The 123,862-nt window shown below is 40.4% G+C and overlaps 5 protein-coding genes across 16 annotated transcripts; 1 reads left to right on the forward strand and 4 right to left on the reverse strand.

Annotated features, from left to right (window-relative positions):
- Positions 1–4,131: 4,131 nt before the first annotated feature.
- On the reverse strand, positions 4,132–20,884 carry wapla (WAPL cohesin release factor a). 2 transcript variants are annotated; one of them, XM_018696957.2, is made up of 20 exons: positions 20,588–20,884; positions 19,545–19,958; positions 18,651–19,353; positions 17,520–17,827; positions 17,243–17,373; positions 16,029–16,124; positions 15,228–15,389; positions 14,456–14,592; positions 13,335–13,446; positions 12,333–12,563; positions 11,925–12,036; positions 11,639–11,736; positions 11,255–11,331; positions 10,520–10,695; positions 10,068–10,183; positions 9,728–9,958; positions 8,462–8,663; positions 7,404–7,492; positions 7,201–7,296; positions 4,132–6,180 (listed from the first exon to the last, which is right to left on the reverse strand). In XM_018696957.2, the coding sequence occupies exons 2-20, from the start codon at positions 19,930–19,932 to the stop codon at positions 6,115–6,117; spliced, it is 3,531 nt and encodes a 1,176-aa protein (XP_018552473.1). In that variant the 5' UTR covers positions 19,933–19,958; positions 20,588–20,884; the 3' UTR covers positions 4,132–6,114. The 2 variants fall into 2 exon arrangements, with proteins under 2 accessions (XP_018552473.1, XP_018552472.1); XM_018696956.2 differs by having other exon boundaries at positions 20,343–20,884.
- Positions 20,885–23,243: 2,359 nt separating this feature from the next.
- LOC108897393 (serine protease HTRA1A) lies at positions 23,244–46,932 on the reverse strand. Its single transcript, XM_018696993.2, has 9 exons — positions 46,283–46,932; positions 38,991–39,090; positions 38,153–38,357; positions 27,397–27,591; positions 27,273–27,305; positions 27,028–27,142; positions 26,274–26,331; positions 26,023–26,118; positions 23,244–23,938 (listed from the first exon to the last, which is right to left on the reverse strand). The coding sequence occupies exons 1-9, from the start codon at positions 46,743–46,745 to the stop codon at positions 23,770–23,772; spliced, it is 1,434 nt and encodes a 477-aa protein (XP_018552509.1). The 5' UTR covers positions 46,746–46,932; the 3' UTR covers positions 23,244–23,769.
- Positions 46,933–49,896: 2,964 nt separating this feature from the next.
- On the reverse strand, positions 49,897–67,553 carry LOC108897375 (pleckstrin homology domain-containing family A member 1). Of its 10 annotated transcripts, XR_001963279.2 has the most exons (15): positions 67,427–67,553; positions 63,298–63,528; positions 62,261–62,317; positions 62,088–62,133; positions 58,898–58,995; positions 58,296–58,427; positions 57,470–57,610; positions 56,944–57,012; positions 55,967–56,031; positions 55,759–55,822; positions 55,443–55,532; positions 54,105–54,175; positions 53,160–53,234; positions 52,178–52,472; positions 51,904–52,048 (listed from the first exon to the last, which is right to left on the reverse strand). XR_001963279.2 is itself a non-coding variant. In XM_051076635.1 (14 exons), exons 2-14 carry the CDS (start codon positions 63,436–63,438, stop codon positions 51,817–51,819), a joined length of 1,251 nt encoding a protein of 416 aa, XP_050932592.1. In that variant the 5' UTR covers positions 63,439–63,528; positions 67,427–67,553; the 3' UTR covers positions 51,665–51,816. The 10 variants fall into 10 exon arrangements, 7 of the variants coding, with proteins under 7 accessions (XP_018552477.1, XP_050932592.1, XP_018552475.1 ...); XM_051076635.1 differs by lacking the exon at positions 52,178–52,472 and having other exon boundaries at positions 51,665–52,048; positions 54,135–54,175; XM_018696959.2 differs by lacking the exon at positions 52,178–52,472 and having other exon boundaries at positions 51,665–52,048.
- A 1,473-nt stretch (positions 67,554–69,026) lies between these two features.
- On the forward strand, positions 69,027–109,092 carry phactr2 (phosphatase and actin regulator 2). The gene is given in 14 exon segments (XM_018696947.2): positions 69,027–69,282; positions 92,286–92,471; positions 93,384–93,458; positions 94,347–94,487; positions 95,539–95,784; positions 97,261–97,707; positions 97,710–97,785; positions 98,087–98,265; positions 99,510–99,666; positions 100,052–100,107; positions 101,582–101,643; positions 102,038–102,175; positions 103,282–103,358; positions 104,648–109,092. Coding segments are annotated over 14 exon segments (2,067 nt in total). The 5' UTR covers positions 69,027–69,071; the 3' UTR covers positions 104,664–109,092.
- Positions 109,093–115,756: 6,664 nt separating this feature from the next.
- On the reverse strand, positions 115,757–116,990 carry sf3b5 (splicing factor 3b, subunit 5). 2 transcript variants are annotated; one of them, XM_018696935.2, is made up of 2 exons: positions 116,851–116,990; positions 115,757–116,480 (listed from the first exon to the last, which is right to left on the reverse strand). In XM_018696935.2, the coding sequence occupies exon 2, from the start codon at positions 116,450–116,452 to the stop codon at positions 116,192–116,194; it is 261 nt and encodes an 86-aa protein (XP_018552451.1). In that variant the 5' UTR covers positions 116,453–116,480; positions 116,851–116,990; the 3' UTR covers positions 115,757–116,191. The 2 variants fall into 2 exon arrangements, with proteins under 2 accessions (XP_018552451.1, XP_050932774.1); XM_051076817.1 differs by having other exon boundaries at positions 115,757–116,478; positions 116,855–116,970.
- Between the last annotated feature and the right edge of the window lie 6,872 nt (positions 116,991–123,862).

Here is a 123,862-nt window from a genome sequence, read left to right on the forward strand (position 1 = left end):
CCTTCAAATTAAAGGCAAAAAGGCAGGCTTTGACTATGGGCAAACCTTATGTATGCATAGCTTGGTTGGTTCCAATTTAGCAGTATGGTTTATGACAGTTTATGTCCACACAGCAGGATAAATCTTTACATGTCTTGTTTAATGCTATTAAAATATTCCTTCAGTTGGACAAATTTCTCTCTCTCTCTCGATCTCATGATCTCAGGACCGACACATGCACAGATGCTGTGAATGAGCAAGTGTCCCTGAGCTCCTCGCAACGCTCTTACAACCCAACCCACACACTTAGTCTCCTCTCACAGCAACAGCAGCCTCAAAACCAGTTGTGTGAAAAGAAGTAGTTTCAAAAATAGTGAAGAAAATCAGAGGTAGATTAATATCCAGCAGCTGATTTGTGAGCGTGTACTCTGAAGGTGTTTGGGTGTGCTGTAGGAAATTCATCACAAATGTATGTAGTGTGTGTGTGTATGTAGACACAGATCTGTGTCAGTGATTTGTGCACCAAACTGAAATGAAATCATCTTTTTGCAGTTGACCCAAGAACTTCCACTGCAGGACCTCGACATCCATCTCAAATGAACAACATCCTGTCTCCTCTACACACACACACACACACACACACACACACACACACACAGACTGCTTCCAGCCCTAATGCACTCACGCAGATGGACAGAAATTAATACACACATACAAACAGCAACCCTGCCGACCTCACACAACGCTCATCAGCCTTCACCCTGCCACCGCAGACAGAAAGAAGGCTGAGCCTGGAGGTGGAGAGTAGCAAAAGGCAGAGGCAGTGTGTGGGGTAGTAATACTACCACTCTGCTCCTCATCTGGCTCGCCCGTGGACAAAGCCCATCCGTTAGAGTGCAGGTCACGCACACCCAGGAATACAGATGGGCTGGCGAGTCTCTCTGCCCTGCCACTCAATGATTTAAGGGGTGAGATTAAACAAGAGGAGCTACTCTCACATGTATGAGCAGAGAGGGATGTGTGTGCTGCCTTTGATTTTGTTAGAATGTGAAGGTATTTGTGGCGATGTGTTTACATGTTCGACGTGATGCACATGTACCTACTGTTGTGCCGTTGTGCGCTGCTTTTATTGGGAGGTGTTTGCAGGCCTGTGTGTATTTTTTTATACGCCTGGCTAACTGTGTGTATACCTGTGTATTTGTGTGTGTGTGTGTGTGTGTGTGTGTGTGTGTGTGTGTAAACAAGACAGCAGTGAAAGCATCCATTTAGGCTGCAGAGCACAGTGTACTGTGGCAGCAGAATAGGGCAGAACTGGTGGACAAACTGTTTGAATAAATCCTTTGTGGTAAAAGCAAAATAATCCGAGGCTTGTACACAAATCAGCGGGCGCTGACTCTATCACTGCCCGGGAGTGTGGTCAAGTGCAAAGTTCCTCATTCAGTTGACAGTGTGATGCTCAGAGTTGGTTCTAGGTTCTCCTGCAGTTTCAAGATAATATGCTCAGTTCAGCTTCACTGTTTGTCCTCTGACTTAATCTGTCTTGACGTACAAATTGAAGAGCCCGAATTAAAGGGGAAAAGACTGGGTGTGTGGTTTTAACAGCAGTGGCAGAAAGAAACTAAATACATTTACTCAAACACTGGTAAGTACACATTGGTTGTTTTTTTTTTTCCTCAGAATATGACATGATCAGCTCATAAAAAAATAATCATACATGTACAGTAAATTATAAATGCCCCAGAATACAAAGCTTGCCTAATTAGCTCCATCATTAGCAGTTACAATATTAAAGTACTGCTTACATGATTATGCATCAGTAATAATAATCCAATAAGATAATGACACTCTGTAGGAGGACAACTGCATAATGAGCACTCTCACTTTTGACAGCAGCAAAGCTGCATTATATAGTGTCCCAGACAAATGCAGTGTCACCCTGTATGAGTAACATTAGCAAAAAAAAAAAAAACAGCCTACTGAGCCGCAGTTGTGTAGGAAACCACAAAGAAACACGAATACCTCATTACAGCTGAAGTGTCTCATTCAATTAAATTCAACCAAAATCTTATGGATTTAGTCTGATATTATTAATGCACACAATTTCCAACTCTCCTATGACAAACTCTGCAATCATTCTCTGACGCAAGATGTTGAATGTAGTACTGAATGTGATGTTGTACTTATAAAGCATTATTTTGACATTGAGGTATTGCTGTTCTCACTCGAGTAACAGATTTGAATACTTCTAGCTGTTTTAAACACAGTTGGTCTCTAAGCTTGTTTCATTTTATCAGGCTGAGTGGGTGTGTATCCTCCGAAGAATTATATTATTAAACATATTAGAAATGTTGTGATATGAATAAAAATTCTCTGAAAGCAAAAAGGTCAAGATTGTGGTAGTATTTTTCCTCCTGAATCTTCACCCACGACTGTCATCAGAAGCACCCAAAGTTTGCAGATTTGTCTGCATTTTGTGTTTGGTACACAGGCAGCATATGGTTTTCAGCGTATGACAGCTTCATTTAGATTTTACTGAATACAGGCATCGATGGTCAGCAAAGTAACTATTGAGCCTCTTCATAAATGCTGCACCACTCTCTGGGGCATGTGTTCGTGAGCAAGCGTGTGAACGCATCCGCGAGACGAGGGCGTTTATCTCTCTAAAGACAGCAGAGTTCGTGCAGCTTGAGGGGAAATCAGTGGGCAACACCACTGATGAGAAGGTACTTGTGTGTGGGCGTGTGCACTTCCACTTCAGCCATTCAGGCACCGCGGTCAGAGGCTGAGTGCTCACACCACCTAGTGGCATCAAGGCCTTGTATCGCTTTGCCCTCAGAGGAAACACAGCAGGAAGATAAAAAGACAAACAGAACAAAAAATGTTTACACCTGTATACTAATCACCCGTTCAATCTTTCCATTCGCAACAAAGCAAGCGAGAGATTAAAACATAAACAAGATCATTTTTGCTGGAGTAACAACACAGCAGAAACTAAAAGACAGCATGAGAACGCTATGAGAGTAAAATAGCATGTGCACAAGAGAGAGGCAAGACTGAGAAGACAAATGAACAGAGCCAGAAAAAAAGTGGCCAGAGAGCGAGGGAGATAAAAGGATGGATGCTAAGGGAAGCTACAAAATTCCGTTGTAGTCCCCCCCCCCCCCCCCCCCCCCCAAGGCTGTGCAGCTTCACTCACATGCTTTTGATTGACAGGTGGAAAACGCTGATCCCCCTGCACTCTGCATGTTTTTCCCTCATTCTTCCCTCTGCCTCCCCACTCACATATTCTATCAGTGGAGGACATCCTATCAATTTGTCATCCTATGGAAATGCTGCCTTTTTCTGCATGTTTGTTCTAATCTAGTTCCTTGCCACTGATCATTACGGGGGGGGCGTGCGTGCGTGCGCTCTCTCTGCCTTTGACTCCCTACAACTGAAGAACTGTCATGTATAATGTATAGACGCAGATGAAAGGCAGAGGTGCCTGTCATCTACATGTAAGATTCCTGCTCTCTGGAATTTCAATCTGCGCCATTGCATGTGTTTGCCCATGTATTTGTATGTTGAGCATTGAGACATAAAAGACATAATTAAATGCTATTTGTGCACTGTTTACTCCATTTTGTAAATTCCTGACGCTTCAGATTTAAAGCCTGCATTTGTCCCCGCTTGTTGTATCATAGTTGACACAGCTGTCGCTTGCGTGGAATCAGTGTTGCCAGATAGTATTTCACTACATTCCCCAGGCTCCCCAAGCTATTTGTAAGTTTGACTCTCGGATAGCAACTGCAACAAGAATCTTTTGTTTCCATTATGCAGCAGTCAGTCAAACTGAGGGGCCGTGTCCACAAACTGTCACCGCTGAGTGCTGTTAAGTATACCGACCACGCTCTGGACTCTCACTCTATCCCAGCCAGTTTGTCAGGGAGGAGGGAGAAACACACACACACACATTTGTCACCGCACACAGTCACTTACAGCCTTGTAGGGTTACAGGCACAGAAACAAACTAGAATACAAAGTTAAGCATTCAGCTGCTGCTACACGCATGAATAACAAAAAGAAACTACCACCACTTCCACTTACAGCTCTGGAAATGAAAGAAAGCATTCCTGTTGTTCAAACAATTCAAGGAAGAAAACACATGGGGAGTATACTCAAAGTAGCAACTTTTTTTTCCATTTTGAGATACAACTATTTACATGTAACCAAAGACAATGTCCTTGAAACGGTACAAACTATTTTTTTTCTCATCCTGCAATTTTTGTTTTTCCAAATGACAACTCAGAAATATTGTATAAAATAAAAATATCAGCTTCAGGGAAAAAAGTAGTCTAAGCATTTTAAATGTCCATTAACTGCTATGTACAGGAGTATTTACATTCAGACCAGAATTTGCAAAGTAATAAAACAGTAAACAGTTGCAGTTGTGTTCACTGCAGCCCTACAAACCAGATAAACCTAATCTGCTTATACAGGTATGGCTGTCATTCAAATCAGTGATCGTACATGTGAGCAGTACAAGACGGAGGCGTTTTGAAGGTTCAGGTGCATCATCACAGGTAAAATGACACCACAAAAAGAATAAATAAATGGGAGCTTAATACATGTTGTCCAATGCTGACACACAATGATACAATGAGTACAATGAGAGTAAAAACATGAAGCTACACGTGGCTGGACATACAGAGACATGAAACCATCAGGAAAATTCCCCACATAGACTAACATGAGCATAAAAATGACTTTTCCCATTTTATTAAATGCAGCAGGCTTAGTTGAAATTTCATGTGGTTTAAAGCCAAAACCATCATTCACTCAAGTCTGTCATTACACATGTACTATGTCCAACCACTGAGCTGTGTCACATGGGGTATATTATAATGAAATATGATGTGAAACTTTAGACACTAATGGCATCTCACGAGGTAAAGACTTTGCATTTACAAGGGAGGAGAAAGCTTTAAATTAAATAAATTTAAAAAAAATTAACTTCATTGCAAATTCAAAAGGAATCACAACTATCAGGTTTTTTTGAGTAATTCATCACAGCTATTATACTTGTGACGTTAAATGCATAATGTAATTACATACTGCTGAATTAATTGAAATTTAAATAATCTAAACAAACTAAAATATGATCTATTTGATAATGGGTAGAAAGGAAATCCAAAATTCTTAATAGTGCCAATATCAGTCAGATAAAAAAAAAAACCATCCTATCAAAGTTGGCATGCTACACAGTCCGATTTAAAAGTATTTCATGATTTGGGTGGGGAAAAAAATGCCCTTGAAGGAAAAAAAAATTAAAATCTAAAAACAGAGAACACCTATCTGCCTTGCACAGTTTAAAAGAACATTAACGGGTACAGTGAGAACATAAAATTCAAAGCTTAAAAATACTCTTTCCCTTAAAACATTCAAACCAACTGCAAACATGTAGGTAAAATGGATGTATGCATTCAAAATCATTCCACACAGGTTTACAGAGACCTCATTCTAACATCCATGAAAATGATTGTTTTTCATGCTAATCAATGATTTCACCCTTGGCTTTGACATGGATAAGCTAAGATTAAAATGTAATGATCCATAAAATTTAATTCAGAGGTTCATACTTAAGCTAAGCGACCAGGAATAGAGACTTGACAGCTGGCAGGGGACTCCACCTCAGTGGCCTGTTGCTGTCAAACCTTACGGGACGTTTTCAAGAGGAGGTCTGCTTAGAGTCCATCTTTGCATTTGACATTCCACAGAATATATAGAAACTTGCCAGATTTATCCTAGCCTCTGCCTGATTCCCAGTTACCTGAGGATGAATCTTGAATCTGACTCTTAACTGTAGCATTAGTTGAGTGGAACTGAAGGAATCTGCATGTCTGTCAGCTAGCAGGGCTTTGGTTCAGGCTGTGCTCCAAAGAGGGAGGGAAACTTTTCTATTTGTGTGCACATCAGAATGTGCGTTCATCAATGAAAATTCAGAGAGATCACAGCACTGGGTGATCAGGTGAAGTCAAGGGAATGTTGCTGAGACTCCAATGACCCCTTGTTGCTCCTGTTGGGTAGGGGGTACCAGAACTGCCTGGGATCCCTTTGATGTGCAGTCAGAGTGTGAGCCTGCTGCCTCGCTGCCTGTTAACAGTGCTCCAGGTAGTCGATGACCCGCGAGATGGACTTCTGTCCTGTGGAGCCCATTGCACACTGTGTGGAGAATGAGAAAACCAAACAGGAGTTAGAGGGTGCCAGCATGTGCTACTGTACTGTGGTACTGAGGTCCAGAGGCACAGACAGTGAGGATTTTTGAGGACGTTTGAGCTTCTGTTCAGTTGAAAAGGCGATATTTATGAAACAGATGGTTTTCATCTTCAGTTCTGACAGGATGAGTCACATTCAAAGCTGCTGCAAGATGCACACATCTGTAGCTGTGTAACTGTTAAGTTTAATATTAATTATAATTAATATATTAATTTTTAATTAGCCTGCATATCACTACTTGTTGTGTTCAGCTGTGCTGCTTGGACACATAAGAATCATATTTAATTGATAACAAGTTATCACATTTTGTATTATAATGGCACATTACTGCCACAGCATTTTATGAAAGCAAAGTGCCACCAGAGTGATTTTAGAGCTAAGAAGTTATTGAGAGATATTTCAGATGAGTGAAAATCCAAGAGCCTTTTCATATGTTGGATATATATATATATATATATATATAGGCTTTACAGCCAATTCAGACATTACTCAGTTTCTTTGTTAATGAGATAATCAGAAAGCTTTCCTTTTCATCCACATTGTTCATATTTTCTCAGAAAGAAGCTGAATGAAGGTACAGACAGAGGGTAAAAACTGCAATTATTTGAAGATAAAAGCGGAATGTGGCACTGTACAGAATTACTGTTGCTTAAAAATGTTTATTCGATCCTTGCAACAACGCTGCACAAAAATTTGCTCAATGGGTCCAATTAAATGACTTTTTGTAACTTCAACATGATTTGCCTGGAGCTAAGGATTGCATCCACACTTTGAGGCAAAAATTACCTCACGGAAGAGTTTTCAGTATTTTTATCACCTGAAAAGGATGGTTTATCTTTTAGGAGGGAAACCAGCTTGATTTGTTGCTACTATATAATTCATCACGTTTCTGCATGTATGTGGTTCCTTACAACATAATTAATCTGAACAGTGTCCGAGAAGGTCTGTCCTGACAGTCATACTCACAGTGAGGTTCATGAAACTCAAGAATTTCTTCAGCATTTCTGTCATGATGGAGAAATCCCCTTTAGGTAGATTTTTTCTCACAGTAGTCACATTTATCTGAGAGGGAGAAAAAAGAAGGGAGTGAATATGACATGAATATTTTTGAGTAGGAAAGCATCTCCAGTTATATAGCTGTTGTGTGTGTTTGTGTCTGATATTCTCACCTGGCTGCCCTGGCAGAGACAGCCCAGCAGCAGAGCAGTGTAGGAGGCAACAATGCTGTCTTCCATATGCTTGCCTGCATGCTGCAGAGCTACAGCAAACACAAGGGATAAAGAGAAAGATTCACTATTATAGTTACATATGCTGCTTCTTTTGGAGAGGAGGGTTTAAACTCTTGGTAGGAACTGCTGAATAGATACAAATTCTGACTGGAAACATCCCTGTGAGAAGGAGTTTGGAGCTGCAATTCACCGGTTCATTACCCAGCAGTCTGTACTATGGCTTAAACATTCAGAAAGTTGCTAAAAGTGGCACTATGTCTTAATTGTTTTACTGTGCTCATTGGCAACCACAATCACAAGAACAGCAAAAAAAGTGAATAACAGGAGATTTGCATTTCTTAATGTACAATTACCATTTGACCAACACAGCTTTGCAGTACATGAGCTGTTTTACCATCAATGTATTAGTTGTAGGCTTGGAAACAGGACAAACACACAAGCTGTCAATGATTGGCTGAATTTATGCCCAGTTGACTTTTGCAGTCAAGTTAAATTACCAAAATAAGTGTATTCATGCCTCTACCTCATCAGGATTGTTAAATATGACAACTTAACCTCTACAGTGCAATTTGTTCACAATCAGCGGCTCCAATGGAATGATGTTCCCATGTGCAGTGTTCTGCCAAAGGCTAAAGAAATCATGTAGGTTTTAGGGGTAGAGCTAAATATTTTTTTTAATCAGCCAAATACTTTCTGAATTAATCATTTGTTTTATAAAATATCACTTATCATTTAAAGGTTTTGTTACTGTTACTGTTGTTAATAGTATACTATAATTTTGTGGACTGAAACCCTGCTATGCTACCTCAAAATGGACATGTTTTTCTTGCTCCAACCCTAATTAGCTGAGATGTAAAAAAAGGAATGAAGCCATTGCCATGGAGTAATCATTACTGCAACATTAGCCACATTTATCTTGCTTATGATTTTAGCCCAAGCTAAAAACAGCTCCTCTTACATGCAGACAAACACTGGTTCAAACATACACGAATACCTACCTTTATTTAGGTCCAACTCTTCATCCTCCTCTTCTTTCTTATCAGTTTGGTTGTCGTTGGTTTCGGCTGCCACCCACTGGATCTCTCCCGACGTCTCCTGCCACTCTCCGCTTTGGTCCAGTGCTGGCTTGGGCGCCTCGCTGATGAGGTCGTCAGTCTTAGCCTCAGCCAGGATGGCAGCACGCTCCCTCTCCAGGAAGAGCTGGGATTAAAGGAGAAATAAACATGTCAACTCAGAACACAAATTCAAATTGGAACCAGGTAAAACAGCAGATTTTTTTCTAATTCAAAGGAAATAAAGGACTAATAGTTGAGCATAATAGCCAAGATATTTCTTCATTGCAAGGTCAGTAACCAACTGGGTATGCCAAATACTCTGAAACAAGCCTGTAAGTCTTGATAATGGAAAGGAATTTCAAAGTTAATTTTCAAAGTCAATTTATTCTCTGAGGTTCTTTTCAGGATGTTAGAAAACTTTTCTCTAATGAGACAGTTGGGAAAGGAGTTTGGTACTAAAAACAATAATAGCAATTATTATTATTATTCTCATTACTTATTGACCACTTCTCCATAACCACCTTACAGCGTATACTGCTTCACACAAGGAAACAACTTCAAAATAAGCAGATCATAAACATTCTCTGATAGAATTATAAGCTAATAAAACAAATTAGTATTACCAAAAGGGCAGGCAAAAAAAAAAAAAAAATCAGGAAAGCTCTCCTAATATCAAGAAAAGTTTTAAGAATTCTGCTGACTTGATTTCCTCAGGCAGCTTGTTCCATAGCTTAGGGGCTCTGACTGCAAATGATCTGCCACCTCTAGTTTTCAGCTGCACATCGGGAACAGATAAAAGACCTCTGCCCGAAGATCTCAGGCAAAGGTTTTGTTGTTTGCTGCTCAACATACTACTAGTAATAAAGCATAACATAAATAAAATGACATTTATATCTTGAAATCAAAGTCAGAAGTCAGTGTGCGTTGATTTGCACTTGCTTATTACTAAATCTATACAACCTCAGATGTGTGCATGTACTTAAAAAGCACTGAAGGGTGCAGCTCATGTTTGTATGCACTGAAGAATCTTGAAATGATGACACAGCAATGTAGTATCATTCATATTTATCAGTTTGCCAGAGTGATGTCTAAACTATCTTCATCACTTGCTGTTTCTGCTCACATCCTACCTTCAAAAGAAATCATAAAAAAAAAAATCCAACAATGACTGCTAAAATATTTATCAATGGGTCCTGGCACAATTCCTACCTTCACCAGTGCAGCTAGAGCACCGCAGGGTTTGGGCTTGTCAGCCTCGTCTCCCTGAGTCTCAGCTGTGCTTGGCGGTGCTACCTCTGCCGCTGTGTCTGATTGTGTTGGGTCAGCAGGCTGCATCAGGCTGTCTTCCAGACAGGTGTCGTCCACATTGTACTCCATGTCCACCAGACAGTGGCGGTTTCTGGAGCTGTACTCCACAAGGTTAATTAGTAGACCCAGGCCCTGGAATACAAAACAGAATACACAAATAAGACACATATGGGAACAGGCTGGTAGAATATCTTTTCAACAATTATGTGGTGTTGCTTTGTTTTGTTTGAGAATGCCTTACCAGTACTCGCACGTCAAACCGCTGCTCCTGGGGGATGTAGCGTGGGACTCGAAGGACGCAATTCAGAGCAGTTACTATTAGCTGTTCCTGCTCTCCTGTCTTAGTGCTTCCCCACTCTGCAGACAAAAATAACATCATTAGTAACCACTGCTGATATCAGCCATCATAATTTCCTGCTAAGCACCTGAGTATTACATTTTATGGTGAAATCTATAGGTATGCCAACCATGTCTGAGTGATATAGCTGAACTGTATGTGACTACAGTAATAATATATTTCAATTGTGATACCATGCAATCATTATTTTATGTTACATTAGACAAACACTAAGCCACATTACTGACTTATTGACTGGCTTTAGCTATCCAGAAATTCTAGATAAAACCAACACACACTGAACAAAGGCAAAATAAAAGAAAATGCAAAAAATATAAGGTTGGAAATGAGAATACCATTGTCATGGGTAAGGTTGAGCAACACTCCTATGACAGCCCTCATGCAGTCCTCCACTGCTTTGCCCACGTTACTGAAGCTGCAGTGGGGCAGCGTTGCACCCGATGATGACAGGGAGCTGTTGTTTAAGGCTCTGCTGTACCGCTGGATCATATCCTCACAGCAGCGCAAAGCTCTGGAGAAAGAAAGAAAAATTGATTAAAGTTAAAAGCACAGAATACAATGGAGGACATGAGGGACATTTTCAAGAAAACAAGCACAAGAGTGAAGGAGAGAGGAGGGAGAAATGAACATAGATAAAGAGCAAGGAGATTGAAAAAGACACAACACAGATTTAATTTATATGACACAGCTCTGACTACTATTCTGTGTCAACCAGTACAAACTATTTATCTAAATTTAATCAGTGGTTAAAGATCCAGCTTTGCCTATCATTCCTTTTAAAACAGCTTGGAACTCTTTATAGGCTCCTTTGCCAACAGTCTCAACCCACAGTCTACACTACACTAATTATTCCTTTGCTTCAATAAGCTGAGGAAGTTTTCATTAATAGGTATCTAATTAATTGTAAAAGACCCATAATACCCCTCAGGACACTGTTTGATATGATGGGTACAATGGTGTTACAAAAAAGGTACAAAGGTAAACCGAATAAACTGTAATAGTGAGAGCCTCAGTATGTGTCCGTGTTCGTGTCCGGTCAATAATAGCTCCAAGCCGTATCTGGTGCTCACCTGGCAGAGGAGACAATGAGTTGTGAGTCTTTGTAGGCAATCAAGTAACCCTGGTTTTCTGGGTTCTGCACTGTCACCTGTTGGCAGAAGAATAAAGAGAAATAAAATCAGTCGGGGGGAAAGTACACTGAAAGGCTCAAAAAGGAGTCAAGAAACCAAAAATGAACAGAGACACTGGTGTTTGGTTCAGACTTTTGATCAATGACATTTTAAGTGAAATAGTTGATAGGAGACATTCAGCATCTTAAAAGCAGCCTTTCATCAGGTAACAATAAAAGTTACCAGCCAAGTCACAGCTCTCAGTACTCAATTACTCATGTCCTTGAGTGCATCTTGTAAGACCTTGATGAAAGAGAGAACCCAATTTGACAGAGCAGTACTTACACTTTCAAGCACTCTCAGACACCTCTCAGCCCCCCATAAAGATGCAACAAGGTTCTCCTTGTCGTCCTCTTGGCTCAGGTTCTGCACACACTCTTTCACTGTAGCAACACAACACACACAAAGGCACATAACTATTACTCATCCTGATGAGTGTCACAGCTACTTGAAAGTCAACAGCTGTGACACTTGACCTTGGAAAACCCATTTTGCACATATACATACATTAGTACTGAAACTGAGCAGTTTACAAGTCTAACATAAGCACAGTAGCAACCAACACACCCACCTTTGTCTACAATGTGGTCCAAACCCCCCAGTAGCCGCAGTTCTTCTTTGAACCAATCCCCAGCTCTCTTGGAGGTTAGAGAGAGCAGTGTCTCCATGGCAAGGTGGCCCGTCTACAATGGAAAAAAAAGTTTTAAAAACTGCAATGTCTTCATAGTATCATTCTAAATTTGAATATACTTCTTCATGTAGCATGACACATTTACCCCTACTGGGAACCCTTTAATCTAACATCGTAGATGATAACATAATTATAGTCTACACTTAAAACATAATAGGCAATGAGCAATATAGAACAGTAAATATAACGTGATATTTTTTGATGGGGTTTCTTAAGTATTTGTGAAGTTTTCCTTGCGAAAGGATTATTCAATCCTTATTCCTTGATCATTATTTGAGGACAACGCACCGTGATGTTTTCCAGGTCGAGATGCTTATTGTGCACAGTCTCGCACAGCTTCCTGATCTTCTCCTTGACCTTTGCAACCTCCTTCGCAGTAAGCTGATCCTGGTGGGCTGAGTAGTCCTGGTCCAGTTCCAGCAGCTTGATCATTAGCTCCAGACATGCCCTATCCAGATCCATGTTAAGACGGTCCCGACTCAGTATATACATCAGGGCAGCCGTGCACAGAGCAAGGTTCTGGTAGAATGATAGAGAATGGTTTTAACAAAGTGGTGTAGTGTACAGTAACAAATGGTCATGTACATAATGGTACAACCAAGGGGAAGTTCTCACTTGAAATATTGGACCCAAAGAAAATCTTACACTTCTAGGATGACTGAAACATCAAGGCTTTAACCTTAAATGCAACAATGAAAAGAAATTGTGAAATAACTGCAGACGTGTGGGAATTAAAAATCCTCTTAATTAGTAAATATTGCAGAGGTGTGGATCCAGATATTAAAACACAAATCATGCTTTTTGGATCAAATGTGAGCCTGCTGTTCTAAAGCAGTTCACCCTGGTACTGCTAGCTATGTAAGGTAGTTAAAAATACTAAGCAACAAAGATGACAGTACAGACTAACAATGCTGACCTGCATGACCTTTCAGAAATAAATTTGTATCAGGCCAATGTACATAATTGAACAGTGCCATTTAAGTGTACACAAACTGTAAAACTAAAAATCACGAGTCGGTCTAACCCTGGTGTTCCCTTATTAGAATCAGTGTGGGTGCTCGCTTCACTTCTGCTACTTGGTGGGTTGTTCATTAGTTAAGCACACCAGCTAAAAGCTCATGGTTCATAGTCCCTGATTCAAGACCTTTGAACTGAACCCAGAGGGACTACATTTCCATCTAGGACAAAGTAAACAATAAAACCAGTAATTATTAAAAACTGGTTAACATATTACCACACCAAGATTTTTTAGGGGAGATGATGAACTTGGAAAAGCAGAGTTTCACTGACCGGGTGTTGCGGTGCATCGCTGAGCATTTTGAAGACTTGCGCCACTTTCCCTCTGGCACGCAGGTGCATCCTGAAACTGGGCATGGCACACCTTGTGGCCAGGCTGATTATACTGCAGCAGTGAGAGAGGAAGAGAATTAGAGGAGATAACAGATAAATTGGGTCAAATATTTATCAGCTTGGTGCTCAAAACTAAGATCAATGAAAATGTTGAACAGTGTCCTTCCAAATCCCTAACACCGTGTGTGATTCCCATCTCCAACATGTTCTGTTTTGTATTTCTACTCTGTCTTTTCACCCTCTTCTCTCTGCATGTCTAAAAACTGAAAACCATCCCAAAGGAGGCTGGACTCCCTACAGCTTTTTCTGAGGCCAGGGTTGTCTCTCCTGAGTAGATTCCATTTTCACAAAAGAATTGCTGTGTGCTTTTTCATACATTAGAAAAACACTTTTTATCTTCCCATTTTACCCCAATAGACAGTGTCTTAATATAAAGGTGAGACATATAAACAGAGCGGGGGGGTATAAGTACACATATGGTGTCTCATTTTTAATTTTGATTATGTCTAATGTTTTTTAAATATTGATTTTGTAAATAATCTCATTTTTGGAACTTATTTTGAAGGAAATCTAGGTTTAAAAAAAAAAAAAAACAAACAAAAATAAAATGAAACCACAAAAATAAAAGAAGTGGGAGTATTTGTCATCAAAAACAGTTACTGTCATTGTTACGTTACACCTGAAGACTTTTTGAAGTAAAAAAAAAAAAAAAACATCTTGCTAAACATATTCACTTTGTATTGCTACCTCTGCTGCTCTCTGATAGCACAGTAATTATACTTGTTTTGTTTACGTTAATTAAGGACTGCTGTACAAATTATAACGCTTTGATCAACTACAGCAGCTGTTCGTCCAATTGCTTTATAAATAGGCCAATCCTGGCTTGACATGAACAACTGTTAAGTGACAGGTGCTTGTAAACTTTCAACTGATGCAGTGAGGTACTTCATACTCTTAGAAATCAGTATCAACAATGTGCCAATAGAAGATAATTCTATGTCAGAGCAAGGATCTGTGTAGAATGACAAAGAAGGCAGCACCAAGTGCTTTTCTCCACTTACCTAAGGCATCTTGTGTTGAGTGGCTGACTACTCTTTAGACCTGTCTCCAAGTACTCAAAGTCATCTGTGAACTCTTGATTCTCTCCAAACTCCACCACGTCATTGAAGTGCTTCACATGCTGCACCACTGTGTACAGCTGGTGGAAGGGGAGTGGGGTTAATTACAGCTAATTGGGAAGCTGTGCATTTGTCCAGAGATACAATCAACTCACACAAACACACCAACACAAACACAGGGAGAGAAATGCTTTCATTGTTAAATTCCTATCTACTGGTTCCATTACAAGCAATAGCTGACTGTGCTAATACCCCTCATCAATCAGCTCAGCGTGTGGAGATAGGGCCTGATCAACAGCTGATGCTGTATGTTTACCAATATCAACAGTCATGCTGTGTGTGTGCACTCAGCAAGGCTCAACGAGGCAGGACCCTGGCTTAAAACAACCCTAGTGTGTAGTGACAACTTCGCTGAAACCATTTTAGCTCAGGGGATCTGTGGCAGAAAGCCCATCTGTAAGTGACACAACCTGTAGGGGAGTTTAAATTAACCATAACAGGCCTCACCACTACCTCCAACCCACGCTGGTGTTCAAATAAATGCCAGTAAAAGCAGCTTGGCTGAGTATGAAAAAGACAGATTAATTCATAACAGCATGCAACAAATGTTGTGAAAACTGAAGACAAATAAGCATTTAACTGCAAAAGGCAGAGTGCCTACCCCTCCATTGTTCAGCAGACATCTAAAAAACATATCATTGCACTCTAGACTCACCTCCTTGTCTTCCTTCCTGCATTTGAGCTGTGTGACAATATCCTGGTTGAGTCGCGTGGGGATGGTCTCTGACTTAATGACTTTGGGCGGAGGTGGAGGGGCTTTGAATAAGCCATCATCTTTATGGGAGTTGCTGTCCTTGCTGCTGCTCGATAAAATGGCCTGAGGAAGAAAAGAGGCAAAGGAATGAGACTCATACCAAAGCAACAAAATCTGTTTAATGACATGTCTGCAAGATTTACCACAGCTGAATAGTCTGTTAAGCACACAAGTCTTTAATAAGTGTTGTTAACAGATGTCAAATGAGGTAGTGCTAAGTTAACAACAACTTTTAAATCCCAGTTGCCAGACTCTGATTAGCTTGTCTCTGAACAAATATTTATTTCCATGGGGGGAATTCAACACAGAATATACAAGTAAACTCTGGTTCACTTGTCCGGGAAAATAACTCTATGTGAACAGACAGAGACTAATTAGGGTAATTAATACAGAACTGTTGACAACTAAAGACCAATAAACAATATCCTGGATTGTGGACAGTGGGAAATAGGGATACTCTGTAAACAAATGGTACTAGTTATTAGCATTCATTTTACATAATACCCTGTAATACTGCTTGCCTGCTTTGTGTGCAAAATGAATACATAGATTTCAAACAACAACTTTTAATATCACAAATTCACCATTTTCACTTCCAGTCCATGAAAAGGTAACCAGTGATTAGTCTGCTTTAAAAAAAAAAAAAAAAACACGATAAAGCTAAAAAGGATATCTATAACTACACAGCTAGTGATATCTTACTGGAGCAGTTTGAGATCGAGAAAGGGGAGGCACGGGCATCTCTTCAGGCTCAGGTTGGTTCCAGTGGCGAGCATTGTACACAGCTTTGGCAGGCGACTGGAACACAGCAAGAATTTAAGGATTAGTTAGTTGTTAATACCTGATATGATGTTCATGTTCCATGTACATACATTCATTTACTGATAAATGTCTATCATAACAGTAAAAACCTTTCAACATATAAGGCTCAAAGCACATACAGGAAACCGTTGGGGCACAAAGCTTATGTTATTGTTGTGAATTGACTAAACGCATAAATATTGCATACTGCAATCATGATGATAGTCTGAGACAACAGCAGCCGCAGTGTGAAGCACAACAGTCCCCAAGCAGCACAAAACATTTCCTGATAATGACACATTGTGTGACTCAATTATGTATCACAAAGACAATGTTCAGAGTTTTGTTGATGATAGAAACACTAAACACACTGAATTAGGAAAACAGATCACAAATAACCCAAAGCCACTGCAAAACATGATTCAGATAAACAGAGAAAATGTGAGCATTACACAAAGTATCACAAATCAAAGCTGAGTTATTCAGATAAATATGGGTCTGACCAAGAGGTAATATTAAAACCACCCCCCGCCCCCCCAATAAAGGAAGACCGTACAGTGTGTGCAAGCGAACACACGTTACCCCCATTCCTGTGAGGTTGCTGTTACAGATTATTCCCTGGGCATCACCATTCAGAGCCTTAAGCCTGCAACTGTAGTTCTAGCACACATTAGTGCTGAATCACTGAATTACATTACATTACATGACAACTAAATAAATTTAGGTTTCAGTTGAGCTTCTTTCCTGCCTACATGCTCTATTTTTCCCTGCTCTTTCCTATTATCTGAGTCTATTTTTAGACGAGCTGGGTATTCCGTTACGTAATTGTAATTTAAACATCGATATCGTTAAAAGAAATGCCAAGCAGTTCAACCATGGTTGGGAGAAGACCAGTTATGTAACTCACCTTGACCCTTTCATATTGATCGCAGACCTGTTAAACCTGGGTCAACATGAATGGGTCAAGAGATTCTTGCCTGCTCAGATTCAGAATTTGTATAATTACTAAAATAATTAGTAGTAATTACTAAAAAAAATCTGGTGCATAATAAATGACAAAAATTACTGTTGACTCAAACAGGCAGACTCAGACAATTTCTGGCATACTCATCTACCTTTTTCGGTCCACTGAAGATCTTTTTAAGTCCACTGCCAATGTCCTTAGATTTGTCACTCTGCTTCCCTGAGCGTCCTCTCTGTCCCTCAGTGCCGCCAGGACTCGAGTCATCAGAGAAGTCAAAAGCATCTGATGGAGAAACCACATCAGTATGTAAATGGACTGAAAACCAACAACAAAGAATTTAAGAATTTAAGAACATTTAAGAAGCTTACGTAGTTTACTTTGGTGATACTAAAAATCAATCACACCTGTACCAAATCTGTTCAGCTCACCTGTATTGCTGCTGGCCTGGCTGTCCTGTGAGTCACTGGTATGAGGGCTGTCCACACTGGAGCTGAGAGCAGCCAAGGCTGCAGCCGCCTTCTTGGCTTTCTTCTCTTTGGCCTGAGAGCTCTCGTCATCGCTGTCACTCTCACTCAAGTCATCGAAGCCAAAGTACTTGATCTTGTAGCTACTCTTGCCTGCAATGCCACCTTCTGACCCCTCCTCGCCCTCCTGGTCCTCTTTGTCCTCAAAGCCAAAGAACTCCAGCTTGGTCTCAGTTTTGGTCTTCTTAGTCTTCGTCTGGGTGGGTCTGAATCTAAAAAAGATACAGTGAGAAGATTTGTTTTTGCATGTTTGTACTGTTGTAGTTTTTTCTGAGACTAAAGGAAAGAGGGGGAAACTAGAGCAGGACAGGCACAACAAAACCTACTTCTTGCTAAACAAATAAAACAATACAGAATTCAGAAGTAGATGCCAAACTTTAGATAACTGTGAACAGAAAACTTTCCAAAGTCAGAAACAGTTACAAGAGGAGCATCATGATGTTACTATCTAGAACCACAAACACAATATATATTGGAACTATACTAGACCACAAATGCTACATACACTAATGGCAGTGTTTATGAACAGCTGATGTAATTGTCATCATTTAACTAAATTCAGTTAGAGTAGCCTTTGTTATTTATGCTATTTATGTCAATATACCCATCTAGAAGTAATGCATTGGTGCTAGAATTTGCCACTTAGAATTCAGCAGCAGGTAACACCTCCAAATCATACACCACCTAGAATAAGCATCTGGCAGCACTTCATGTAATTATACCACCTGAATAATACTTCCAGTCTGAGTCCATTTTATAACTGCAAAGATAACGTAACCTTAGAAACTGTGCCTGTGGATAAGCACACATTGAAGTACAATACAAAAGTGATGTTCATTACTTTTGGCTGGCTCACTTTATCGTGTATGCATGGTGCTAGAAATGTGAATAAATGCACAGATGGCTCACACAAGACAGTGAATTTTTAAAAATGTAAAAATATCACCGATATCAATTTTATCAATCTGTAAGACAACATTTGTGGTCCCCTCTCATCCTCACAACAAAAAACAGGCTGAAACAGACAAAACTTACCTGGATGGTTTGGGTGGTGGAGCATCTGATTTTTTCTTCATTTGGCCCGCCTCTCCGAGGTCAGCAGGGGCAGCTGGCGTGATCAGATCATCAGTGCTCCGCTCCATTGAGTCCTGGATGGTGACGTTGCACACTGACAGACAGGAAGGATGCAGGACCGTGTAGTCCCGTACTCTCCCACCGCCCCTGCCTGTGGGCTTGGCTGCTGTTTTAGTACTGGCAGCAGTACTACTTGCACCAGCAGAAAGGACACTGTTGGGTTTATCTTGGGCACTCGCTGTTCCAGTGGGCTTTTCACCAGATTCAGAGGATGTTTTGTTAGGCCGGCTGGGCCGCTGGTATTTCTTGCAGTTAGAGGCCCTAAGGGTAAATGGGGATGGGGGAATGTTGTCCACTGGTTCTGGTGGAGGCTCTGTGGATGGCTCCAGCTCAGCACTTTTCATCTCTTCTGATGGCAGTCCATCATAAAAGGAAGATGTCTGGAAGTCTCTGCTCCCACCTGGTGCATCGGTGGACAGTTTAAGGGAGGTGTCTATATTTGTAGAGGAAGAGATGGGCCTCTGGGATGCTGAGGAGTTCTGATCATCAGAAGGGACTGGATTTGAGAAGGAGGCCACATATGCAGGTTTCTGGTTGCCATCTGATATACTTTTGTACCAGGGCTGGCTATTTTTTACAACCTTCACTTCAAATGTTTGCTTGCCTGAGAATGGAGAAGAAAATTATAGATGGTCACATAAAAAAGCTGACATTGCAACTAAATGACCAACAGATAATATCAGAGATAAATAATGAAATGACAGTTGGGCTACAAATAATACATTGTTATGACATAAGACAATCAGGGCCTTATGACATAGATACATTAATCTGGTTGAAGTATTGATTACTTACTTGGGAAAGTTGCTGTTGAGCTTGCAGAGCCCTGTGCAGAAGTCACAGCAGTGGCTGCCCCTCCACCCTGCACTGCAGTTGTCTTTGTCACGTCCCCTTCATTGACTTTCAGCTGGGAAACGCTGTGAGGGGTCACAGTCTTGGACTCATCATCACTGTCAAACCCAAATGGGTCTTCTTCACTGTCACTATCCTCAAGCCTGGGCCTCTTGGGAAGCTCAGAAACGTCAGATTTTAGCATAGGCCTTTTGGCTCCCAACTGAGCCTTGTAGGTGGTCTCCCCCCATTTGGTTGTCAGTGTGGGCCTTTTATTGGAAAATACCTCTTCAAATTTCGAATTAGCCTCACCTCCCTTGCGGTTGTATGTTTTACCGAATCTGGATGTCATGTCGGATGTTTTATGTTACATATTCCCTGTGAAAAGATGCAGAAAACATATATTATACCACTTAAGCACGTTAACGCTCAGCTCAAACCATGTGTAACAGTAACGTTAAACATAATGTTAACGGCATCCATACAACTGCACTGCACTATATTTTAAAACAAGCAAAAGAAATAAAAAGTGTTCTTCGACAATCACACTGGCAAGATTGGGTTACTTAACTTGGCTTACGCTCCTAAGTTAGGTGTCAACTATCGGTTAGCAAGGCTAGCTCAAGCAGCATAGCGTTCAAATAACATTATCCGTCGTATGTGCGCAATACTACACGGAACTAGAGCGACTCAAATTAACTTTAGTTACACTTGGACATAATTACATTACCTAATGTCATGCTGACAGGGTAGTTAACTCACCTGCGTCTGCTAACTCTAGCTGGGCCTGCTCCAGCTTGTAAAGTTGCTGTAAAGTTAGCCGTTAGCTTGAGCACTGCTAAACTATGCTAACGTTAGCCCCCTGTTTACATCCCACATCTGACTGCATCAATTGTCGGAAATCTTGCGTTTTAAATATGCAAGTAATTACACACGTACATTTGAATGCAAAGATTAAGGTTCTGAAATCGTCGCGAGTACAAAAGAAGAGCAGCGCTCAATGTTACCTTTCAACTCCGGCGACAAGCTAACAGTCCGCTTGTTTTTTAGCCAGCCGGCTAGGCCTGGCGCACAAATCAAGCGGGTAAAGTCCGTTCAACGCAGTAGAAACAACACTAGAAACACATCTTCTAGTCCGAATATGACCCCAGAGCATAAGCTCGTCACCAAATAAAAGCGACCTACACGCACCAGTAGCTAGTATTGTCTAAATATAGCAAATAATCCGGACTTTTTGCATTTTGTAGTGCTGCTGACGGCCATTAAAATATCCCCTCCCTCCTCGTTCTCTAGCAAGACCCCTATGTAGTGCGCTGCGAGGTGACCAATCAGCGGCAGGGATGTTTTCCTGTGCTTTGAGACTTCGTCAGCAAACGAGACTTTGATTGGTTTAAACCAGAAGCCATAATAAATGATAGGGGGCGCTGGAGGACCATGTTAGTTGATTTAAACTTGAAGACGTGCCAAAAAGAAGCGGTGCTGATGAATGATATTTCACTCTCTCCTGTGTTAGCTGTTACATCAAATGAGCTTTACTATCAATTTCTGTGCTTTGTGATTCTAAAAATCTTGCTGTTTTAAGAATCGCAAATCTGATGATCTCTAAATGGTGGTGGGATATAACGAAGTACGTAATTACGTGTGTGTGTGTGTATATATATATATATATATATATATATATATATATATATATATATATATATATATATATTATATATATATTTTAGGAGACAGAAAGCGTGTACATCACTGACAATGGCACTGGTCTGGGGCCCAGGCCATGACAAATGAATGAATGGTGTAGGCTAGGTCTGCGGGCCAAAGTGCTCCCAACTGTATCAACACCGAAATGACCATTACTCAGCCTAGACAGACATCATAACATCTCCAAAGCATGTAGGTCCTTATAAAGACGGGGCATGGGGACACTTTTGTGTTTCTCAGAAAACAGAGGGGTACTAATTTCCCACGGGAAGCATTTGAAATGTTTTTAAGGTGTTTTTGAGTTTTTTTTTTCCCACCTCACCAACAGAAAATAGAATAACTCCTACTGTATTATATTTTTAAACATGTCAAAGGGTCACAGTTGAAACAAGCCACCCACAGCTGTTCTCAGTATTACTGCAAAGTCACGAAATCAACAGTAAAGCAGCAAATTTGTGAGCTTATAATTCATTTTTGCAGATGAGGAAGAGTCTCAGACTACAATCAACCAAACCAGAGGTTGTCTTAGTTGCTCAGTTTCTATAATCATTATGCAACATTTTGACATAGATAAGAGGATGAAAAAGGGCACACGATATTCAGTCAGTGTTTAACATGTAGATTTCTGGAATCTGCATGTATTTGGGCCAGCAGTGAGAGACTGTCACTCCACATCAAGGCTTAGAGGTAGTGAGGTAATATGGCCATGCCCTCGATGACTGATGGTTTGGAACGCAGGTCTTGGCAGCCCAGCAGTTATGATTTCATTAACAGGCAAACTTTACAGCCAAGTCCAGTGCTATGTATGTATTCCGTAATTGCTCTGAATATTTTGCAGTCTTGGAATAAATGAGTCAGGAGTCAGTGTTATTGCCAAGTGAAATAAAAACACAGAATGTCAACTTTGTGTGTAACATCTGCCTGAAATATTTGCAACACAGTTGGATGGGTAAATTAAGATTAGAGACTGCAACACTGATACAGAACCATGAGATGGCAGCAACACTTGCAGTCACACCTCTGTCTCAGTGCATTTTTTTTTTTTCCTTTTTCAAAGTTGTACCTTTGACCACAAATGTATACATCTATCAACTGGGTTGCCAGTATGTGATAATATTTTACCGAAATATGTCAAAATATTTCTAACTGCCCAGAAGATCCTTAAAATAATATGTGATTATGATATGCCTGTGGGCTTCTCAACATCATGGGAAAGCATTTTTCTGTAATATAGCTTCCATGTGGTGTATGGGAATGGAAAAAAGGGGTTGAAGGATAAACATCCACTGGTTATTAGAGGCATGGTCTGCAATTCAAATGTAAAACCTGGGAAGCCATAGTGCTGAATGACAACACATGTCCCTCTGTCTTTTAGTAAAGCTGTTGAAGTTCGATTTAAGCTCTCTGCAGACAGTGCGACAAAACAGACTTTTCAGTTGGTGAGTAAAGAAAACAAAAGCTTCTGCACAGTTTTTCAGATTTCACATTCAGTGAATGCATTTTCCATAAGAGATTTTCTTGTGTATCTTGAAGCTGCTTGTAGTGAGTGGTGGTTTCTGTAGTTCTCATGAGGTCTACTACATTGTCTCCATCCAAAATTTATGTGGTAAACAAAACTAAGCGTATTCATGCAAGCCCGACATCTGTGGCCACTGCATCGTGGGTAGGATCTCCGCTTGGCTCGCACTCCTGTCTCTGAGGTCAGCCTGTAGAGCCCCTGTCCCAACAATCACACCAGACCACTATCAAGTCCATATGAAGGCAATAAAATCAAATTTAAACCAGATCCTGATTGGTTTTATGTCCCCCCAGCAATGGTTAAGGAAACTGTGCACACACACAAAGAAAATATTGTAATGTCATCCTGGGTGCAGTCCATCTCAAAATGTGTGTGTCTGTTTATATGTGTGTAAAATTGAGGGGAAGAGAGATGGAAAGGAAATGAGAAAGTCAGCATGGTGAGTGTCAAAACAAAAGAAGGTCAACCCTTTATTTTCTTCTCAGTATACATTACATAATCAACAAAAACATTCTACAGTACTTTAAAAAAGAGTTTAGAAAACATCAATTATACAAATAATATTTGCCCAGCGAGTCTCTAAATTGCTTACACGGCCTGACTGAGAAAAGGCCTGACTGAGCAAAAGTCCATATTAAAAAAGACACAAAACAAGAAAAAGCAGATAAAAACAATTTGCCGATAACCAGCTTTTTATGTCTGTGACCAAACAGTAGTAGCATTGATCAAAGCATTAAAGACTAAAAGTGAAAACACACATGGAAAACAAAGTACAGAACTGCTTTTAGAGCATCTGTACAGTTGTTCCTTTCAAGACAAAACCAGAATTTTTCCTGGATGTGTGGCGCCACTGGCCTTTGGCCATGGGGAGAGGGGTGTGTCAGGTAAGCCCCCTCTCTGATATAAGGTCCACTGGTGATAAGTAAAACCTAGCTCCAGCTCCTGTGGTGTGACTTGTGTGGAGGGTCAAGGGTCGATCTCCATGGGAACAATGGTGAGGATGGCATCCTCGTTCCCACGGCGCACGACTACCCTCAAGGTGTCTTCCTTCTTGATGACGGCACTGACGTCGGTCGCTGATGAGATCCTCTGGCCGTTGATGGAGATGATTACATCGTGCTCTTTCAGTCCACCACTACAGAGGAGAGGGGAACAGATGACGCATCAAGGGCTTCAGAAAAGCAAGTACATATTGTGTAGATAACAACAAAAAATGATAACTTGATTTTCTGAGTAGAGTGATATAAGAGGTGATTGGGCCCAGAGGGTAACACTGGCCCTCTAGGTCCTGCTGACCTTGAGCTTTAAGATGCTGACCATGTGAGCATCACAGTGTCTCAAGTTCCAGTCTAGCTATTGCATGTCAACCCCCATCACTCTCTATTCTCATTTCCTGGCAGCTCTACACTACATATCATCTCATAAATGCCACAAACAAACATCTGCAACAACAACAAAAGGCTGATGCTGCTCTGCGTGTGGTCTATAGGCTACAGTTTGTAAGAAAATCGGGTGATATGTTATATTTTCTTGTTGTGAACAAACCCTGTGAAAATACCAAAACCATAAATGAACTGATCCTGTAACAAGTATCAACTGCGTATTGTACTGCGTACTGAAAATAAATTAAAAACACATCAGTGACCCACACAGTTGCTCTGGGTGACATCTTTTATTTTGAGTAAATCCCACATACAACTATTGACTATTAAAAGGACTACTCTTACTATAATGATTAGTCCCAAATAAATGTGCTATTTACTCCTGCCTATCAGTTTTAGAAAATTACTTTTTGAGCTTTTTTTATATATATAAAAGTATCTATGACTTATTTTAAAGGATTTACATCTTCAGAAGGAACAAATGGGCTTAAGGCTGAGTGCCTCAGACTGGGTAGGGGAGTCATAAAGTTGAGAGACTGTTGTTGGTTTGGCCTTTTCATGGACTTTGTTGACCAAAACAAAAATACACAATATCACCTGCTTTATCTTTTAATGATAAAATGTGTCAGTTTTATGACAGTTGTTTCACTCTGTTACAACTGTTTCCTCTTTATATTTTAGTAGGAAAAATAAAAACAGCAGGTTAATTTAATAGTCTGCAGATGTGATGGCTCACAAACTATGCATTATGTGTTTCTAGTGTTCCGTACAAACACATTCAACTTGCACAGGTTTGTTTACAGGTCTGTGAGCACAATGTGAATCAATATAACATCTGTTGTGAGAATTTTAATGATGGAATGATAGCACAGCAAGGTTAGAGCACCAAGCAAATAAAAACACGTTGGCCAAGTATGAAGAAAACGAACTAGTAAACCTGAAATCACACACAGGCCGAGGGAGCAGCTACCAGTGATATCAAAAGCTAACCCTCAACACAGCTGCTTAATCACAGCCACATGTAAACACAGACCACCACACCTTCCCTCATAACAGCTTCCATTAACGTAACTGCAGCTCAGTATAGCCCTCATTACACTTAGCTGCTCTAACACCTCCAACACAGCAAATGGAAGGTTCTCTGTAGCAGGGTCAAGATTTCCAAAGGCCGTAAACCAACACAAAACAGGGCGAGATCAAAAGAATGAAAGTGCAGCCTAGAAAATAACATGGAATATAAAAAGAACCGCAGAAATGTTATTATGCAAAAAGCAGGGTGACTTAAGCAATGAGTAAACTCTGACAAGGCCTTGTAGGGGAGACCACTCTGGAGCAGGGCTGAGCTGAGCAGGCGCAGGAAAACCACAGCGCAGCTAGTAACCTCTCTGCATGAGGTTTGAAGAAAATAGCTGACCTCAGCGTCTCCCGAGCCCCACTCCGCTGGAGTTGTGGTGGTGGCTGATTGGAGTGGGCTGCGATTGTGGGAGGAGGGGGATATTTCAGAGGGCCAGGCACTCCAGGCACGCTGGAGTGAGCTATGAATTTACGTTCTACCGAGACAGTTGTGTAGGAGGCAGCATGCGCATTTGAGCGTGTGTCTATGCGTACACTTTACACTTGGAGGAGAGAAATGAAATAAGGGAAGGAAATGAAATACACTCTCTATTTCCATTGAGAAAGGGGAGCGGGTGCCGCATGGAGAGTGATGAGAGTCTCGTGTGCACATATGTACCATAAAGAGCCAAAGACAACATCCCATAGCTCGGAAAGAGTGAGAAACAACTTGCATTTGCACTTCACTGAAAATCATAATACTACGACCAAATGTCATCCTTACATCGCAGCTGGTGTCTTTGCAATGACCTCCATAACGTACGCTCCAGAGGTGATGTCAGGGAAGTCACGGTGTCGAGTCTTCAGCTCTTTGGCCAGTCTAGAGGTAGAAATGCAGACAGAGAATCTAGTTATGAATCACCAATTTTTATCCAGCACAAAACAAGAAATGTAAATGTTGCAATTTCCTGCAGTCTAAAGCATAATATAGGGAAGCATTTCATACACCTATACACATTAAAGTGTGCAACTTACGCTGGAGTGAGAGTCATCATCCTAACACCAATATATTTCTTCTTCGCAGCTGCTCTCCCTAGAGATGGACAACCACACAATACAAACACAATCAATCATCCTCTCGCCTGCAACAGTCTGAATTCTTAGTTTTATGAAGCTGTTTGTTGACCTAAAAAAATTACTAATCCTACTGGGTGTTTTTTTTTTTCTCCTGTATTTGAGTGAAAGAAACATTGTCTTACTATGTCCTGCAGGGCAGTGCACACTTGTCCACGTCTACACACACAGGCAATGTTCTATGTGTTTCATCATAAATTTGGGGAGTCTTGTTTTTCTTTGTTATTTCATCATACAGACAAATCAAATCAAGAAGCCATGTTGGCAGCCACGTATAATATACATATGTGTGCTGGTCCAAAACACTACGCAATAAAGGGAGGCGTGAAAAGCAGTGAAATAGAAGGACAACCTGGCATACTCTGGCACTTTCTTCTTTGTAGTTTATTTGCAATGTTATAATCCTGTTAGGTAATGCTGGGCACACATTCATAAAGCTAAAAATGGAGGCAGTATATCTCTAGAGAGCACACACAGATAAAAAATAACTACCACAGAAATGGTGCACTGAGTTATATGCTCCTTTACTGTACGTGCATATGGGATCTTGGTCCAGACAGTTATTTATTTTATTTTTTTTTTACAGTTTGTCTTGATGATTCAATTGAAGCAATAAAATGAAAACATAATGAGTTGTGTCAGCAACAGCTCATACCTCTGGACTGCCTGTCATAGGACTCTGCCAGGAACTGTCGAATCTTGTCTGAGGGTATGGCAAAGGAGATGCCAGCTGTCACTTTCAATGTGTTGATCCCAATCACCTCGCCGTCCTAAAACAGCAAACCACAACTTAGTGTCTGGTCGAAAAACAACTGTAAATTATTACATGGATCATCACATGTCATGGGAATGTGAAAATGTGTTCTGTCTACCACTGAAAAAAGAAAAAAAATGGCTTACCAGATTTACCAAAGGCCCTCCGGAGTTGCCATACTGAAAAGATGAACCAGTTGTTATTTGTGTTTGTAGAAAAAACACAGTGTACAGTTAATGATAACGCTTACTGAGTTAATGATCTGCTTACATTGATGATGGCGTCCGTCTGAATGTAGTCCATGTCGGAGTTGCGAAGGCCCAGCTCTCTGCCCCCTCGCTGGGTGGTGCTGACGATTCCTGTGGTGACCGTGTTCTGGAGGGAGAACGGGCTGCCGATGGCGACCACAAACTCCCCCGGCCTCAGGTCTGACGAACGGCCCAGCAACAGCACAGGCAGCTTGGTCTGCGAGAGAGGGGACAACACATTCACATCACTGGAAGCCAAAGTTACAGAGAAACAACACTGAGTCATGAGGTTTTGCTGAATAAAACAAAATGGTCGTGTAGAGCAGGAAGTAGGAAGACATACATGAAATGAACCATTTATGAATTATAATGTCTATAATGTCGACCAGGAGGCTGCTCCAGAGAGATGCTGTGTGTTAGTAAAAAGCGAAAGCTTGCCAGTTGCTTCTTTATCATTGCAATAGACAAGAGATCTGAACCCTAATGTTAAAGCTCTCAGTCATACAGTATATATAGGATGACAAGAGCTGATATTGGTAATTGGTTTAATATGAAATTCATACAGTATTGTGGTTGGTTGTGTTGGTGACTGATTTGTAATGAATCGATCTCTAAAAGAAAGTCACAAACTCAGTGTTGCTTTAACCGCATTTACCCTACAGAGCTTTAAGGGCAACGCACAATCATGTGTTTTATGAATGGACAGTAGGAAAATAATTACAGCAAAACCACAAGTCTTCTAAACACAACCCACTCAACTCTGCATGGCAATGCTCCCATACAAAAACAATTACTCCTTTTCCACTGTAGGGACAAGTGACATTTATGCCAAACAACTCTACTCAAAATGCTAATAATCAAGATCAAAAGCTTATTTGTTGGACTGAAAATGTAGCCCAGCTGACAAATCACTCCTAATGGCAAGAATGCGCCAACAGACCACAGATGCTGGAAAAAACTGACTGATACATGATAAATAATGACTACCTTAAGCTCTGGTTTAGCCCTGTTACACTGAGTAGTGGAAACCAGGCTACTGAGGCCTTGCCCGCGCAGACAGACGCAGAAAGGATATATTTATCCATCCGCAGTGACAGTTTCCTTTTCTGAATGAAATCATCTCTCTCTGTGCCGGGAAGCCCGCAAGTCAAAGCCCACGCGCCTCCACATCACGTTGAGTCTGTGCTCAGACAGACAGACAGACAGACCCAACCCAGCGTCCCGACGGCAGGCAAGCACCATCTTTTAAAAATAAGGGACCTGCGCTTTTCCTGTGTATCCATTTTGTTTACTCTGGGTTATAAATAGGTGGCAGAGGAGGCTGCAAGGTAACTGAGACAGCAACACAAGTTGGCACACACAGACAAAAGGATCTATGTGAAAAATGCATACAAGGCCGAACACTCAGACATAGCAGGCAAATCACAAATCATATTATTCTCAGTTGTAAAACATGACACCTTGCTGTCTATGAGTGCAAACATCTTACTCTGTGTTTACAGATGTCTGCAGATGTAGACAAAATAAACTCGTGGCAGGCACATGATATATTAACTAGTCCTAAAAAAAAAAAAAAGACGTCGACTGGATTGTGACAAAACATCTAACCCACATCTTAAATTCGGTTGTAAGTGTGTTAGACCTGACTGTAAGCGATCTTGACCCTTGACGTGTGGTTATTATTAGAAGATGACAAAGATAGTAACTGTGGAAGAGAACCTTTCAACCGTACTTTCCACCTTACCTTACATGCACAAGCGCTGATACACAACTACAAACACGTACGCAACTAACACAAATGTCCAAGGCCATGTTCCTGATGCCTGTGGGCTAATTTGAACATTGTTTGGAGGTTAAAAGCAAACAAGGCACTCACACACACACACACACACACACACACACACACAGACAGGCTGCAGAAGTGTGTACATAAACCAGGAAACATGCATCTGGCACGTGCAAACACATATAAACAGACACCTGACACAGGAGCAGCAGACTGTATAATCACCCCCACCACCACCTCCCCTCCTCCCCTTCACACCGTGAGATAAGAGTATAACCAGATGGAGACAGGAAGCAAGAGAAACACACACACAGCTGAGAGAGAGAGGGAGAGAGAGAGGGGACATCAGGTGAATGTGAGTCACTGCCAAGACATTCAGGACTGGTCACCATGATTACTATAACAGTTAATGATACTGGTGGTGTCATGGTGACTGTTGCTATCAGGTGAAAACCTTGTATCTCCAAAATGTCAGCTTTGAGGAATAGGTAGCTTGACTGCGGTTGATCCCTAACACATGCTGAAAGAGTTTACTAAATGCGAGTGTTGCAGAGTTTTTGCAGCTTATAGACGTCTCCACCCGCCCCAGGCTCACACACACCTCCGCAAAGTCACAATGCATTCAGAAAAATCATGTACAAAGGGTGCCAAATACATCAGTTTGCTGACAACCAAACAGCGCTTAGGTGAGAGGGAAGAACAAACACCAAACACGCAGACTTTGCCGAACTTTGTGAAAGACCCTCAGCTTACATATCACTTACTAATCGTGACCATTCAGCACTCTGGAATGACTTACGGAAAATCACCTCGCCATGTAAGTTCGCCTCGCCTGACCACCCAAGTGACTCACTCTGCTATTTCAGTTGAAGGGCTATGATGCACTGGTACTTCACCAAAAGGCAGTATGGCCACGCGTAAAGGAAGTAGACAAGGTGAAAGAAGGGAACAACAAACACCACAAACCACGGGAGGAGAGTCCGAGAATGTGAAGCGAATGAGTCAAGCGTAGTTTTGTTTGATATTATGTTGATGCACGCAGCCTGCACTGGAACAAGGCAGCCTATGACCAAAAATATATATATATATATTTTTGGTAGGAGACCTAAAAGAGAACCATTTTGGGAATATTTCGGAAAAATACCCTTCAAAACAATCTGATGTGGTCTGCGAGGATAGCATCTAGTTTCTGAAAATGAAAGGCTCCTGTTTTGTTAGGCAGGAGACCACTTTATTGCCTCACACTGTTGTTGTTGAATTTCAGTGTGATGCCATAGATTTCTCTCTCTCTCTGTCATAAAGCAAACCATGTTTTTCCAAGGTTTTGGGTGTTTAGATAAGATTGAAAAGTGGGGCATCAGATTGAAGGAGGGAGGACTAAACAGCTTTGTTTGCCTTGACCAAAGAAGTAGTTGCAAGGGGCACGTGCTGAGAAAAAACCCAGACTTCCCCAGAGTCGCTGAGCTGAGTTTTGATTTCCTGCAGATCAAACAGACAGATTTTGTCACGGTCAGGTTATTGGAGACACCATGGCGAAAGGACAATAAGACAGATAAGCTGGCAGACAAGTAAACAGATTGACTTGAAAATAGCTGCCGCGTTGCTATAGAGATCCGTCATTGTTTAATGTTACAGCCTTGGTCGTTTGGAGGCTCATTTAAAAGCCATTACACTAACTACCATTTTATGACCAGAAGACCAGGTGCAAACTTTCACTCCTGTCAGGCTGGGATGGACTGAGCCGTAATAGTTTTCTGAGGCACATGTGCACTGATACACGCACACACACAAGTGCATGAACACGCAAACAGAGGGAGGAGGTTGCCTGGGCTTGAACCCTCTCAAACTCAAGTCTGTAAATTAAAACCCACACACCTGGCACCGCTTAGATATACAGTCAGACCACTTCAAAATACACACATTCAGACACAGAAGCTGTTTTGGTTGGGTCAGAGCATGACCCAAACTGTATATAAGCTCAACTTCAGTCACTTAAGCTCTCCTGTTCCTTTCATACAGGTGACTTCAAAGCAGGGGAACATACTTTTATAAGTTCCACCTCGCTGCATTCATAAGTACACTAAGGTATAGGGTTTTACTGCTGACGTCTGAACTCATGCCCTCAGGGTTGTGCTAATGCAGATAAAAATTGGGGCAGGTTTCAGCGCGCTCATATAACATCAAGTCAGAGGATCAGGCTGAGGGGTTGGAGAGAGTGTGTGTGTGTGTGTTTGTCTGCGAGTCTGAATGTTTGTATGGTGTGTAAGTGACTAACTTATGTGTGTATGAATACCTGTTTGTGCATGTTTGGTAGACTGAAAAATCCCCAAGATATGCAGGTAAACATTATAACTGTGATTTTTACAGCATTTTTTTACACACATTTTAAATAGATCAAACAGAAGTAGGTGATCAAAGCCACAGTCAACACGTGAAGTAGGTCTTTGCTACATTGCCCGGTTACTCACACTGTAGGTAACATCAACATTTCAAATCACACTGGCTAAACCATATCCTTGCTGACACCAGTACAGAAACCACTATGGTTTCCATATGTTGTTGGGAGGGTTTTGTCGTCTGTGTAAAAGCAAACATATGTCTGCGAGTTCCGTGTGTACGTTCCACTCTGTGTAGTTTTGCATGAGAGCTCAAAGGATTGAGGGCGTCTCAGCTCTGGCTAGACACCACAAAACTTTGAACTGCACCGATCACAATGATGAGAGGAGATGAGGTCTTATATGTTCATTTGCTTCAGGAAAACTGCCTAAAATATATGAACTACACCTCTCTTTTAGCTAAAGTATTAGGTCATGCTTTTATTTATACAGCATTGAAATGTTTCACTGTGATGTGCATTTACCCTACATTTTGTGCTGGGATTTGTTCCAGCCCTGTCCTTGGACACTGAAAGAGGTTTAGAAAACAAATGAATGCTTCACTCTCTGCATGTGGGGATAATAGCGGCAAGAGAGAAATCCATGTCGGTAATACTAATTCCTATAGGTTTTATATGTCTAGGGTAGTTATATAGTAGTCTGGACTATTCTTTATATGGCTGGGGGGAGCACACTGGAATCTCCACAAGCAACTTTGAGGATCCCTGCATCCCAGTTTAAGAATTAAAGGGTTGTACCCTGACTGCATGTGTTGCACTTTCCTAAAGCCTACACCCAAATTGTGGAGTATGACACTTGCAATAAATGAGTTAGTAGATAATAAAGGGCACAGCTGGCTAAAATAACAATACCTCTTTCCAGTGAAACAATGTTAAGTTTACTCTGAATAATCAGGGGAATCCACTGTAAAAAGTTCTCAGGGAGACAATATGTTCAGCAGAAAGTGTTTTCACTGAACAAACCTATTGCTGCTGAATATTTGCAATGTCAGAGTATATACAGTATATAGCAACCTATGTGCCACTAGAGGTAAGTGTTTTTTTTAATAATTTGGGTGAACTAACCCTTAAAGACAGTGTCATATAATATAATCTAGGGTCTCAACCACCTTTATAATAGCACAGAATGTGTCATAGTCTTGTCTCTATTTAGTACAAAAATAAAATTAATTGATTGTCAGTGAATGTCTCATGACCATCTGACCGTAGCAGCGGTAGATTTGAAAGTTTTCTATCATGCCTCACACACACCTAAAGTGATGTCATTGACTGGCAAGCCGAAACTGTTTTGGGCAAGGCTGCTGCCTGTCCAGTGGGCTTGGAAAAAAAATCTGCAGCCAAAATGTAGGGCCAAGACAAAGTGCATCAAGACCCAGCAGGGTGAAAGAGTGTGTATGTGTATTTTTCTTGGCTCCTTTCCCACTTAACTGCATCCTTAAGCATGGGAACCATTTTGGTTGCAGGGACAAGGGATGAGGGAGAGAGGATGGGTGAGGAGGAGAGGAGGATGTGATTCATTTCCCCTCTGCCTGTCTCTGAAGGACGACATGCAGTGTCTTTCCTCTGGCTATGGAGCATGTCCTCCACGTCCCTGCCGTGAGCCATCTTAAAGCCATTCATGTGCGCATACAGACACACACACATACACACACACACACACACACACACACACACACAGACCTACATGGACTGATTTGAATAATTGATTGCAAGTTTGCCTTTGTCTGTCAGCACTGTTAGTCCTAGGAAATACAGACATCTCTAACTTCCTGGGGAAACATTTACCCACTGTTGCTGATAAACAGATATATGCAGCTACAGAAGACTACATTCCTCTCTTTCCTCTCTGCACATAAACACAGACACACATACATATTCCAATAATAGCCCTGTCCAAACCAGCACCAGGCAAATTTCCCAGAAAGAATGGTTTGAGAGTCTTAATACTAGGTGATGGGTAGCACAGAGACAAACAGTGCCATTGTTTTCAGGGTGACCATATGGGAAACATGAGGCCAGTTTTCCCAGCCACACTTTGAGGGTTAAGTTAATGGCTCATTTATTGGCACTACATCCAACAGTTTCAGTGGGACTAGAGTCTTTTTAGGCCATTTATCTTTTTACCGCCTGTTGTGATGAAAATAGGATGAAAATATTAACTGACCCTTTTCTAAGGAGCACTCCTTTTGCTACTTGCAGTACGCCTGTCAAGCTCTGAATTTTAGCACTGCCACATAATCTTTTTACAGTGACAACTACGGCACATTTACTAATTGAAATTTGTAGTCGGTGGAAGATTTTTGCAAGCTATAGCTAGCTAGATAATTAGGCTAATGTTAGCTTCATGGGTTACTGAAAACTCTGTCTGTTCCTAACCTTTTTAAAACCCTGCAAAAGGCTCTTAAACAAACATACAATTGATAGTGACATACATACTATCATGCTAAAAAATTGATGATTCATGTAAAAGACATGGAAATAAAAGCAGAATTGTTCTTTCATTGTGGGGTCGAGCTGATTAACCACTGTGGGAAAAAACATACTACAATTATAGTTTGGTTTATGGATTATTGCTCATATTTTCAAACACTATACGCTTATAAGCAAAAAAGGCTTTGACACTGAGTTTGGCTAATACAGTGCTATCTTGGGTAAGTTAGGTTGAAAATAATGACTCAGAATGAAAATAATGATATGCCAACTCTTGGCCTGAAAAGTAATACTAGATTAATGTTAATACTTTAGGTAGTAAACAAGTTAGTCGGGCAAACTAAAGGTTGCAGGTTACAGCAGAACAAAAGGCAAAAAATGAATAAAGATATCCAAAGCTTGACAGGCCTGCCATGCTAAACTATGATGGGATAATCACTGTTTGGGGGAGTGGTTTAGCAAATGTTCAGTTCCACCACAAACAATTCAGTTGTTTATGATTTCTGAGCTGCAATGTGAACCAAGTATCAGTGCATTCACTGCACTCAGATGCATGTGCAGCATAAAGCACTCAAACCCAAGGTTAATGTCGACACAAGCCATGTGATAAAATGATCTGGAATGATATGGAAAATTCCCTGCACAGTACATTTTAGTGTTTTGAAGTCATGCCAAGACAGTATGGTTGCTTGCATGTCTGTGGAGGTCAACATAAGTCAATATGATTAAATAAATGTCTTTCCAAGTCAGCAAGCTTTCAAGTCAGAGTGAAACCTTCCAGGTAAAAGTGAATGCATCCAATTCAGTGGAGGCCTTTCCAAGTGAATGTGACCGTGTCCAAGTTCTGAGTGAGAGAACGGGGTTAATGGAAGGCCTTTCAAACCTGAAGCACAATATGCTCTATCTTTACTGTGCCGTCGCCACATCACCCAGTGCACTCATTAGCCTATTAGCTCACATAGTCCTTCAGACATATGGATCCATTTTCCAGGCCTTGACCACATCACTCTCTCTGTCTCTATCCCTCTCACTTTCTCTTTCCCCCTTCATACTCCCTATGCAGGAACAAGTGAGTACAGCACTTTTTCCCCCTTCCCTTCCCCTCTGAAGTTCCAGCTGCTGCAGACAGACTAATGTATTCCCCAGAGCTGAGGGGTAGACCACAGCCCCGGGAACAGACCGGGCCTTGCTACCAATAAACTCCAATTTCACATAGAAAAAGAAAAGAGAAAGAAGAGAAAAGCGAGTCATTATTCTCAGGGAAAACTTAACTTTAAACTTTCTCACTCTTAAACTGGTACAATTGTTTATTGATTATCTATGGCTGCTGACAGCAGTCAGCTTTTATCTAATAAAGAGAATGCTGTGAGGAACACAGTGAGGAGCAGAGAGAGACAGTGAGGAAGATGGGAATGAGGAAGGTAAGGATGGAAGAGTGCACTTTTAAATTCAGAAGATCTTTATTCTAAAACTCTCATTCTTTAATTCTTCATGTAGCTATTGTGTGGCAGGAAATTAAGGAGCAACAGTGACTCATGACTTGCTGTGACACATTTGCTGTTAAAGTTTACTAGCTAGAGACTCAAGTGCTACAACTAAAAGGATAGATTCACATTTTTAGGTCTATCTTAATTCAACCGCCACATGCCCATGCTAACCATCAATAGATCATAAGTCGATTTCAATGGAAGTGGTGGTGGGCATAATCCACAGCCCTCATTTTCTATAAAAACACATTCCAAAGTTCAGCAGAATCTAACATGAGGGTCCAACTGTCAAAACAAATCAAGTGAGCGTCTTTAAATGTTACAGTCTTTTTAGCACCAGGTATCCTTTTGTTTCCCGACAAAGTGTATTTTTGTTGAGCTGCAGTGGAGGGACTATGAGGAAATTAGGAATTTGTTACTAAAAAGACCAGAAGTTTGGTAGATACCTTCAGACTGCTTAAACCTGATTTTAACTTCAGCTTAACTTTGCAGTGTCATCACTTTGACTTAGGAAGGACTCCCTTTACGACCAGCATAGACAGGAGAAACAAGTACAGTGATCAATAGCTGCTTCAGTGTATCAATGGGCATGTCCTATCCTTTAAGGCAGACAGTTATAATTGCCCTCAAGGACCCTGGATTTTATTTGAGACTTTCTTTGGCAGCACTCTGTTGTCTATATGTTCAGTGGACTGTTATTACTCTTTAGGTACTGAAATTAAATACCCAGTGGGAATAGGTTTTGATGACTATATTTACTCTTTTAAATCTAATTCAAAATGACAACTTTACTTGCCCGCCTGCCTTCTCATTATAACTCACTTATCCTCTAATTTCCTCCTGTATTAACTCTCACTATATCTAAATATCACACACACACACACACATGCACACGCACACACACCCCTCATTAGCAGAAATGCCAGTTCCATCCAAATAATGTGGCCTTTCAAAAGTGACCACAGGTTTCCTGGGACTTCATCGCTGACTCATGGCCTGGATGACCTGCTTCAGCTTCACACAATGACTTACACTCTTTATCAAAACAAGCCTACTCATGATGTTGAATCTACCAGTATGACACCTTAGATACAGCTAGCTGTCATTTGGTTAATTATTCTGCTTTAGTACAGTCACATGGCATTTACCAATCAGACAAGTCATGATCTCATGCAGATGAATGCCAGGTCAGTAAGATATTTTTCAAGCATCAGTCGTTCCTGAATTTGCTATAACTGACTATATATGACAAAGGCTGAGAATATGATGCAATCCCCCCACCCCCCCGAACGAAGACCAGCCTGTCATCAACAGGCAGAGCGGCTTTTATTATAGGATGAACAAAAACAAAGAAGCTGTCACTGCTCTTTTCCGCACTCTTCCCTCACGCTGTCGGCCAAACAAAACCTGAATGTTTCAACCTCTTTTCAAAATTGGAGGTTCTTTGTAATACACCTCGTGTCGCTGTCATGAACATCTATTCAGCTGTGTCACCCAGCCATGAGAGCGAGCTCCATAATGCTCCCCGATCCGCTATGACTCCCAGTCAATAGAGGCTTTGGCTTTCCGCCACGCATTCCTTCACATGACTCTTGGCTGTGATTAACATATAATGTGGGTCCTGCTCATCCAGTAGACAAACACAGACAGACAGGGATGTCGAGATACAAAGAGAATAAGGTTTACCAAACATTCTGTGCAGCAACAAAGCACAAAACGATACTCACCTCTTTTCTTTTAAATATCAGCACTGGGCTTTTCCCCTTTCAGTAACAAGTGACTGTCTGGGCAAGCTGCTTGTGAGAAGAATTGCGTAATATCTGTCAGGTTTTTTTGAACGCCAGAGGGATCAGGCCTGACTTGCCAGCCAGCTGTCTTTTAAAGACCCATTTGGCTACACCTGCATTCTCACTTTGCAACTCTTGCACTCTAAATAATCTCATAGATTTAGTACATTTTGGTGCCAGACTTCAATCGCACAGCCTTCAAAGTTTCCCAACAGTTAAACAGGAGAATTACAAAATGATGATTTAATGTTTTGATCCCATTGCACCAGCTGACAGAAAACTTTGTCAAGAGTACCTTTGCAGATTTTCTCATTCCACGTGACTCGTAAATCTTTGTATAAAAGTTAATTTGTGAAACAAACATTTGTCCACATCTATTACTCTCATCCTGAAGGCCGGGCGATTGAACGATCTATAAAGTGAATTTGGAGGGTTGTTAGCTTATAGAATTTGACAAACAATGTTATTTCTTCAATAGTCATATTGACTTGCATTGGTTGTGACCAGACATAAGTGCTGTGTTCTTTGAGTCATGAGCCAAAAAATAAAAAAGGAAGCCAACAGGAGGAGAAATTTAAGTAACAGAAAGTGTAGTGGGAAAGAGTAGGGCATTTATCCTCCAATAAGCCTGTTACTCCGGCCAATCACATCTCATTAAGACAAAGTATATATTTTTTAAAAGAGCAGTGTGACATTTAATTCATTTTCTTTCACTTTCTTTTTGCTGGCAAGTCTTTATGCTAAGTCAAGCTAATTGTGTCTTACTCTCAGCAAGAAAATGAATAAGCATACTCCAGAAAATGTTGAACTATTCCTTTAAAGGAGACTTGCTTTCCTGATGTCTAGCTCTAGCTATCACTCTACTGTTTTTGACTCTTTGCACTTTTACTGACCGGTGCATCGATCTTGATGAGGGCAATGTCCGATTTCTCGTCCACGTCTTTGATTTTTGCATCATAGGTAGCACCGCTCTTCAGTTCCACTTTCACCCGGTGCTTGTTGGCCACGACATGGGCATTGGTCACAATCTGGCCGTCCTCTGACACAACAAAGCCAGAACCACTGGCCACTGCCACCTCCCGCTTGGAATAGGTCATCCTGTGGGGGGTCAAGGAGACAGGAAGATGGAGGAAGAAGGGATTGGAGTATTATTGTTCATTTTGCTCTTTAAACAGGTGCCTTCTAGGAAAACAAACTGAGAAGGCACAAAAATGCAATGCATGATGTAATAGCAGTGTAAGACTCGCAAGTTGAAAGCAAGTGGGTAGGTAAGAGTTTAAAGGTGAGCTGGAGGGATTAAGTATATTAAATCAGTAAGAGGGGGAAACAAACAGACATGGCAGCATTAGTATACAGCAATGAAAAAACACTTTCAAATCAACCTGAGGCAGTGACAGCAGGGGATGGGGGAGAAGATAAGGTAAGAGACAGATCTGAGTGAGGGAAAGATGGAAGCACAGACAGTGAAAGAACCACTTTACAAGCCACAGTGACAGACACAACGGCAGAGCGACACAGACGAAGAATTGAGGTGTCAGAGACGGACGAGAGGGAGAGATAAAAGAGCTTAAAAGCCAAGGAGACGATGAAAGAAAAGCTGTTGAAAGACTGAAGTGGCGGAAAAAGGTGCACTACCGACTGGTGTGGTCTGGTTAAGTACACAGGTGGGCTGTAAATTTTTGTGTGTTTCAGTCTGGCCCATATATACACACACAGATGCATGGCTCTTACTTGCGGTAAAGTTCAATGTGAACTACAGACGGAGCAATTCTCTCCACCACGTCGGCGATGAAGTTGTATTTGTGTCTTGGGCTGTCTGGATTGTCCTGAGCTGGAAATACAACAGACACACACACACACACACACACACACACAGACATACGTAGGATGTCAGATGAGTAAAAACAAATAATAGATGCACTGAAATACTGCATGATGTAAGAGCTGTGTGAGAATAGAAAACCAACAAATAAAACTGCCCTTTATCATAACACAGTGGGGAAAAGAAAGGATGACAGTTCATCTGTGGTTTAGACTGTCTACGTCAGGTCTGACACACATGGGCGCACACTCATTTACAAACACTTAACCTTGGCAATAAAACATACAAAGAAATACTTAACCTTCACCTTCACACTTATCTTACCCCATAGTTGATTTTATATGTGCACTTTAAATTCTTAAACCATTGAAAGCTCTTTTGTCAAGACTAAACTAGTATAATACCACTTACACACACTGACACTGTATGTATGAGTGCTGCCAAATTCACTGAATCACCCACCCCACCATCCATCCAGCATTGGGCAAGTCAGGAAATGTTGACTGATTTACCTGGTAATTAAGTCCTACCCAGAAGACAGTTTAACCAAAGCTATGAATCAAGACTGCCGAGACCTTTCCCTCAGAGCTTTTCATCCCTCCATTCGTAAACCCTTATTTTGCCACGTACGATTTTGTCTCACAAGGACAATTTTCAGTCATTACTTTCTCCTAGAGGACAGAATTTGAGAACGTCAAAGGCAGCCGTAAGCCCTGGAATCTCAGTGATTGCAGTGAAGGGTTAAGGAAAGAGAAAGAGAGTTTCCCCCTGAGGTGCAGTTAAGCTAACACAAGCATGGAATGAGCACCATCTTGCCGTAACGAATACCATTAAATTATACGGTATGAGAACATTTGTCACCCTGCAGGGGAAAAATTCTGGTATTTTATAATCACTGGATCTATCTATCTATCTATCTATCTATCTATCTATCTATCTAAAGGCTTAATGCTGACATAGTGTTTACCATGTTCCCCAATTAGTTTAGCGTGTTGACATGCTAGCATTTGCTAATTAACATTAAATAGAGATTACAGCTGAGGATGTTATTAGTTTTGTTAGTAGGAGAATCCATCCATTCAATAGTTGTTGAGACATTTCACTCAAAACCACACCCCCTTTGTGGCACTAGGGGAAAAGTCAGAGGATTACTAAAGTCATTAGGATACATCCTCTGGGCAACATGAAAAACTCTGTGCCAATCCACACAGTAGATGTTGAAATATGTGACATAAATAACTGCAGATTTAGACTTGCTGGAGACATTACAGAAAAGTCAGAGATCACCTTACTTTGATCACCAAATTTTAAATCAGTCTGTCTAATGGATCTTAAAACATTTGGCATTATAGAGGAAGAGTCGGGGGACCACCAAAACTGGTAGGTTTCATCAGCTGGGAGGCATGAATGTCTGCACAAACTTTTATAGCACTCCATCAAATACATGTTGAGATTTTTTTACTTTAGGCAGAAATAGTGGACTGACAATACTCCATCCCTAGAGCCGTTTCCTAAAAAGAAGTTGGCAAACGGAATCACTTTTCTCCAAATCTCCACATATATTTTCCTTGTTGAACTTTAAACCTACAAATCAAATACTGAATTTGATAAATGTCACACAAGTTTCTCATCAGAGTAAGACAGAGAAGTAATGGAAAGGCTGGAGTCATTTTCCCCATGCTAGCTTCACACCCGGGGGGTTGGTGGTCAGCTCTGATAGGATTATAGTTAGAGGGAGCAGGCCCAGTGTCCAGAACCTGTGTTGTTTCTGGAGTGTCCATACAGCCTCTCTGTCTCTTCCATTTCACAATGTTATGAGGACTGCTGCCTCCTCACACACACACACACATACTGGGATTTACTACCAGAGACACACTGATACCACCACAAAGCAAACGTGATGATAGAAGACTTATGGTGACCAGTGGTGACGATTTGTTAGAAATGGGAAATCATGAATCAGATGTTGCTAACAGCTCAGTAACATTAAAAAGCCCGGCCAAGCCATTGTTGCCTGATTAATATACTGTGACAGATTATTGCGCTGCTGAACTGAGCTCAGAAAGTGAAAAGCAGCTGTGTCCTCACACGCCAAAAAATTACTAATTCATCCTTAACTTTGAAGTCCTGAATGTCACTGATGTGTGGAGATAAAGTAGGGATGTGAAGTGTCCTGATTAGTGTCTGATCCACATATTGCTTTTGTAACATTTTTCCAGCTACGAAATTGTTGCCAGAAGTAAACAGTAAATTTACGGACCAGACAGCTAAACAATGAGCTGAGACTCACTAAATCTCAGTAAAGGAGCTGCAGATTCAGGTGATAATTCTCAGCAGATTGATGACAGATGACCAACTCCTTTCACATTGTTTTCACGTCATCATTTAACACATTGTTATTACAAAAAAAAACCTTACAGCCACTTTAAATAAGAAAGCTAAATGTAGGACAGCTATTTTTTTTACATATACTGTAGCCCCTTTTAGAAACTGTCATTTGGAAATTGCCTATTTTAAACTTGGTAACGAGAACAAGACAGCATAGTAAGCTATTTTCAAGGTTCATTTGTTGCTCAAAACCATCGGTTCTAAGAATATCGCTTCATATAAGCAAGAGCAGCCCAAAGCGCAGTTCTTGATGATCTAGACAATGATATTAACACCAACAATAAGGGGTTCCATCTAGTTATGTTTTAAAAGAGTAAAGTTATTTCTAATTGGTTGTGGCAGATAAGCCATCGTGTAAGACCAAGCCATCCTGTCAGTCAGACAGTTGTTTCAGTTTAAAGAGGAGCTAAATTATAGTGGGCCAGGAGCTGAGCCATGTGGGACACCACAAGTAAGACATGCAAAGTAAGACAGATTAATCCCTTGCAGGCTCCAAAAAATCAATGATGATAAACAGTATTATATCCAATAGGTGGAGAACAAGGCACTCACTAGCATCAGTACAGGATCAAAATATCACTTGAGACATAGGTGTGCTGTGATTATTTAGTGAATGCAACACTGGGATTTATCAAAAGTGTGGGTTCAGATCTAACAGGTAAAGCAGGAAAGTAAAGCAGTTCAGGTAAAGCAGTTTCAGTTTACAGATTGGTCTACAGTTGGCAAAGAGGGATGGGTCAAGGTTTGCTTTTTAGAAGTGGTGAACTATATACAGTTGAAATAAATTAATTGTTCTGACACAACTGAGTCAACCATAATGTGTCTACTCAGGCTGATATGCATTACAGAGTTTGAGTGACATAGTGACATATAAAGAGCAATGAATTTGCTTTAGGGTGCTGTGACCTGATGAAGTAAAGACTTCACTCATATGGAAGACATAATGAGAAAGGGTTGGGGGGGCTGTTGCATGGGGAAATCTTCTAATAAAAGACTGTATTAAAGTTAACCATCAGTTAACAATAATCAGATGTCTAAGAGATTATTTCTGGAGTCAAATCAAGCATTCAATGAGGGGAAAACCACTCAAACATAACAATTTTAAAAAAGAAAGTTCACATAAAGGCACCTTCTCTTTCTAGCCATCTCTGTCTCACCCTCTCACACACACATTCAAAGCCCCCCCAACCTCACACCCTGTATACCCGTTATCCCTCCCCTCTCCACACATTGACCTTCACCACAAGGGTCCCCCCTCAAGATCTCAGCTTCTTTTCTTTTTCAATTTTCCCATACATACTACCCGCTGTTTTATTGGCGCCCGCAGGCGGAAGCAGCTTTTTCTTATCCTCTAGACTCGGGAAAACTAGTTGTGAATACAGTGAGGTCAATTCCTCTCACTCACACACATTGATTCCCTGCTGCTGGGCAAACTGAGGCCAACCAGAGCCATGTAAAATCTTTTCTAGGTTGGTATAATTCACTCCCATTTAGAAAAGGTGAATAATATACAAACTCTGTTTTTTTTTTTTTTTTTCATTCTAACTGACCTCATAGTGGAAACCGAGCTACTGAAGCTTGGGTAGAGCTTTAAGAGTTACGGCAAACACTGTCACTTAGTTTGTGTATTCTAAGTAAGTGAATGATTTTGGCTCAATACACATATTCAGTAACTCATCAGATGTGAATGTTAGCACACTGAAGTGTAAGGTCATGAATCATTTAGTTTTGATGAGGCTCTGTTTTTCCGCTGTTAAAAAGATGTACTACAGCTTTCAGCTGTTTATAATGTTACAATGACACACTGGAAACATTTTGAGGTGATCCACTGTGTAATTGTGTGAGTGACTCTAACTAACCCCACTTTTCCATTTCTAATTTTGCTTTCAATTTGTCACATTTTAATTGAATTTCACTCAAAGAACTTCATTTTTCCACTGGGGACGTCATCCAAGGGTAACAGTGCATGATACAATCAGAAACACACACACACACACACACACACACATCAAAGTAAGGGGGCAGTTTTATCAGCATAGTAACAGTAACAGAAATCCAAACCATTTCACATTTTGTCATCAGAAAAGGATCAAAGAGATACACAGAGCCACTGTAATGCACAGACCAGGTTCCAACCCTTGGAGAATATTAATCTGATAACTTCAAAGCCATTTATAAGATTCTTAAGATTTATCATGGTCCAACTGTGACTGTACTGACAGAAATAAGAGGAGAGAGAGCAGGGAGGAGGTATGGACAGGAGGAAAAGGCATCAGGTTTGTTTGCCTTATCAGTACAATCTGGAGAAAGAGGATATACAAACACAATGTTTCCATTTTGTTGTCAGAATTAGATGAAATCTGAGGAAAGGTTGCCCACGAAAGAGGCTGCAGCAGGGGTGGTCGAGCTGTAAGTGAAGTAAAGATATAATAAGCAAGAGAATTGCAGGCCTCATGGACAGGAAGGAGAATAGATGAGGAAAACAGACAGACAGACATGCAGAAGCCGGAGCGGAGACGGACTGACAGAGCAACATAAAAAAGTCACACGCAACAAAGATGGTGTTTTAATATTCTGAGTGGCTGAGACAAGTTGGGGAAGAATGTGCACATTCAGCACAATGTCACTGGCCTGAGTCACAGACTGCATTCTGCAACATCAGCTAGCAACGCCATAAAGGGCAGTACAGTCTTGTATTGGGTTTTCAATTAGATTCAAATCTGAACAGCCTATAAATACAGTTCTGTGTCACAAATGGGTCATCTGGGGTGTCTTGGTAGTGGAGCAGATGCATGCCATTCAAGTACTCTTGGTCACTCTTGGTTCAGTAGTTAGGGACCCCTCTATCCCTTAACTATTTTCCGGTCAGTTTCTCCACTATTACTATCAATAAAGACTTGAAAATGCCAAAAACATGTTGTTTTTTTCTTGAATGGGTCATTTTAAACAAACATGACCCTGGGGTCACAGCAATATTTGACCTAATTCTCTTTGCCAAAATGAACAACTTCCATAATCACCATCTTAACAGTCCAGACATGAAATGACATCATGCAAAGTGTACTTACATGTGTTTTCTTAACATGGGGCCAAGTCACAGGGTAGTTCATGGTGCTTGGAGGGGGCTTTTCATTGTCAGCTCCTGCGAGTCGACAGCCCTGATCACATCTTATGCAACAGTTAATTTTAAAAAGGGAGAGATGCTACAACTGCTATTAGCGTTATTCAACAGCAGTTTAGACAGAGGCACATCCGAGGTACCAAATGAAATGTGACTCGTTTTATTGCAGCGTTGGAAATTTTCTCTGGGTGCCTTGGAAAATCAATGGCACTCACCACCACAGTCTTGCTCTGGTTCAGACATGGTTAGCTGCCTGAGAATGACTTAAGCATTTAAGTTGCTTATACGACTGACAAACAAATGTGGCGATACAGTCTGCCCTACCACCGCGCCCACATGGGGGTTTTTGATGTACATGTAAACCTTTCCCAAAAGTACGGGTTGCTAATTTTGTGTTTTCCCTTGGTGTCTCCTGCCTGTCTTAAACTGTCCTCGAGAGCGGAGGAGGAATTGTGGCTTTGCATCAGCGCCAGGCATTCCTTCATGTGACTGTTGAGTGTGATTTATGAGTGACAACAGAAGCACGGAGAGGGAGACAGACACTAAAAGAGCGAAAAAGGAGAGAGAGGAAGGAGTTCTGGGAGGAGGAGGGGAGGACGCAATAAGTTTCCAAGCTTTGAGCTAAGTTATATGTCTTGGAGGTAACAGGTGTTGAAGCTCTTCATTCAGGAGTTTTCAGCTGCACACATGGTGCCCACTTCGGATGGTGTAAAAAACATGCACACACACACACACACACACACACACACACACACACAAACTGGAGAATGATACAATGCCTTTACCACCTGTAGCCTCACGTGCGCGCGCGCAAGTGTGTTGGAATCTGACACTTTTTCAGATACATCGCACACATCCAACATAGCATTAATGATGATAAATGACTCAGTAACTTAACTGTACTGATTGTGTGTTCCCAGTTGGACTATGTTGTTTCATACAGCGGCAGAGTCAAAGAATGATGTCTGTTCAGTATTGAGCTCCACTGATTAGGGTGGAATACTTTTCACATGACATTGTCCAGTACAGTCCGCACTGAAACAATACCAATTATTACCACTGTATCATTTCAGCGCTGTTTAATAACAACCTATATCATACTTATCAGGCTTTGGAAAATTCTTTTCTGTTCAGCTAATGTTTAGCAGGCTGCCTCTGGCATTGGCTATATTGTATAAAACGATCAAGCAGATTATAACCATGTGACTGTTGGCTGTGCATGCCAGGATATAATCCAAAGGGCTCACATCAAGCTTTACATCAGGAGGAGGGAGAGCTCATGACTTCATTCAGCCGGGCAAAAGTAAAGAAACGGTTCTCTGATCAAGTCTAATTGTAATGCAGGGACAAGAGGGAAACACGGTTGAATAGTGGCTCTTGTTATCCCAGACACATGAGGATTGTGTGCCACTGAATGCAGCTTTTAGTTTTCGCATCTGCGTGAAGTCCAGTGAGGATTTAAAGGGGTCACGTTCAAGAGCAAGTTGTGAAGAATGGAGGTGAAATGGCAACTAAAAACAAACACACTGAGACACCTACATGAGCCAAAACATGAAGAGTTTAACTCAGCAGAGAGTTTCCAAATACAGAATAATGACAGCTCAAATTTCCAACTATTTCTTGTCAGTATCTCAGTTTGTTTTGGGCTCTTGTTTATCTTGTTGTCCTTGAACAAAACAACCTGAACGTTACCTTTCCCGCACGCTCCCCGCTGAATGAAAAGAACAGGTGGCTGCTGCAGCTTCTCCGCCCGGCGGCTGACCTTCTTCAGCTCGCAGATATTCCGGTAGGACACCCCGTCGCTTCCGCACACCGGCTCGGTGGCTTTGCACATGCAAACCCCGCTCTTGCTTCTCCTCCTCACCGTGACGGTGTACGCCACCCCGCCGGAGACGGAGCACTCCAGACCCTCTCCGCACACGGGGTCCCCGAGCTTTCCGCTGCCGCCGCAGGCTTCCCCCTCACCGGACGCGCACACCGGGCAGCAGTGGCAGGCGTCGAGGGCTTGTCCAGCCGGACAGTCCGCCGACAGCCGGGGACACATCGACTTGTCACACCTAGCGGGACATCCGATAACGTACCGGCTGGAGATTTGCGCATCTGCCGGCGCGGACGCAAAGGCTGCGATTACGCACAACAACAGTGACCAAAACATTATTCAAACAAACAAACAAACAAAAAAATACGTTAAAAAAAATTAAATATAAAGATTACGAGTTCCAAAAGTTCGCTCTCTGCTTGCAGTGTTATGGGGTGAGAGAGCTCAGTAGTGCTGAGGAGGGGAGTCACTTCAGCTGGAGAGGCATTTAACAGAGACTCCACTGCGCAACCAATTACGCCTCTTTTTGCTGGCGCAGCATCATAGAGGCAACTCACTTTTCAGATAATCACAACAAGGCTGGTCATTGGTGGGTTTTACGTGACGTGCTGAACGGAAGAGCTGCTGTGTCTCCAGAGGCATGAGGACGGAATGAAAAAAAAGGAGAGAGCAGAAAACAAGCCTGTTTGGGGATAGATGTCAAATGTGCTTTTTTTAAGAGATGTGACACCAAACTTAGTAAAATAAGGTTTTGGTTTTTTTTTTAAGTGACCAAATTGTGTATAATCTCTCTGTTGCTTCCATTCAAGGAAGGTTGAGGAGGTCACAGAGGTCACAGTTAATTTCAACAACAGTGCTGCACATCTGGAGCTTACTGAAAAGCTCAAGGACATTTCAGCCGTGCCAATATTTGCTGGCACAGCGCGTAACGGCACTGAACCCGATTTAATTATTTGCAAACAAATAACAGTATAAAATCAAAAACCCAGTGGAGCAGTGAAAGGAGCAATGTTGCCCAGATGTTTTACATGCTGCACAGCCCTCTACATTTTTTTTTCTTACTACTCCCCTGTGAATTAGTCACTCCTGGCATCCACACAAGCCTTATGGCTAATTAGGAAAATCAGTGATGGAAAAAAGTTGGGTGGATTGTGGGATTTGTGGAGTTACTTTCACGTAGCCTTTGTGAACAGCCAGATTTGCTCTGATTGGAAAATTGCAAGAGGACATAATTTATTCATTTATTATGATCTAATCCCATCTCTATGGGTTATAAGCACCCAGCTTGAAGGAAAATAAACAACATCTATTAGTGATATCTAAATAAGGATAATCACTGCACTTTTTCTTTCATTTTTTCCAATAATCATTGGTGCCACAGACTCACTGGAAATACCATAAAATAATCTTTAAACTGAGTGTTTGTTGAAATGACATACATTTCCAGTACTAAATTTTACTGTTGGCAAACAGCAAATCTCTGTTAGGTTTAAGATGTCTGTGGTGAGCTGTAAAAGAGTCCAGTAAAAACCCAGGCAATGAATCAGTGTCATAAAATGCCTCAACACAATGTGATTGATTATGGGCGCAGGGCTGTTTTGATAGCTCTTGGTTTAAATGTGGTGGCCCAGGGTGAAGGGGAGCACTTCCCTGAGCCGCCACTCATGAAAGGTGGGATTCGAGGGCACGAGGCCCCCTGCGGCGTGCCGGAGCTCTAGGTAACACAAGCGTCTGTATCCAAAAAAGCAATTAGAGAGGGGGCATAAAGGCATGGAGGGTCATATGTTCTCAAAGACTGGACTGGTTTTTACAGCACAGGAAACGGTAAGCGTGTACAACGTAGGCTTGCAGAGTTCAAGCTTGGCTATTTGTCTTGGGGTGAATAAGAGAGTACATTCATCTCTGAGCCAAGAAAACTGAGTGCTATGATGTTTTTTTTAAGATGCATTACTACATACACAGTTCTAAAAATGAATGAAACTCATGCATCAGCAGCATGACCTCTCAGCATCATCAGACCCCGTTATGTGGCGATACGGAGGCGAGAAATGGTGGGAAAATCCGCAGATGAAAAGAACCTCATCTGTAAGGAACACCCATTCTCCGACCGAGGCCAGCGAGGATGGGTGCCACTGAGGTCTGTGTGATCTCCCCGCTCTAGGTCCACAGTGATGTCTTGGCTGTGAGCGAGTTCATGTCCACGCCTGAAGCCACACCAAAGTCTCACATCCCACAGTTAAGATCAATGACGAGCTGAGGAATGGACGTATGTGAAGATGGGTTAAAAAAGTGCTACAGTATAGCTGTAAAGCTGGCTACAAATGTTTTTTTTTCCCCTCTCTCTGTGAATCACTTACCACCATCCTTATCAGCTCATTAGTGCCTACACATGCAGTATCCACAATATTCTGTACATACAAAGACTGAAGCCCAGAATACGTCAGGGCTCGTTATCTGACTGATTAAAGAGGCTTTACATATTCACTGCTGCTCCATGACCTCACTCTGTAAATCCATCTGCACATACTGTATCAAGCCAGAAGCCGCATATGTAAACGAGCAAATCATCAGCGATGAAGGAAAATCAGGCGCATACTGAATATAAAATGGAAATATTGCACTTTTGATATTTTTAAGTATACTTTGGCAATAACAATTAAGTACTTCTATTCAAGTTTTTTTTTCATTGCAGGACTATTCACAGTAGGGTATGTCTTCCATCATTGTGTATGTGCTGAGAAAAATAGGCTTTTCCTTACTGATACTGGTGATAAATGATTTTGTAAATACAATGTGCAAAGCCAACTTGTAGTTAGGGCTCAGGTCTAATTCAACATTATCATCTATCAAATTTCAAAAGTAGACTGCATTTTTAATATGTAGTTTTGTAGACACTTACCAAATCATAATGCATATATTGTGCTGGTGTTACTGTAGTAATAATATTCAGACAGAAAAAAAAAACATTACAGTTTGCTCATCACATTTTAATGAAATGTGGAAAAAAGATTAGTTTTTTAAATGGCTTATTTTATTTTGTCAATTTGGTTAGGTTTTGTGTTTTCTGGCCCAAGGTCTTGTTTTTAGCAGGATGTACACAGTAAGTGCAATTCTTAAATAAGTAAGAGTCCACGTGCTGTTGCTTATTTGATTTCCAGCTATTTTTTCAAACTCTGACTTCATCCTTGCAGATGGTGTTTTTGTACCACTGGAACTCATTTCCATGCTTAAAACCTAAATCATCCTGTCACTGATAAATACATAACGGATGACTTGTACAGCACTGTGTTTTCATTCATAGCATGTTGGTGGCAGTGAATCAGGTGCAGAGTTTCCTCTCACCACAAGAGGGCAGAAGGAGCCTTGATGAACCAAATGAAGATGTTAATGTAGACAGTGGTGAATTTCCTTCTTCATAGACTTACTACAGCTCTCTGTTAATCTCCACAGACTGACTGTACTCTTTGATGACAGATAAACACATGAGCACATTTTCAGTGTTTATTTCTTTCAAGTCATCCACATAATAAATAGAAACAATTCAAACCAATTACACCAGACTGCACAGGGGTGGAGTAGCTTGGCTTTGTTGGCCTGAAATGGAGCAGGCACTTAAAAAAAAGAGATTAGTGTGTATTATTTAGCAGGACTAAAGTGGAACATGTTTAAATAAAACCACGAGGCAACTGCCTGCTACTGGGATGGCAACACAAGGTACGAGGAATAACATCAGGAAACATCTAAAAGCATATAAAAAATAACTCTGCTGCACTCAGCTCTATTCTGCAAACACACACAGCGGCCATAGATAAACAAAAATTTAAAAAAAGAGAGGAGGACAATCTGAGGAATTATAACATGTTAACATGCAATGGAAGTGTCTGAGCTTGAATATTTCTTTTTCTGTTAAATCATTATCCAAAATGTTAGCATGGTGTTCATACAGTCTAATCATCTTCAAACGACAGGACTGCAGGTTTAGGTAATTCTTGTAAACCTGTTGCAACCCAGTCTGTCAGGACATGAAGCTTATTTATAAGTGACCCTGCCTTATTGCTGAAGTTTTTATTACTATGAATTACAAAATGCATACAAGCTTATATATCTTGTACTTCTTGTTTACCGTTGCTAATTTCCCACGTCATCCAGTGTCACAAACATGAGTCCACAAAGTCTGGGAAGCTGAAAAGTAGTTTGCAAAGATGCAGATTCAGGTTGTGAAGTGATGCATGTACTAAGATGACTTAGATTTTTTTTTTTTTTTTTGTTGGTTTGTTTTTCTTTTACACATCTGCACAGTAATCTCATCTCTGTAAAAGCTGGAGATTTACATGTAAGCTAATTCAGCTTGTGGTCAAGAACAGTCAACTAATAAACTCACTGAGAATCCCATTATATAATTAAACAACTGACCATAACCCTCATATATTCTCAAAAATAAAAGAAGTTCAAATCAAAGGCTTGGCAACTAAAAAAAAATCTGACTGAATGTGGCTGGGATACATTTGGTCTTATCCACACTGAATCATACATATGTATTTCCAGTTTTTTGCATTTATCCTAGACCAGCCCAGAATGTCTGAATTATATTATTTATTTGTATTAGAGCGAGGGTTTTATCTCAGACTAGGCAAAACCCATATCGCTAACACTGGCTAACAATAGTAGACAAATCCAGTGTTACAATTATGAGGGTAAGGTTGAACCACACTGGTTAAATTAGATTACAGAGAGGTGATGAAAAGCCAGTCCTCAGTTTGAACGCTCTTTTCAGAAATGAGGAGATACCTTGCACCCTTAAAAGCTCCCTTATTTCCTCGGAACAAAGTGTTTTACAAAAATCCTCCGCCCACAAACACCACTGAACACAACATTGTGCCTGTACAGGTTAAAATAAAGCTCTGTCACTGAAATCTAATCAGCACAAGTAAACTAAAATTTGTAGTTTTGTTTGACAACATCAACTCTTAGTAAATAAATAGGCCTTTGTAAATGCGACAGCAGGCAGGCAGGGGGGTGTGGGTGAACACTGGGTCGTCTTTGGCACACGAGTGCAGTTCAGTGGTGACCCAACTTGTTTCTCTTGCATACTGACAGCACTGACGGAGAAGCTCAAAAGATGAGTTTGTGAAAATTGTGCGCTGTCATCCGCCAACAGCTTTGGTTTGGAAACCAACGCCTGGCCTTTTAAAAAAAACATGTTGCCTTTATCCATGGCGTCTCTGTCAACATCCCATCCAGATAAACAAGTTTTAAATGTCCAGTTCAACAGCTCAGACCTCGCTCACCGGCAGGTCAGCGTCGTCCAGGTCCAGGGGTGGTTCGGGCATGTGAGGCTCGAAGCTGCTCCGCCGTCGCCATGGTGACTCCTCTGAGTCGGCGATGGTGGTCACGGGCGGTGCGCGGGTCACTTCGCCAGGCGCGTCTCCTGCAGGGACAGGCGTGCTGGCGTGTGGCTGTGACTGGGCCGTGGCAGCAGGCTCATGAAGTGCTCGCTGTCCCACGCCAGGCTGCGAGCGTGTGCCGCACGTGACAGCAGCCCCCCACTCTGGGTAGCATGGTGGCATGGCAGATATGGGCGAGCGAGGGACGGGGGGACCCGAGGGGCTGCGGTAGAAAGTGGAACGGCTGCCGTGTTCCTGCAGCGGAAACAGTAGAGGAGACAGAGAAAGCAAGAGTGAGGGACACAAGACGAGTGGTCGTGGGTAACAAAAGTGAAATCCTGATTTGTGTAGTTTATTTGAGAAGAGCCAAAGTGAGTTACAGACTTGGAATTAGCACCAGCATGTGGGGTCTGATGCAGCTTGAAGGTGGTAGGTGCTGAAGAATGTAGCACTGCTAGAGAGTGCAGATGGTGGTAGTAGCAGTAGTAGCAGTAGAAGTAGTAGGAGTAGTAGTAGTAGTAGTAGTAGTGGTAGAGGTAGCGGGAGAAGTGGTAGTAGTGTCAGCAGGTTTTAGTTTTGGTAGTCTCAACAGGTTGCAGTGGAAGAGCACAGTGTCTTAGGAAGCTGTGGTTGGTTGTTGCTCATTATTTCACAGCTTTTCACTGTCAGATTTCAATCTCTGAAACACAAAACAGAAGCATGGGAATAAAGAAAAAACACAGCAGAGGCAGTGAAAACAAAAAGGAGGGTAGCTGTTGAGCAGAAATCACAGCCATTAAGCTCCAAGAGACTCCAATACAGATATCTCTGTAGTCTTAAAGGTACTACATTTTGACACAGTAGCAGAGTTGCATCCTGGGACTTTGCAGGCCTATGAAACAGTAAATTGATACAGTCGCCATTATGCATCACAAGGTTAAGGAATCAGATTCCTTATGCAAAAATGTCAGAATATCCTAGTAGGAGCCACGTGTGTTAAGAGATTTATGCTGAATCCATTGGTCCAAAATCAGGCTCAAATCATGCATGAATTTTAGAGGTTGTTAGACAGATCATCAGATAATCTACCACAGTGAAGATATGGAAGATTCCTAACAGTTTATTGCACTACTGATTGATTGATATGATCACATAACACAAGCACTTTTACAGCTCTTACAAATCCAAATATTTGCATGTGAATCAACACACCACCATGAAAACCTATAGTTTCTGACTCTGGATTCTGGATTCAGCACTGGTGAGTTCTTAATTCAAAGCTGTTAAAATGTTCAACATTTAGCACACAAAAAGGTATAGGAGGTCAAAGTGGAAACAAGTATGTAATTACTGTGTGTATGAGAAAGAGAAGAAAAAAAAAACATACAGGCAGCGAACAGGAGGGAGGAGGAGAGACAAGCAGGATGTCACACATCTAAGACAGGTACACAGCTGCAGCAGACTGCAGAGATAACAGGGCATGAAGGGAAGAGAAACAGAAGGTGTGAAAGACACATGTTCCCAGTAATAAAGACAGAGATAGAAACAGGCTAAAGGTACTCATAGCTAAGCTGGTCAGGTAGTTCAAGCAGTGTGTGTGTGTGTGTGTGTGTGAGAGTGTGTATGTGTGTGGGTGTGTGGGTGTGTGTGTGTGCATGTTTGCGCCTGGATTGTTCATCAACTCATGTACATTTTTACACCAAAGCATCATCAATAAATGGTGAAGACATGTGAAAGCTGTGCAAGTGAAGCCATAAGGGAGGGAGGGAGGGAGGGAGGCAGTGGCTACAGGTTTTTCCAATGGTTAGATGGACATATTCCAACCGTTGAGAGTTATTCCGTACATGGGCAACAGTATTACTTTTTAGCGTTTGAAAGACTTGGGGTGTGCTTGATTTGAGTTGCCATGCTTGTGGCGGCAGTCATCACATGCAAGAGAAGCTAAATTAAGCACACCTCGAGCCTTACAATTCCTAACACAAGATTTTATTTTTTTACCTCTTTAGCTGGAAACTAACTGAATGCAATGGACCTAAACTTTGAGCCGAGCTTAAAGTGACAGTCCGGCAAGGGAAAAGAAAAGCAAAGGAGGAAAAGTGGATGAGAGAAGCAGGGCATGAAGGGAGGAGCGCTTGTTGGGTTATCACAGCCATACGTAGGGTGTGGTTGGTTCTTAGCAAAAAAAGAAAAAAAAAAGAGCATCAGATGTGCCATCAGATCTGATATGCCCTCATAATGTCTACAACCACAAAGGGCCAGCCAGTGAGTGGAAAACAGTATTAAAAAAGGTGAACTTATAGTTTAAAGGGGGAATTTAGACGAGCTGACATACGTGCTGCACTCCCCGATTCGGGATGTATACCTCTGTATACAGGGGTTCGACAGCCGTCTGGCCTGCCGCATCTGCAACAACACAGTGCAAAGCAGGATTAGAGCAGATGGGCCATCTGCCCACAGGGAGAGGGGGAGGTGGAGAGAATGTGACAAAGAAAGAAAGAAAGAAAAGGAAAAAGAGGATAGAGAGAACAGGCACAGGAGAGGAAAAAGAGGTGAGAGGAAAAACAAGCAAGAGAGAAAGAAAGACACAAGAGGCTAGAAAGAGGGAACTGTAGAGAAACAGTCGGTGCAGACGTGTTGAGAATGATTCCAGTCTAACCAGAAAGGAACCAGCTGTGGCAGAGGACAGTGTTTCCTCTGCAGTCAGGACTATGGAACTGGTTTACTTCTCTCTCCTCATCTCCAAGCATGTAGGCTGCTGATTCAACTAATTAAGCAGTTCTAAAACTCAGGTAATGAACTACTGATCACTGCTGGATGCTGAAAAGCGGTGATGGACGGTTTGGGTATCTTGATCTGCTGATGACCTACGACCTTTAGTTAAAAATCAGTATGGGGTGCCCTGGTGGCTCAGGGGTTAAGGTGCCAACCATGAACTGCAACGTCCACCGTTCAGATCCAGCTGCGGACCTTTGTTGCATGTGATTTCCCATCTCTCTCTCTCCCCTCATTTCCTGTCATCTATCAACTGCCAATTGTCTAATGAAGACATTACATGTTCAAAAAAGTACCTCAAAAACATCTGTATTTTGTCGTTGGATGGTGGGAAAATGCAGAACAACAGGCTCTGCCCAAACACAGAAATACCGCAAAAATAGCCTGTAATAGCCTATCAAGTTACATAATAATGAGCTTTTTTCTCTCAAATCATGTCATTTCCTCACAGCCTGGAAGCAACTGTCCCAGGGTCCCATACTGGTCCTCAGCTCTCAAGTTGGGAAGTTTCATCAGTCTTGTTTTCAGACTATACAACCTTAACTAGAACAGCTGGGCTTAACATTGTTGAACTACAGCAATAAGGGCAAATTCTGAAACATACTGCAGACAAAACTACTGTTTCTACTAGCTCTACTCTGTTTGTAATGAGAGATTCTCATTACATCTCTGTATCTTGCAGCTGTGTGAGCTCTTGTGCAAGCAAGAAACTGTGAGCAATAATCAATCAATGACATGAGTGAAACAAATATATAAGTCTTGTGATAAGCCTCAAGTTCTATATGACAAAGTCAAGTCTGAAGTAATTTCCTGTTTCCACAGGTACATGTGAGGTCACCGTGACACTTGAATCCATACCATGGTGACACAGTGCTGTACTGTAGCGTATGATACATACTGTGGCAGCAGACCTCCCAGGCCCCCGCTGGGCCACAATGGCCCCTGAGACAGCCTTGATCCAGCTGTGCATCTCCTCTGGACTGTCTGCCTATTGGAGACAGAGAAGAAGAGAAGAAGAGAACAAAAGAGACGGTGACAAAAGAGGGAGAAAAGAGTGAGACAGTGACATATTATATAAGGGAAACATACAGACAGACAAGACAGTGATTGAAGAACAGAATTTATAAACATAGCAGTAGAGTAACATCTAAGACGTCTCAGTGCGTGTACAAGAATTGTAATGTACATTCCTTTTATCATAAAGAAAGATGCACCTGTATGTAAAACGTCCTTGATGTGGTGACAACTTCAAACAGATTATCTCTCATCATGATGTCACTGCAACAGAAGTGGAAAACAAGTCAAATCATATTTATCTCATCTCCTGTATATCTTTGTCCAAATCAGAAAAGGTAAACACCATCCTCTTGGACAAAAGACATTTTTTGCACAATGGGAAAATGTTGGGACATGTATAAATACCTCTGTTTGCACTCCTGGACTTTGTGAACCTCCTTCAGTGGGATCATTCTCAGAGGCTCTTTCTCCTAAAGGTGAGAAAATAACTGTTCATTGAGTGCCATGTAAGGAGTCAAAATGCACAGGATAAATAATATAAAATAATAAATAATAAGATAGATAAAAAAATTCTGATGTACTGGCTAGTACTGAGTTTTTCTGTTTGATAGGAAATGTGCACAGTGAGCTTTGCTAGATGCAGCAGAATGCAAACTAAAAAGCCTGATGGTTGTAACTTTCTTGACCTAGCCATTTGATACAGCAGACAGAGAGTCTGTGTCCTTGGGGCCTGTTGATAGCCAAATATACAGATAAAGCTGTCAAATAAGGGCAGACCCTGCCAAGTATGGGGAAAGGGACATGCAGTATTGTCCTGAGGACAGACTGCGTGTGTGTGTGTGTGTGTGTGTGGTGTGTGTGTGTGTGTGGTTTGGGTATCAGCCATGTTGTGGGGATTTAAATCTGTTTACACAGTCACATTATGGGGATCTGCCTTCCACATGGGTACAAAAAGTCTACATAATATGAAACATAAAATTTTAAGGTGAAGACATTTTTTTAAAGGTCATGGCAAGGTTAGGTTTAAGTTAAGGTTAGGGTAAGGGTTGGGGTTAGGCAAGTAGTGGTTAAGGTTAAGATAAGAGTCTCTAGTCTCTAGGAAATTAATGCAAGTCAATGTAATGTCCCCTGAAGTCATGGAGACAAGACGTGTGTGTGTGTGTGTGTGTGCGTGTAGGAAAAGCCGAGGGGGAAACAGGGCATGATAGGACATGTGAAGTGAAGGCACTGAATTCCACAGACTGCAGATAAAACATGTTAGAAGTCACAACTGTGTGTTTGCTGTTACTCTGCCTCAGACTGTGGGGGTGAATCGAATCTACATGCACCATCAATAAAAACATTCCTTACAAGCTTCACATATCTTAATTAAAGTTAATTACCAAATCAGACTTGAAGTAACTCATTGAGTTTTCTTCCAGTAGGAAATATCGCCGTTTCCAGTTCCTCATCTGGGGGATGGAAGGGGTAAAGATGTTCAGAATTTTTGTATAATTTTCAGGCAAAAAAAGATCTGTCACAGTTACCAATTTACTACAATAATGAAAGCACATTTTTTCTAGTTCCTGTGCATTTGGGAAGTCCATTAATATTTGAGTATTTATAAAGAACATTCATTCAATTTCCTTACTATAATCAAGGTGAAATCTCATTATCTCACATTCCCCAAGTCACAAGACCACTCACATGAAGGAGCTATTTATTTCAGTGGATGTCACTTTAAAAAACTTTAAAACTGCAATATTGCACATCCATGTTGAGGCTCTGTCAAAGCACTGTGTGCAGCCAGTGACACTGGCCACCACCACGTCTCATTTGAAAGATATTTTAATCTCTCTGACTGGCACAAGAACACAATGTGAAACCAATTCAGCCCACCCGACAACTATGAAAGTGGCAGGTACTCACCACAGCTCCTTGCTTGACGCAGTAGCCTGACTTAATGACTGTGTGCTCCTGAGTTGGCCTGCCCAGGAAGTACGGCAGCTGGCTGTGAGAGCGATGCATGGCCTCACGCTCCACTCTGTCTGCACTGTCACCACCTTCTTGCTGGAGGTGAGGACGTTGGAAATATTGTAATTGCAAGTTCCAACAACATTTCTACAGCCTGAGAGCTAATTTCATGGATTCTATGACCATAAAACACCCCAAAAGTTAGAATTTTAAGTATACTCATTAACATAAATAAGAGACAAATCAATTAATAACACATGATTTTTCCTCAGAGATTAACATCAAAACATACTGCTTACATTAATGGTTTCTAGGGCGGTCACTAATGATTAATCTGTCAGTTGTTTTTTTTTACTAAGTGCTTGGTCATTAATACAAAATAAAAAGTGTCACAACTTCTCAGAGCCCAAAGTGATGTTTGTGATGTGTTTAAGATTGCTCGATGTGTCTAAGCAACAGTCCGAAACCCAATGATTTTCAGCTTAAAATGATATCAACAGAAAAACAGGAGTGTTATGATCAGTGGATAAATTATTTATTTTTCAAAATATTATAAACTTTTCTTAGTTTCATAAAACACAGGATATTTTATATCATTATATCAGTGTTCTACCCATATTTTAAAGCAACTCATTGTAAACAGCAGTTTATCAGTGTTGTGTTTATTTCCCTGTAGATTTCAAAATCTTGAAATGAATGAAGTATTTTTAAACATGTAGCTCAAGTAATAACATGTGTGCACGCATGCAGGTGGTGTGATAAATGTGTGAATAATGTTTACCTGTGTCTGGGTGACGATGGGGACTCCTCCAATGATCTCTGTCCTATAGGAGACTTGTTTCTTGGGTCCCACAACATCTGGCAAGGACTTCTGGTTCTCTGAAATCTGCTGGCCATCAGACAGCTTTGGCACCTTAGGAACAAACAAATGCAACAGACTTGAGAAGACTGAAGACTATGTTTACCTAAACACACAAGTGTTAAACAGAAATAGATATTTTGTGGAACTTTGCGGTGGGATGAAAAAACCCTTTTTCTCCATAGGTAAAATCGAGTATGTAACTTCTATGTATGCAACAGTTGACAAGCCTTTAACACATTTTATATCCATTTCCTTTCTGGGAGGTTATGGCTTTGTGGAGAACAATGGAAACAGTCCTTTATCCCAGAATCATACAACAATACAGCATCCTGTTAGTCATGCTCTGACTCACTCCAATCTAGTTTCTTGACAGTCCACTCATACATTTCCCCAGAAGAGGAAGAAATAAAAGTTACTCCAAGTGATAAAACATGAGCCAAAAAGAACAGAGTACAGCTGAATCAGGGATGAACCGTATGTCCTGTGTTGATCTGTGCAGACTGTGTATGTGTTTGTCTCACAGTGATTTTGGTGGCTTTATTGAGAGCGTTGACCCAGTCCACGAGGTCCTGCTGATCATTGGCCTGCAGGAAGAACTTCCTCATCCCCGCATTGATGACTAATACATAATAAAAAATAAAAGTGTGTGAAAGTATATTCAGGCCTCTTTGGTCAGAGTCAGAGTACATTCTCTACACTACACCATCTGATTCATTCTGTGTTAAATATGAATCACATGCATATAAGCACTACAGGGACAAAGAAGTACTGTGAAGTGGGATTGACAAACTGCGCTTTTGGCTTTTCTTGCCCAGAAAATATGATGTGAATATGAGTGGCAGGGAGAACAGACCAACTGCCACAGATTTCTCTGGAAGTGAAAAAACAACTGAGCCGAGGGACTCTCCCACACACTCACAGCGGCATTTTCTCTCCATGTGGATGATGACCCAGCTAGATTCAGCTGCCTTAGTCTGCCACCACCTACCCACTTCTGACCATGGAGAAAAAAAAAAGCCCCACAGCCATCAACTGCCAAATATTCCCGCACATTTTCACACCCATGTGAACATGAGCGAACCCTATTTTCAATCACAAAGAAATTTTTGGGTCAAATGCTGATTAGTTATGGATCAGGATTTAGGAGCTGAAAGAACTCAAGTCTCTCATTCTCGCTCTCTCTCTACCATAAATCCTTCAATTCTGCAGCTCAAACCGTCCTTGTGTCTCCTCTATTTCCTTTCGACACCATGGGAATAAATTACATTAAAGCTGGACTGGTAAATCTAGTGGGGGCGAGCTGTAAAAGGCACCAAGAGCTCAAACTCTGTGGCACAATGAAGATCATTCTTCCTTGTGTGTGATTGGTCCAGCTCTTAGACACACACAAGACCTCATGCTATCTTTTTTCCCACTTCCCTGTAAATAAATCTATCTGTCTGGTTTCATTCAGGTGACCATCATGAATTAATCCAACAGCATTAATCTTCCAATGTGTCCACTGTATTTTCAGGAGTGGTAGCTGTGAAAGTGTAGTGGTCTCTTGGGCACTGGGATGACAAATCCAGGAGGGGGAGTTATCAGATCTGACTCATAGTTACACATAATAAAACAATGTGTGTGCCTGAGAAATGCAGCCAAGCACCAAAGTTCACACAAATTCAGCACTTTTCATCTCACAAATCACGTCTCTACTTTCTTACTAAATACTTCTTCACCCTATGTTTCCTCTAATGTTCCTCTAATAGATCCAAGAACGTGGGGAGCACCAGGATTCGTAGACATCAACAAAACATGTGGCACACAAACAGCAGTTTAAAAATAACCTCATACATCTCTGAATCAGGTTCCGATTAGGATGCCGGCATCCTGTCGAAACCTCTACAAGGCAATTGGTGTGCACACAGAGTCAAGAGTAGTCAACATCTTGTCATACACTAGTATTTCCTGCTATTGAAGCGGATGGAAGAGGAGGAGAGGGGCTAGTAAACATTAACAGGGAGAGGAGGTTTACTCCTAAATAACCTGATGATGGTTCATATTTATGCAACACTTTCTTTTCCCGTCTGGAATGCACAGGATGAGAAGAAACTCAAGTCAAGACACACCTATTTCTTTGTTGAAAAATATTCAGTGGCGGAATATCAGATGATTTTAGAAAACCAAGATCACTTAATTAGTAACAGGCAGTCAGAGTAAAAAATAAGGAACTAAATTGTTTGGATACCTTTATTGAACATGTATGTGTGTTGGCATGGTAACAGAGGGGTCAATGGGCATGCTCAGGTATGGTTAGGTGCAATAAATAAAGGTTGAAGTTTAATATTTTTCTAAGTAACACCCTACTTGTTGTGGTAGATAGAACCAAGAGCATTTCAATTTTAAAAAATCACATTTAGATTTGAATGATTAAATAAGTTTGTTTGGTGAAGTTGTTCTAACTGAAAAAATGCAATCTGGACAATGTAAACCAATGATCAATTTCATTTTTTTTTTTTTTAATTAATGTGTATGTTTCAAGACGTGTCTGAACAACTATAGTTTGTATTACTGTATTTATACTATGGTGAAATTATCTAATCTAAGTTAATAAGTACTTAATAAAACATTTCCGGAGTCCCAAAGGTCCTTGAGTCCTCTGCCTTCTTAAAGGTACATTGTGGAGTGTTTGATCACTGGTGGTGCTTTAGAGCATTTTTTTCTGAGCAATTTCCTTTATCATTTTTATATCATCTACCAACACAAGCACAGGGATGTGCATGTACACCATAAGCACAGAAGTGACTAGATATTCCAGTTAATCGCAGAGAGCAGTAATGCAGTAATGTGACTTAAAAGTTCCAGGATGACGCTGATGCAACAATGAAGGTTTAAAACTTTAGAATAGTGTTTTTTTGTGGGGTGAGGAATGCATTCAAAGGGATAGTAAGTCCTTCAGGATACATAAAATGCAAAACAGTTTGTTTACACTGAAAGCTCCAAAGGGCATTTTAAATATTCAGATTAACAGGAAAGACAGATGAGATAAAAACAGCAGCTTATCTGCAGTACACCATGGAAAACAATTATAAAAATAGGACTGCTGGTAGAAAAATTACTGAGGATCTGAACTTATTAGACCTAAAAGTATGATTCAAGAAAACTCATCGGGTCTCAACACAATCATCTCACTGATGAAGGTTATAAAATCTGAAGGACACAAACAACTCTAAAATAGCTAAAACCGATGAACACGAGCCCAGATCATCAACTGCTGCTGCCTCCTGCATCTTTGTGTGTTGGCTAAACAGACAGCTGCCTGGTCAATGGTGGAGAAAGTATGTGGAGAGCAGTGCTTGACCAAGTTTAGAGGGCAGACAAGGACAGCAAACATTCTTCCCTTAAGTAATGGTATGTGTAGTCAGCTCAGTCAGCATGTGATTAATCACACCATCACTGTTCATGTTTGCAAAGCACTGCAAACATGTTTAAGTTCTATACTTATACAAGATGTACGTTTCTTATGGTCTTTTAAAATTACTGATGCTGTCGACAATTGGCTACACAATGCCAGTATAGAAAAAAATGGCTCAAACTGTAAAAGGTTAGAGATATCAGTGGATTAGTTCTAGGAAGGTCCATATTTTTCACCCTTCTCTTTCGGTAAACTATCAAATTTAGTATTTTTAAAGATGAAAAATTAATAGACGGTGATGATCAGTGCATTCTTACCAAAGCAGAATTCTGCCTTAGGCCTCAGCTTAGTGGCATCGCTGACCTAGAGGAGGACAAAGCTCACTACTGTTAGCTTCCCAGTTCAACCAAATGCTGTAAATTAATCCTATGTATACATAATCTTATCATGTTAGTGTCAGATAAGCTTCAGTGGTAATATATCTGTGTACCTTAGAGATGTAGGTGAGCTTGAGGGAACCTACGCAGTCTGTGCCAACAGGAAGGTTCTGTGGGAGAAGGATTTTTTTAAAAGAACAAAATAAGCAAGAAAAGAAAGCTAAAACTAATAATTTGTCATTCTATTACAAGGGCCTCAACTGTGATTACTGACAAAATACAATGTGGCAGAAGGGTGAAGTCAAGCTCTGAAAAGCAAGTCAATATTACAGAGTAAGTACAGTATACTTTGGCTGCAGTCCATGATAGTTAATTTCAGTGTCTTGCTGTGTTTCTGAAACTAGGGGATCCTGATTTAACATCATTAAAATTTAACCTTTTTCAATCTATAAAAAGAAAGGGACTTACTGAATTATTTAAAATTCCTCCTGCACTACATCATTTATGAATACTTCATGTAACAGCACAAATACAGCGTCTCAAAACCAGCATGATGTACAAACCAAGAGGAGAGTTAGACTGTAATAACTGTGATACCGTGGGTCACAGAGCAGAAAATGTTGACCTCTGGTGGTTCCAGCAAATATCAGTGCTCACTACATGGACAAAACCAGAGAACTGGAACACACAAAAAACAACCCCTGGTTTATTGTTTTATTATAAATTTATTCTATTTTCCTCCTAACCCATTTACAGGAATGTCTGCTGATAGCTGAGACACAGACGCACCGTTAGCACTGACCTGCTCATGTGCCTGTATTATGTGCTTCCTAATTGCTGTCAACTAGAATTACATGATACAAGTTTTCCCATCCTTGTATGGTTGTCTGGCGACGGAAACATTTACCCTGTACTTAGCTTTGTGTTCGTAATGAATGAAGACAGCCTAGCTAAAAGTGGCCTGCAGTTAGCCTAGAGTTGCATGAAAGCTGATCATCCACATTGATAACCAATGTTAGCTGGCATGCAATTCTCCGGAAATTGTTTAATTTTCCATCAACAAATCAAACGTTTGCCTGTGCAGTTACCTGCAGGATTTTCCCCCCAAATTACAGCTAAGCGCTAAGCTAACGCAGCTCTGTGTAATTACCTGTGGGTTGTCCATGAACCACACCAGGCTTCCCTGCTGTGTGTCCAGTATGAAGTAACGGCGCAGGAACTTGCCACTGCTCTCATTCTCCTCGATGTCCAGGAAGCCACAGATCCGGTTCTGTCGGTCCACATAAGGCATCTCGCTGCCGGGACATTCCCTGGCCTGCTAGGGCCGGGAGTGGAGAGGAGCGGGGAGAAGAGTGGGGGCAAGCGGGACCGGGAAGAATTCCTGAAGGACAGAGAGAAAAGAGTGCAAAGGGAGATGTGTAAGGAGGGAGGGGATAAATGAGGAATTTCTGTTGTCTTTGTGGTGAGCCTTGCTAGCGTGTTCTGCTCCCTCTTTCTCTTTCTCTCTGTATCTACTGTATCTGTGGTCTCTCTGCCACCTGGAGCTCACTAGGCTACAGCCTGCATGGGGATCATGTGACACAAACCACAACCCCGCCTTTATCCTTTTATATCAGCCTCACCCACTCTCTCTCTCTCTTTTGCTCTCTCTGAGTCTCTCTTTTTTTCCCCTGTAACACACGCTACCCTCTGTCACTCTCTCTTCTATCTCCTCCACCCACCCTGGCTTGCTCTCTTTCTTTCCTTCTCCCTCTTCTCTTGCAGGCCTCTCCTCTCTCACTGTCTGTGATATCTCCTCCCAACTGCTCTCTCATCCGATTTGGCAAGCCTCTGGCCAGCCCCTTCTGTCCCCTCCCTCCTGCCACAGCTGAGCACCCACTTGAGCATGGTCAAAAAAAACAAAAAACAAAAAAAGGGCCACTGAGCTCAGCCATGTTTGACACAAAGACACAACACAAACACCCTCAGAGAGAATGTGCAATATTTAACCTGAGATCTGACACATCCCTGAAACCTACTGCTCACTGAAAATCAACAGAAAAGTAAATGATTTAAGTACAACAGTTAAGTCTTGCATGTGCAAGCGCAAGTGTCTCAATGTCAAACCCTGTGTGGGTGGGCGCAGCATTACTGTAGGCATATTGTCGCATTAGCCTGTTTAAGCTGCTGTCTTTTCGGATGGAGCCTGAAATATGCGAGTGAGATGAGTCTTTGGAAAGCAAAGATAAAGACGCTCTTTCTCCATGACGTTATGAGCACTGTGTGGGTGGATGGGGGCAAATCAGGGACAAAAGGCCTGGTTGTTGTGCATGGACTCTGGGCTGGGAGCATCTCAGTTAGTCCCTGCATCTATCCAAGTCATCCCATTTGACACACAGGCATGAGAAAGGAGCAACACTGTCAGAGGCGACTATCTCAACTCTACACAAACACCAATTGTCGTGTGAGAGTGAGAGACGTCTCTGTAGAGTTTAGTGATCCTGAAAATGAGGTGCTGTGCACAAGTTCGTCTGCATCTTGCATTTCAATAATGCAGATTAGATGTTTGACATAGTGCAAAACAAAATCCCTACAAAGCGAACAGGCAACCATATACGTTATAGGCTTTTAACTCAATGACAAGTAAATTGATGTCCTCTTTTTCTGTTTTTTGTGGAAAAATGGGTATATCAACTACAGCAAGGCCAATACCAACACTTTTATTTGAGAGTTTTAAAAATCTGATGGCAATATGATAGGCAATATTTTTACACAAACACATGACAAAGAATACATTTTCAATAAGGAACACTTATTTTTTAAAGGAATTGTGACCACAATGTGTCCTGAGTTTGGAATTTCAAGAAACATTATCTACCTCGTTTACCTTTTACCTTAAAATAACTCCTTCAAAATCATTCCACGTGATAACTGAGTAAAAGTCCGTGGTGTAAACTGCTGGAATCAGGCCCAGCAAGTTATACAACTATAGATCAGATATATAGACTAGAGTTCATCCCTGATGTCCAGCAAAGAAACTTTGCAAATGTTAAGAATTCTAAATGAAGTGAACAGCACATTTCAGCTCTGGAAGTCAGGATCATGAGGAATATACACAGTGGGACTACACAGTCGGAGCTCTAGTCAAACAACTGTAAATAAAAAAAGTTTTAAAAACTTAACAGCTTGGACTGGGAACACAACAGAGTGAATTGTTGGAATCAACAGGAACAATAACAGCAATATAAACAAATATTTCCCTCAGGAGTTGGTAGAGACCAAAAACGGAGCTAAAAGAGTGCAACTTTTGACTTATGTTCAACAGGTGGCCAGACGCATGACTCCAAATGAGTAATAAGGTTGATACATATTTTCTAAATTATGTATTACTGGCATTTCTGTTCTTATATTTCATTATATTATAATTCATAGATAGCAATAGATCTGTAATTAGCTTATTGGCCAGCATGGATGGTCCAATATCATTGAGGAGGTTTTAAGGTGCGAGAGAGATACGCTAACAAAATAATGGATACATGCAAAGTGAGAACCACAAGACAGCTCACACTCTCTTTACGCTTGCTGGAAGGCTTTGTCCACCATCACATGGCAACCAACTGGTCAGGACAGGACGTGTCATAAAATGACAGTAAGCACCAGCTGGATAGCCTAGTAGAGGGACCATTATTTTCCTTTCATGATCTTAGACCACTGCCATACCATGGAAAGTAAAACAACAGCTGGAAACAGTAACTGTGGAGCTGAAATCTTGTGTTGTTTTAATGCTTATCTATCTGTTCTCACCACATATGAACTACACAGCAAATCACTAATCTAGGAATCAAGGACATGGCTTCATTAACTCCCAGGGGATATACATTTGTTACTGGGCCCCTGTTGGCCCTTACTATACATGGCAGTTTCACACATCAAGAAACCAACCAGTACTCCAGAGATTAAATGGGTGATTAGACAGAATTAATAATTGATCAACTGTTTAAAGTCCATTTTTAAAGCAAAAAAGCCAAAAAATTATCTGGTTCCAGCTTCCCAAATGTTAATATTTGCTAGCATCAGTTTTCCTGGATTGTAAACCCAACTTTGTGTTGACTGTGGGTCAGAGAAATCAGGCAGCTTGACAATATTAACTTGGGCTTCAGGGAATAATGATGGGCCTTTTACACTATTTTCTGACATTTTGTTCACTGTAAAATAAATCGATTATTGAAGAAAACGACTGTGATAATAAAATGCAATTGTTGCTTGCAGCCTTACTGTTCTCCAATGATGTTCTCCAATCCTACCTTTCTTGACTTTTTCTGTGCATTAATCACTTGACAGAGAAAGCAATTTGATAACACACAACTTGTTAATTATTCACTTTTGTAGAGCCCAATGATATGGAGTAAACCTGGGACTTGTGGACAGTCTATGGCACCTGTGCAGTTGCCCATTGAGCCCTCTTGGTGACCCAGCCTTGTTTGAGGAGATCAAATTATATTACTCATTTGATTTCAGAGGGACAGTTGAAAGGAATCTATGAGAGAAAAAAAACACTGAGGTACAAATACCAGAGGAGCAAGGGCAATAAAGGGAAAGGGTTGGAACTGAATTTGCACTTTACAGGTCAAAGGTGGGACAGGTCATTCCAGTTCAGTTGAAAAGAGTCATTTCTGGTCAGAGTCTGGGTCAGAAGGCAGGACATGAGGCCAGCAGGTTTGACAGGCAGGGTCCTGTTTGGCATAGCAATATGCTAGTGTGAGGTTTACGGATTTCCAGACCAGGACAAATGCACTCTTGGTAAATGTTAACTTGTAACACTAACCATTAGTCTTGAGTCACTGTAACAAAGGACTCGGCCGACGAGCCTCCAAACCCCTCAAGGGATAACACCAAAATAACTTCACATTAACCACAACACGCTGACAACATTAGTGTTAGCAGCATCAATAACTCTGGCTCGCTGGCCTGAAGTTAACTGGGACATATGGCTCAGGTTAGCCTGCTGTTAGCAACTACCGCTGCTTAACACCACAACATTACATACATTTAACAAACATTAGGAACGACCACTCTTGTATTTTTGTCCCTTTACTATCTAACTGTATTATTTACCGGCGTGGTGGATAAGTTTTGTCATACACGATAACCCAACGTTAACCTAGCTAACATTAGCGACTCGTTTTAGCCTGACTCGTAAAATTTAACAGGCAACTTTAACTGTAAGAAACAACAAAGCCACGTTTATCCGTGTTAATTAGTTTTGTTCCACGTCTCGGCTCAGCTTACCCGAGTCTTACCTTCTGGGACTGCTGTACTCAGGGTCCGTGCGTGTCGGTGTCGTCGGGGATGTCCTCTCTGCCTCAGCCCATCTCCACTGATCCAGGACACAGCGAGCCCCACTGCTGCTACCACACAGATCGTCTATTACGAAGACGATCACTCTGTAGTTTTAAAATAAAAGGCACACTTCACTTTTAAATAGATAGATAGATAGATAGATAGATAGATAGATAGATAGATAGATAGATAGATAGATAGATATGTCATGATAGTAAAATACTATAATACACTATACATTAGTGCAAGTCAGGTAGATATTCCAAAAATATCACAGAGAGATTACCAACCCTGCAATGTTCAACCAACCTTTTATTTTCCAAAATGTTTGCCAATTTATGGTGTAAAAGAGTGAAAATGACAGATAGCCTAAGGATTAAGGACCATCTCTGCTATAAGGGGCACAAACCATTGACAGTAGAGTATCATGACAGCCACTGTAAAGGATATTACAACTTTTTTTACAGGTAATATTCAGGACCACCGCTGCTCAATATGTCATTTTTGATAATAGGCCTGGTGCAAACAAAGCAAGGCTTTTGCTGCTAAGAGTAGTGTGATGGAAACATGTATGCATAGGTTAAAAATATTACCATTCATAGGGTATTATTACATGTGTGTGGGATATACAAAGCAAGGATGCTCAATATGGACTATGCTGCAGAAGTAGATCTCCTAGTTCAGCTCCACTAAGTGAAACAACGTGCCAGCAAAGTTACCACTGCACATCAGTCCATACAAGCAGCAACTGTGCAGCAGAGTGAACTTGTGAACTGTCAAATGTTTTCAAGCTCTGGTGCTCGGAAAAGGAGATAGGAGTGAGAGCTCTTAAAGTTTTTTTTTTTATCACCTCTAGGTGTATGAGACTAGCACTGGGTGTCAACATGGATGGAAAGCGGAATAGATAAACCAAAGTGGTGATTTAGCGACATCTAACGTTTTAAGGCTGCAGCCACTTCTGATTCTGATCACCGATGCTTATGGGAGCTTTAGATTTTAATTCAATGTGGTTATGACCTTTTTTTTCTCCCCCCTGCCTTTCCTTACCTCCATATACTTTAATAAATATTTTGTTTTTGTTGAGGATCAACCGAAGACGTCCTCCCTTCCTGAAGATAATTCCTTGATATTAATTATAACAGCCTCATCAAAGGCTCAGCATATATTGAAGACATTTGAAAGATATTAATTTTCATGCAAACAAAGCAGATTTCAAAGTGATGCAAAATTTATATGCTGTTAATAAATAGGCTGTATGTATTTCCATGCATGTATCTACAGTACATCAGGCAGTGTGACTTTTTGCCTACATTCAAACTTGTACAAGTTTTAAAAAAAATGTAAGAACAGGTTCAACAGTCAGTCAGATAATTGGTATGTAGCTACTATTACCTTTCACAATCCTGCTCTCAGTTGTCACATCATATTTGAAACAGTCATTATAAAGACTAAGTAACCTGTCTTTCCGAAGCGATGGGCGTTAACAAACACAGGAACACACACACACACACACACACACACACAGTCTGTCTGCGGTAGAAAAGTTTTAGTGGTAGAGGAAGAGGGGCGGGCTGTGTTGCTCCGGCTGATGTGGATGAGGCTCATATGAGGTGTGTCGACTTCTCGCCACTGTCAGTCTGCGAGCCCCTGTCCTGGCGGGCTGACAGAGGAACCATGGAAGAGGAGGAGGCGGGGGACACCTACCGGGAGACGAGGCATTTTCCTCTCCTGTGGCCTCTCCCCAGGCTCCGCTCTCAAAGTGACGCATCTGGATTTCGCTCAAGAGTGCTGTTCAGGCTCCGGGGAGCCCGGTCAGGTAGGACAGAGCCCATAGTCTTACCCATCCTTAAACAAAAACTTTACAAGTGCTTATGGAAACCCCGTCAACTGAGACACCAGACCTAAAGCACCTTTCGTTTTTCATCGCCAGCATACATTGGCTCTCTTTTCTTTTGGTGTTGCAAGTTATACCAGTTACTCCTGGCTAGACAGCATCCCCAAATGACTAACAAAGCAGCAGTGGCTTCCTGTTCTCCTACACAGAAAACTTTACTTTTTTTTTTTTTTCCTATTTTTGGATACCACAAATAAGCAGTGTCTTTATTTTTTATTTCTTTTTTCTTTGTTTGAGAAGTTGAACATTTTCATTATTTGTTGTTGTTCAGTTGCTGTCATGAGCTTGTTCTCTCCACTGATCCACTGAAAAACCAGTCTGAAGTTTATGCTAGAACACAACAATTAGTCATATAAATATGACACACCTAGGTCACATAATAAGTTGAATGAATGAATCACCTGTCTGAATGGAAAGTGTGACAAGTGATTTTAGGTTAAATACACCCAGTCACTGAAAGATCCAAGTGCTTGGCAAAAGGTACATCATGAAGACAAATGAATACACCAAGTAAATCCACAGCAATGTTACTGAAAAGTTAAAAATCAATAATTCACTGTTTTATATTTCTCCTAAGTGATTTTTATTGGGTTTCTGGTTTAGATTAAATGTCAGAAAGTTGTGAGACATAAAGCCCAAGGTGAGGAGATGAAACCTTTTCATAGGCATTGTAAGACCCCGGCCATAGTGTTAACCAGCTATCTGTCCTCAGCGCCCTACTTAAATGTCAGTCTCATAGTTTTGCTGCCTGAAGCCAGTGGCTGCGGTTAGAACCACTTCCTATCAGCCATCTTCAGTGATGTAGCCGAGATCTCACCCTGCAGTGGTGCTCTCTGCTCAAGTTACACGCCTACACCTGCTCAGACATACACAGCAGGCATGAGAGTTATTAATATACTGCTTTCCCGCTTTTAACATGACAGTGATGGTTTATATCAGACGTTGCACTTAGTTTGCCTGCGTTATGTTGCCACAGGAAGAGCTCATTCTGTGTTTGTGGTTAAGTTGTAATTACAGGAAATGATCATGGAATGGAGCAGTTAGGAAATTAGATGTCCAAGGTTGTTTATGTCTCCTGCCAGCTTGGATTTTGAGCTTCATGTTTTAACTATCTAAAAGTAATTTGACTGTGAAAATTAAATAGTAGGCCTGACTGTTATACTTAATACCCATGTTCATATATTAATCCACTCATCTACAAATCTCACATTATCTGTTTCTTTAATCATAGTTTTATGTAGTATGAATTAAGACAATTGAACTAAATTCACAAAAGATCCCTTTAAGATTTACTCTGTGTTCTGATATAAAGTAAACTGAACAATTTGCAAATCAAGCAACAGAGGGAGCTAATCTACCTCTTTGACAGAGATGCTGGAAAACAATACATGCATTAAAATGGCACCTCACACATACAGTATGATGACTATAGTTTTCACATCTGTCAAACAAATAAATAAATAAATAAAAAGAATTACAGCAACTCTTTTTGTCTTTTAAACTTAAAAGAGTACATTTGACCCTGCTGATGAGAAATTTTCTCTTGCCCAAGGAAAGATGCCCCTATGGGGAATATTACCAGAATTAATGGCTAAAGGGAGGGATGTCTTTTTCATGTAAAGGAAGATTTTCTTTTTTAACACACTCTAAGAAAACATAAGACTAAAAAGGAAATGCAGCCCACAGAGCTGGGAACATGTAAGTCAACAGGAAGCGTAAACAAATATGAAGTAGGCCATTTTAGGTAACAGTGAACTCTCGCTACTGTATAACAATCCATTTCCACTTCAATTATTTGTTCTTTCTTTATGTCAGGCTTATTAAAGAGTTCATCTCTGTTCACTCTGTTCTTTTGGAAAGCTAGAGTATTTACTGAACCTAATAAGCCCACTTAGTAGTCATCTCTCTGCTATTAGATATATATGGAATTGTAAGTTCATAGGTTAATTTGTAAACCCATCTCTGCCATTTGACCTTTTAAAACAGTTGCTGAAACAATCTCACCATCTGCTGAGGAAGATCATGTGATTTGACCGAAAGCTCGAGAACAGTTACAGTGAACCTTGTTATGAGAATGTTTTGATCAGTTGAAATATACTTAATGCCCTTAATCATCCAAAATAAGAACACATATGTGTACATTCTTATGCTGAATATCCAGTTGCGTGTTTGTCACATTTGTAAAGATGGTGATGATATACTATTCTGTATATCATCACCATCTCTATATTGTGTATGTATGAATATGCATATCTGCATCTGAACTTGTGCACTCACATGTGCATTTGTGTATGTGTTTGAGGAAAAAAAATCCATTTGGAATAATGTACAGGCTAAGATGGTCTTTGCTGTCCGCTGTAAATACCATGTTGTCCTCCAGATGGGCACTGTATCGCTCTTGTAATTGCATAGGCAGAGAAAAGTCGAAAGAAGAGAAGAGGGTGATAAGAGAGAAGAGGAGATAAAGGGTGAATGAGAGGGGAACTGGAAAAAAAGGCCAAGAAGTAGATATATTAAGACAAAAGAAAACAATAGGAGGAGAGGGAGGGGAGCCAAAGAGTGGAAAGCAAAGGAGACAGTTTGACGGGGACAAGGGAAAATTATGAAAAAGGCAGAGAGGAGAGGAGACAAAAAGGGATGCAAGGACAGGATGATTAAGGAGGACGAGAAGTTAGATGAAAAGACTAAAAAAAAGAAGACAACAGAGGGGTGTCAGCTTGCTGGTGTGCTCTGATCCTTGTGGGTACTCTCCTCAAAATAACACTGATTATATACCCTTTTAGTCTGCAATTACTACTTGTTAAATGTACTGTAATGCAGAGAACAACCCTTCCCCCTTTACTGCCCACACATAGTCTATCCCAGGCACTGTTGTAACTGCTCCAACAACCACTGGCATACCCCAGAATGTTATGGTTAAGGTTTTCTTCAGGAATTAAAGGTTCTATCTATAATTGTGTTGCAGTTTGAACTGTTCGCATATTATCATTGTCCTCAGCCTTGGCTTCAGAAATAAAATCTCAAATTTGATTACCGAAGTTATTACAATTCACGTCACGGCAGTCCATTCAATACCTGCAGAAACATTTCAATGAAATCATCAAATGTGAACCTTGTGGTGGGACTACAGGGTACTGGATCACCAACATACCACCAACCGCAGGGTTCATCCTCTGAAAACCATGAATGTCTATATGAATTTTTGTCCCAATAGATCAGTCTAAACCAAAGTAGCAGACCAACTGGCTCGCCATTCCTAGAGCCCTGTCACTAGCGTGGCTAAAAACAACCATATTTTAGGTTCACAATCACATTTCTGTTTCATTCATGCTTTACATACCATTAACCCTTGTATTCATTTAAGAACCTGCTTTGAGACAGGCCTCCCCAGATAAAAGAACAGTATCAGTTGTTTCAGCATATCCCCAAAATTACTTATGTTTATATTCAAGTGACAAAACTGCAGAAGCCTTGAAAGGCAAGTAAGAAAAAAGTATTCTGGTGATCTGATCTGTTTTCTCTCCTGCATTTATAATGTAAAGGTTAGGCTCAATCTTTCTAAACTTTTAATGTTTTAATTTCTCAACACACTCCAAAGACAAAGTAGGTATATTTTGTGTTGTGTGTTAGCGAGTTATGTGACATTTATGTTATATCATTTAAAAATAACCTGGAAGAAAACGTTAATGCTTTACTCCTACTTACACTGGGGTTTTGGAACTTTTGTGGCCAAAATGATTGTTACATCAATCTGTGCAGTGAAAAAACAGGGGAAAAAAACTATCCTTTAAAAGGATTGTCCTAGCAAAACTTTTTTCAAATCTGTTCTGAAATCAAACAGAGGAGAGAAAACAATTAAGATCAGACTTAGACCACAAGATTTTTTAAAATTATCACTTGTCTCTCAGGGCTTCCATACAAATCCTTTAGCTGCCACTGTAATTATGACTCTTGTGTGTCAGGAGCTAATGAAGAAGTCAGGTGACACTATAATAGCGGCAAAATGTTTGCAGTGGCAGGTAGTCAGGGTGGATGGATGGGTCAACAAAACGTCGGACTTTAACATCAGAGGCCACTGTTTGTTTCCTGTTTCCAGCTGGCAGTTAACATTGGTCTCTTGCAGACCTGGTTTTAACCCATGACTGTAGTTGTTCCCTGACATAAACCATTATGTTATTATTGTACCTATGATGATGATGTTTCCCTTACCTTGACCAAATTATATTTGTGCTTAACCTTAGCCACAACTTAACCATAGTATTGGCGGGGATTAGAAAATGCTCTGTGTTGTTATAAAGGGAAATTATATTATATTATATTATATTATATTATATTATATTATATTATATTATATTATATTACATATTTTGTTGTTTCATTTATTGTTGAATTGTTTACCTGCTGTTATCTAATTTTAAATATGCTATACCATATGATTATTCTTGTTCTAGATTGTATAGGTGGGCAAACAGGTGATCGTAATCCAATAAATAAGGTAGCTGCATGATGACATACAGCTGTGTTGACATGGTAGTTAATGCTCAAAACATTTTTGTTCTCTGGACTCCCTTCAATGCACCTGAACTCATGTATACGTAAATGCTTTTGATAACTGACTTCTCTTCTTTCTATCGCTTATAGTCACACTCCCAGTATTGAATGTGATTGCCTGTTTTTGGGTGAATTATATGTGTTTTTCACACATTTAATGGTGAGAAAAGAGGGATAGACTTTTTAAATACCAGTTGACCATGTGAAGCACTGGCACATTAAATTTTCTCATCTACTTAGTTTCTTTTGTGTGAGACTGTGTGTGTGTGTGTGTGGGTGGGTGGGTGTTATTGGAGTTGGTGAACCAGTTGTTTTTGGTGCTTGTGGTGAGCCGTTCCATTGGGCTGCATCGAAAGTCAAAGTTTCACTTTATCCATTTCTCCTCCATCTGTCTATCAGTAACTCTGTGTGGTTACTTACTAAGCCTTTAACTCTATTAATATCTGCTGAAACGCCTCAACAGCAAATGCACAGGATGTTAACGCTGCGCTGCACAGCATCTAATAATACTGTGTACATACACTAAGTGTATGTGAGTGTGAGTGTGAGTGTGCGTGTGGAAATTTAATAAACACTTTGGTTTGTGTGGTTGATTAAAAACGGCAGTGGAACAGAGAGACATACAGTAAGAGACAAAAACAACAAATGTATGATTTTAAGCTTTATGATTTTCACACAATAGACAATCAGGTAGTGGATAACAAAAAGAAAAGAAGTGAAAGGAAGGAAAAAATAGGAATAAAAAAGCAAAAATTAGAATGTACTCTATACAGTACAATAAAATAGACTGACAAGAGTGGAAAGTAGCACTATAGAGTATGGCATAATAGTAGCTGCTCTTATGTAGTCAATAGCCTAATGGTTGTGTGGACAATATGTCTGTTCTCAGTCCAGTTTACACACAAGCACGCACACACACACACACACACACAGATACATGTCTCTCATTTTCAGTCCATCATCCCACTCCACTTACCCTTTTCACAGGTAGATCTTAAGTATCGAAACAGAAGCAGTTATAAAGAACAGGAAATGAAAAATCAGCTGTGCTTGATAGAAACAGACACACATACACAAATATTGCAGTGTGTGTGTTTTTGAAAGGCAATTTGCAGCACCAATTATGATTTGTCTGGTCCTATACAAGAAACTGCAACATCCAGCATCAAACGTTCACTGGCATACAGATGACATATTTACTGCATCAAGTGGCTCCTCACAACACTTGAGGAACCTTAAGTGGGAATGTGACAGAGGAAAAATTGAAAATGATCATCAGTCTGCCTCTTAGCACTTGCATTCTGTGTCTGTATCTTTGATTCTTGTCTATCTCTACCTCTGTGTGTGCATTTATCTTAGAGTTTATGTGTATTGATTTATTTAGCATTGTGATTATTACTGATGTTATATTTATGATCTGTATTGTTTTGTATCATGGTACAGTCACTATGGCGCCATAGTCTTCAGGTGTGTTCTCCATTTGGCAGTTTGCATTTAAAGACCTCAAAAATCTCAATTATTTCTCCATAATATTAAATACTGTGTTACTAGGTAACAATCATGGTCAACAATAAAAACTTAAGACGTTATTTACTGAGAGTTCAATACTCAAAAACTCAACTAATGTGCCTTATCAAGACTGTGGGAGTGGCTTGATCAGATCTGATTGACAATGACTAAACAGCCTACCAACTGTCATCAGTCATAGGTTGTAAAATCCTGATTGGTGCAGAGATTTACATGACATTAACTTTTTCCAGCTGAGGCCAGCCCACTTTAAATCAGAAAGATGAGCCTAGAGAAAAAGGAAACGCAGAAATCTCTAATGTGATATGACAAAGAATTGTTCTAACGTCAGAAAACCATGTGTTTTGTTTGTCTGTAAGATCCCATCACTTGTAATTGCAAAAAATCTATGTTAAGTAGTTTAAACTGTGAGTATTCTTTTCTGGATTAAAATTATTTGTAAAACCCTAATTTCTATTCCAGCATGCAGAGAATGAAATAAAAATTACCCCTATCTAGGAGTGTCCCTTATCCTTCTGGCATGGGTAATCTGCTGAGTTTTGACCTGAGGAGTTACCCCTCCTGATGGGTAGATCTGTGCATTCCTGCTGAAGACCCTCCTGACGTTCTCAGAGACTCCAGGCATGTATGGGATGATGATGTTGTTGCGTTTGTTTGTTGTTTTCTTCACCACCCACAGTGTTGATGTTCTTCCTGGAATTTCACAAAAGCAAAAATGGCCTCAGGTCACAGATTCTGCAGTTTACTTACACCTGGAGGATAAGGGACATTCCCTTGGTGACAACAATGTTACAACAAACCTGGAGCACTAATGAACCAAACAAAACCAAAAAAGCAAAATAGATTTAACTGTTAAATCAGTGATGAAAATAACTGATAGTTGATGCCCTAGTTAAAATGAAATGAAAAAATTTTTAAAACAAATTTCAAATTCATCCCTCTCCTTTTCTTTCCTTTTCTCTCCTCTCCCCTCCTCTATTTTTCTCTCCTCTTCATATTTCCTACGTCATTCTGGGACTTCAACACGGGAGGGACAGTGAAAAAGAAAAAAAAAATGGGTGAGACTGGAGCCAGACACAGCAGCCAGAAGACCTAGGAAAACCCTGACAGGCAGGGAGATGGAGATAAATGCAGGACGAGACACAGATTGGGAGGGAGAACGAGGGACAGAGATGGAAACAAACATTAACTTTTAATGCTCTTTATTGGAGCAAGGGAAGGCGGGAGGGAGGGATGGAGGGATGGAGGGAAGGAGGAGGGGCGAGTGAGTAGCAGACAGTGGTGGGAGGGAGGGCAGAGCGATGAAGGAGGGAAGTAGATCACAAGAGAGAAAGGGAGGGGAGAGAGAATAGGAGAAGGAGGAAGACAGTGAGAGAGAGAGGGAGGAGGGAGGAGGGGAGGCAGAGAGGTGGTGTGTCGGGAAGAGGCAAGGATCAACTCACTCTGCTGATAATATTCCCTGGGTCAAACATGGAACATGATGGTGAGTTTCTTCCTTATGTAATCCGCTTCTCTTTCCCTTTGCATGTGTTGTCCAGTGTCTCGTTGACTTTCTGTGTTTGTGATAATGTAACAGAAGGCATGTTAGTCACAGAGAGAGGATCTTTCCACCACTTCTCCCTCTTCACATGCTATCCTTACATGTAGCTTTGGGTGTCACCTGTTAGCCAGTGATTGTTTTACAAAGTGTATACACAGGGTGTAAATCCTCAGCCTATATTAGTTGAGGTATGACCCAGCCTGCTTACTGTGTCTGTGTTCAGTTTGAAGTTAGCTCATAAAGGCCACTAAGTTAAACATATTAGAACATATATTGCATTTGAATATGCACATGACTCAGTATTGGTGTCTCTGACTCTTCAGCAACATGAGTGTCTGACCATTGTTGTCAGAGATCATTTGGCTGGGGTGGCCGTCGCTCTATCTGTCTGAGAAATGCAGGGCTGGAGCAGGTTTTCTAGTAGTCCTTAACCTGTCCTTTCATAATCGAAAATAAATACACCAGTGACAACAACACACCATCATGCATTATGTACAGGAACACTACTTTAAAGACAACAACAACTACACTGTGTGCAATATTAATAAGATGCTAATGCTGCAAAGTAGAACACTTAATAACATTAAGGTTGGCTATATCTTCACTTAAACAGGCTTCTGGTGCGCCGTGAGGGCCCATTTTGCTGATGACACTTTTATTAAAAGATTCTTTGGCAATGCTTATGAAGCAATGATGATTGTGTGCCTATAACTTTAAAAGCAATTATTGGTTTTGTAATTCTGCCCATGGTTGCATTATGACATTAGAATTTCTCATATGGCTAAGACAAAGCCATATCCACTGGAATGGCAGCAGGTTTACTGTCAATATTTCTACAGTGGAAAGAAAACTTGCTAAGACCAGTAATGGACTAAAGGACAATGATAGGTTGTTGCATTGGTTGGTGTCACACTCAGCTAAAGGAGGCAGGCGGGCTATATCGGGCCCATGTTATCTAATATAGTTTAATTACTGTTTGCAGAGGTTGTCATAACATATCACAGTGTATAATAGGAAAAGCGCCTGTTGCCTTGTGTTCATAAGGGAAAAAAACACAGAAATTTAGGGCAGAGATGCTGTTTAGACTCCAATTGTTTTCTCTCTGTATTGTTGTCTCAGGTAAGCTTTATAGCAATAAATCCACTTTAATCCATGTTCCTTTGTGTGTGTGTGTGTGTGAGTGATGCGGGCTGGGTGCTGAATAGGTACACAACAATTTTCTGCTGTTGTGAATTTGTGAAACAGCATTTTGCAAGGCAAAGCAGCATCTGTGAGTGTGCGCACATGCATATGCATGTTATGTAGTGTGTGCGTGTGTGGGTGTGTGTGCATGTGTGTGTGTGTGTACAGTGACCAAGAATGGTTGGTCAGAATGCTCCTCTGTTAGGCTGTTCCTAACTTAATTTAAGTGCCGAAATGACAAATACATGTGTCCGTTTGGTTGTGGCAGTTTAGTCCTGACTTTGTTAGATATGTCCGTTTATCTCTCTCACACACATTCATTTCATTTGATGTGTGACTCACGCTACAACATACCTCCAACTTTAGCGGATGGCTCTACTTGTTTGACAGGTACATCCATCCATCCATCCATCCAACTCACTTATTTTGAACAATATTCTCATGTTGATGTAATGATTCACTGTTGTATTATTCTATCTGGCTGGTAAATCCGCATCTCTGTTTACATAAGTATAATTGTCACTTCCAAAGCAGATCTCAGCGTATCAGTGAAAGGTAGCTGGACCCTGGCCAAAGCAACCATCATCAACCAGTGGCAGTATAGTTTAAAACAAACTACACTGAGTTTCCAGAAGAGTAATAATGTCCTGACTAACAGCCGCACGGCACAACTGAGCAAACATGACTGCCATGCTTAGGACAGCTGTTTTTCCAATTGACAGTGGCTCTCCACTAAATCTGTGCAGATATGACCTTATATAGTTACACTATGAAAGTGTAGAAATAAATGCTTGCTGTTGTTTGTTTACTCTGCCCATTCACTGTCCTCATGGAGTGCATGTCATGGTTTGTGTTTTTCTTGAGTTGCTGTTCCATTTTCCTGTCACTGCAGCCTTTATTTTTTTTGGTTATTATTAAAGACCCCACTCCAGAATATCAATCTCTCTTCCAGCTTTTTCTGTCACTGTCTCTTTCTCTGTCTGTCTCTCTTTCTCGCTTGCTTTCTCTCAAGCTCTCAGGCTGCATGTCTGGCAGGATGTCAACTATTGATTTATACAGGCAACATTTTAGCAATGATGGCGGCTTATGGGTTGCGCCAAGCAGAATACAACAAACAGGAGATCAGGTTTCAGATGAGTTGGCTGGCAGATGGGAAGAGGAAGCAAAATGACAGTAACCACTACTGTATCAATACAACAAAAGACGGTACAGTTAATATTATAAGGTTAATAAGAATGTATTGGGTTATGAACGTGGAGACAAGAGACAAACTTGTGTCAGTAAGGAGGAATGATTGGACTGGACTGTATACAGGCTTCCTTTCACTGTGTAGAGCTGGGTCATGTGCAGGAACTAAATTGTCCAATATTAAGTTACAGTTTTGGATTATTATCAGCAGCCACAGCCACAAGCATTGCAATTTATTCTCAAAACTATTTCATGCCCATACAGTTGAGTGATAAACATCAGGCTACGCTGAAAAAATACCAAGAAAGTCAGACCTATTGAGAGCAGAGGAAGCTTTAGGATGAAACTGCACTATAAAACCCCAGAAATCTTGGCAACAAAAGTCTTAATACAACATTAAATATTCATGACTAAATACGCAATAGTCAAAGTTTAAGTCAGTGCATTTTACAGATTACTAACAATGCCACCAATGACATGACAAATATACTGCAAATCCTGCTAATCACATGTATTTGATAGACAATGATTTGGATCAATCAAGTGTCACAGTACTACAATGAGATTCCACCGGTTGTGTACTGACACCATTTAAGTACAGTTCCTCTCAGCTGAGCTTGGTTTGCTTTTGTAACAGAGCCTGTTCCTCGCTGAGTCACACTTGACTGTTATGACAGTTTGTGGTCTGAATCACAATCCTGGTACAGATATGTCCGGTCACTGACTCGTGGAAAGGCTTGTTCCTCCATAACATGCAATGTAATTTCTCCCACTTAAACAAATTTGGATTCATGCATTTACAGGAAATGTGCAAGCGTATATATATATATATATATATAAAAAAAAAAAAAAAAAAAAAAAAAAAAAAATATAAAAAATAAAAAAAAAAAAAAAAAAAAAAAAATAATATATATATATATGTACGCATGTAATATATATATATATATATATCTACATGCGTAAGACAGGTAACTTCTAATCAAAGTGCCCCTTTCTTTTCAAGACAGTCATGAATGCACAAAATCATTTCAGCACATTAGCCCAGATGAGTCCCTGTACTTTGGCTATGACAATATTATGAGACTGTACCCTGGAAGAAGCTGAGTTTAATAAATAAATCAAGGGGAGGGGAGAAAGACTCTGAAAAGTAGCACTTAAACAATTATTACCCCCTTGTTCCGCTGAGCCTACTACTTAATATTTGATGACTCTTTTACTTTCTTCTGGCCCTTCTCCTCCTCCTCCTCTCCTGTCTTCCCTTTTGTTTTTCAGGTCAATGAAACGGTCAGGCACCCTCAGTTGACCTCAGTTATTTAGTGTCAGGATGTCGATAAACATGGACCTGGTTCCTGAAAAGTGTCACCTTGACATACACATTCCCATATACTCGATATTCCCAAAGATCTCCATCATGGACATTTTATTCTTGCACGGAAAAGCATGAGATTGATTTAAACTAAATCCAGAGGGAGCTTTTCTCCTGCATTTGTTTGATCAGTAATTGACACGTTGGGAACGCAGAACAGTAACAGCCAAAAGGGCATAAATCTGGGACTAACTCCAACTTAATCATTAAAACAACATCACTATCATCACCCATAGATATGGAAGACTGAGAATTTGAGAATGTAACAATTTGATGGCATGAAAGACAGTTTGTTTGGCTCAGTTTGGGTCCACTTCATTTTTGAATCAGGAGCTGCAAAAACAAAGACTCTAAGCCCTCAAACCGCAAACTTACAGTGACAGTTAGACAAAGAGTATCTTATCTCTTACAAGTATAAACAGGAAATCATATCACTGAACTCCTAGCAAGGAGGGGATGAAGATTTCCATTGTCTCAAAATAACTCCTTTGGCCACAACCATCTCCTCCTTTTTGAAAATGCATTGTCTGGTTCGGGTAGATTTTTCCACAGATCCGTTTTGGGTTGGGTCCAACCTTCCACCTTGGCTCTAATCGATCTGGGAAGATCTCTGTCTCAAAGACTTAGAATTTTTAAGAGAGAGCTTGTAATACAACCTAGGGATGCGGTGTTTGAAAGAAGAAGCAGAACTTATCGAAAGAAGAAATCAAGTTACATTACATGATCAATTTTGACTCACTGATTTGAACCCCTGGTAATTTCTCCCTCTGGCTCCTGTGTGGATTTGTCTCATATGTAAATGGACTGAACATCAACAGTACTGGGTTAGTACACCTGTCTGATTCAGGCCTTTTCAGTGCTATCACAACTGTATTTTCCACTGCCCTTATTGTCTCTTTAACAGCCTCCAACACATTCAACATGCTTTGCTGATACATCAAGTTAATGACATTACCTCTCTGTCGATGCTAACGCTGTCACTCTCCTCTGTTAACTTTACTAAGTACTTCCACCCATCTGTCTTGTCTTTATCCTTCCACTTCTTCACAGACTTCCTTCCTGTCTCAGTTCATCCACTTCCATCTAACTCACTAACGACAGTCCCCTAAGACTGTGGTTATCCAAGCAGCTCTCTGGTGTAAATGTGTATATGGCTTGTAAGTCTTTGAAACTGCTGTCAAATAGTGCTTCAAATAAATGAATTACACTTGAGATATTCATGTACAGTGATGTCACTGTCAGATGTAGGAGTTTTCCAGTCACATTGGGATGAGAAGATTTAATCAAAGTCCACACATAAAAAAACCCAAAAACAATATCATATGATATTGGCAACTGCATTAAGAGCAGGTGAATTGGGCAGTGCAAAACTTCATTCTGTACACACTGCTGCAGCAGCCTTATGCCATGCTTCATTTTGGTTGCCCTGTTCTTTCTGTGTGAACATGCCAAAATTCTTTTGTTTAGAGTTCACTGCTAGCTTTATTTTCCCTATTGCAGCAACCCATAGCAAGAATGTACTTTAATAATTATAGTATGATAAGACTGTTGGCTTCTTACCCTTTAATGGCTTAGGGGAGGAAAGGAGGGGTATACAGCAGTGACATGGAGAAGCAAAAACAAGGGTTTCATTATAATAATAATGAACAAGAATTGAGTAATGACAAATTATTGATAGTCTCCCTAAATGCAAAGAGCAGTAATTTGAGTTATGTAGTCAACACTAGATGGCAGTCTTGGCTTTAAATGTTTATATGTTACACTCTGTGTGTGTGTGTGTGTGTGTGTGTGTGTGTGTGTGTGTCTGTGTGTGTGTGCATGTGTGTGCGTTTGAGTGTGTGTCAAACTGGGCTCTGCATGGTCTCAACTGACACTCTGTTGACAGTGATGATAGATAAAGCTCTCTCTCTCTCTCTCTCTCTCCCTCACACACACACACACACACACACACACACACACACTGTACTACATTACACTTGCATATTGAGAGTCAGTTTGGCTTTGTTTGCCACTCTCGTCAGTGGGAAGTGACGCAAGCTCGTGTCTAATACTAAACAGACATTATATCTGCGTCCCGTTATCAAAGTATTTAATGGCCATGCTGACAAGACTTGACAGATTTTGCCCTCATTTGATCCAATAGGGTCAATTGCCCTCATTTGTGCGGATCAAAATCTGTTGATGCTAAAATAATTTATTAATTATGGACTCTAAGCTAAATATATTGTGTCACTTCAGGGTTCATTGATTCCTCACCCTTAGCCCTAAGATATCTTTTAACTTTTCATTTACATGCCAGAAGTTTTTAATTTGATTATTGCTGTGGTCGGATTCGTATAAACCAACATTTAGAAACAGTGATACTGAAACCAACACTATGAGTTTCCTCATTCTTCTTTCCAGTTCTTTATATTAAAGATAATTTACTGAAAAATTGTTGACATTTTATAAATGAAATAATTCTGAGAAATAATTTTGAGAAAATAATCTGCAGATAAATCAATCATGAAAATAATCATTAGTTGCTAGTCGACTTGGACTGTTCCAGAACTGCATCCTCAGCCATTATCTCACATCCATTCTTATCTCTCCCTGCTTCAAAGGATCAAGAGTGAAGTCTATTTGTGGATCTCTGTGATATCCATACAAGAGCAGGTCTCCACAGACTGTATAATCTGTGGTCTGCACACATGAGCATATTTTTTCCCTTTAAAAGCTTTTATAAATTCATTTACAGTAATGGAAGAGATATTCAGATCCCTTTCTTAAGTAAAAGTGCTACAAGAATGTAAAAATACTCATACAGATAAATTTAAGTTGTCGTGAGATGATTAATGGGAGAGGAAAGGCGAAGAAATATTTTTTATAATCTTTGCTTTTTAATGATAAAATTGATAATTTGACCTGTTTGGACCTCAAACATTTTTTTTTGAATAAAACCATCTGAGAGTTTTGAGATTAAATCATTTATAGGTATCTGAAATGTGGCAAAGGGCCCCAACCAGGCGCTGCTTTTTTGTAAGGGATCACAACCCAAATGCTTGGGAACCACTGGTTAAATCTTGACATGTGTTGTGTATTATAAGCTTGTAATGTTTTTAATGTCAAATATTAATTTCTAAAGTATCTACTTCCTTATACTTTCATCTGAAACGTAATGGAATAAAACAAAAGTAACCAGATCTTTTACTTAAGCAAAAGTAGCAGTGCCACAATGTAAAAACAATGTTAGTTTAAGTTCTGCATTTAACATCTTACTGAAGTATAAGTACATAAGTGTTAGCATAAAAAATGCTATATTTTATTTAATTTCAACCAAAGAAAATCATAATTCATTAGTTCATTATATTTTGTATGATTAATCTCAATGAGTAAAGTAACTAAAGTTATTAAATATTGCAGATGTAGTGAAATAAAGTGCTTCTGAAGTGTAGTGGATTAAAAGTATTAAGTACCCTAAAATTGAAATACTCAAGTTAAGTACAAGTTGGCCTACTTTCTAGACTTATAGACCTACTTAAGTATAGTACTTGAGTAAATGTACTTAGTTACTGGATATACTCTTGTTAAGTACAAGTACATCAAAAGTATAGTTACTTTCCACTGCTGTTAATTTGTCAATGAAACCCTACATCATTCATCAGGAGTGGTTTTTTTTTTTTTTGCTCACAGTAGGTTCTCACTGTTTTAAACTCCCGCTCTGACAGGCCATGCTGCCCATTGTGTTCTTGTCTGGGCCAGTGTAAACTGGTGGTTGAAGGTGTCGAACCCCTTCACCCTTTGACCCCAGCAGCGCCTCTAATCTGCAATGAGGAATGAGAGGCATTCTTCAGCTGCTCACAGGAGGTGGTGGAGGAGGAGGAGGAGGAGGTGGGAGGGGAAGTTACGACGTAGTAGCGACCCAGTCAGTCAGTGAACCAAGTTTCCAGCGACTCAGCCATCACAGACTGAAACTTTTTTTTTTTTTTTTTTTTTTTTTGAAATGAAACACACTCGGTGGCCGCGGACGGGATTTATGCGGAGATAGAAGGCCGTGATCGTGGGGTCTTTTTAGGGGGGGGCAGTGAGCCCGGTCCGGTCCGGTGCTCCGTGGAAGCTGAATATGGGTCAGACCGCTGTGTCTGCCGTGTCCCAGACCGCGAGCGGTGAGTGTGTGTGTGTGAGTGAGTGAGTGTGTGTGCATTTTCTACATGTGTGTGTATACGTGCAAACTGCCATCTCCCTCCCTCTTGACTCTCTCACACACATTCCGCTATCTTTATTCAGGAAGTCTACTCATTTTTGCTTTCTTTCTTTAACATTTCTCTCGGTTACTTTATCGAAACTTCTACACAGTTGAACGTAAACAAAGTGCGTAATGTTTCCTGCTAATGGGCAGTTAGCGAACTACACATTATGGTAAATTAAATCTAACGCTATTGCATCACTACAGCACTCCGTTGCTAAATTTATCGCTGCCTGTGTGAAACAAACTGGAGAAATAGCCGGTGTGAAAGCAGTTACAAGTGTGAGAGGACGTGTTTTATAACTACTGAGTTGTTTACAAAGCTGCATTGTCGCCGCTGGGTAATGAAGTTCACTGTTTGATGTGAGTTTATGTACTTAGCAGCCAGTTTGACATGGATCCAGACGAACTGAGGGAGAGCAGCTGAGTTTTTAACCAGTTTGTTTACCCAGAGGAGACCAGAGATTGACCAGAGGACTATCTGAAGCCCGTATGGCTCAGTGCAATCTAAGTGGATTTACTTTCAATTCACAGTCAGGAACCTATTAACCAAGACAACATCATGTCCCAAGTCAACAAGTGGGCCCACTCATCTTTGTCAAGGCTTCACAGGAAATGTCATCACTCACAGGCTAGTAGAGGTTTGATTTTGTCCAAGTAAAAAGTAGTTTGCAACCAATGGTAATTTTCATTGTGGATTAATCTGCTGGGCTTTTTTGTGGTTAATTGAGTGAATATTTGCTCAAGTAAATGTCAGAAAATTGTGTCAATACTCATCAAAGTTTCTGAGAGTCCAAGATGCAGTTTTCAGTTTGTTTATTTTTCAAACCAAAGTATGATCAGTTTACAATGATGTAAAACAAAGAAAAGCAGCAGATGCTCACAATTTTTAAAGGCAGGGATCAGAGGATTTTTGTTATTTTTGATTGAAAAATGACTTTAAGGATGAATTGATTATAAAAATAGCTGCAGTTCTGTCAGTTGATCAATCAATTGATCTAGGCATTCATCTGACAGATATATTCATTATCAATTATTCTGCTGAGTACTTTTATGTCTCTCTGCTGGTGACAGCCGTGGTCAGAGGAATAATGTTGTTGGGTTGTCCGTCCATCGGTCCCATTCTCATGAATGTGATATCTGAGGAACGCCTTGAGGGACTCAATTCAAATTTGGCACAAACATCTGCTTGGACTCAAGGATGAACTGATTAGAATTCAGTGGCCAAAGGTCAAAGTCACTGTGTCCTCACAAAACAGGTTTTTGATCATAACACAAGAATTCATATGCTTAAAAATACACACAAATGTCTAATATGTTAAAATTATGAAGTCATGACATTTTATATCCAAAAGGTCAAAGGCCAGTCTCACGGTGACATCAAAACACTTCTCAGGCTGTTATTCAACAGTATAACTTGGTTAGCAGAGTCATAAAGCTGTGAGGCGTTCAAAGGTCCAAAACAGAAGGATATTTGATTCATTATCACATGGGAGAAAGAAAAGCAGTAAATCTTCACAAATTACCACACACACAAATTTTGTTTGCTTGACAAATGATTGAGAATGATTAAGAAATGATCAAAACAGTCCACAAATCAATTAATGGACTAATAGTTTCAGATCTAGTTGTCACAGTTGTATCTCTATCTGTGTATTCTTTCTGTGTTTTGTACATAGGCTCAAAAAATAAACTCATCCAACATAAAAAGCGACCATATCCTTTTTAATGAACTCTTAATCCCAGTTCCTCTGACTAAAGGTCATGCAGGTTTACACTGCTGAATCAAGGGCAGTTTCACACCCGCAGAACAAAGTGAATGTAACTGACAGGGATTTACCTCCCTGATGTCATAGAAAACCAGCAATTCAGGCATCACATGACTATGAAGCATCACTTTAAAGGAATAGCCATTTTAGTCCAGACATGAGGGACAAAATAAAGGGGAAAAAAACACAGTATCTAGTAGCATCTTCACTGAATTAGTCACTGAAACCCTATTGAATAATTAATTTCTCCAAAAGATATTCCCTCATTTGGTGTTTTGATGATGGTGGTGAAGTGCAGCTAACACTTTTGATCCAAACTGACCCAAATATGCTGAGGTAGCCGGACATCTGGTGACTGTGGAGGCCATAGCATATGATTCACACCATTTTCATACTCATCGAACCATTCAGTGACCTCCCATGCCATGCATAGGACTGGATATTAGACATCAGTACTCTTTGAATTCATACTCAGACTCTTAGTGTTGTATATTTTTCCCTAATATCACCAGATTTAAATCTTAACTTTGTTAATTTTAGACTTATTGTATTTTAAACACATTTCCTGTATGGCTGCTTTGTGTTAGTATGAAATTAAACATTGATGGATTTGAGATGGTTTTGGTGAAATGTGAGGACACCACTATGGCTTCTTGGAGATTATGATATTTTTCACAGTGACATAAACTGCAATCCATATACTTCACCTTCAGGGGATCAGTGTTTTCAGTGTTGGAACAACATGCATACTCCATGCTTAAAGTTGTGTTTACGTTATATAGTCCTTGCGAGTCTGTGAGCCATAACTGTTCAACATTTTACATTGTTTGTGTGTTTTTATGGAAAAGCTTTAAGGCAGCGAGATACAGGAAGGGACGGAGGACGCCGGGATGAAATCAAAACTGGACTTTTTATGACACTGTCAGCATTTAAAGTAAAACCCAAACTGTTTTGTTACGCACTTAAGCCAACGTGCATTGGAACCTGAGGCTATAATAATGATGTATATCCTCTACATGGCTGCATTATAGGTTACATAATGATGTTGTGATGTGCTTTAAATGCTGAATCTACATTAGTAAGAGCAGAAGGGGAAGTGAACCCATCAGGGTCTTACTGTAAGATCATAACATAAAACTGATATCCTGTGAGCTTTGATACATTAAAACACTGTAAAGCTGCAGTTTCCTGTTTGATCTGTTTTTGGTCTGTTACTCTCGACTTAATCCAAGCTTCTAGGTCCTGTGAGTATCATGAGTTAGTACTGTGCTTCTCTGTCCTACATTGGAGAAAGATTTGGAAGAAATGACCCAAGTGTTAAAACTGGAGCTAATTCCCGGTGTTGCCCCTCCCTCTGCTCTTGTCCAAAACTTCTTGTTGCCTTGTTTTCTTCTTCTTACCCCCCTTCTGCCCTCCTCTTTCCCATATTTTCTTTTTCCCCACTCAGTTTCCACCTCTCCCCTTCTTTCTCTTCTCCTCTCCTTTGTCTCTCTTTGCCTCTCTCTCCCCCTCCATCCCTCTTCCTCTGTTGGTGATGTCTGGTTCTTCCCTCCCCGGTGACTTGACTTGCAGTGAAGGAAGGAAACCTCTCCTTTTCCCCTCCTCCTCAACACATGTTTCTGCTGTAACGTCTGAAAAAAAAAACCCAAAACATACAGGCTTTGTCACAATACATTGCCACTTTAACCCTTTAATGTTGTGCCAGTATACAGTATGCCGTACCATACCACTGAAAACTTTTTGATTCCTGTGTGAGATTAATCCATTCAGATGTCTGTTGTGTTTCCACTTGTGTTTCTGATTATCCCACCCACTTCCACAGCTGCTATGTATCCAAATGCCGACTCACCCCTCTAGCATGACATCGCGAGTCATCTGTTGCAAAATAAAACGCCTCAACATGAATTCCAGTTTGGGATTGTGGAGTCGAGTCAGCAGTTGTAATGTGTAACAGCATCCGCAAGTTAAGCTGAGGTGGATTTGAGCCACGCTGTTGTGATAAAAAAGCTGTAGTCAATATTATTTTCCATCCGTTTCTTTTCTTGGTTGGATCTGTCTTGCCTGAAATGCAGGATTGCTGTAAAACTGCAAACGTTTGCAGTTCCCCAGATTTGCTTAAACATAAAACTTATTGTTCTAATCAGCAGATTATTAAACTGATGTCCTAAATTGCCCTTATTTCATCCTTTTCCTGTAGCCCCAGCTGATGACGAATAACAGTTTCCAGTGTATGTAGTTTCATTTTCATCATAGTTTACAAGTTTGTCTTTGAGGTTAAGCTATATGTATTCTATAGCTATTTGTTTACTAGTGGTTCATGCTGTCACTTCCTTTGCTGCAGACAGTATTATATGTCAGATGGGTGGGAGGTAGGTGAACATCAGGTTGCCTTGTTGCTCACCCTCACCCCACCATTAAGTGAATTGATGTAGGCCTGCTCTCATTAAGAATCAGCTATTTAAGGCTATTATGGTGCAGATTCACAGGCAGAATGCACTACTTCTCCTATAAATGTAGCCATAAGTAGGGTAGTGTACTCTGTCAGGTAGAAAAAGAAAAAAGAAATAAAACAAATTATAAAATTAAGTATACTACTTGGTTTATGTATATCATAGCCTAAAAAAATCTTTCAGAATCAACACTGTAGATTGGGACTGGAATCAATTAACAGTGTAATTATGTGACTGTGCATGAAGTTTACTAATGCACAAAAGTTGATTTAGAGTAAAACTGCTCCTGAGTGAGAGCTTTGTGACTTAACACACTCATTGTGAATGTATTGTGAACTGCATGTGTGTGACATAGGAATGCAAGCTTACTAAAATGTCCATTTCCTGTATTGCTACATGACACACAAGTCTGAAATCTTCCCTTTTTCATAAAGTACTAAGTCACTGGAGGTACTTTAAGAAAGAGAACTGTGTTTAGGGAACTGTGTTCTCTAAAGTAAACGATAATCTTTCTTTTGCACCTCTCCACTCTTTCTCTTTCTCATCTTTCTTTTTTCACTTGCACTCTGCAAGTAATAAGTTGGACCATTGTCCTTATTTGGTTCCCACTACAGGTTTAATAGTTGGACTAATGGTGATGATAATCGCTGTTACTGATTTTCTCATCATTAGCAGCACAAAGCAGCTGCTGAAATGCACCTATTGTTGTGATTTGATATCAACACAGGAACAGGAAATGTGTGTGTGTGTGTGTGTGTGTGTGTGTGTGTGTGTGTGCGCGCACGCGTGTGCGCGTGCAATTGTTAGTGTGTTTGCAAGAAGGAGAACTAAACCGGTGTATGGGGACAGCATGTACTGGGCTCTGCTCTGTACTCTTTCCTGTCTTCACTCTTGGGTTTTGTGCTCTTAATTGCCATGTTGTGCATACACATGCAGTCAAGGTCATAAGGTGAGCAAAATCTGATTGGGAGCTATCAAAACTGCATAGGTTTTTTATGTCATGCTGTGTTTTACAGTGCATTCTTCAACAAAACTTAAATGCTGTAGTAATTGCAACCTTAGAATGTGTTGCTTTTATAATTTGACCCCCACTTTATACTTTGGGCTAATGAGACATCTGTTTCTTGACATAAAATCCTACTTCCAATTTCTGAAGATCACCAAATGCTTTAAGGCCCCCAAAACCGTGGCTTTAAATCATCAAGTATTTCTCTATAACATTAATAATTTATGATTACATATGCAACAATCATCAGATTATTATTCACATGATTGGTGCACAGATATGTGACATCACCTTTTACAAACTCAGCCCTGCCAAAACTCCTCTAACTTTGACAGAAACATTATTATCAGTTATAGTAAGAAGCTGCTTGACAAGATACAAGAGAGTTTTCAGGGCCTGTAAACCTCATCTTTATATGTGATATGATGCAGTAAGCTCTTACATTGATCCATCATCACCAGTAAGCAGCAGTCAGAGGCAGTTCACACTCCCTTTCAGCTCATTTCCATCAGTGAGGCATATTGAGCACCAGATGGCTGTCTAATATTGGCATCAGCAGTCTGTGCTGGTGAGAGCCAACCAATCAACAGGTTATTGACTGTTTTCAATTGAGCTGAAGGTTAGAATATGGATTTGGTCGAGATACACCCAATGAGAAAATGTTACAGATGAGTTTGAAATTTTGTTTTTCACCTCCTGTAATTCGACTGCATTCTTTTTATTTAGCTTTCACACAGAAAAAAAAATCCTTACCCCATTAGTAATTCCTTCATGTAATTCCAGCTTTGGTCTTTGTGAAATCTGGGTGGTTTTTGCTGACTGTGTTGCTGTGTAAGCTTCTTAAATAGAAATGAGAAAACACGGCACTGGTGCCTTTTCAACCATTTTCAACCAAACTTTATGTTTCTGTCAGTAGTTACTGAGACAGGCATGAGCTGAGATCACCAGTTGGACTATATGGAGTTTTGTTGATATTTGACTGTCGCATCTTTACCCAAAAGCAGCCACAATGAATGTGTGATAGTCTGCATGTGTGCTTGCATTTATGTCAGCCAAACGTCCATAAAAGGTAGCTGTGAATGAAATCCCTCGAATCATCTCCCTCTCAGACAGAGTGGTGCTAGATGCACAGATATAGTCAATTACCAACACCATATCCAGCATACAGCGTTTTAGTTATTATTCGAAAGACTCTGAATGTTATAACTTAACTTTTTAATATACACTGTTCCATCCATGAAACGCTTTGGGCTTTGTAGCGCTACTGTAGGTTGGTTTCGGTCTGTACTGGACTCAGTTTCCACAGAACCTCGAACAAATTATACATTGTTTGAAAGCTCTAAGTCTCCTGATTTTATCTGTGCAAAATATTTTAGGATCCTCGTATCACTGCCACAGCTGTTGACATTGACTGAATTGGTACAGACTTGTGGCTATGGCTATGACTGTAATCAAAAGGGTTGAAGAAGTAACCTTTTTATTTTGAGTGCGTTATTTTTGGGTGTGTACACAAAAATAGGAGCGTCTGTTAAGTGTGTAATAGATCTTGGGGAGCGCTGCTGGATATGTGTCACAAATTGGATGATTCAGACAGAAATGAGAGACACATTTGATCTCCGCCGGGCTCCATACACTCAGGAGGCTGGAGTGATTCAATAGTGTTATGTAGCTGAAAAAACAAAATCCTTCCTCAGCTTGAATCTGAGGAATCACACACCACCTCTCTTTCCTCTGTAAGATTCCGGTACACACACACACACACACACACACACACACACACACACACACACACACCATCCACACACTGCACTTTTCCAGAAGGTTTACAGCACCTCTAATCTTTCAACAGGAAGAGGAGGAGTTATGGAGGGCCAGGGATCTCGCCAAATCCCACACACACACACATACACACACACACACACACACACACACACACAGAAGCACATACACTGCAAATACTGTGCAGAGACAGAATTAGAAATATTCCCACTTTGACCCTGAAAGCTGAGTTGTAGAGTGGGACAGATGTATGTCAACACTGTGGTTTATGAATAATTCTCCTTTTTAGCTGTTGCTCACCCTGCTGTTAAATTTTTGCATTTCTGCATGTGCGTCTTCTAGTTGATGGGTTGGAGAAATCATCATCGTTGGCCAGCTGTGACGTGGTGGTGGACAGCGCCACCAGTACCCAGAATGCCCCTGCGTCACGGCAGCAGCGAGGCAAGCTGTCATCACTAGGAAAACTGTTCAAACCGTGGAAGTGGAGGAAGAAGAAGACCAGTGACAAGTTCCAGGATCTTTCCAAAGGTAGAACGTCATGTGTGTGTGTGTGTGTGTGTGTGTGTGTGTGTGTGTGTGTGTGTGTGCGTGTGGGTTGTATTTTAATAACATTGTATGAACAAGTTGATAAGTGGCTTCTGATTCGCTCTCCTCAATTGTCTGTACAACATCATGGCTTACCTTTTTGGATTTGTCCTGAACATTAAGTGTGAACTGGAGTAGCGTTGCTCCCTGAAGAGCTTTAAAAGGAAAGGAGTGAATGGTTTGCTCTCACTGATTCATTCCTGATTTGCTGGCTAGGAAATAAAAAAGGAGCAGAAGTAAATATAAAAAGTACGGCCTCTTTTTTTCTTTAGAACTGCCAGATGTATCAGAACCACTCTCCATTATGTATCTGTATTTAAGTTTCATACCTCCATGTCCCTTCTAAGCCACTGTCCAGGTGTGAAGCAGAGTTTCAGTCCCAATTTGGAGTCTGTTTAATGTAGTCTGCACAGGTGTGAGCTCTAGGCATCTTCTTGATTTTGATTCCCAATAATCCCTTGCTGTTTTAAAGGTATAAAATAGTTATATGAGAGGTTGAAGTCAGAAAATGTTTGAAAAAAAGATTAGTCCATGACCTAAATTATTTTTATCTGATTGATTATAGACTAATTTTTTCAGCTAATGCTCATTAGTTGACCTCATTGTGAACAGTGACTCCTCAAAATCATGATATGAGGTTGTCACATGATGGCAAATTTCACTTAGTTCCTGTGACTTGAAATGTAGTTCTGTTGTGTGCAACGCAGTGATGTTTTTCGTAATAACAGGAACATAGTGTAGCTGTTGTGCAATGCTTTTGTAGATTTCTGAGTAAACTAACTGCTGCATCTAAATAAAGGAGGGCCACATAGAATCCTCCTGTTGAATCATATCTTGATCTTGTTAATTTTTCAGTTCTAGAGAGAAAAATCTCCACCAGACAAACGAGGGAGGAGCTCATCAGGAAAGGAGTTCTCATCCCTGACCAAGGTTTGTCTGATCACTCATTTGTGTGTTTCCTCATTCATTTATTAATCTCCACTTATTGTTTGTCAAACACAAAATCTCTAACAGGAAAATGTTGCAGCAGAATTATGCTGCTGTCCAGCATTCAACATGACCCTGATTGGCTGGTAATAGAGCTGTAATTATGACTCAGCTCATTTTAGTTAGGTATATACATTTTTATGTGTCCGTGACAGCTGTGGCTGGAGGCATTACGTGACGGTTTGTCCATCCTATTCTTGTGAGCGCGAGGGAATTTCCTCACATCTGGCACAAACAGTCACTAAGAGCCAAGGATGAACTGATTAGATTTGATTTTAGAAAAGATTCTCACATTCATCACATTCTTGTGAACATGAATAATAAGGAGCACCTGGAGGAAATTTGATTACTTGTGGCACAAATATCCATTTGGACTCAAAGGTGGACTGATTGGAATTTGGTTGTCAAAGATCAGATGTGCCCTCAACACAACTCAAGAATTCATATGCCAGTTATGACTGAATTTCACACAAATGTCTAATAGGATAATATGATGAGCTAGTGATGCTTTATATCTAAAAGGTCAAAGGTCAGTTTCACTGTGACATTATAATGTTCTGCAAAAACACTTTTCTGGCCACTACTTCAACGCCATAACTCAGGGACAGAAGGGGAGATTGTAACCATATTTTTTGTAACTTGTGCCCCTCAACTTTGTCATATACAGTACCATGTAAAGTGAAATGCAGTTACATTTGCCTGTAGTACTGCCAGTACGCAGAACTCAAAATACAAATTGGAGCTCTGCTTTCACTGGTTGTCAAGCAACTGAGCATTACTGGAAAGCGAAGAATTTCATTTACCATAACAGTTTTTTCCCCCCTCCTCTAGATGAACCAATCAGCAGTGAAAATCTCAACGGCCATGCCACATCAAGTGTGACATCAGAGGAGGTCAAAGTTGACATCGAGTCTCCAGAGACCCCGTTGGAGGAACAGGCCACTGGCCCTGTCAGCACTGAGGACAAAACAGGTAACTTCTGGATCCGTTACTGTGTCTAACATGAGCTTTTGTTATACTGTGCTCAGTAATCTAAATAAATGTATTCCAGTGCATATTCATAGACATAGACGACAGTGTTTTTCATAATGTTGTGCTTCCAGATTGTACATATATTTTAGTAAAAAAAAAAAAGGTTTTCTCATTCACAGAAGAGAGACATTGTGGCTCCTGATATAATAATTTTCCATGCATGCTAATGAACATGTAACAGATATAATGTCCTAGAAAGCTGAGCAGCTACTAAATGTTGGATTGATCAATATGGCTTCACTCTTCCAAACATGTCATGTTACTCAGGAATGTGGGACTTCTACAGCCCTTTAGCAACTCAGATTTTATATGCTACAACTAAATGTTGCTTTTTTATAGATGTTGGTTGCTTTGAAGTCTCTTCCCCTCGGTTGTGGAATGCATTTGTATCAGCAGCAGTTTTCTCCCTGACACTGAATCCTCTGTGGGATCTCTGACCGGGTCTAATGTGTTCAAATAGATAGTCCCATTATAACAGCCTGCAGCAGGCGCTCACAGTCTGAACAGAGCGGTATCTCCATCCCCTAATGCCTCCATCTCCCTCAGGAGACAGGCCACTGTTCTTCCTTCTGATGCTGCTTAAGTGTTGTGCTGTTTTCATCTCAACCCTGTTAGCATTGAACTCTGGGCCATTTGTTTGTTCATTTGTCAATAATCAGAAAGGAACAGGCAATAAACAGTAACAAATACAGGAACAGGGCACACATACCATCATACTGTACTGGAGGTTTGGAAGGTTAATGGTTTCATTTTATCTGTTAATCTTATGGAAAATCTGTACAAGACTACAGATTAAATATCTTTTCTCATCATCAATCACTCTATCCAAATCACTCTTTTCCTTTCAGTATCCTCCTTGTCTCCATTTGCTTGTCTGCATGTCCATTTGTACATCTGTTTGTTCAGATGTGCATCTTTTACCTTACTTCCAATTTCCATTTTAACCTCTAAATACCAAACTTCTTCTTCCTGCCCCCTCTACTCTGCTCAGAGAGGTCTGATACTAAACCCATTGCCCGGGCAAACCAGGTCCGACCTCGAGACACTCAAGCTAAAAAACAGCAAGGTGTCACTCTGCCTGCCTCTTCCAAATCTGCGGGTGGCACTGCGGCCACAACCAGGCACAGAGAGGGTACCTTGGGGACTAAAAAGACAACTAAAACCACAGGCAAGGCAGGTGCATCCACTCAGGCTAAAGCTAACCCACGGAGCACTAACAACACTAGTCGCGGGACTGGTAAGTTCAGCTAGTTGGGAGTGAAGCCTGTTTGCCTGTCGGATGTTCTTGCCTGCATGCCTGCCCCCTCTTGCATGGAAAATATGCTTGTGTCAGTGTTTGAAGGGAAAGAAGAGTCCTGTAAACCATGGCTTCATATCCAATCTGTCATGTGTTCAAAGTATTGTTCTGTCAAGTACCTACAAAATAGCATTTCCCCGTTTCTTCCTCTTGATAGTGTCCTTTCCTCATTAGAAGGGATTTCAAGTCAAGTGAGTAATTGCAGAAGTGTTGCAGCTATGATCTCTCTCTGTCTGTTTTCTGAGAAAGCAGAAGTGAAGATTAAATGTGCAGCTCTGTCAATACCTCAGTATGTATGTGTGTGTGTGTGAGTGAGAGAAAGAGAGAGAGAGAGAGCACACAGGAGCATGAATGAGGTCAGTGTAGCATGGCCTTAAAATATAAAATTAACCTCTGACAACCCCCATGTGCTTTTTACTGGTGGCATGATCCTGGGGCATGATCACCCACTGTGTGTGTGTACACGTGTTTAACCTACAGCATGGTGAAAGTAAGCACACCAGAGCCCAGAATTCTGCATGTGATGTTCATGCTGTTTTTTCTGAAACCCTCTGTATATTTGTCTGTTGTTCTTGGGAAAGTGGTACAAAAGTTGTTTCATTAGTGTTCGAATAATGCTTTAAGTTCATCCCTTCCCTCTGGCTGCTTTTAACAGAACACAAAGACACTTCACACACACTTAAAGGACTACTTCAGTCAGTATTACCTTAGGTATTCTATATTTGCCTCAGTTTTAAAGATGTGATTAGAAATGGTTCTTCTAACACTAAAATACTATAGCTGCCAGCATGTTCTAATAGAGCAGTTTTTTACTGCTTCAAACCAGATAAATTGTGGAATGCACATATACTGTCGATAGAGGCTGAAGCTATTAATCAATTAGTCAGTGATATAAATTGTCACTGTGAATATTTTTGGTGTATTAGACTGTTGGCTGGACAGAAAAACAGACAGTCTTTTGGATTATTGTAAATTAACCATTTAAAGACTTCTTCAGAAGAAACAAAATATGTTAGCTCGGATTCTTTGAGTTATGCTGTGGGCTATATTATCAGCCCTTATTAATTTAGCCTGAAACACAGATACCAGCACACCACTCTAGTCAGCTGAGACAAAAAGGAACATTTCCCCAAAGATGTTATTTTCTAAATATAATCAGCATGTTGACAATATTTCTGACTGTAAAAAGAGATACCTAAATGTGGTTTAATTTGGACTTTGAAGTAAATACTACTATAAGACAATACATTTCTATAGACTGAACCACATTAACACCTACAGACAAGTGGGAGTTTTTTGTTTATGTAGCCTGCATGTCCTCAGACTGTGGGTGGAAACTTGAGCAGCAGGTGGGAAGAAAAAGTAAAATTTTCTATCTTTCGCTTCTTACTCTCTCTTGCTCCTGCCTCTACTCAGCCAAATCCTCACATCCAAAGAAGACAGGAGGCACATCAAAAACTAACCCCGCCTCCACTTCCACCCCTCGCTCTCGTGCATCTAAAGACGCAGCTGCTGCACTGCAGACCAATGGGACAGATGCAAAGACCAACCGGAAATCAGACACTCCCATCTCTTCCTCTGTACCTCAAAAGGCCTCTGCAGAGACTGCTAGCCATCCTGGGGAGTTAAAACCCTCGACCCTTTCCTCAGACACCAAGCCTGCCTCATCTAAAGCCTCAGGCAATGAGACAGAGGGAGCTCAGGCTGCTTCTCAATCTGCCCCCAATGCCTCTACTGTGGGTGAGGAGACTCACAAAGGTGCAGCTCCTGAAGCCACAATCCAGTCTCCCCACATCAACGCTGCTACGCAGGACACTTCCTTCACGGAGGGAGAGACAAACAGTAGCTCACAGGGGGAGAAAAGGGGAAAATGGAAGAGGAGGGAGGAGAGGAAGAAAAGAAGAAAGGGGAAACAGTTTCTGCTGCAGAGAACAGCCCAAGGTAAAAATCAAGTTAGAACATGCAAGTTGGTAAAATATTCCTTGTGTTCACCCTCTCTGCATGTCAGTCTTACACTTTGCATGTACACTGTACATTGCATATCTACACAGTAATCTTATTGGAGTCACATGATAAGTACTGACATGAATTAAGCAATGAGTTGATTCACTGTAAATCTGTAATTTCATTTATGTGTGTCCAATAAAGTAAAATATTAACATTAGAAGACATAGCTGTATAAATCCTAGGATTTATTCTACTTCGATAAATGCCCGTTCTCATACTTTCTTGTTTTCTGCAGGCCAGCAGCAGGCCAAGCTGAAAAGCCACAGGGCCTAACTGTGAAAACAGATCAGGCCGAAGTGACGGTGATCCCTGATAGGCCAAGAGACAGCCAAACCAGTGACTCAGACTCTGACGGCCCAATCCTGTACCGGGATGAGGAGGAAGAAGAGGAGGAGGAAGACGAGTACACAAATAGTATGGCATTAGTTCTGTAACACTTGACATAGTAAGGGAGAAATGTCAGTATGCCACCTACAGAACTCATGAAAGTGTTTTATGGAAGCTCCTCATGACTAAATATCTTGAGGAGCTGTGATTTAATGATGTGCAGGATGTAATAATAAACAGGTTGTTTCATTAAGAAGTTCATTAGTTTCCTCATGTACCCTCGCACAGGTTCTACATTCCAACAAGTAGTCATGTGCAACTACAGTGTGTGGTATAACTCAGGCAGACCAGTGTGGTTATCACTCAAAATTGAGTGAAGTTGAGCTTTGGAACAGGAAAAACAAGTAACCATGAGGGTGTCATTATAGTTGATGTGTGGCAGACTGGTTCTGGAATCACCCAACAACTGTTTAAGAGTTCTAGAATCTCCCAGAAATCATTTGGGAATTCTAGACTCCCCCAGCAGCTGTTTGAGAGCTCTAGAATGTCTTAACAGCCATTTTGGAGTTCTAGAATTTCCCAACAGCCGTATGGGAGTTCTGGAATCTCACAACAATCATTTGAGATTTCTAGAATCTCCCAGCAGTCGTCTGGGAGCTCTGGAATCTCCCAGCAGCCATTTGGGAGTTCTAGAATCTCCCAGCTGCTGTTTGGTATAGAATGTTCATAGCTTTGGAGCTCTGGAATCTCCAGCAGCCATTTGGAGTTCTAGAATCTCCCAGCTGCTGTGTGGGAGATTTAGAATGTCTCCATAGCCATTTGGCAGTTCTAGAATCTTCCACCTGCTGTTTGGGAGATCTAGAATGTCCCAGCAGTTGTTTGGGAGCCCTGGAATTTCCCAGCAGCCATTTGGGAGTTCTAGAATCTCCCAGCAGCCATTTGGGAGATCTAGAATGTCCCAGCAGCCATGTTCTCTTTAAATTATATGGATTGTCAGTAAACATAAACAAACAACAATTTTCTGTGATGGCACATTTGTGATTCTGTATTAGTGTAGTATGAAGGGTGTCACTTTTCAAATGCTTTTGCATGTTGAGATTCAGTCATCAAAATGATGCTGAATTAGTAAGTTATGCTAGATGTCTATCACTTTTTACCTACAGGTCACCAACAGCCTTCTACTTGTCAGTTACTGTTGCTTTGAAAGCTTAATCCAATTTGTTGTTCGTTTTGTAGATTTTTAGATGATTATTATCTACAACTGATCTACAAATTGTTTCAAAACCCTAAGAGGCCTGAGACAAGTTCTCCCTGTTGTGTCTCTGTTCCAGGCTCTCTGGCCAGCAAGATCCGCCGAAGAGACACCCTGAACATCAAACTCGGGAACCGACCCAGCAAGAAAGAGCTGGAGGAGAAAAACATTCTGCCACGGAGCTCTGAGACAGAGAGACACGAGCTACGCCAGCAGATAGGCTGCAAACTAGTCAGGTACACACACACACACACTCAGCATGCTGTGAAAATGTAGCTAGGTGTGAATTTTCATCATAGATTTGGCGGCACTGTGGGGTAATAACAGAGAATGTTAATTATTTTTTGGTGTAGTTGTGGGCGATGTACTAGTACAAATGATGCACAGTAAAAATCTGTGCTGACGTTTCGTTTGACCTTATGTAACAGATGAGGCAGAGAGGTTAGTGGCAAACAGCCTTCGAATTCACAACAAGAAAGGGTGTAAAATAATTTTTTTTAAAAATCATAAATGGTACTGTGAAAATTCATGTTGTGTTTCTGTAGAAGTCAGTGTAATGTTTAAATCATGTCCTATCTGTTCCTTGTAGAAAAGTATGAGAACACAGTTTTCTCTTTTCAGGCGCCTGAGCCAAAGACCTACCACAGAGGAGCTGGAGCAGAGAAACATCCTCAAGCGTAAGTTTCTGAAATACACTATTAAACTGAAGGGAGATTTGATACACCACTCTTGTATTACTATTTCTGTTCAGAAGCTGAAATAGTATAACATCATTTTCAAACTATAATATGAAGAATCAGTATGGGCTTGTGGACATGGGTGTTGTGTTCCATCTGTCCAGTTATATTCTGTTGGTGCCACACTCAGACCTTCAGATATGGCTTCAGTCACAGCACATCACTGTGATAGAAGGTCAGTTAGTTAGGCTGCTTTGTTTACAGGACACACAGACTGCACTCTACTTCTGATAAATATTAAATATACTCTTTCAAATAATAAGTTAAATAAGCTTTTGATGCTACCAAGCAGGACTTAAATTATTTCGCTGGTGGGTTTGTTTGCTTACTTTTTCTGCCTACTTTGCATTTCAGACTTTTAGAGGCTTTTAAGCATTAGATATTATTATTATTTCAAGAAGTAATTTTGCTGTTGGCCTAACTGAACTACTTCAAACAGCTTTTTCACTGCTTAAGACAGAATAATTCTGAAATATCTCTTGCTTAATGCTAAGTGGGGAGTAATAGAAAGCAGCCCATACGTATGGCTTAAGTTCAGCTATAACATAACTCAATTGCAACAATATAGTGTGACTACAAAAGAACTTAAAGTCATGTGAACATTTTGTCTGACTAAGTTCAACTGTTTGTGGCTACAGTTTATGCGTGAGAGGATACTTTCTGTTCCTTGAGGCTGTGACTAAACACTAAATATATTACAGTTCTAGAATTAACCTTCTCAGTTTACTGATGTACTAATAGTGATCTACTGACTTAAAGAACACTTGTTAAAATTGGAGCAAGGATTTTGCAGGGCATCTTGGGAGGTGTGTACTGTTCCTTTCACCCAGATTTTGCGACAAGCTGCAACTTCAGTGCACTATAAATACATGATGTTGATACATGTATCGCTCAACCTCAGTCTGGTCATAGTACGGGTAAAATAAATCCAGTCTCCGATGTGTATAGCATGAAGATTATTTCGTTCAAGAAGAAGCACATAAAGGAAAGAAAAAGGTTGCTCTGGTTGTGGAAAAGAAAACTTGGGTGACTGGTTTCTATCTGTGATGTTAATCCCAGACAGCTTGTATTTCAGAGTCTGATGAGATCACTAGAGGTCAAGGAGTTTACTAGTGTCCCTGGCCAAGTCACTCACTAGTTATTTACACACACACACATGCTGTACATCCATGTATATACAGCAATAGTACTGTCATTGTAGATTCAACTCACATGATTCATTCACTCCCTAGAAAAAAAATCAAGGATCGTAATTTCCCCTTTTGGCTTTGTTTACATTTAGGCAGTCACACCACTACATACCCATGGACACACACTAATATAGCAAATCACATCTTCCAGTTATAAATAGAAACAGAAGCTTGTTGCAGATACAGGATGTGTGAAATGACTCTGCTGGTTTTCTAGCATGCAGAAAAGAATGAAGCAGAGGAGCAAGAAGCCAAGCAAGAGATTAAAAGGAGACTCTCCAGAAAGGTACTGTAAACAGCTACCACACACACATACACACTTAAGAGAGGACAGAAAAGACAGAGTGAATCTATATTTAGCAGCTAATATGTTTTGCTCCACCTTATGAGTCATGTTAGGAGGGAGAAAAGATGCTACGTGTGGTGAAATGTGCCATCTAGTGGACACAGATGGAGCTGAAGGAGAAAACTATTCACTGAGAAGTTGGGTGTTTTCTCTCTCCAGGAAATGTTTCAATTACTCAATACGAAGCACAGCAATAAAATGAAACAAAAAACATAGGCATATATAATATGTTAGCTCTGATTAAAACTTAGATATAGAAAATCATCAGGAGGAAATTCTTGAAATATGATGTTTGTGGTCTTATTTCTCTCCATCTTTTTCTTTGTGTGTGTAGTTGAGTGTTAGGCCTACAGTGGCAGAGCTTGTTGCACGCAGGATCCTGCGTTTCAATGAGTATGTGGAGGTGACGGACGCCAAGGATTATGACCGGCGGGCAGACAAACCCTGGACACGGCTGACTCCTGCTGACAAGGTACTACAGTTAATACATTGTAAAAGTATTTTTGTCTGATTTTGATTATGCTTTTTCAACAAAGCATATGGACATGTGGACGTTAATTCTATATGTGATTGTTGATAACTTAAATGCAAAAATATAGAAAAGAATCGGATGCTATAACAGCCTCTACTCTTCCATGGAGGCTTTCCACTGCTGCAGGGATTTGCTCCCATTCATTCACGAGAGCATCAGTGACGTTGGGCACTGATGTTCGGAGATAAGGCCTGACTCAGAGTCAGCGTTCCAAAAGCGTTTGATGGAGCTGAAGTCAGGGCTTTGTGCAGGCTAGTTGATTTCAAAACATAATATTTCTTCACCTTGCTTTGTGCACAGGGACTTTGTTTTGTAACAGGAAAAGGCCATCCCTCAACCACAAAGTGAGAAGAATATCATTGTCTGATATATTATTGCCCGCTGAACTATTAACATTTCTCTTTGGTGGAACTCAGTGATTTAGCACAAACTAAACCACGAAAAACAGCTCCAGACCAAAAGTACACACAGAATACTTTTGACTATGTTGTACTTGATTTTTGTACATAAAATTTGTGCTCATTTGAAGAAAGATGATACACATGTTGATACAAAAAGAATTTAACTGCATGTATGCAACAGGTGTACTTGCAGATGTCTACAATGTCTTTATAACCCCCCCCACTGAGGGGTAAAGGCTCATAGGTTGTGCTGAAGAGCAGTATTAAGCCTGCCCTCTGCTGGTGATGTTTAGAACTACATAGCACACAGAAATCAGACCCTAGTACCAATGTCCACCCTAAATCCTAAACACTGAACCCTCACACACCTTAATTTCCATCACCTGCATAATCAGTACAAGTGCTAACAAATGCTTTATGAGGAGAGGGATTTCTGAAACCATTCAAATGCAGGGTCCCTTATTGGTCCTAAGTCTCTGAATGCAATAATTTGATGATATGGTGTGTGTGTGTGTGTGTGTGTGTGTGTGTGTGTGTGTGTGTGTTTGTGTGTTTGTGTCTGTGTGTGTGTGTGTGTTTGTGTGTTTGTGTCTGTGTGTGTGTGGTGTGTGGTGTGTGTGTGTGTGTGTGCGCTCTGCCCCTCAGGCTGCTATCCGTAAGGAGCTGAATGAGTTTAAGAGCCGAGAGATGGAGGTTCATGAAGAAAGCAAACAGTTCACCAGGTACTCAAGCGGTCGATGTCCCCTTCCATTTAGCCCGCCTCTGACGATAACTTACACTTCATTAGTAATTTATCAGTGTAAAACCTGCTGTTTATTGGCTCACATTGATCAATATCTGTATTATTCTGGTCCTACGCAGCCATGTCCACTAAGCACATTAAAGTCATGATGTACACCTGGGTCGACACCAGTTCGTTAGCCTCAGGCACTGATTACCAATAAAGTTCAGGTTCACTCTCTCATGTATTATTAGATCTGTGTGACATGGTTTTATATTAAACAGAGTGCAGAGAGAGTAACTCCACCAGTAAAAACTAATACACCTTCTTATCACAATATGTTTTTAAAACAGATACACAATATAAGATTAGAAAGTTTGCATTTACCTTTAGTAGAAATTTATCAATCACTGTTTGCATTTGTTAGACTCTGTCTAGCATCATTTCTACTTGTTTTTGCTGAATTAGAAATTTTGAATTATCCCATGTATACATGTAGAGCATCTCATTCCTGTGGATAAATTTCATTTGGTTTGTGCAAATCTCCTACATATTTTGTATTTGTCTTTGGACAAATCTGATTATATTAGGAGCACACAAGTCCTCATAACCACATTAAACAAAAACAAACAAATGACAGCAGTTTGAGACAGAAGTAGAATCCTAATAGTGTTTTATATTTGATCAGTCATTAATGTTTGGCACAAAGAAACACCATTAAACCAAAACATCATTTTCAGTCTCTTATGTCATTGACTCAAAATGGAATGTTTTTGCTGTAGATAATTGAATGTTTAACTGGATTATAAAACAGTGTGCAGATTGTACTTGAATACACTCTGCTTTAACCAGCACCTGTTAAAACATTTTGGCTAAGCATACTTATGTGCAGTGCCAGTAATCTGAGGAAGTTTGGACCAACAAGATACTATAATACATTGATTAAAGGCCACATAGGTGTCCCCACTTACTCTGGCTGATTAAAGCTCTGCTCAGGTTGGGCATAGCTGTGCTGGATATCACGTGTCAAACAGTCTTGACACACTCATTGTTCTGAGAAGGAGTCTAATTAGGAAAACTGGTAGGCACCTGTGTAGGTTTGCTACAGCTGTGTGAGAGTTTTAGACCTGCTGTATATTATGATATTTTGGTAACACTTTAGTTTTTTATCATCCACTTTCAATAATATATTTTCTTCATATAAGCCAATATATGTATATCGTATAATTGTTACGTTTTATGTTTGACCGTTTTTAAACCTGTATTAAACCTATGTGGTTTTTTTTCCAGATTCCATCGGCCCTAAGCGCTCTCACTGCCAGCGGGACGTCAGTACCACAAGCTCTCTGGTCCACAGCTCCCAGCAGTCTCCCAGCCCTCCAGACCCTCAGTACACAGCTCAGTTCACTTTGCTTTGGGATCCTCCTTCCCCCTGACGTGTTCATGTCTATAGTGACAGCTACAGGTGTGTCTTAATGCCTTGGCTATCCATGGGCTCCAGTGAAACATATATCACATATCTATAGTCTGAACAGTGGTGTGTGTAGTGCTCTGATTAGAGCCATTTATTTACTGTAGATGGCCAGAGCCTGCTGGTATATGATGTTTTTTTGGGGGGGTTTGGTTCACTTTAGGCCTTGTAATGAGAGGCTCCAGGGAGGAAATGTGTTAAATTACCCTCATAGTAATGAATGTGGCTTTAGTGTACCATAGAGTTTGTGTACATGCCATGGTATGCCTTGTTGTAAACTGCCAAATGGCCATATTTGGGCATCCTCCTAGAACAGGAAATAGGAGTGATTGGATGGTTGTGTGCTGATGTCAGTGCCTATGTCATAGATCAGAGGGGAGGAGAGGCAGTTTGTTCTGCTCTGATGTGCCTCATGGAGTTGAATCTGAAATACTGCAGTTCATTTTTAGATATATTTAAAGTATATTGCCACCAGAGGGCATTATATCATAAGAGTTATAACCTGCAAGGATGAAGATGTGTATGTAGATGAAGAATATACTGCAAGGGTTATATTTACAATTTCTGAAGCCAAGGGAACAGCGGGTACCTGAGGCTTTAATAGTGAAGTGCAATGGAAATCACTCCAGTTCTCGCCACTTATTAATCCCTCAGCACTCTTCATGATGATACATGATGATTACGTACCATCATATATCCTGTGTTGAGTTATTAAGTGCAGATGTGTGTTCACAAAGTGCAGGACTTGCTGTTGAGAAGGATCTATTTTTTATAGTTCAGTTTTTCTTATTAGGCTTTTGGCTGGAGCTCTTACTCAGAGTCACTCAGTGCCAAAGAAGAATTTGAGTGCACACCGGTCTTCTTATTTGAAAGTTTACTAGTTTGATTTTGTTGGGTGGATTCGTTTAAAAGTTTTATGAATATAGAGCAGGCACAGAGAGTTTCACCACTGAAGCAATCAGCTGGCCTCTCAAAGAAGTGGAGTACTTTATTTTCTGTTTCCTTGAACATGCTTTTGCAATTCAATCTGTCAGCTGGTGATAGTCATGTAAGGATGCACTTCCTGACAAGTGGCCCTTTTACACCTTTCCCTTACATGTACCTTCAATCCAGTTTTCATCAACACACAACTAGATTTCTCTTTTTACCCCCAAACTGTAGAAGTTTACCATGAACATGAAAATGTAAAGGAACTCTTCAATGTTTTAAGGAAATCTGAAATGAAAGCAGAAACAATTAGTGAATTCATTGATCAGGAAATGATCGTAAATTAACCTACAACAATATCTCAAATTGATTGACTATTGGTCAGCTAAAACAAGCAATTTGAATTGAAATTGAACATTGACATTAATTTTCTAACATTTTATGAATAAAACAAAGAAAAATAATCGTGATATTCATTCACAATCTAAACAATCACTTGTTGCCACTCTGAAGTGTTAAATAAGAGGATCAAAAACACTCTCATGTCTGTGTGCAAAATATGAAGCCACAGTCAGCAGGTGATTAGCTTAGCTTAGTCCTTATGCTAAGCTATGCATGATTATGAGTATTTCTCAAAATGTCAAACTATTCCTTTAATATCACACATAAGGACAAACTAAATTACTGGAATGTGTTAGGTTGTAATGATCTACGTGGGCCCAAGGGAGGTTGTAAAGCAGCATGAAGTATTTCATTTTATGTTCTCCTGCTCTTATTGATTAAATTTTGTATTTTGTGGTGGTTGGGTCACTGTTCTTCTTTGGTTCATAGATTTTCTGCCTTTAAGAGCTTTGTCAAGATAAAATCTAAAAACTCAAGATGCATGTTGATGCAAAATGTAGAGGGGATAATGATTTGTCTTTGGCAGGATATGTTTGTTAGGCTGATCTATCAGAAAAGGAAACCTCAGAAAAATCAGAGATAAAAGAACAGACACACAGACAGAGAGCCTGAACGTATATCATAACCTATAGCTGTCAAACATATTTAAGGATTAATATAAAAAGCTTGTAAAGAAAAACAAAAAACAAAACATGATGGCTTACTCATTGCCATGGACTTTCATACAAAAATGAAATAAAAACATTAGTCATTTTTCATTCCCATCATATTCGGGCTAGACAGAAGATGTTTGCTGATGAATGATTGACAGATTGAGCTTGCTGACGTCCAAAGGCTTGTGTTCAAATGATAGACCTCCAGCCTCCACAGCACTCATCGTTCTTACAAATGGTAACTGAAAAGGACAAATTCGTCATTTCTGCTTCTGAATGTGCGGAAGTCGTAACATGGAATGATGTACAGTGATGGAAAAGAACCAACAGTATTCACTCATGTCAATGTCTATGTTGTTATATATATATTGATTATTTTGTACAGAATGTATATTGAGCATGTGCATACATTGAAATCAACTTTACTACCAATATGATACAATGCAACTTTGATGTGAATGTTTTAAGCTCTGATTTTAGTTGTCTTATCATTTTTTTTATGTCATCCCCAGACATTGATAATGAAATGAGCGGGACAGCTCACACACAGGTGCTGTTTCCAGTCAGCTTATCATGCATAGTATGATGAATAACTGTAATGTCCCAAAAGCTACCCGTTTCCTAAGCAAAATATAGAAAGGACATTATAAAGGCAGTGATATATCAGATTATTTTGTATTCTGTTCCACTCACTTTAAATTTTGGTGAAGTCAGCAGGTGCAATGTAGCTATTTCATGGAGAGTGAGTCGGTTTAAAAGCAATTTATAATCCTTCTTGGACCTCACTTTTGATTTATTTCTTCAGATTACTACAGTTTACACTGCACAAACTAGAAAAACAAACAACCTGACATTTTGACATGACCACAATAACTGTTAAAACTACATTGGTTCAAGTACAGTGTGTAATTTTACTAAGTAAGAAAACATGAGTCTGATTAGTTACATGGAGTGTGAAATTACCTTCTGTAAAAGTAAACATGGTGCATACCAACAGATATTAAAATAAAAGAAAATTTCTTATTTCAGATAAACAAATTAGAAGTCTTACCTGGTTATACAGCTTTGATCCTGTCACAGCTAAGTAAACATGAATGTGCTGCTTCCATCTCTTTAAAAAAGACAATAAGTTAAACCAATAAACCAAAACTTGTAACACTTTATTTTAACCCAACCTGTTTAGCACTTATAAGCAGTATAGGGTCAAAGAATAAATGAATAAAAGTTATGTAATTGTAAACAGATATAAAGACATTTTTAAGAGTTTATTAATATATTTGTTAACAACTTTAACTCCTTATATTTGACTGTGACTACATTGTAGTGAGTCTGAATAAAGTGTTTATATACTGCTTATAATTGCTGAGTCGAGACGTTTAAATAAAGTGTTACCTAATTATAAGAAGCCTTAGGAATCTTGTTTGTATAAAGCAAGGGCTTAATGTTATCTCTTTTAAAACATAGGTGACTTTATAAAACTGAAACTACTGCCTGAATTATTACCACATCTACAAGTTTGTTTTTCCCTCAGTGCTGATGCAGAATTGCATATTTTAGTCCAGCATCTAAACTAAGCAGCTGATGACAGTTGTTTTTGAGTCATAACCTGTCAGTATTAATAACCAGGAGCAAGTCCTTTATAATCCTTTATGGCTGCAGTCTGGTTTCATCTCACCTTGTATGGAACTGCAAAACAAAGACAATAAACCCTCTGAGAGCAAGACCCAAAGAGGCTTTAGTAACACACTCCACATTTCTTTGCACTGTTTATGACACAGACTGTGGGAAATCATAGAGTTCCTGCTTTTCTTTTCAAAAAGTATTTCTCTAAATTTCCTGCCAGACTACTACTATTAATTTGCAATTCTGGAGACTTCCACCAGTTCATGAAAATGTTTACATCTGTGAATGTCTGCTGTAGTGATGGTGCTTGAGGTGTCCTCCTTCACTTCCCCAAATCAGATTCCCAATTTCAAACAGGAGCCTTAACCAGACTGCTGCTGCTGCTGCTGGTTTTTCAAAAGCCTTTTTTCTTAATCTTTTCTTGATCGTGTGAAATACACAGTGAGGTAACACAAATTGTTTCACAGCTTCACATAAAAGGCATAAAATCCCTGGACTGGATATTCCACATGGATTCCAAACACCTTTACTGTATGTTTGACATAAGATTGACCTTTGAACTCATAGGATGATGTCATATATCCCAAAAACTGCTTCTGTTATGTGCAAACTATAACTGTGTATATTGTTTTTGTATATAAAGAATCATGGAAAAAACATCATTTTGTCATTGTGGTTTGTCATATGATCAGAATTACTTTTATCACTTAACTGAGGGTCCATAGTGCAGCAGCAGAGCCCACTGAGATGACAAGGGCAGGGGTATCAGTGGACAATTTACTAATTGGCATTGCTAATATATACTTCAGTAGAGGATTTAACACAGGAAAATTGTGTTCGCACAGAAACACTTGGTCTAGAGAGACCTACATGGTGGTCTTTACTTTCTTAATCCAAATAATGCATTTGTACATGCCAAAGTAATATGTAGAAAAGAAAATGTGACTTTCAGAGATTTCAGAGTCAGTGAAGACCACGTTACCTAATTCACTTCTCACAGACATGAAATTGGAAGAGCAAGATAACTCAGTCCCATTAAGATATTTTTAAATGCACACACCATTTCACTATTTCCTGAACTGATAAAAAAAACCACTGAGGTTATAAGGATAACTTCAAGAGAGAGAGAGAGAGCAATTAGGCAAATTAGGAAAAAATGTGGTAAAAGGAAAAAATGAAGAAAGCTTTCAGCTTTTGTCATCATCTTCCATGTGCCATGATGAGAAACTGACAGCGTAATTACGCTAAGAATGGAATTTCTCTTAAGTGAATATAAGAGCATCAGTAATGACTAATGTGGTAGTCTGTTCATACTCCTACTACACTGTCTTTTCACACCTGTGGCTCAGTTGCCTACAAAACCCCCCCAAGTCTATTTGAATCGTTATAATCATTATAAATAGGAAGTCAATAGTCGAGAGCATCTTCAGTCTGCAATATGCAAACACAGGGCTGAGAGATGAACCACATTACTCTGCTGTGCCATTAAAACTACATTTTGCTTTTTGCCACATAGATTTCCAATAAGTATTCCAGATGAATGTGTCCCATTTTGAAATCATGCTTGCCTGCACGCAGGATTTTGTGGTTTTAGAGTGCATGTCATCTTAATACACACGCTTCAAACATCTGCGAACCTCTGACCGAATGTGTATTTTTGCTTTATATTAGAGGTTTCAATGTGAATGACCATTAGAGTATCAGATTTCAGACCTATCTATTAAGCCTCAGAGTAGGAGCCTGCCAGCTTTTAGAGAGGATGTGGGCGGAATGGAGTTAGTTTTGAAAAAGAAGGTCAAGGAAATGACAACTAGAGACTGAAGGGGACACAGGACTGAGGAGGATGGCAGGATATGAGAAACAGTCAACAACATGAATCACCAGGTGGAGCCTAGGGCCAACTTTTGAGGCTTACTTTGCTAACCTGATCACTTTTGGCTGGATTTGATGGCATAACGGCGATACAGCTTGACCTTGGTGACAGGAAGTTTATGAATTGATTTGCTTGTGATGCACACCCACTTGTCAAGTTTGCAGTGCCCTTGTTCAATAAATATATATATATATTATTCTGGCAGTGGTGATAATCAGTTTTATAGACCAAAGGAGGACAGTGAGATAACTGTAGCATCTGGTGCTTGTGTCTGAAAGATGCCCTTCTGGACCACAGTGATCATAAACCTCCTGCTCTCTCTGTCTCAATCACTCACACATACACACACAGACACACAAACGCACACACTTTCACCCAAGAGCACTCACACTCCCCCCTTAAATTCTCACCTTTATCTTAAACTTTACCCTAAAATTGGCCATGGCCATATTTTTCCAACCTGAACTAAAAGTCTCTCTAGCTGTGTAACACGTGTGCGCGCACACACACACACACACACACACACACACACACACACACACTCCCCAGTTAATGAGGTTTTCCAGGCAGGATGGGAAGGCAGTTTTGTCCCCTGGCACGCTGCCTGGAGGTCTCGGCTGTAGTGCAGGTCTACTACTCAATTGGAGAAGGGTAGATATTAATCATCGGTCTAATATCCTCCACTGTTACAAAAAAGTGTGATTATCAGAGGGTTTATTTTGCCCTGTCGCACTGTTCATATTACAGTCATTCCACTTCTCAAATTACTTGCTCTTTTCACAAAAATGAGTGAATGGTTATAAAAGATTACCAATGCGAGAGAGAAGAAAACGTCTGAAAGGTGTAATTTTCTGTGCTGAGACGTTTTATGGAAATGTAAATGATTGGTAAGAACTGTGGGTGAAATCTTTTATTGCAGAAATCCAGAGAAAATGGATTTGGAAAACCAAAGGTGATCTTAAGGTGAACTTTTATTGCACAAAACTGCTTTCGAAGCTCAGACAAGAAGCTAATTTCAGTATTTTGTCATTAAGGTCTTATTCCTGTGGATTCCTGTTGCATTTAGTTACAGAAAATTATGCCAGGCACGTAATGTGCTTCTCCAGTTTTCACAGAAAATAATCATGTGTTTTTCCCTGCTGCAGAGTCATTACTTGTGTACTTTATCTTGGATGTTTTTCCTCCACTGCTAGACCTATATGAGCTGTAGAGGAGGAGAAGGAAAGATAGAGCAGAAAGCAGCAGGAAAAGGGAGGAAGTGGTCAGGATTGCAGGAGTGGGTGTAAGCTATAAAGAAAATGAGAGGGAGTGAGTTTAGTGGAGGGGAACAATGGAGATGAAGAGCTAACGCAGATAGATGGATAAAACAGGTGGGTGGCACAGAAGAGCAAAGGTAATTGGATTGCGGGAGTGTTCCTATTTGACAAGGGTGAGTGTGCTTCCTGGACCTCTCTTCACCATTTGGCAGAGCTCCTGTGTAATCAGAGGACAGAGCAGATGTGGACAACCGGCCGAACGAGACACTCACATCAGCACGAACACAGAAAAGGCCAAATGGTGATTAATAGGTGCCATTCACAGTTTAGAAATGCAAACAAGCACTAATGCCAGTGCCAGTGCTGTTTCCAGCCTTAGCGTAGCTTTTAAAGGGTCAGGTGAAGGAACAGAATGAATTGCCTCTACTATCAAGACACTGCAGGATCCTGAATGGTCGCAGAGGTGAGGTGAAAATGAGCTGCCAAGCCAGATTAGATCGATTTGGCAGAAGTGAGATTTTCAAGCGGGCTGGTACTTACTGACCTCAGCACCAGTGAGACTTAGTGCAGTTGAACTCCTTTAACTGGTGCTGAACTTTATTTCTCTGTAGGTTTCAGCTCTGGAGATAAGAAAAACAAAGTGAAATGAGGCGAGGAAAAAGTTGCACATATATACAGGAAATGTTTCTTGAGAATTGTCTAGATGCTGAAAAATCAATTTTTCTTATGACTTAAAACCTGAATTAAATGAAGTAAATATAAGCAAGCACAGGGCTTCTGTTTCTTTCTTACAACATCTATCATAAAGAGAGATCAGCCACAACATTAAAACCACCGACAAGTGAAGTGAATAACAATGATCATTTTTCCCCCATTTTTTCCTTATTTTGACATTTACCATGCTTGACCAGATCAGGATCGGGAGTTGGAGCAGGTCACATCTTGGTCTTTGTCGTGTTCTCGAGACATTCTGAGCGGTTTTTGTGGTGTGATGGGAGCATTGTCCTGCTGGGGGAGGCCCCTACCATTGGGGAGTGTTGTTGCCATTAGGGACGTTTAGGGGGGGGTGGTATGTGTCAAAGTAACATCCAGATGAATATCAGGACCCAAGGTTTCCCAGCAAAACATTGCATTGGTAACGAAATGATCAGTGGTATTCACTTCACCTGTCAGTGGTTTTAATGCTGTGGCTCATTGGTGGTATGTGTAGTGAACAGGGTGATTCAATCAATTGTCAAACCTTTTTATATTGTTCTGCCATTTTTCAGTCTTATCTCAGAGTTAGACAACACAACAGCTGCTACTGTCACACTTTAAGTTTTATGTCTTGTTTGTTTTTGTGAATTTAGATCAGTACCGCCATAACCATAGGGTTATGAAACTGATGTAGTGTCTAGCCCTAGGTATACAATTTGACTTGTTTTCTATGTGATCAGTGTACGAAAGAGTTTTTATGTCGCTGCTCTGTGAAAGTCTTTATAGTGTGTATATCTGTGTTGGCAGGCAGGACTCAATATTTATAGTCATTGTAAAGGACTCAAGAAGGAGTAAACAGGATAGGACAAGCTGTTTCAGCCACACTGGTCTTTCGTCTTTGCAGTTTGAAACCACTCAATCATTTGTGCATTAAAGATTGCATAAGAAACTTGTCACTTAATATAATAGTACAGCAATGGGCATATTTCTCATACTAAAAAAAGCCAACAATCTCTCTCACCACAGTGAATGAACAACCTTGTGATGATCAATCCTTTCTCATTTCTCCTATCAGCTGGTGAGGTTCTCTGAATACTTAACACAATAAATGTTTCCCTTTTCCCTGTCTTTAGAGAAAGCATGGTAAAAAAAAAAAATGAAGAAGAAAAAAAAAAGGTTTCTCTGAGTGCTTCACTTACAGAAGTGGGTGTTATAGTTGTACTTTACAGTTGAGCCTGTAATCAAAGAACATCCACTTGCAAGTCTAATCACCATTAAAAAAAAGGTGAGCCCATCTCCACTGATGTAACTAAAAACTGAGCAGCAGATGTCTATTTATGTGCTTGTGTCTCAGAGAGAACAAGTCAAGCAGTTTATGTGAATGTTTTATGTGTGTGTGTGACGGCACACTGACAGACCTCACATTGCTTTCTCGCCTGACTTGGCAGCACCGTCTCCACGACTCTCACAGCGAGGACAGATGGCAAGGACTTACCCTACTAAGAAACCCTCCAACACACACACGCACGCACGCGCGCACACACACACACACACACACACACACCCAGACGTGATGCACAAAACAAGAACTTCCTTGGCACCCACTGACTTGTCTCTCAATCCAATAATGAGTCATGCTTAGCATCCTCTCCCACCTAGTTCCTGTATTTGTGTGTGAATCTGGCTAGCAGTATGCTTTGATAAATCACCTGTCACCAAGTCCAACCACAGCGCCCTCCGCTCTTCTCTAGTCACTTCACTACAAACAAGAGACCCTGTGCCGACTGCAGCTTCAAACACCCTTTTCTACTTTAAACACCCTGAGGCAATTAGCATTGTAAAAACATTTTGTCATGACTAGTAGCATATTAGAGTCCTGATCAAAGGCACTGATTCAAACGTAACACAAGAATAATTCTGTTTTTTTAAACCAGTGCCACTGCTGGAGAAGTTAATTTGCACACTCTGATATCTAATTGCTATTAATTGCTTCTCAGATATGTAAATAAAAAGCACCAGACCTGCTGATTTTCAGCTCCATCAACCACAAGCATAGGATTTGAGCATCAGCCACTTCTTCAAACCATTAAGAGTGGCATACTGGTGCCTAGAAAATAGACAGTGCATCTTAAACATGTGGCGATGTAATGATTTACTTGAGAATCAGGCAAAACGAGACACAGCTGATCTGTGTGCACTCAAATGTGTGGGTGGGCAGTTGGGTACAAGTGTGTGTGTGTGTGTGTGTGTGTGTGTATGCCCAGATAAAATACATTTAGAGAGACTGTGTAGGTGGACAACAGCTTGTTGAATCTACAAGTCATTGCTGAAATGTACAGCTGTGCAGCATAAACTGTACATGCAGCTGAAAAGCTTTATACATGTACTGGAGGTTATTTATGTTCCAGCCCACAGGTTAAGATTTTCCAAAATGATCGTAAGCAGCTGGATTTTTCTTGGTTTATTGTAAAATAAATAAACCTAAGTGCAAAAAGTGAACATTATTTATTCATTTATTCCTAGTATATCATGTGATGTTTTAAGCTTTAAAAAAAAGTATGGAAGAACCACAGATGTTGAGAAATTGTTTCCTACAGTCCCAGAGTATGATACTTTAAGACTCTATTTTGAGTTTGCTTTGCTTTCTCTGTACATTGCAGCTGTAATATATATATTTTTTCTCCTCATGTACAGTACATATTTGCTGTATTATTAATTGTATCTTAATTTTTAGTGAAAACCAAATGTTTTCTTCTTCCCCTATTTTTCTTCCCCTCATGTTTTTTTTTCCTATTTACCATTTTTATTTAACATTTTTAAGGTTTACTTGTCTTTTGTTTCCTTCCTTCATCTGTGTCTCTACACACACAAAAATCAAATACATCATATCCATTCTCAATTTACTATCAATAAACTGACATCTCCTGTGCATGCATACTACTGAATCTGTGTAATTTGCTGTCTTAATGGAAGAGCAACACATTACTGAAAACACCTGAAAAAGTAAGTGGAGACACATACAACAGCAAATGCCTCCATACAGGCCATGAAAGGTCATTGAAGGATATAACGAGCAAGAGAATGATGTGAATCATATGCTACAACCTTCAGTCGCCAGATTTCAACCTAACTGAACCCCTGTGGGAGACTTTGGAGTGGCAGCGCTCCCCACCACCAGCACCACCATCAAAACAACAAATGAGGGAATGTGTTTTGAAATAATGGTGTTAATCCATATTATAGCATTACAGAGATACAGAAAATCTGCACCAAGGACCTGTTATCTGCTCATTGTGGCCCAACACTGTACCAAGTGAATTTTGTTGGCTTTACATACATTTCTCCCCTTTTTGTATGTAGTCTGGGTGCAGACTTTGTGATGAGAGGCTATTACATTAAAACAATAGCACATGAATGACTGACAGTGGCCTGCTGACTAATCTGAGCCATCCAACACAAACAAAAGCACGCAAAAGCAATAATGTGAACATGCCAACATAGAGAAAGACAAATTTTAATAAATCAAAACATATGTTTCACTTGAGAATACAGCTCAGTCAATACAAATACTTGACAGATGGTGCTGCACCATTTTGTACATATTTTCTATTATCTTCTCCAGTCAATATTCAGGCCTTGAAGCTCTTTCTTAGTCTCCTTTCTTTTACATTCATAGCTGACTTCCCTGAAAGCTGCAGGCCTGTATGGGCCAAGAAACAACATCTTTCAGTGTTCCAGATGCAACAATGTAAAAGATCTGTGTCCAGGTGTCTTCTGTTGTGTAAGTAGACCTCATCATGTCAGAGCTGGCAGGGTCACACAAGGATGTAAAGGTCTGACAATGCTGGCGGAAAATCAAGTTGGATGTCCGAGAAAAAGAAATCAAATCCTACAAAAAATATCCAGTACAAAAACACCCACAACGCATGTGATCTAAGCATCATCAGGTTTGTCTGCTGGTGGTCCACATGGCTGAAGCATCTTCTCCATCAGGTTAAAGCGGACACGTGCTTTGCTCTCATTCTCAGCGATGGAGAAGTAGTTGAGCAGATCAAAATGTCCCATGTAGGAGCAGTAAGAGTCTCGGTGCTGGTTCACCAGCCATTCCCATTTGCTGGTGTCGGCATGTCCTGTGCCGATATATTTAGACTGGAGATGCTCCAGTTGACTGTGGATGTTGTATCTGTCTGTCATTCTCGCTGATATCTAAGTCCCAGAGGCTCTAGACAGAAAAGGAGTAAAAGAATTAGAATGCAATTTGCAAGATTCATGTACAGACGGACAGGCTCTTCTCAGCCATTTCAGTCATTATATTACCATCTAAATTAAAAACTAACCGTATGTCTGGCTTATTTTTTGTTGACTACTCTCTCTGTGTTTGATTGCTTGCTGCATATAACTGTTAAATTAAATACGTCCCTCACTCCTAAATGCTTTCTAGCGCTACAAAAAACAGTTAGCATGCTAACAGCAACATGAGGCTAGCTAGCTGATGTTTGTCCCATAGAAATCTTCCCGAAGCGACTCTTTTCGCTAAATAGCTAAATATCAGATTCTTTGCGATCATAAAGCTTTTCGGATATGATACATACCTACTCGATAAAATGTAGTGTTGAAAAGCGAAGGCAGAAGGTGTAAATAATCAACAGCGCCGACCGTACTTCTTCGCAAAACGATGAAGCAATGACTTCCGGTAAGGTCTCCCTGTAAAATGTACTCGGGGGAAACAAGCTGTAACTTATTGTTCTCACTCTCAACTTTAAAAGTGTAGTAACACATTTCGGGACTCCAAGATGTAGTTTGTATATTATTTTGAAAACAAATAATCGCAAACAAGTCATTAAAAAGTAATGCTGATGTATATGATAAAAAGAGATAGAAGGAAAAAATAATCTTGAAATAAAAGAAAGTGGAATCACATTTTGAAGATGCTCGGTGTTTCATTTTGTTTTGGTCTGAGAGTGTGCCAGATTTTCATAATTACGTTTTAACTTTAGAGAGATTTTGTCTAAACAAGAAAAAAACTCTTCTATCTTTATACAGACTGCACTTTAGCCGGAAGTCTCTACTTGTCCAGATTTCTGCGGGTGGTAGGGAACAGTGTGAAACATCCCCCACCATTTAAAAACCGTTCAGAATGTTAAGAAACTGGTATCTTTAGTTCATTCTGTTAGCTTTCTTTGTAGTTCCCTTTTCTTCGATTTAATAAGTGAAGCTGAGTGTCTTCTGTGGACGCTACTCACCATGGGTGAGGTCCCTTCACGGTTTCCTGTAATTAAAGTCACTGGGCTGCATCAGCACAGCACCTGTTTGCTGTGTGCGCCCATAGGCACTCCTATAGCATATTAGCATAGCCAACTGGCCCATTCACCAGTTTCAGCACACAGTAGGTGTGGTTTTGGTTTGTTTGTTTGTTTTTTAAACACTGGAAGTACATTTAACTTCTAATTGTAAAATATTTGAATCACATCTTGAAGTATAGTTTCAGGGTTGCCAACTCAACAGTTCCAACTCCAAATCCAAATGAATGAGCAATCGTGTTAGGGTTGGTTAGCTACCCTGTTGATAGACAGCTGAATAGAGCTGTTGCTCATATTACTTGTAGCATTCTTATAGAGTACATTCATCCCCAAGGCTCTACAAAGACATAAGAAGTGCAACTGTTTCATTTGGGTTATTTGAAGGTATATCAAATAAACTGTTGGCAATAGCAGTGTCCCATGTGCTAAATATGTTTTTATAGCCAAAGCTAATTTCACAGTCTCAGTCCCCTAATGGGAACACTTTGCACAACCTGACTTTTGCACTGGTTCTTCTGTTTTTTAATTTCAATGTCATTTTTTATTATTGTTATTATTAGAGTCAACTCCTACTTGTTGTTGTTTCTCATTAGAAACAACAGTGGGCATGGGTAGAGACAGCAGCAGGAAGCAGATGGCAATAGTCACTGTAATAGCTAGTGATAGTGCTGTCCTCAGCAGATCACATCCACTGGGTTAGACTGCCTTAACATTAGAGATATGTCCATCTGGGTGGCTACATAAACCCCTCACACATAAAAAATATTGTAAATGTTTGCTGGCAAGAATGTTTGTAATATTACTGCTTTTGTTCCCACCGGAGCCACTTTGAAAGATTTACATATGCCTTTTGCTGTTTTTCTAGGCCTACATCTTCAGCTGGCAATTTGTACATGGAAAATTGATTTTGGGTTCTGCTCCCACAAGGCACACAAGGAGAAAATTGCCTGAGCATTTACAAGATAAGATACATTTGGGAAAAGGGACTGAATTTTCCATAGATGCCGGTGTTTTTATGTTCAAACTGTGATGAATATTTGCAATAATGGAACTTTATGAAAGCAGAACAAAGTAAAACAAAACAAGTTGATTTCCACTGACCTGCTGGACGCTAGGAAGTTCAAGTCATTGTAAGACGTTTATGTATAGAAAAAACATCTATCATGATATGAATTCACTTCATTTAGGTTCACCTTCACATGTGATGAAACTAAACAGCATGCCCTATTCAGTTCAGTCCCATGAGGACTGCTGTTTGTGACTATTGATTGTTTGTACCCTGTAGAAAAATGCCTGATGAGAATAACTTGATATGAGGATAACAGTGATAAGAATGGAAAGTCCACTTATCACACTGCACCATTGAAATCTACAGGGGTAGAATTCATATTTCTAATTGCACAGCCAAGCAGGAACCGCTGGGAATGGGGTCAAGGTTGCAAGACACCTTGTGACACTGTGTGACCCCAATATTCGCTTCTACCTGTGGTAGATTTGTCCTTATTTCAGTACCCAAAGGATTGCATGAGCCATAATTAGTTTCTGTTCTTTTATGGATGTGGTATAGTGCAACACACTCAGTCTTTATCTGTAAAGCAGGAACAGTAAAGAGTTCATTGTGGTCTGGGGGGATAAAGTTGGGCTGTATCTCCAGTCCCTTGGTATAAGAGAAGCTGAATGCAAAATGAGGGCAGCAAATACTTGAAAAGATGTGGGATTTGCATTAGAATGAGAATAAAGATACAGCCATATGCATGTCATTAGTCTTTCTGACATCCACTTGATAGAGGAGAAATGAGATATAAGGGGAGGAATAAGAAGTGCTGTTAATACGGCCTATTATGCGTCTCTGCTCACTTATCTCCATGTGTGTGTTTGATCGTGACCATTATTAACAGGCCTTCTCTTGAGTATCCATGACACTTCAGTCTGTAGCACTCAATATTCAAAAGTATGCATAACAAGCACTATATTTTAATTACTGGACACTGTGGAGATGCTGCTGAAAAGATGTAAGTGCAGTGCTGAAAATGGACTCTAAAATGATTGTGGCCTTTCAGACAGATTATATCTTAGTTAGACTGCAAGTCTTGGATATACAAACATTTTCCAGGTTCCATAGCTTCCTGTAATTTCCTGATACTTACCACACAGCAAAATCAAAAGTGTCAGATTTTCAGTGTTATAGAGAGTAATTTCAAGTCTAATTCAACTACAAGATAGTTATTCCTCAGACAGTGTCAGTGTTGATACAGAAAGTTAAGTGACATACTCTGCTAACAACTCTACAGGTAGCCAGTGTTATTGCCAGAGGTCCAACGTGTCTGTTTTTTCCAGCTATTGTCTTTATTTTTGACTGGACGTGACCAGACAACACTCCAATTGTGACCCAGTACTATTTATTTTAACTGGTGGTTTATACTCAATATCCCTGTTGCTTACGTAGCATTAGCTAATCAACTCGCCATGTACTGCCCATACAGTCTATAGTACTGCCTAGTTAATTGAAAAGAATAACCCTGTATCACATGTGTTGCTAAGTGAATTAATGGATCTAGTAATGTTTTGCTCATGGGGAAAATAGCAGTTAGCAGTCCACTGGTCCCTTACGACAACAGAACAGTGAGGTAACACTTTTATTTTCAAGGCGAGGACACGGTAACGGCATGTTTTGATTATTTGATTATTGATTATTGATTTGATTATTTACAGAAGTTTGTGCCCTTGGTCTGCACAGTAGTGTAGCGGTTAGCACTGTTGCCTCACAATAAGAAGGTTCTGGGTTTGGGCCCTGGGCTTTTCAGTGTGGAGTTTGCATGTTCTCCCTGTTCTCTCCAGGTACTCCAGCAGTTAAGTGGTGACTCTAAATTGCCCATAGATGTGAATGAGAGTGTGAAATGTTTGTTTGTCTCTATATGTTGGCGCTGCGATGGACTGGCGATCTTTATAGGGTGTACCCCGCCTCTCGCCCAATAAGCTCCAGCAACGAGCTCCAGCCGTTACCCTTAACTGATAAGTCGTATAGATGATGGATGGAGTTTTTAAAATACAGATGAACTCTACAAAGAGTTAAATATTGAGTTCAATTTTACATCCTCTACAGTGTTAAAAATGGCAGTAACTCTGTAGAGTGTTAAAAAAGAATATATAGATAGTGTTAACTTTTGACACTACACACTAGTGTTGTATAAATTTAACACTCACCTGTGTTGACTAGTGTTAAATTTTAACTATTGAGAGAGTTGCTGCAACTCTGTCATAGTGTGAAGTATTTAACATTTTCAAAAGTGTAGTTTTAACTCTTATGTAGTGTGGACCTATATAGACACTTTCAAAGTGTTGAATTTAACTTAAGTAACTCAACTCATGGTAAACTCCCATATCTTTCGAACCCCATGCCGGAAGTTGTGAAGGAAGCTTTCTTACAGAAACTGCTGTTTTAAACAACTGTTAAAGGACCTAAGAGAACTGTTTTCACAAGATGAGTGGTTCCCATGACCAGTAAGTTGGCCTTCATGTTTAAGAAGGATTTTCTAGCCCCAACTCACAACTGTCAGTGTTTTTTTCTCAAGGTTCTCCTATGATTTCAATACTGTAAAAAAAAAACTTTCAGCCCGACTAAGAGTGAGACCAGTGTGTGTGTCAGAGTAGCTCCACTTGTACAGAACCTTTACACATATTCCAGGAAGACTTGTCAGCAGAAGGTGCGTGGAGTGTTTCTCCGTAGGTGGTATTACAACCAGTCTGAAAAATGCATCTCACAAAGAGTTCTTAAGCAATGTACTCAAGTGTGTAACGGCCCCAAGGTCTGTGCATAGTGCTCACTGTAGGACACAGGCTACTGAGTACACTGAGGAGTTACCCAGGCCTTTATGAATGTGTGTGTGTGTGCAGATAATGTACTATATGTGTGGTACATAAGTGTATAGATTTAGTATACATTCCTCTTGTTTTGTTTTGTTTTTGCTCTCTGCCAGAAACAAAATAGATGCAGCTTTATCTCACTTTTGCAGAGCTACACCCATGGTAAAAGAATAGTCACAGGGGAATGATTATTAAACTTTGATAGCCAATCTTTTAGGGAGCAGTCTTGGGAGCTGCAAAGCAAAGCAATAGCGAGAGGAAAGGGTAATGAAATCAGGTGGATGGATGGGAATATTACCTGACTGGATGGCTCCTGTGCCCCACAGTCCTGCTGAGTGATGGCTTAGTAAAAATGGAGTCAGCAATACGTCCAGTGATTTAAACCAACTGTCTAAGACTGGAGCCCATTCCCAACTACCAGGCTTCAGAGGTGGATAGAGAGAAGAAGTGGAAAAAAAAAGTAACTACACCCCGTTGTGTTGTTATAGTGATGGCTCATTGGTTGATGGACAAACCGCAGGCAGCTCATTGGTTAGCTGACAAACTGGCTGGCTTTTGCTGGGTGGATGGTTTATTGAGCGGACAAAGTAATGAGGTGGATGGCAGGTTTGTAGGACCTGGTGGGTGTCTGTCCCCCTCATTTGCTTACTGAAACATTAGCTCGACCAACTGTTTGGTTCTTTTTTCTGCCTTTAATTCCTGTCTGTTTTCTTGGGACAATCCACGACTTTCATTCCCCCGGCCCCCTCCACACCACACCTGAGATTCCCCCTACGGCGTACGCCTCCCGTCCTCCTGATGTGCAGTGAACCACGCCAGCAGAAATGCAATGTTCCTCTCAGTTAGATGATGAGAGCCAGTTAGCCATCCATCTAGGTGTGAAATAGCCTCAGGAAACTACTGCTCTATGACAGCGCAGAGTTGCTGTGATATCGAGGCCTTCAGGACTTAAATCGGATTTGGCACGGCACTGAACACACAATCTCCCTCCTCTTAGCCCCTGCTGTTTCGGGGGTTTCATAAAGGATTTATGTTCATTTGTTGTTAAAAACTCATTACTTTCTCCATTGATCACATGCTATGATCAGTCAAGAATCTGTTTACTATGGGCTTTGGTTATGACCTGTGCAAAGCCACTTGTAGCAGCAGCAAAGAAAAAACAAGTTTCCTTGGAGCCCTGAGAGCGGAACAGAAATGTACAATATGAAGCAGATAAGTAAGATCCAGAGCACTGCATGACTTTCAATGAATAGGAATCACATTTCCTGAAAGTGCAGATGCAGCATGTAATCTTATTATTTAGGCCATGGTTGTTGTATTATGTCATTGTGCAAGCTATACGACATTCAAACCTTTTAAAAACATGAGTTCTGGATGTACAAAATGTGCATCTTTAATCAGTGATATCTGATCATGAATACAGTCAGCATGTGTGCAGAATAACTGCACCTGCATTATAATATGATGATTAATCTTAATCTCATTCAATTAAGAGAAGGCAGTAAAAGAATGTGCACAGGTCAGTACCTGCCCCCGGTACCTAAATAGCACATTAAGATTTCTTACAGGAGAAACCACCCCACATTATTATATTTCTGTTTTTTTTTTTTTTTTTAACAACAAAATATTCTTCAGTAGTCTCATACAGATCCAGATTTTTCTCCTCAAGACAAAAACTTGGCCTTTGAGATATGAGGTCATTAAACTTAGGTTTGGTTGATTAACTTTGGTTTTCGCTGATTAGCTTTCCGTACAGACGAGGGCAGCTCCACAGCATCAGGTCTGTACGAGAGCAAATTTCCACAGGAAGAGGGCACATTCAAAGCCACTTGATAAAAATTGCTATGACAGGATTAATCATGCTGCCAGCTTCAATAAAACGATGCCCGGTTCCACGACAGCACCATACATGACAAGACAAAGTGGATGGCATGTATGCAGACAATACATGCCGCACAGCCACACACTTCTCAGACTACGCAGATGAAGTGAATCATGCACACCGCACATGTATGCACACACACTCTTGATCACGTGGAAACACAAAGAATCCACAGTGACCTCGCAGGTTGTCTTTTTGAATATGTTTGTATTTCAGACAAAATTGGAAGTGAGAAATTCTGGCTCAAACTTTCCTCAGTGTTTAGAAATGGCCTCTTTTGTGAATCACATCTTTTCACTGCAATCAAACAAAACCAATCCCAGTGTGAAAAAATACAAAGGTGTGGGAACAGGCTTCCGTCTGTTTTAATGCCCTCTTTCACTTCCCCTCAACACTTACTAATGGGTAGCACTTCATGTCAGGCAAGAGGCACCTTGCTGAGTGAGAGGGCATGGTCAGAGGTGAAATGGTAAAGGGGTAAAAATGAAACACACCTGCCCTTAAGCAGGCCTAATAATTGAGGGTAAAACATGATTTAAAGTACTCATAACAGAGAGA

This window comes from Lates calcarifer, linkage group LG16_LG22 (assembly GCF_001640805.2).
Source record: "Lates calcarifer isolate ASB-BC8 linkage group LG16_LG22, TLL_Latcal_v3, whole genome shotgun sequence".
Taxonomy (NCBI): domain Eukaryota; kingdom Metazoa; phylum Chordata; class Actinopteri; family Centropomidae; genus Lates; species Lates calcarifer.

Coding starts and splice junctions, on each gene's coding strand:
- LOC108897393 (XM_018696993.2), bottom strand. CDS start 46,745: ATGTTTTGGTCACTGTTGTTGTGCGTAATCGCAGCCTTTGCGTCCGCG. Junction 26,332..27,027: donor CTATGACAGGCAGTCCAGAG/GTATGAGCTGTT, acceptor GTCCATCTCTAG/GGAGAGCAGCTGCGAAGAAG. Junction 26,119..26,273: donor ATGATGACTCTCACTCCAGC/GTAAGTTGCACA, acceptor TTCTACCTCTAG/ACTGGCCAAAGAGCTGAAGA.
- wapla (XM_018696957.2), bottom strand. CDS start 19,932: ATGACATCCAGATTCGGTAAAACATACAACCGCAAGGGAGGTGAGGCT. Junction 15,390..16,028: donor CTCGATCTCAAACTGCTCCA/GTAAGATATCAC, acceptor TTTCTTCCTCAG/GCCATTTTATCGAGCAGCAG. Junction 7,493..8,461: donor AGAGTTGGACCTAAATAAAG/GTAGGTATTCGT, acceptor TGTTTGCTGTAG/CTCTGCAGCATGCAGGCAAG.
- sf3b5 (XM_018696935.2), bottom strand. CDS start 116,452: ATGACAGACAGATACAACATCCACAGTCAACTGGAGCATCTCCAGTCT.
- LOC108897375 (XM_018696959.2), bottom strand. CDS start 63,438: ATGCCTTATGTGGACCGACAGAACCGGATCTGTGGCTTCCTGGACATC. Junction 56,032..56,943: donor GTTACTTCAAGTCTGATTTG/GTAATTAACTTT, acceptor TCTCACCTTTAG/GAGAAAGAGCCTCTGAGAAT. Junction 55,533..55,758: donor CAAGGACGTTTTACATACAG/GTGCATCTTTCT, acceptor TGTCTCCAATAG/GCAGACAGTCCAGAGGAGAT.